This window comes from Talpa occidentalis, unplaced genomic scaffold (assembly GCF_014898055.3).
Source record: "Talpa occidentalis isolate TD23 unplaced genomic scaffold, MPIMG_talOcc4v2.1 talOcc4.8, whole genome shotgun sequence".
Classification (NCBI taxonomy): domain Eukaryota; kingdom Metazoa; phylum Chordata; class Mammalia; order Eulipotyphla; family Talpidae; genus Talpa; species Talpa occidentalis.
In genome coordinates, this window is record NW_023605194.1 from 37,845,397 (window position 1) to 37,982,436 (window position 137,040).

General features: G+C 44.9%; 1 protein-coding gene and 2 non-coding genes across 3 annotated transcripts; 2 read left to right on the plus strand and 1 right to left on the minus strand.

Moving 5' to 3' along the window:
• Positions 1 to 48,768: 48,768 nt before the first annotated feature.
• Positions 48,769 to 51,918, minus strand: LOC119233917 (uncharacterized). Its single transcript, XR_008549942.1, has 4 exons — positions 51,783 to 51,918; positions 51,130 to 51,147; positions 49,358 to 49,379; positions 48,769 to 49,001 (listed from the first exon to the last, which is right to left on the minus strand). It is a non-coding gene; the product is annotated as an uncharacterized LOC119233917 (transcript).
• Positions 51,919 to 58,103: 6,185 nt separating this feature from the next.
• Positions 58,104 to 108,115, plus strand: POLR3A (RNA polymerase III subunit A). The gene is made up of 31 exons (XM_037495614.1): positions 58,104 to 58,306; positions 60,825 to 60,960; positions 61,214 to 61,351; positions 61,800 to 61,971; positions 62,237 to 62,391; positions 69,855 to 70,094; positions 70,201 to 70,363; positions 70,553 to 70,689; positions 72,647 to 72,750; positions 73,356 to 73,497; positions 76,154 to 76,294; positions 78,415 to 78,484; positions 78,886 to 79,013; positions 79,178 to 79,316; positions 80,496 to 80,660; positions 83,789 to 83,961; positions 86,915 to 87,026; positions 88,737 to 88,855; positions 90,477 to 90,614; positions 93,478 to 93,648; positions 94,813 to 94,926; positions 98,275 to 98,361; positions 98,449 to 98,531; positions 99,084 to 99,254; positions 100,276 to 100,369; positions 100,566 to 100,658; positions 102,925 to 103,089; positions 104,151 to 104,315; positions 104,570 to 104,701; positions 105,848 to 105,980; positions 107,937 to 108,115. The coding sequence occupies exons 1-31, from the start codon at positions 58,263 to 58,265 to the stop codon at positions 108,083 to 108,085; spliced, it is 4,173 nt and encodes a 1,390-aa protein (XP_037351511.1). The 5' UTR covers positions 58,104 to 58,262; the 3' UTR covers positions 108,086 to 108,115.
• On the plus strand, positions 103,344 to 103,476 carry LOC119234955 (small nucleolar RNA SNORA68). The gene has a single exon (XR_005122727.1). It is a non-coding gene; the product is annotated as a small nucleolar RNA SNORA68 (small nucleolar RNA).
• Positions 108,116 to 137,040: the final 28,925 nt, after the last annotated feature.

Sequence of the window (137,040 nt, forward strand, 5' to 3'; positions counted from 1 at the left end):
TCATTTCACCCAACAGACATTTTAAAAAGCTCCAATGACTCCTTCATTCCATGTATTTCTCTGTGATGAACAAGATATTCGACAGTGTCCCCCGTAGGGTTCATGTACCCCTACTTCTACCATTTATTACCTGTGTGAACTTAAGCAAATCCCTTAACAGACAAGCTTCAGTTTCCTCATAATGTAGAAATAAATCACCCTAAAACATCTACTTTAAAAAGTGGGGAGATGCAAAAGATATATGAGCCCCACTCTGCTCCCTAAGGATGCAGTTCCAGTCTACCCTTCCAAATCTTGTCAGTCACCCTCTTTTACAGCTCTGCTCAAGATGAATAATTTCCCTATGTCTCCAAATTTCAGCTTCTCAGTCTTCCTTTGCTCAAGTTGTACCTTCCACCTGGAATGCCTTCCTCCTTACTCTTACCCCCCACCTCTAATCTCTAAATCCTACTCAGACTTCCCAGTCCAGTTCAAATGCCACTTCCTACAGAAAGTCTACCATATAGCATATAGCATAGCTACCCATTATATCTATCTTCCCCAAATCCTCTAGTTTATATCTCTACACCCTTCAAGTCCAATGTATCCATTCAGAAATTTCTTTCTGTTATTTCTCAGGGAATTTAAATGTTTTTCCAAGCTCAGCTCCCAAGAAAAGTCAGCTGAGAAACAAAGGGGAAAAAAATCCTAATTCTCCTGTGAGAATTAAGCTTACCAATATAGAGACAATATTGATCCTAAAGAACCCATTGACATCAAGTCAAAACCAAGACTAGGAAACACTGACATTCCAAGTTGAAGGTTAGGATTGATATGAGTCAATCTTGCTCATAGCTGTTGTGTAACCGGTCTGTGTTTTATGCCCTTTTTGCTACTAACAGTGAGTTATTCTTGCAAATAAAATAAATATTTTAAGTTTATATATATAGTATGCTTTAAATAAATCCTACATGCGGTGTTCCAAGAAACAGCAAGTTTTAGAAGACAAGGAATTCCGTAGTACTATCAACCTAGCTAGGAGGGCTTTAAAGTACGCCTAGAAAAAAAATGTCCAGCCTGGAAGCCTTCACACTGCAAGTTAACATTCAAGGCAGACGGCAGGATAAGGACTTCACGCAAAAGCAAAAACTGAAAGAACTCAACATCAAGCAACACATGAAAGAAGCACTAAAGGGGTTACTATAAAGCAACAGAGTAACAAATGCAGAGGTAACAGATATCTAAATTATATAACAGAGTACAGTGTAGTCCATCAAAATGAGATTGAGACCAGACCATCCTAGGAGTTAAGGAACTAGTCCATCATATATTAACTTCAGCAGAATCTTCAAGCAAAAATCAATAAAAGTAACACATAGACTGTGAAATGGAATATAAACATAAAAGGAAGATGTCAAAAAGTAAGAATACATAGACAAAACAAATAAACAACAAAATAACAAAAGGGCAATACGCACTTATGTCTCAATAATCATCTTCAAAGTAAGTGGCCTGAGGGCCTCCCCTGGTGGCGCAGCGGTTGAGCGCTGGGCTGCGAGGCTGCCCGCAGCCTCTACAGTGCTGGTTTGTTCCCCGGCCGCTAGGCAAGGGTGGCCTGTTAAAAAAAAAAAAAAGTAAGTGGCCTGAATTCAACAGTTAAAAGGTATGTAGTGGGGCCTCCCCTGGTGGCGCAGGCGCTGTGAAGCTGTCTGCAGCCTCTGCAGCACCGGCTTGATCCTGGCTGACTGGCCAGGGTCCCATATGGTGCGCAGACTTCTCCTGTCTCTCCCGCTGCTCCCCTCAGCAGTGTACTTCGGGCCTTCGGCCTGTTCTGTTTCCCGCTCTGTTTCTGGTGAATCTTCTCACTCTCCCATGCATCTGGCCTGTACCCTGGTTCTTGTGTAAATGAATAAATAAATATTAAAAAAAAAAAGGTGTAGAGTGGCTGAATTAATTTCAAAACAAGTTCAGCCTTTTACTATTTAAGGAAACCTGTCTATACAACAAAGACAAGCACAGACTTAAGAGTTAAAGATTAGAAGACAATACTACAAGCAGATGATAACCAAAAAAAGTCAGAAATTGCTATATTTATATCAGATAAAATAGACTCCCAATTTAAAAAGGTAATAACAGATAGAGATAGACATTAATTTATAATTAAGGGCCTAATACAATAAAAAGAAATAACAGTCATAAATATACATCACAAAATGATGGAGCACTGAGCTACATAAGCATTGCTAACAGAACTAAAGAGAAATATTGACAATAGCACAATAGTAATAGGAGACTTTAATAACCCACTTACAACTATTGACACATCAACGAGATGGAGAATAACTAAGAAAACAACAGCCTTAACTGAAGAGCTAGATCAAATAGGTTTAACAGATATCTACAGAACACTCTGCCCCCAAAAATGCTGCATACACATTTTTTTCAACTGCATATTGAACATTGGCAAGGCTAGACCATATGTTGGGACACAAGTCAATTTTCAATAAAACTACAAAGATTGAAATCATTCCAGGTACTCTCTCTCACCATAATGTCATAAAGCTAGAAATCAACTATAAAAATAAAACAGGAAAAGCTATAAATATATGGGGAGTAAATGATATACTTAATAGCTATTAGATAAAGAGGAAATTTCAAAAGAAATTTAAAAAATACCTAGAAACTAACGAAAATGAGAACAAAAACTACCAGAATCTAGAGGATACAGCAAAAGAAGGAAGATAATTGCAAAGCAGGCCTATGTAAGAAGCAAGAAAAATACCAAATAAATAACTTAATATGACACCTAAAGCAACTTGAAAAGGGAAACAAACAAAATCTAAAGTCAATAGAAGGAAGGAAATAGTAAAAATATAAGTGAAAACAAATGAAATAGAGATGAAAGGACTATACAAAGGATCAATGAAACTAAGAATTTGTTCTTTGCGAAGATATACAAAGCAGACAAACCTCTAACTAGGTTAATAAAGAAGAGAGAAAACGTTAATTAACAGAGTCATAAATGAAATAGTAGAAATTATCACACATAATATAGAATTGCCAGGTATAATTCAATAACATAAATTATAGACAAATAATTCAATAACTTTGAAGAAATGGACAAAATTTTTAATCAATAGAGTTTACCAAGACTAAGCCTGGAAGAAACAGAAGAGTTGAATAAACCAATTACAAACATGGAAATTTTTTTTTTAAAGATTTATTTATTTATGCCTAAAAGAGCTGGGGCACAGGCCAGAGATGCTGGGAGGTGAGAGGATCCACCAGAGACAGAGTGGGGAACAGAATAGGCAGAAGACTGAAATACACTGCTGAGTGAAGCAGTGGACAAGACAGGAGAAGTCTGCCGTGCCATGTGGGTAGCTCCCTGGCTGGCCGGGAATTGAACTCATGCTGCAGAGGCTGCAGATTGCTTCGTAGTGCCATGCTTAACCCCTTGCGCCACCAGGGAGGCCCAAGCATGGAAATTTAAACAGCAATTTTTTTTTATTTTTTTTATTTATTTGTTTATTTATTTATATTTATACAAGCACTGGGTACAGTCAGAAGTGCGGGAGGGTGAGAGAATTCACCAGAGCCAGAGCGGGGAGCAGAGCAGGCTGAAGGACCGAAGTACACTGCTGAGGGGAGCAGTGGGCGGCAGGAGAGGTCTGCGCGCCATGTGGGACCCTCCTCCTGTGGCCGGGGAGCAGCCAGGGATCGAACCGGCGCCACAGAGGCGGGCAGCTTCGCAACCCAGCGTTCAACCGCTGCGCCACAGGAGAGGCCCTTAAACAGCAATTTAAAACGTCTTTCCAAAGCCAGAAGTCCAGGGCCAGATGAATTTACAAATTAATTCTGCCAAAGATTTAAATAACTTCTGCCCATCTTGCTAAAACTGTTTCTAAGAATCCAAGAAGAGGGAGAATTCTACAATACATATTATGATACCAACATTACCTTAATACTGAAACCTGATAAAGCAATCATATATTACAATAAAGGTCATATATTACAAATTAACAAGCAGGAAAGAAAAGTATAAACCAATATCTCTGATGAACATTGATATAAAATTTTTCAACGAAGTACTAGCATATAGAATTCAACAGGTGGGATTTATCCCAGGGATGCAAGAACAGTTTAATATAGGTAATTCAATAGTGGTAATACATTTATATCAATCAGTAACAATAAAAATCATATGATATCAGTAAATAGAATCTATTGAAAGCATTTGATAAGGCTCAGCACCCATTTATGATTAAAAAAATAAACAAGATGAGACAGGAGTCTACTGAGGTAGACTCCTTATAATAAAGATATATATTATAAAACAGCAGCCACTATAAAATTTAATGGCGAGAAATGGAAACATCTACCTTCAAGATCAGGAACAAAACAAAGATGACCACTGTTGCGACTTAATTTAATTTTAGAGGTTTTGGCTAGAGAATTCAGATATAATACAAAATAAAGGAAATCCAATTTGGAAAAGAAGAAATGAAACCATCACTAATCACAGATGGTATGATTTTATATAGCGAAAACCCTAAATATTCCACCAAAAAGCTGTTAGAAACAATAAATAAATACAGCAAAGTGGCAGATTACAAAATCAACAGACAAAAATCCACAGCATTTTTATATAAAATGACTGAGAAAAAAATTAAGAAAATAATTCCATTCATAATATTTCCAAAAGAATCAAATACCTCAGAATTTTAGTGTAACCAAGGAATGAAGGACCTATACAATAAGATTTATTGGACATTATTGAAGATGGAAAAATACTCATGGATGGGAAGAATCAATATACCTTCCCCCTAGCCTATCAGAGGGAGAATCTAAACTGAATGAATAACATGAAAGGCAGTGACATTCCTTGATGGCTGCAGAGAAAGCAACCATCAAAAGCTACTGCTTTTTGTGATGCCACAGGCCCCAAGTGATGCAAAACAAATCCGCTATTCCTCAGCAAGACTGAAGTGATCTTTGTATCTCAAATGGCAGGACCACAGTCTAACTAATGGGGGGAAGGAGAAAAGGATGGAATGAGGGAGAGGCGGGTAGGAGGAAAGAATAGAAATAATTAAGCAACTGGACCTCCCTGGTGGTGCAAGGGGTTAAGCACTGCACTATGAAGCAATCCGAAGACTTTGCAGCATGAGTTCCATCCTGGCCAGCCAGGGAGCAACCCACATGGTGCAGCAGACCTCTATGACTTGCCCGCTGCTCCCCTCAGCAGTGTATTTCAGTCAATCGGCCAGTTCTGTTCCCCACTCTGTCCCTGGTGGATCCGCTCATCCCCCACACCTCTGGCCTGTACCACAGTTCTTGTATGCATAAAATAAATAAATCTTAAAAAAAAAAAAAGAAAGAATTAAGCAAATGACTCTTTGTTGATCACTTAGTGAAGAAACCAGCAGGCCCACAGTTCTCACTCATAGGAAGATAGAACAGAAATTGGTGGCTGATGTTTTTTCTTTTCTTTGTTGGCCATGCTACTTGTAGTCCTACATATCAACTAACCTGCACAGTGGGCCGAGTCAGATACTGGATTAATGAAATGTAATGAGAGTAGTGCACTCTCACGCTCTTGAGCGCGCTCTCTCTCTCTCCACCAGTGAAGTCCAGGGTAGACTTGATTTTGGGAAAAATTAACTGTAAGAGCTCCTTTGTTCAGATCTATCTATTTCTACCTCTATCTCTATCTTTATTTAATATCTTTCAGCTCTGTTTTGAATTCTCTCTCAGAGACAGTCTCCTCATAGTGGCCATTACATGACTGAGCTCCCACCCAGTTTAGCAAACAATAAGAAAAGAACTCCCATACTTGCAATAACAGCTAGAAAATGAATTTTAAATGCTTTTTTTTTACAATAGCATCAAAAATATTAAATTCTAAATGAATTTAAAAATAAAAAGGAAAAATGTACTAAATTAGGCATGAACATCATGAAAGACATCTATGCTGATATAAACAATACATTGCTGAAAGGACTGAAAAGAGAACTAAATAAATGGGAAGATATAACATATTCATGGATGGAAGATTCAATATGAATAAGATGATAACTTTCTTCTAATTGATTTACCGACTTAGTGAGGTCCCAATCAAAATCCCAGCTTTTTTTTTTTAAGAACCAATAGGTTAATTCTAAAGTTTTTAGGAAAATGCAAAATAGCAAAAACAATCTTGAAAAAGAAAAAAAATTGAAAAATTTATACTGTTTGACTTGAAGGCAATATGTCAAGGCAGTGTGGTGCAGGATTAAGAATAGACAAATAAGTGAAATAGAAGTCCAAATGTAAAATTCTGTAACAGTAAAAGTAATCAATGTGATGAAAGTCAGAATAGTGACTTAATAATTGTCTCTAATATGTGTGCCAGGGCGAAAATGATAATATTTGACTAGAAAGGGACAATAGGAAACTTTCTGGGAAAGAACCTGCAGGAACTCTCAGGGTGAGAGAAATTATCTATTTCTTCAGTTGGGTGTTAGTTACACAAATGTACATATACTCGTCAAAACTCCTCAAACAAAACACTAAGGGTTTACTACACATTTCACTTTATATAAACTACTCAATTTTTTAAAGTTAGAGAGTTTCTCTGTCATAAGTTCTACATGAAAACGATCTCTCATTGCACAGATGTGGTCACATGTCCTTCATTGAACTAAACTCTGGCGAGAAGGGAATAATTTGTCTTGAGTTATTTGCCTATCCCTGGATTTAGACATGGAGTCAGTACCCCTGAACCACAAGGCAGGTTATTTCATCGAAGTAAAAATGAAGGTGTTTTTTACATCAAAGGGTTGTGGGAAAGATAAGATGGAGAAAGGGAAGGGAAAGTGGAGAACAATGTGTCTGACATTACCCCTCTAGCTGCAAACTCACCTTGAAGAGATACATTAGAGAGGAAAGACAAGAGCATCCCAAAAACTAACAGTGCACTTCCCATGTTTAGTAGCACAAGTCTGTACACCTCTGGGAAAAGTCACTCATAAAAGCAATATGACAGAGGGTGATGCACAGCAGGAGCACAGGAAATGGCCTGAGTCCCTATCACAGAGGGCTGTACAATTGGGTACATAAAGATACTGAGAGAACGGAGGTTGGGAATCAAGAGAAATAAGCCACCATGAGTGGGAGGAAATTTGTGACCAAAGACAAATAGTCAAAATCACAGAAACCACCAGCACATCATCCAGATGGCCAGAAAAGAACTTAGGAGCCACCAGTCCATGAGCAGAACAGACCAGCTCCAGGATATGGAAGACACCATGCAGATCTCAGATCCCACTCCTCACTCAAATACCCAGGTACCATCTTGTGAGAAGAGGAAGGAGTGAAATTCTAAAAGACTGAGCATTTACTTAAAGAGATTTTCAGCAATACCAAAGGGATTATTTACGACATCTCTGATAAGAAGATAAAATGAATAGTGGGGATATTTTAACTAATAGGAGACTGAATAGACTGGTAGAGATCATCAAAAGTCATGCTAGGTTTCTCTATTCCCTGTAGAAGAGGAGCTCATCAGGAAGGTCACATGAACTAAAGGGGCCACACTCTAGCACATTAAAGTGAGAAAATTTTCAGGATCTGCCACACAGATCTCATTTAATTTCAATGTCAGAAAAGCAAAGTCACATTTACAGGGTCACCATAGACAGTAACATACAAGGCTGAAACCTGAAAGTCTGTCATGCACCAAATTATTTCCTCTGCCTTGTTACCCTCCCTGCTAGGTGATCCATTGTCTGTCCTGTTGTATCTGGAATCTTCCTTCATTACCTCCCCAACGCTTACCATGTCTTTGTCTTGAGGGATGTTCCTGCCCCTTCTTGTTTTCCAATTGATAAGGGGATAATGATTACATGGGCAGAGAGCCCCAGCACTACAGCTCAGGGGCAGCCCCAGCAACTCCAGACTCCAGGCTTACTATTCCTCCTCGACAGCATGCCAGACCTTTCTCCAAATGGTCCCCCATGGCCTGAGGGAACAAAGCCAACCGCCTCAGACAGACATTCTAAACAACGTCCCATCTGTCTCCAACCTGCCTCTCTTCTCACCCCCACTGTTCTTACACACTCTTGTTGCCAATCAGACCTGCCTGCTCACGGTCCCCAAACTCTCATCTCTGCACCTTCGCTTGCCATTTCCTTGTTTCCATCACATCCTCCCATCCTGCAGGCCCTTCTCAAGATCCATCTCCCCTAAAAATGGCTTCCATCTCCTCTGACTCTTCCAGAACTCATTTATTGGGAAATCATTGCTGGGTGGAAAGAGTTTTGAAAAACAGAGTTGGATTCAAACTTGTCTATTAGTTGCTTGATATTGGGCAAGTCACTTTATCTCTTGATGCCTCAGTTTGACTCATCTGCAAAATTGGAAGGAATTGCTTATTTTATAGAGAAATTAAATGGGAATTAAATGAGATAATAAATGTCAAGTACATGGCAGAGCCTGGCACATGGTAGGTGTCCAGAATGTTGATTCCTTTTTATATCCTGAGAATCTTTCCAATTTTACCCTCTTACCCACAGAGCAATAACTCACAGCATTAGTGTATTGCTCCTTGTCTACTCCAAAAAGGTCATTTTATCAGAACAGTATGTCACAATAAAGCAAGCATGGTTTTGTGGGGTTTTTTTTCCCGAAGATTTATTCACCCATGCACACAACAGCTGGAGCACAGGCCAGAGATGTGGCGGGTGAGAGGATTCACCAGAGACAGAGTGGGGAACAGAATAGGCAGACTGAGTGAAACACACTGCAGAGGGGAGCAGCAGGCGAGACAGGAGAGGTCTGCCTCGCCATGTGGGCTGCTCCCTGGCCAGCCGGGGACCAAACTCGTGCTGCAGAGGCTGCGGCACTCAACCCCTTGTGCCACCAGGGAGGCCCAAGCATGGTTTTTAAAAGTACACTTGCTATGAGTGAGACCATACAGTATTTTTCTTTTTCTTTCTGGCTTATTTCGCTGAGCATGATCCCTTCCAGCTCCATCCATGTTGCTGCAAATTGCATGAGTTTATCTTTTTTGATTGCTGAGTAATATTCCATTGTGTATATGTACCAGGAAAAAGACTAATTATAATAAAGCAAAAATCAAAATCAACAAGCAACTATAACCAAAGACATACTATGGGGGGCGTGGGAGGAGAGGAGGGAGTAGGGTCAAAATAAGGGAGGAGGGAATTGTATGGGGAATATAACCAAGATGAAAATGCATACATTGTGCAAAAATGAAAAATGATGTAAAAAATGTATAAAATAATATTTAAAAATTGAAAATAAAATAAAATATTGTATCAGGGAAGAATGGGTTCTTGACTATAATACAAAAATATGACATTTTAAAAAAAGTATGTGGGCCTCCCTGGTAGTGCAGGCAGTTGAGCGCTGCACTGTGAAGCTGTCCGCAGCCTCTGTAGCACGGGTTCGATCCCGGCCGGCCGGCGAGAATTTCACATAGCAAAGCGGACCTCTCCTGCCTCGCCTGCTGCTCCCTTCAGCAGTGTATTTCTTCAGTCTGCCTGTTCTGTTCCCTGCTCTGTCTCCAGTGAATCCTCTCACCCTCCCACACATCTAGCCTATACCCGGGTTCTTGTATAAAAATAAATAAATGTTTAAAAAAATTAAAATTAAAAATTTTTTTAAAAAGTATGCTTGAAATCAGTTTGAGCTTTGGCTAGCTACTGAGCTGTGTGACACTAGACATGTTAGTTAACCTCTCTGAATGTCAGGATTTTTTTGATATGTAAAATGAAAATAATAACAGTAACTGTTTCAAAAGGTTGTTTTGAGGGTTAAATCCACAAATAGCTGGTTTAAGGCTAAACATAATGCCAGCTTTATTTCTTTCTAAGCCCTACTTTCATCTAAGACCTGATGAATGTCAATTTCCTATTTTGTAATGACATTACAGAAAGAACCCCTAGCCTCCTTTCACTTTAAATATCTAAATGGAAAGTCCAGTCTGGTTTAAAATCTCAACTGCACACCTAATTTAGCATTTACATCCTCCCCTTCCTTCCACACTAGCCAGGCATCAATCTGAAAGTCTTGCCATGAGAGAGGGTACATGCTCTGTTCTTTCACCCACCTCCCCCTCCTGCAACCCTCCTCTTTGGGAGTTTTTGGATTTGGAAAGAATAATAGAAAGAAAGGGAGCTCAACAGACATTAATGCTATCCAATAAATGTTCCCAGTCCTAACCTCACACAGGTACTTGGTAGAATTATACTTTCCTGTCCCCTTGAAGTTATCCCCTATCCCCCTTGGTGAAACCAAAGGACATGTAAACATAGATCCCACATGAATGGGTAGACATAGACATATAGAATGAGCAAGAAATACATTCACATTGTCATAAAACTCAAAGATTTGGGGGCTATTTATTACTTAGCATAACCTAGCATAACCTAACACAGATGACTAACAGTTCTTCCATGTCCCTCTCTTCACCATCTCTAATAATATCTTTATGTGGCAAGTCCCAACCCAATCTTGGAATGCATACATGAGTTCTTCAGGGGATTCTACAGCAAGGAGGGTTCCCAAGGCACAACCCCAAGAGCTGCTCCAACCTACCTTCTCTGATTCCCTTCAGGTATCATCCTTGGTGGTCCCTCCCAAAGCTTCTTCCTGCTAAGATCCCTTCCCCTGCTGCCAACCTCTTAGATGGTTCCAGGCAGAATGGCCCAAACCATTTATCTTCCAAGATGTCCATCCAACTCATAGGCAACTCATGCAATTTTACCATGCCAAGCTGCTGTGCCCTCTCACCAACTGAACGTCTCTCTGCATTAGTTTTCCATTGTTGCCATAACAAATTACTATGATGGCTTAAAACAACACGAATGTATTATCCCACAGTTCTACAGGTCAGATGTCCAGCATAGATCTCACTGCAGCAAAATCAAGCTGTCAACTAAGCTGTGTTCCTTCCTGGAGGCTCTAGGGGAGAATCTGCTCCCTTTCTTTATCTTCAAGGCCAGCAATGGCAAGTCCATTTCGCTACCACACCCATAATATTTCATGCCCCTTCCATCCATCCCACTCATTCCATCTCTCTCAGATGGCAGCCAGGAAAGGGTATCCACTTATAAGGACTCATTTGATTAGATGGGGTCTAACTGGATATTATACCCAAATATAAATTTTTTTTAAATCTAAGTATTCTTTTAAATAATTAAATATTTCTATTTTCAAAAGAAATAAAATGTAAGACACATTTTAAAAAAAAAAGATTGTTTTTTGAAGTTTGGAGGTTTTTTTATATTTTATTTATTTTTGCATAGAAGAAGTGGGTGTAGGCCAGCGGTATGGGTGGTGAGAGGATTCACCAGAAACAGAGTGGGGAGCAGAACAGGCAGATCTACTGAAATATACCACTAAGGGGAGCAGCGGGCCAGACAGGAGAGGTCTGCTGTGCCGTGTGGGTCAGCTACAGCAAGGGGATCGAACTCAGGCCTTTGCACTAATAGTGTTGAGACTTAACCCCTAGGCCACCAGGGAGGCCCCAAGACACACTTAACTTTTCATTTCTTAGTAATCACACTAAAATAAGGAGAAATAAACAGGTGAAATTAACTTTATATTTCAACACGTAAGCAATGCAAAATGATGATTAATGATATACTTTACATCCTTCTATTGTATTAAATCTTTTTAATTCAGTATTATTTTATACTCACTATGTATTTTGCACATCTCACTCCAGACCTGCCACATTTAAAATACTCAGTAGCAAACTGAAGCTCTTATGTGGCTACCATATTGAATAGCACCATGTCTAGATTTCCATTTGTATAGACTGGACCACTGTAGGCCAGGAGCAGTTGCAGTGATAGATAGCAGTGGAAGAACCTATTCAGTAGCTTCTAGAGGGTTATCTGTACCTATTCATTTTTGGTATTCTTTATAATACAAGTGTTTTCTTCCTTTTATCCTACTTCTCTTCATGGTGGTTCATCCCCAGGCAATAGAAAATCACTTTTAAACATGTAATGTGCTTAGCTTAGTGCTTAGTTCATACTCTGTATTAATGTAATGTTTCCATTATCCCATATAATGTCAAATATAGGGGCAGACACACAGTAGGTTCCCAAAAGAACTTATTAAGTGAATTTTCCCAAGTAGAACTTTCCATCAAGCGATGCCAACACTAGGCCCAGTGTCAAGCACAGAAAATAATTGTGTGCACCTTCCCCCATGCACAGAGATCTGGTCCTGAGCACTGACCACACCAGGTGGTCAAGAAGAATGTGTTTACAATTCACAAGGAAGAAGAAGGAAGAATTAGTCTAGAATGAAAACTAAACCCCTTGGCTCAAAGTACAAAATCATAGCCCATTGAGGACTGAGAAAGTCAATGAAGATATGGAATCTCAAAGTTAAAATAAAAGATATAAAAAAAAGTCACTTCATGCAATCGCTTTGTTTTACACATAGGGAACCTGATTAGTGGAAATGGAAAGGGACATGCAGAATCAGAAAGGGCAACCCGAAGTTCCCTGGCACAGAACCTAGGACTCAGTTCTTAAACAGAGACAGAAATGCTCCCATGGCTTTTAGTATAGAGGAAAAGCAATGCTCTGACTTGTAGGGCAGAGCTCATGAGAAGTATGTCTGAAAGTTCTCATCTTGACTGCCTCCAATTTCCCACGTGGAAATTGGACCCTCAAAGGTCCCCATTATGTTCTGGAAAATAAGAAGATTCCAAGCAAATGAAATGCAGCTGAGCTTCTACAAAGATTTCATAACACCATGCAGACCACCCAGCCCAAGACCCATTTTTCAGATGAGAAATCTAAGGTTCAGACATGAAAAGGAATTTATTTAAGATCACCCAGCATATTATGGCATGTCTTCACTTAGCAATTTTTTTTTCCTATGCCTGGAAGCATCTCCCCCAGATAACCATATCACTGCCCCTCTACTTCTGCATTTGCAGGTAGGGGCTACCACCACTTATTGGGAAGACAGAAGGGGAGTAGAGACATCAGGAGGTTGGGTGGGCAGCCAGTTGACTTTACTAAGCAGGGCTTTGATACTCAGGGGGAAAATGAGAGTTCAAGGGCCAGGCAGAGGTGCAAGCTGGCAGCCAGCAATCAAGTCTCGAGAAAAATGCAAATGAAATGCAGCCAAGGAGAAAAAATGCTGAGACCTGAGGCTTGTTCCACAGCAAACACACACACACACACACACACAGGCTCAGCTTCAGCCTCACATCCCACATCATTCAATTCCCTTGCGTGTTCTAAACCTAGATGATCAGATAATAAGAGGTTGAGTGGTATGCATAACATCAAGTTGATTAAATTTGTTTACTGATAATTCTTTCAGGTTCCCATGAATATCGTGTAATTTCCTTGCTGTATTTCAAACAGATTTGGGCTAATGCATTATTGACAGCACCCTTGCAGACCATCTCGACAATGTCATTCAGGATAATTATTTCACAACAGATTTCCAGAGCCCCTGGTTCCTGTTGGGATTCACTTGGGCATAAATTACAGAGCCGAATATTTAATCAGTGTCCCCATTAGAACCCCGTGGCTTATTTTTAGGAATTGAGGAGGGAGAGCGGGTGGGGGAGAGAGTATTTGTATTATTACAGCATGAATACATTTCTTCTGTTCTGGGTGGATTTTTTTTTTTTTCCCAAAGCTCAACCAAGCTGAAAAGCAGCCTGAAGCATCCTTGCCTTTTTTAGAAATAAACACAAGCATTAATCTTTTGACTGCATTAAATTAAATATTAATGTTAACGGATCACATAATGTGAAGTTAAAAAAACGATTAACATTTACACCACATTCTCTCTCCGTGGCTTTTCTGTTACACAAATTAGTCCCTCTCTTAACTAGTAATACTCAAGCCATGGCACCTCGGAAAGGTAGGACCAGTAGGCAGGATCCGGGTGATTGGGCATTTCTTAAGGTGAAGGAGGGGGACAGGAAGGTGCCAATGGGCAGTCGATGACCAGACCTGCTTGCCCGCTCAGGTAGTTCAGCTGTAACTGAGGTGTGCTGTAGCTGCTCCCTTGCAAAGAATAATCTCAAGGCTAATTAGCAATAGCAAGGGGCACTGTACCAGGATCTGGCAGTGTTTACATTTCTGGCTATTTGTGTTGTTCAAGCTGCAGAATTAATCAAGCAGTGAGCCTGTGCTGGGCACCCACTCCCAGCCGACCAGCGATGGCTCAGCTGCCTGCCTCCCACTGCAGGCCAACTATGCCACCATGACACCGCAGAAAGCAATCACATCAGGCTTCCTGGACCTCCTAACTACCTGATCCAACCACCTTCCCCAGCCTCTCACAGGTGAGATTGGCTAGCACCCTGCTCCACCCCACCTTTTAACAAAATGTGCCCCTCGGTTTTTGAGACTTCCTCTGGGCCCTCTTTTCACTTGAGATGCTGCATCACCCACTGTCTGACCCATCAGAGGTCACCGGGCTATCTAAGTCCCCTCCAAGCCTTTCTTCCCCCTCCTCCTCTGACTGTGGATTCCAGCTCTGGCTGCTCCCCACACCTCCACGGATACCTCCATCATTGCCTAATTCAGATCCATCAAGTGTCCATAGGCCAGCTGAGCCCCTGGCTATCCTTTTCCAGGCTCTCCCTGTAGCCCCACCTTACCACTGCCAGAGAGACCACACAGGTTAATTCAGCTCTTCCCATGGCGCCTCGGCCTTCAGCATCCAGTCTCCCTGCAGCCTGCTGGATAGAGAGGGCTTTCGTAACAGCCCGACTGTGAGCCATTTCTCTCCTCTGGCCACTCCCTCCCATATACCCCTTTTTGGCCATATGAGACTCATCATCATAAATGATTTCTGTGTGCAGAGAAGTGAAATGAGAGCAGGAGACATTTCAGCCCTCCCAAAACATGACTGTGCTACTATGATTTGCGACAGGGTGGGTGTTCCCAAGGAATCCAAATCCCGGCTCGCCCCTTTGAGGGAATTGACTATCTCATTCCGCCTGGACTTCTTGCTTTGCAAGAAGAGATCCAGTCCACTGCGGTCAGTCAGGGGAACTTCATGAAGGAGAGGCATTGAGCTGGACATTGAAGGAAATCTCCGTGAAGGATTTCAATAGGCAGAGAAAGACAGAGAATGTTCATTTTATTCATTTATCTGATTTGGAGTTTGGCAATGAGAAAAGGGAAATGTGGCCTGGCCATGGCAGAAACTCTCCCAGAGGGCCTCCCCGGTGGCGCAGCGGTTGAGCGCTGGGCTGCGAAACTGCCTGCAGCCTCTGCAGCGCCACTTCGATCCCCGGCCGCTGGGCAAGGGTTCCACATAGTGCGCAGACCTCTCCTGCCGCCCGCTGCTCCCCTCAGCAGTGTACTTCGTCAGTCTGCCTGTTCTGCTCCCTGCTCTGGCTCTGGTGAATTCTCTCACCCTCCCACACTTCTGACTGTACCCAGTGCTTGTATAAATAAATAAATAATTTTTAAAAAAACAAAGAAAGAAACTCTCCCAGAGACCCAGAGGTATCTTCCTCCTCCCCACCAGGAGTTAGCCACCCGCCCAATCAAATTTCCTAGGCAGTAGCTGCCTGCAAGTTGCCTGAACTCTCAGCTGGACAAGGCAAGGAAAGTTCTCTATACCAAAAGAGGTAACGCCCATTCCCTGCCTAAGAAATTAACAAAGAACAACCTGTTTCCACCATTCATTGGACAGGATTCAAAGTAGTAAACTGAGTTCCAATCCCAGCCCAGCCATTTACCAACAATGTGATCATAAGCAGATCCTTGGAAGAAACAAGCCTCCCTTTCTTCATGTGCCTAAAGGGGTTAATAATAAGTCACCCTCACAGACAAGCAGGAAATCATGTAGGGGAAATGTCACCGTAAATGGAAGCTCTGTCTATGGAGGTGACAGTGTGTCCCAGCAGAACCTCCCCCCTCTCCATGGTGTCCTGGACTCATGATAGAAGCAGTGGGAGTACCCTTGGGAGCCCACAGTGAAGTCAGTTTCCCAAATGCCTGCAAGCTCAGCCCTGTTCTCCAGGGCATCCCACCTCAGTTCAGGCCACAGCTTAAGAGCTAGGGCCCTCTGTGCCTCCGCTTTGCTGTGCAAGGTGAAGACGGAGGCCTAAGCCATTTGTGAGTAATGGTGAACTCTACCAACACCTGCTGCCATCCTTGCCCCCTCCTCTCTCAGGCACCTCACCACCTCATGCATCTTCTGAGTTGCAGCCTCAGTTGCCAATACTCCAAAGACAAAAACATCAGAGGGTCAGACAGGACTTTGGTTCTTTGTTGTAGTTGCATTTTCATTTTCTTGAGTAGCACATACACATGCTTTAAAAAACTCAAACAATCCCGAAGGGGATATTGCAACAAGAAAGTCTCATGATCATCCATCCAACCTCAGTCCCTATGGTGCCCTTTCTAAGTAGCATATATTATAGCCAGAAACATCTTACCTATTTTTAAACATTTATATTTTTACACAAATTTTAGCGTATTATATTGTTCCCTACATTGGTGTTCTCATTTAATGTATCTGTGATTGGCCCAAATCATTGCATACACATTCTCCTGATTCTTTTTGACAGTGCAGAGTATTTTATTGTGTGGATGAACCATAATTTATTTAACCAGTGTCCTAGCTATAGATACATAGCTGTTTTCAGTCTGGCGCTTGAAAATCACTGCTGTAGCAAATCAACTTACAAACACATCATGGACATACCAGGGTCCACAGGTTGCCTACAGAGGCTATCTAATCCAGCCCATGTGCAGGTACCACCTCCTCCCTGAAGCCATCTGAATGCCTTTTCTCTCATGAATAAGACAACTATATCCAGAAAGGCATAGTGATTTTCCCAGTGATGCTCAGCTTACTGATAACAGAGTAGAATGATGAGCTCAAGTCTTTCCACTTAATGGAATTATTTAAACTTGTAGTTAAATCATTCCAATTTGCCATTTTACATAGGGGAAACTAAAGGCCCTTGAGAGAAAAAGCATCTCCTCAAAATTCTCTGTGGTTCTCAAACTTGAATATTAGCTTGAATTTGGCTTGTCAAAACAGAGTGCTAAGCCCTTACCCCTAGGGTTTCTGATTCAGTGAGTCTGCCACAAGTTCAAGAAGTTGCATTTCCAACATGTCTCCAGGCAATGCTGAAGCTGTTGATGCAGAGACACTCTTTGAGGACCACTGTCCTAGAATCAGAGCTTTTCAGGTGATGCAGGGGAAGCTGTGTGGGTTCTGCCTTCCACCCAGTCATCCACCCAGCCATGATTTGAATAGAGCAGGGCTGCTTTTTTTTTTCTGTTGTATCAATAAAGTGAGCTTTGGTTTATTATTGGTGTCCTACTGCTTAAATGCTGTGTTTTTGAAACACCAGGACCTTATTACAGTGAGTCCTTATCCTTTGGTGATGAGACGCTCCTTTCATTCCTCTGGAGCATGGTGGTCACCCTCTGTGGAGGGCAGGGCAGGAGTAAAATCCCTGAGAGAACAGCTATGCTTCCACAGCAGTAAAAGGGCCTTTTAGACCAGTGTCCTCCCCACTGGATATCCTGCATCATACAGAGTAGGGTGTGATGATAGGGGCATCGAAACCCAAGTGTGTCCCCAAAGGCAGTGTGGCGGCTCTTCGATTTGGCTTCACTGTTGGCCCTCCTTCTGCCCTGCAACCTTTTCTCTGACTCACTGACTTTTTAGTTGGATTCTGTCAATGATCTGAATGTGTTGCAGGCAGCACCCATCACTGATTCCCTGACTCTCTTCCTCTACCCCAGATCTGTCAAGCAGCCTGTCATTGTCCATTTCAAGATCTGGGCCTCAAATTCCAAGAATCCAAGTCCCTTTCTGAACAGAAGGCACAAAAGTACCAGTTAATGCAGAAGTATGCTGGAAATACACCAGGTAAGGTTTCAAAATCATCATGGTTTATTGGATGGAGATTCTCGAAGATCTCTAGCATTTGTCATTGACATGATCGATTTATGGCTGTCCCACAACTCTGTCTTCCCATTATGTCATATCCTACTGTGTAAATCTTCAGGAGGCACAGCCCTCCTTCTAGTTCAGAAAGCAATGCAAACCTGACAGTCATTTCATACTTCCCTGCTCCTTTTTACTGCTGAAGTCCAGCTACCATTTGTTAAGAATTGGCTAGCTGCAAGCACTGTGCTAAACACTTCACATACATCAAGCAACCCTGCATTCAAGTAAAAAAAGAAACAAACTCCCAGAGGTAAGTGCTTCGTCTAAGGGCAGCAGGTTGTTAATTATACAACAGGGACTTGAATCCAGGTCCATCTAGCTCCAAAGCCAGAATTCTTAGCCATTATGTTAAATAGCTTCCCACTGTTCCACCACTGCCTACCTCTCTACACAGCCACTTAAGCCCCTCTGGGCTTCAAGTCACCAGCTACAAAGTGACTAGTCTCACTTACAACACTGACATCTAGATTCTCCAGAGGAAAGTGAATTTCAGTAAGTGTGTCAAGGTTTCAGCAGGGTAGCATAGCTAATCATACACACTTGACCAAAGTATGGTCCTCCTCTATCGGAGAAGGTTGTCCTCTTCGACCGTGGGTGCAGTTTCCAGAAGAACATACACAGAACAGTGAGGGAAAAAGGGTACATCAGCCTACCCACTCATATCAATGGAATCAACCTGGCAATCAATGGGTGACAGATGTCCCAGTCAGACTGCCCTCACAGTACTAACTTCCCTTGAGCCAAGGGTCTCTGGAGCCAAGTTCTGGTTGGAAAGGAATTTAACTAGAACCCAAGTCTCCTGAACACCAACACCAAAGCCTACTGGACAGGCTCACATCCAGCCAAACATGGGGCCTTGATTTTGCAGCCTCAACTTTAACAAATCCTCTCTGCTGCTCTTTGGGTTGTCTTGGAGGCAAGGTGGCTGGTGGGACAGGTGGGCATTGCCATATTATTAAGTTGGATGTTGATTCACTCCAGTTCCTAAGTGAGAAAACTCTCATTACAAAGCTCTGGGAAGTAGCAAGTGTTGGGGTTCATAGGATCAGCCCATTACTGCTCTTTCCATGGCCTGGCGCTGAGGGCAGCCGGAGAGCTGGCTGGAGAGGGCACATCTCTTCCAGTTGGGGGAGGAGATGGTGGGCTCTGTTTGGTAGCGGAGAAAGGGAACTAGGTTGTGGGCACCTCAGTTGGTTCAAACAGCTGACTCTGCCCTTTCACAGTGCTTAGAGAAGGTGGAGCCACATCCCACCACCAGCCCAGTGGGACCAATTAGAGCATTTACAATAAAACACGGGAGGGGATGAACCAGCTCCATCTTGCCACGTTTGCTGAAGGAGCACCTATGACATTACACAGAGTAATACTCCACTGAGCAAATTAATCCTTGGGATTTCACTCACTACCTGTGGTTCATAAATTTTAATTGGCTCAAAACCACCACCTGAATTGATGTGACATTGTGGTGATGCAAGAAAGACATCAGAAACAGTACCAGCCACATGTGTAGCTTCTGGAGGGAGGAAGGAGGGGGGCACCACGTTCCAGATATCAAAGAGGTGCAAGGAGAGGACATCTTCAGTTGCTCCTCCACAGTATCCCCATCTATATTCAAGGGAGTGGGAGGAAAATGAAAAGATACCCTGGCCCTCCTCCTTCCCTCTGTTCATCTCAATCTTCTCCAGAGTTCAAATCCCTCACTAATTCAGGGCCTCCCTGGTGGCACAAGAGGTTAAGACACAGCATATGACTCTATCCACAGCCACTGAAGCACGAATTTGATCCCCGGCCAGGGAGCTACCCACATGGCGCAGCAGACCTCTCTGGTCTCGCCCACTGCTCCCATCAGCAGTGTATTTCAGTCAGTCTGCTTGTCCGTTCCCCACTCTGCCTCTAGTGGATCCTCTCATCCCCCACATCTCTGGCCTGTACCCCAATTCTTGTATGCACAAATAAATAAATATTTTTTAAAAAATCCCTCACTAAGTCAGTAATTGGACAGGTTTTCAGTGAGCACATGGCATGTGCCACCTCCTGGGTTGGACATGGAAAGTCACTGTTTAGAGATTGTTGGGTTTTAAGAAGCAGAAACCACTGAAGCTCCCTTGGAAAAAGTGGAGGTGGCATTTCTGTGAAGATGCCCCAGTGCCACAGGGAGAAGAGGGTCTGGTGCCCCAACTCTACCCACATACTGTCCTTGAACTTGAGTGGTTTGCACACCCTCTACTTTTAGAGAGCTCCACTCTGGTCCTCCTCTGCCAGACCCCACTTCTCCTGAGGTAGAGATCATGGATCCAAGGGGATAAGCCCATCAAACCCCATTATTCCTCCTTCCAGACTAACACTGCCAAGAGGACAGTCTGAAATAACGAAGTTCTGTGTGCACAGCCCAATATAGCAGGTGTCAAAGGAGCTCTGAAAATAAGGCTACTACTGCTGAGGAACTGATGTTTTGTTCTGTTTTCTTTTCTTTTAATTAATTTTACCTCCCAATTGTCTCCTAGCCCCGCCAGATTTCTACTCACACCCTGACCAGATAGCAATGAAGAAACCACCCTCACTATGAAATAGCAAGTGCTCATCTGGCATCTGTATTTCAGAACAAAGAATTCGAATAAAAAATTAGAATTTTCAGTCTAACAAGCAAGGCTTTGGTAATCCTGTTTCACCACCATCCCTTCCTCCTCTCCCCCTGCACACCATCATAGAGCAAAGTCTGTACCTCTTCTCTCTACTCTTAGGACAAGTCTTGCCTTTTCTGTGCCTTGCAGAGACTGTTCTCTCTGCCCCAAATGTTCTCCATAGGACCCTCACTCCGGAGCTAGCATAACTCCTATTCATTCATCAAGCCCCAGGTGAGTTATCACCTTACCTTCCCTGATCCTCTTTTCTCTCCACATCAGTTGTGCCTTCAGCAGTATCCTGATACCAAACCAAGGCCTATGTCAGCTTTGGGTAGACCGAATATATACTTTTAACACCGGGATGACATTCAAACCACTGCTATTTAAATATTAATTCTGCCCAAGGTCCCATATACATGCAAGCATCCCTGGAAGCCTTTGCAAAGGAGTCATTTGTCATTTTGCACAAGTATGGGTTTGAATCTAATTCTGGAAGGCTAGCATTCAGAGGGAGTTATTCAGCTGTTTCATGAGCCCGACTAGCCACTCGACATCCATTTCTCAACATATATTGGTTATTCTCTATTCATTATTTATGAGATAAAGTGATTTTTTAATGGAAAAAAACTTTGTGGGGAAAAAATGCCCCTTTCATCTGCCAACCAAAAAAAAAAGGCTCTGAGACAGCGATGTATATAAATTTAGATACAAATCAAGCTGATCTTGGAACACAACTTCCTAAATCCCATGAGTGGTTTGCAGAGGGTGATCCTTGCATCACCTGGGAACCCCTTATACAAGGAAATTACCTCTCCACACCTGATGAATCCCAAAGCTGAGATGAAGCTCAACACCCCACATTTTAACAAGCATTTTAGGTGGTTCTGATGCCCTGATCTATTTAAGTATCATGAGAGTTCCTGGAAGAGGACACTTTGCCATCCTCATCCAGTCCCTGGTCCAGTGCTCTCACACGATGGGCCTTCCACAGCTTGACATGTGTGTACTGAATGAGCAAATGGACACATGCATGAGTGAACAGAAAGATAACAACAAATAGAAAAGCAACTGAGCAACCAGTACAAAAGAAACTAGAACCTCTTGTTAGGTGTTGTTCAGACCTGCTACTTCGTGACAAGGGAAGGGCCTCTGGGCCTCTCTCCCTGGATTATGCGGTCTCATAGTCATTGTTTGCTACTGTAGCCCTGGACACTACCAAGGCCCTGGACTTGTACCTGTGTGAATGGGCAATGCAAGTGTTGTGGTGCCTTCTCAGCTCTTCTCCTCTCCTGGCCTCCCTACCCCGCCCCTGTACTGAGACCTGAATGGCAACCCTTGGCCGTTCAGCCTCTCCAAACCAAGTCCCAGGTGAAAACTTCTGCCCAAACACCTTCCTCAAAAAAGAACCCCAGAAACAAGGAAGCACTTGATCCTAAATGGCCTGTGCAGGGCCCATAAATTAATTACTTAATATCACTTACAGAAGGCCAGTTGGTCTCAAGATGAATGGAACTAATGCTGTTCTTGGCATCTAACTTAAAGATTCGAGGCGCCAGAAATACAAAGGAAGGTTTCTTTCAACTTTCAGACTAGGCACTGAATAAAGCTGGAAGGACAGGATGGGGGACCCTATTCAAGGAAGGAATAAAGGTTTCTTTGGTGAAGAAATATTAATCTCAATATTCACGTGGCATGAAAATATATGTTTGAGATCTCCAGAATGAGATGTTCATAAATAGATAAGCTCTAAGTGGATGATTTTTTAGCCTTGATTTTCCTTTACTGAAATATAATTAACACTTCCTGAAACCAGCTAGCTTGGAATAATTTAGTTCAATTGTAAGTATGCAAAACACTTAACAATTAGCTCCATGAAATGAGACCAGCCAGCACTGAGCCGAGTTCATTAATGCCCTAAGTGCATATGCCCTATTATAAGAGCTTTCAGAAATATTGTATAAATCTGAAATGCCCCCATAGAATGGAATGGGGAGGGAGTTTCCGATTATTTCCATTCATTTGAAAGCTACATCTCATAAACGCAGCGGTCTGAGAGATGATGGCAATTGGTTTTAATATTTTTACAGCCGCTTCCGAGGTGGTAAAAAGAGAAGAAACCAAGGTATTGTAATGGGGGTCTTTAAAGCAAGAGTGATTTAACCTGCAGTAAAGAGGGGCAGCTTGGGTGGAGGGAAAAGCTCACAGGTTCTCGGGGAGTTCGGGTGAGATGCATAGCCTGGCACCTGTCCTTCACCTATCTGGATTTTCTCATCTGTAAAATGGGGATAACCGAGGGTACCATTCAAGCAAGTCACCATCCAAGTAGCGTGGGCCCTAACCAATCAGAATGGATGCTGGTGGGGAACCACCAGAATGGTGGGCACAGTGGGATGCTCTGCACCGCCTCACCCTGTGCGTCCTGGTTGAACATCAGAGCAGCAGAATAACAACACATGTTTCAGATTGCTGTTGAGAACATTACAGGCGGTAATGAATGGGATAGTGCTTCAAAGGGACTGTCTCTATACAAATGCAGGTTTGTAGGGGTTTTTTCCTTCTTTTTTAGAATGTGGCTGGAAGCATAACCTTCTTGACATTAAGATCAACTCAGGCTACTTCCATTTCTTGAAGCTGTGTATAAAGTAAACATAAAGAATTGCCAAAGTCAGAATGTAAAAAAAAGAGAGAGAGAAAGAAAAGTGGGGAATTTTTAAGGTGTATATTTACCAAAATGTTTTGCCATCCCAAACAAGTGTGGTTTTGCTAGCTATAAAAGAAAACATGTATTTCTGAAAAGCAGGCAACATTATAATCATGAAGCCCAGGACACAGACAAAAAATCAAAACTGCAAGATGCACCTCCTTTTCTTTTATTCCCACCAGTAGGCTCTAAGACTATATGTTACATCCTGAGATGACATCAAAAGTCTACATCTGAAGCTCTTAAAATGCGAGGCATGAGGGACAAGTCTTGGGGAGGGCAATCATAACACCGGGGTTCCCTGAAAATAAGGAAGGTAGCAGGAGCTAGATCCACCTCTGGAAAGCCTTGGCTGAACGTGAGTTCTTACCCATTGCCTGGCCCTACCTCTGTCTTTTGTACTGGTGGGCAGGCTAGCTGCTCCTTTCCCAGGAAAGCCCCAGAGACAGCAGACACTGACTATGACATCCAGAATCTACTTTTGCCAGACAAGAGGGCTCCCCTGGGGAAGAGAGATGTGGTTCATCCATGTATGGGAAAAATGGACAGCAACCTTAATTAAATTAGAAGCTATTGAGTCCCAGTCCCATGCCACGTATTTTTCAGGCATTAAACTCTCTAGATAGGGAAAGTGAGGCTCAAAGAGGTCACGTGACTGGGCCAAGAACACACTGAGTGAGTGAGTAGCAAAACTAGCCTGCATCTTTTATTCCAAGTCCACACTCTGCCCCACTTATCACACTATGTATAAAATACATCAGGGACCTCCCTAGTGGCACAGGGGTTAATGTCTTAGCACTATGAAGCTATCAGCAGCCACTCTGTAGCATGAGTTCGATTCCCGGCCAGGGAGCTGACCCACATAGTGAAGCAGACCTCTCCTGTATCACCCACTGCAGCTCAGTAGATCTGCCTGTTCTGCTCTCCACTCTGTCTATGGTGAATCCTCTCATCCCCCTCCCCCGCACCCCTTGCCTACACCCCAATTCTTATATGTATAATTTAATAAAAATAAATCTTTAAAAAAAACACACTTTGGGTGTAACTAGCACAGTGCCCAGCCTGGAGAAGGTACTTAAAAATGCCTGTGGAATTTGAAGAGATTTTTAAATATGGATCATGGATTGATTTCCTATTGCTGCTCTAACAAATTACCACAAACTCAGTGGCTAAACAACAAAAATTTATTACCTTACAGTTCTACAGGTCAGAAGTCCTAATGGGCTGGCAGGGTTGCACTCCCTGTGGAGGCCCTAGGGAAGAATCTGTTTCCTTGCCTTTCCAGGTTGTCCACATTCCTTGGCTCACAGTCTTTTCCTCCATCTTGAAGTTAGCAACAAACTATTTTTTAAATCTTTCTCTCTCTCTCTCTCTCCGACTTCGCTTCCATCATCAGATCTGCTTCTGTAACGCTGACCCTCCTGCTTCTTTCTTTTAAGTACCCTTGTAATTACACAGAGCCCACCCAGACAGTCATCTCAAGATCCTTAATTTAGCCACTTCTGCAAACCACTTTTTCCAGGAAAGGTAATATATTCACAGGGTCTGGAATTAGGACATGGATATGCAGGGGAGGGGAGAATGACATTATTCAGCCTACCACAGACTTTAATAAATGAAATCATAACTGCGATTCCTTCTTTAGGAATTAACCAAAAGCTCTAGTATGTGGTTACAACTAACTAAATTCCAGATTTTCAGTATGACTCAATGCCAAATATTGACCCTCTTTATCAATAATAATTTAATGGCTACCACTTTCAGGTGTGGCATCATAAGTGCCTTCCAAGGAGTTTTTTCATTTCATCCCTAAGAAATGCCCTCTAATTTAGACATTATCTCCAATTTACAAAGTAGAAACTGAGGCTTCAACAACTGCACAACTTGCTCAAAGCCACAGTTAGTAAATGATATACCTGGGATTTGAATGTGGGCTGTTTAAAGATGGACTGGCCATCCTGATTATTGATTCAGGAATTATATCCCCCAGAGAGTTTATGTATGGAAGAGAAAGTGCTCTGGCAAACATAAAGAGGTCTTGATATTAAAAAGAAGCACAAGGGATAATAAGAAAGCAACTGGAGTCAAATCCCAGTTCTGCCACTTGGGCCTCAACTTCCTCATCTGTAAAGTGGACTTCATAGCACACACTCCCATGGGTTGTTGTGGAGACTAAATGGAGGCAATGCATGCAATGTGCTGTAACATTGTTCCAGGTGCATGACCTGACAAGGAGGAAGGCCAGTCATGGCCCTAAGAGTCCTAGCACTGGGACAAATACCGGTTGACCTCAGGTCCTCCTTTCTCCTGTTTGGACTTATTTGCCCTCAAGTGTTGTGAAAAGATGGGTCAAGGCCAATTTCCAATTTCCAATCGCCAATTTCCTGGGAAAAAACTCTACAGGCGTCTTGACTCTAGACCAAAGACCTCTTTTTTGTTTTTTTAAAGATTTATTTATTTATGCATGCAAGAGCTGGGGTACAGGCCAGAGGTGTGGGGGGTGAGAAGAGTCACCAGAGACAGAGTGGAGAACAGAACAGGCAGATTGACAGAAGTACACTTCTGAGGAGAGCAGAGGGCAAGAGAGGTGAGGTCTGCTGCGCCATGTGGGTAGCTCCCTGGCCAGCCCAGGATCGCACTCGTGCTGCAGTGACTGCGAACAGCCTCATAGGTTGCATCTTAATCCCTTGTGCCACCAGGGAGGCCCTAGATCAAAGACCTTTAGAGTGTGGCTTCCCAATGCTGTGACCATTCTTATTTCTTGGCCCCAGAGCAGCCTCAGAATGGATGGGAATGTGTAAAAAGGTCTTACAGCATCTTACTCAGAACCAATTTCCATAGATGCCCTTCAAGCTTCTTCCAGCAGAATCGTTTATCAGGTGTATGAAAATCTTGGCAGCAAATACAAGATCTGGAGCCTGGTCCCAAGTGTGTTTCACATGGGGATTAATGACAAGTGTGATCAACCAGGAAAGGCTGACTTGGACGGCTGGGTGCTAATGTTATCTGGGTAGCTCCTTTGTTCCTGGCAAGAGAAGCTCTCCCCATCTTATCTCACACTCTTGGGAGAATCCAGGGCCAGACTACATGCCAAACACAGTAGCTGCTCACCTACTCCACAGAGAGAGGCCCAGAGGCCCAGCCCTGGTGACAATGAAGGCCAGCACAGGATAGTGGCCCAGGATGCAGGCGAAGTGGGCCCTGACTGTGTGCTCAGCCACTAACTGGCTGTGAACCTGGGACACCTCACCCTCTCTGTGCCTCACACTGTCCTCAATTTCATCAACTCTAAAATTGAGGCAATAAAGTTCCTAATTCAGGACCTCCCTGGTGGCGCAGGCGGTTGAGTGCCGCACTGTGAAGCTGTCCACAGCCTCTGCAGTGCGGGTTCAATCCTGGCCCGCCGGGAGGAATTCCAATTGGCAAAACAGACCTCTCCTGTCTAGCCTGCTGCGCCCCTCAGCAGTGTATTTCTTCAGTCTGCCTGTTCTGTTCCCCGCTCTGTCTCTGGTGAATCTTCTCACCCTCCCGGGCATCTGGCCTGTACCCTGATTCTTGCATAAAAAATAAATAAATATTTATTAAATAAGTAAATAAAGTTCCTATTTCATAGGGCTGTTGTGCACATTAAATAAATTAAAATGTTAAGGCGCTTAGCACAAGACCCACCCCAGAATAAACACTATGTTATTATTAGCTACTTTCTTCTTAGATCTTGGCTCTAAGGCCCCTGCATCCTATATTCATCCTATATTCCAATATCAAAGCATATTCCTCTGCCAGGTTAGTACTATGTCCTTTCCTATTTTCTTTCCTCAGCTAAAATGGGAGTCCCAGTTCAACAGGGACCCCAAGGTCTTCTCACCCTCCCAACTCATCTAAAGCAGGATTGTTCCTTCACCAGCACTTTCAAAGGGTGACTTCTGGGCTCATTATAACATAAGGAGGTAGTTATAACAGCCCAGGAGAGAAAAACTTCAGGCAGTAATTCCTTTGTGATTTGAGGAAGCCATTGAAGGAGGGAAAATCCTTACCCCGGTTCCAGAAATCTGGCCAACCCAGGTGGTGCCTGGTAGGTTTAAGTCTCTTGGATCCCCAGGGCCAGTGGGAAAGCTTGCTCCCCAGACCCACCTGATTCCAGCTGAGTCCTGGGAGCTGGCTGCCACATGGCCCCCAGCACTGCTGCACTGCAAGGAAACAGAAGGCCTCTGTGGATGTAGCAGAACCCAGTTGGCTGTTGTGACAGCCAATTAAGAAGTCACCTTATCATCGCCCATTTAAAGCCCTGATGCTAAGATCTCCTTTAACGTCTAATCTCTCTCTCTTTCTCTGTCTGTCTCTCCCTTTTGCACACACACATATACACGCAGCTTTTCATTACAGACATGACCCCAACATCAAAGCATCTGTCCACAAGAATATAAGGGAAATGGGTAGTAGGGGCAGCCACAAACATGGATGGCCCTGCTCAGCCAGCTGGGCCAGCAGAGCTCCCAGACACAAACACTGTCCTAGTCCATTCAAGCTACTATAGCACAATACCCCAGAATGGGTGCTTCCTAAACAAAAGAAATTTATTTCTCAGTGTGAGGGGTTGAAAATCCAAGATCATATGCCAGCACAGTGAGGTGAGGGCCCCCTTCCGGGTCACAGACTCCTCACTGCATCTTCAGATGGTGGGAGGGGTGAGAAACTCTGTGGGGCATTAATCTCAGTCACAAGTGTGCAATCCTCATGACCCAGTGACCTCCCAAATTCTCCACCTCCTAACACCATTGCCATTAGGGGTTAGAATTTCAATATATGAATTCTGTCAGGGGAGGGGAGAACACAAACAGCCAGACCATGGCACATGGTGTGATAATAGGGCCTACAAGGAAGCCAAGAGTCTTTGTGACCCCATGAATCCCACTCCCCACCACTCCTTCTGGAACTGAAATAACCTGATACAAAGGCCATGAAAATGTTACTTCCCATGCAGCCCTTGGCCAGCAAGATCTGTCTTTATCCTGAATCCCACAAGAAGCCATCAGTCCTGGGTTCAAATTCAGATTGAGCCGCTTACTTAGCTGTGTGACATGAAAGGAACTTAACTTCTCTGGACTTATCTATAAAATGGGTTAAAAACAGAAATTCTCGGGCCTCCCAGGTGGCGCAGCGGTTGAGCGCTGGGCTGCGAAGCTGCCCACAGCCTCTGCAGCGCCGGTTCGATCCCCGGCCATCGGGCGAGGGTCCCACATGGTGCGCAGACCTCTCCTGCCACCTGCTGCTCCCCTCAGCAGTGTACTTCGTCATTCTGCCTGTTCTGTTCCCCGCTCTGGCTCTGGTGAATTCTCTCACCCTCCCACGCTTCTGACTGTACCCAGTGCTTGTATAAATAAATAAATAAATCTTTAAAAAAAAAAAAAAAAGAAAGAAAAACAGAAATTCTCTCATAAGTTTGTGAGCAATGAAAGGGGGATGAATTATACCAGCCCCTTCTTGTGGTCTCTGATCTACAGTGAGCTTGCAGTAATGGCAGCCATCACACACCATTCTACCTTCAGCACAGCTCTGGCATTCATTAAGCACTCGATCAATATCTGATGAAAAAAGAAATGTCTCTTCACTTGTGTAATGTAGTAGTTAGGCCCATTTTTCCTGGCAGGATTATAAGAATTAAATGAGATTCCATGAGTAAAATATTGAGCACAATGCCTGGCACATGGGGAATACCTGGAAATAGAATAATTAGTCTTAACAAATATGGGAATGCAGTGATGTGAATTCTGCTCACACCAGTGAGATGTTGTCTTGGGGGTCTCCCCAAGGGCGCAATCCCTCTATACAGAGTCTTCAGAAGGAAGCTGCCCACTTGGAGAAAGACCACAAGAGCATGGTCCTGCCCTCCTGCCCATGTGTGGAGTGGATACAAGGCTTCAGCTTGCTGTCAGTCTAAGGCAGATATTTTCGGGCAGACTTGCCCTGTCCATTGACATTAGGGCAACCCTAGGCAGCCTCATTTGTACCACATGCATTCTCTGATTGGTCCAGAGACCAAAACCTTACAAAGGACATCAAGTTCATTGACTAATGAGTGATCAGATTTTCCCTCTTAAGAACATGAACTAATGGGGGCGTACCTGGTGGCCTAGGGGTTAAGACAGCGCTAGCAGCGATACGGCGAGTTCAATACCCGGCCAGGAAGCTACCCACATGGTACAGCAGACCTCTCCGTCTCTCCTGCTGCTCCCCTCAGCAGTGTATTTCAGTAGATCCGCCTGTTCTGCTCCTCACTCTGTCTCTGGTGAATCCTCTCACCACTACCCCACCTGTCCCCCCGCAACTCTGGCCTACACCCCAGTTCTTCTAAGCAAAAAAATTAAAAAAAAAAAAAAAGAGGGCCTCCCCGGTGGCACAGTGGTTGAGCACTGGGCTGTGAAGCTGCCCACAGCCTCTGTAGCGCCAGTTCAATCCCCAGCCGCGGGACAAGGGTCCCACATGGCGCGCAGACCTCTCCTGCCTCCAGCTGCTGCCCTCAGCAGTGTCCTTCCTCAGTCTGCCTGCTCTGCTCTCCGCTATGGCTCTGGTGGATTCTCTCACCCTCCCGCGCTTCTGACTGTACCCAGTGCCTGTATAAATAAATAAATCCTAAAAAAAATAAAAAAAGCAGCAAATGAAAAATGATACATTTAAAAAAAAAAAAGAATTTGGACTAAGATAGTGATGGGCATTTGGGTTGTATAGAATCTTAACCATAGTTGGCCCTAGAGCAAACCAAGCCACCAGCAAACAACATGAAGAAGGATTTCTGGAGCACAAAAGCTATGAATGAACAGAAGACTCCTGCCTTCAGAGAGGAAAACAGAGGAGACTCAGGGAAGGAAAGAGGAAAAGCCACACAGCCCTGGAGAGACAGGAGGTTAGAGATAGAAAGAGAAGCGGCCTCACAGTCTGGTGGCCTCCCAGGTCAGCTTCCTATGAGCTGGCTGGCCTTACTTTCCATGTAAAGAACCCTGTATTGTTCCAATAACATTACTGGGTCCTGCCAAATCCTCAGTGCGTGAGCTGGGCACTATGAATTGTGTTCCATGCAACCCAATGTCCCCACCTACAACAATGGGCATTATGCTTCCAAAAAGAAACTGTGCTTCCACCATGGAGCAGGGGCCTCTCAGCCCTGGTGTAAGGGATCTGACCCCATGTTTCTGAATGTCCTTCTCTCTGTCCTCCCCAGGGACCCAAGCCTCCCGTGTCTGCAAAGATACCCACAAGTTCCTGGGCAATATCCAGATTAGGCTGCCACAGAACTCAGGGGTCATGGCTCAGCTGTCTTTAGAGATAAGAGAAGGGATGTGTAAAATATTCCAAGAGTTACTGCCCTTCACTGAAGAAGCTTCTGTGCAGCCACATGATGGATTGTTTGTTTTGATCTCTGGAACTGAGTCTCCTCTACCAAATGAAAATACGATCCTTCAAGGCCACTGCACCATTAGCTAGGCAAGTCATATGGAGTCAGAAGACTTGGGTTCAAATTCTGCCTCTGCAACAGTCTAGCACTGGGACAAAAAACTTAATCTCTCGGTTGCTCAAATTTCTCATCTCCTAAGGAGAGAGTATCTTATATGGTTTGAAAAGGAGTAAGCAAAATAATCACCTAATTGAAAATATTCTAAAAAGTTGCCTGACCATCTGCCTGCATTCCTTTCATTACGAATAAGTGGCAACAAGTAGGGATGAAATAGATGTAGTGTGATGGACGAGCCCTCCTCATCCTAGGGAGACAGCTGGCTGTCTACCTAGTGCCACTAAACACACCTCAGAACCTGCTTCCATCCTGCACTAGCCTGTGAACCCCACCCTAACAGGAGCTGCAGCTTATTCATTCTGCTATTCCCCGGTGCTTACAGCAAGGTCTGGCACAGGCTGGAAGAATGAAGAAACAAATGGTACCCTTATAGCATGTTCAGCTCCTGAATTGTTTGGTTCTGGTTATCATGAAAATGGATTTTGAGAGTCCATACCTGTCACCTGGGAGAGTCAGGGACCTAGGAAATGGGCTTAGAACCAAGACTTCTATTCATCTGGATGAAACACTCCCACTGTGGATAATGCATGTGTATATGATGGGAGCCAGGACCAGTACATAGGGATTCCTAGCTTGTTCTGAACCCTAGAAACAGATTCTCAGCTGCAAATTTCTCTCAACACACACATATAACAAGGCCAGAGAAGAATGTCTTCAAGCTGATCTCACCTAGAAGGTTCCAATTCTCCAAGGCAGGTGGAAGATAAAAGTTGTTGGAGCTGGGTCAGGCAACAGGATACCTTGCAGTTCACAGGTAGGTCCTTTTCTCTGAGGTGTGTACTATGGTGTGCAAAATGGCGATGCCAACATAAATGGACCCAACCAGGCTTCCTTTCAAGAGACCAGAGGAATCTGTGAGCCAGATTCTCAGCTCACCCCATGCTATCCTGTGCCTCAATGCCTTGTCCCACCCCATACTGTTGTGCATGTGAATGGGGAGGGGACATAAAGAGGCTTACTGCGGAAATTGGTCCTACACAGAGCATGTTGTTGTGATGAGGGGCTCAGAAGAGCCACTCATAGATATGGGGAAGAGAATGCCCACGAGACGGGGAGGCTGGCACTCCCTTACCCAGTTGGGCACTTGCTGTGTTGCAAAATCTACAGGCCCAATACTGCCTTGAGAGGAACAAAATCTGGACGTATGGGGTGAAGTTGACCTGCATACTCTGGCACCTGATACATAAGCATGGAACGTGGTGCCCACTCTCCCCTGCAGACCTCTGAAGGTACAAGACTTGTTGGAGGAGCCCATACCACCAGCAGAGAAAGGAAAGTGGGGTAGAATACCTAGGAAGAGGGGTATCCATGCTCCTAATTCCATGGCCCTGGAAGACACAGAAGGGGCTCAGCTACTCCTGTCCAGAGCCCTGGACAATCTAAGAAGCAGCACCCTACCCAGAAAAGACATAGGGTGTACTCTACTCTTGGAAGTGAAGGAAGACCTGCTGCTTCTTTCTACAGGCATCCTCACTGATAGAGGCAGCTTGGATGATCTAACTCTGCCCAAGGACACGAGCCCCTTCATTTACAGACACCACCACTCAGTCATGGCAGCAACCGTCATAGAGACACCTCCACCACCCCTTGAGACCACTTGTCTAGTGACCCCATCAACCCAATCCAAGAACAGTGAGACCCAAGGCTCTGGAGTGGGAGGCCTAAGAGAGCAGAGTGTCCTCTCCCCACTTCCATCATCTAAGAGCAGAAGGCAGGTTTGGCGTACAACAGGCCAATAAGGAGAGTGTCAATTCAGAGATAAATTGGCAGTTTTGAACAAGCCTGGACTTTAAATGACAATAAAGCTATGGACTCCACTCCAGCTGATGTTAAGGCTAATTTGACAAGTTCAGCAGAAAGCAGTGGTAGAGAAAAATAAAACCATTTCACATCTCTACGTGACCAAGCTGACACTAGTCAGTATACCAGTGACACAAGAGGCCAATGCGGAGGCCTCTCTGGGCTGACAGGCAAAGGGAAGAAGGAAGAGGTGGAAATCTCTTGATCCCCCACCTCTGTTTCTCAAAAAGAGAGAACTTAAGTCAAAACCTCCTCAGTCTTAATTACCAAACAAAAAAATAACCAGACGAGCCTCTCACTGTATGTCTTTATTTATACTGTCATCTGCTCCAGCATTTTAATATCCAACTTTCCGTTGGAAGACAGATGCCTGGATGTTCACACCCTGTTCTAATGGCTTAATACCCTGGGTACTGGAGCAGGGAGGGGCTGTGAGGAAGGAGGGGGGATAAAAGCCGCCACCACATTGAGCACAACTTTGGAGCAAATGGGTTTGAATATTCATTAAACAACATTTAATTTAAACACCCAAACTCTGAAAGCAGCAGCATATGGCCTGTTTTATTTTACATAAACTGAATAGGAGGTTGGGCCATTAGTTTCTGCAGACATAATGTTCATTACCAATGAAGAATGCTCTCCTTTGAGGACATCCCTGCACAGTACTGGGCCCACTACCCGGCTGCCCCCATGGACTCAGATGAGTGCAAGCTGAGGGCTCCCTGGTGGCCCACTTGTGGTGCCACAGGGCTGTCAAATCCCCATCACCCATCAGTGGGCAGATCAGGACTTCATTAAGGAGAGGGAGGACTCTGGAGGCCTCCTGGCTCCTTGGTTTGTGCCTTGGGAGAGTGGATTGGACAGACTTCCCATCCTTCTGGAATGGATCTCCTTGGTGCCTGGGGGCAGGGGTTGGGTAGCAGTATCCAGATGGCATGAGCCTGACCTCCTCTGCCCATGCACAGCTGCCATGTAGCGGCCACACCAAACTCCAGGGCCCTGCCCATCTAGCCTGGGACTTCAGATTGTGCATGTGTTAGTACAGAAGGTACTGGGTGTGCGGTGAGGTAAGTGTGTGAGTGTATGTGTGTATTTCTATGGAGGGATGTGTACACATGTATGAGATGATACAAAGAGAGAGATTAGAGACAATGTATGTATGTGTGCACATGTGTGTAGTTTTGCATAGTTTTTTTTACAACTACATGACATACAGAGGTTCTTAATTTGGGGCCCACAGACCCTGGAATCCATCAATAGAATGCAGGGGAACCATGAACTTGAGGGAAAAATTTTATCTTTACTCCCCTAACCTGTAACTTTTTTCAGTTATGAATACAGACAAGCAGCCCTGTTGTCACCAGCAGAAATCACAAATATTTTCATATAACATCAATTTCATGTTACAGATATCCCAAAGGTCCTCATGCTCTCCATCACTACTTAGAATTATTGTAGATAGTAGCCCTGCCACAGATATTATTATAATTGCATTAATAAAGCACCTCACTTCTTCACAAATTTTTGCTGTATGTACTTAAACGAAGCTGATTTTCTTTGTAAGTTCATGTTTTTCATTCAATTGGAGCCCAATGGGCACCAGCCCACCCAGGGGCAAAGGGAAAATTCCCGCACATGGAGATGGCATGGAGCCCTCTGTGGCCCATCAAGTGCTCACAGGAGCCCACATGGACAGGTCCAGTGCCTTCCCCTAAGAGGATATGTGTCTATGGAGTAAAAGGGAATTGAAATGTCAGTGACTATAAAAAGGTTCATTTCGCCTCAGGGTTCCAACAGTGCTAGGAACCATGCAGGGAGCCCAAGCAGCCCACTTTCAGCAGGGGAACAGCTCAGAGAATCTCCTGTGCACTTACCTCCAGGCCTAAAAGGAAGTAGACTTCTCAAAGGAGCAGGGACACAAGAGGGCTGTGGACCACACTTCCAGCAACAGCCATATTTGGCTCTCGCCATCCCCACTCACAGCCTCACCACTGCCTATCCACCCAAGTGGTCTCCTCAGTGACCAGAGATGGAAAAGCCAACTCAACAAGGGAGGCATTTATTGCCCTCATAACTGGAGTCTAGAACAGTGGGTGCTTTGGGTAGCTCAGAGCAGGGCTCTCGCTGTTTCCTGCTATACTAATGGCTTGCCCTGCTCCGAATCTCACTTTAGCTCTCAAGCCAGCTCCCCTCGAGGTAGCAAAATGTCTGCAGTGGTTCCAAGCCCCATATCTGTACATCACACCACTGGGAACAAAGCGATGTCTTCCTAGCCATTACGTGGAAGCCTTCCCACAGTACCAACTGGCCAAACCTCAATCAGTCACTTTGGCCAGTGGCAATTTCACACACTCCCAGTCAGGTCTGGGTCAGTACTCATTTCCAAGTTGCCATTATGGCAGGACTGGATACCACTTTATTAGCTTAGGAAAATCAAGGGTCACCCTCAAGAAAAACAAACAAGGGAAGTGATAGAGGAATAAACGGGATGCCTGAAGAGACGACTGGAAGATCCTCCAGAATCTATCTATATGAAGCACTGAGCAGACCTCCCAGCTTCCAACCTCACTGGCAGTGCCTGGGACAGAAGCCACCTTATCACCAGCTCACCAGCCCAAGGGTGACCACTGAGAAAAACACTTTCTATATGTCTTCAGTCAGCACAACAGGTCCTCGACCTGCCACTGAGTAAACTAACAGCCACGCTCACTGCCACGCAACCTGAGGTATCTGCCCCCACAGAGACCAGAGTTCTTTAACAAGACACCACTTGAGAGACACACTTGGGGTTAGACTTGGGGTTCTCTCCCTAACTTAATAAGGAATTCCTTGTGTGGCCCTTAGTTTCCCTACATGGTAGAATTGGGATTAGACAAACTAAACTTGAAAACTCTTCTGTTGACAGTTGATGAATCACAGCAAAGGGGGGTGGGGGGGCGCCTATGCTTTGGCATTTTGTAGACCCAAGAACCCCCATCATCTCCCAGGATTCTGCCTCCTGGCTGATCTCCCCATGCTACCCCACCCTGCTCCCTAGACCAGTGCACTCTCCACACAGCCACCATTTCGCCAGTCAGTCAGCATTTCTTTATCCTACTGGGTACCAGGCACTGTTATAGGTACTAAAACAAAACAGCAATGAACAAATCAGACACACATACCAAATTTTTTTAAAAAATCTCTGCCTTCATTAAGTTTCCTTTCTAGTGGGGAGATAATTAATGAACAAATAAACAGTAAAAGTGCTGAACCTGCACCCCTGTGTTTATAGAAGCACTAGTTATAATAGCTAAGCTTTGGAAACAACCCAAATGCCCAAAAATAGATGACTGGATCAAGAAGATGTGGTACATATACACCATGGAATATTACTCAGCATTCAAAAAAGATAAACACATGCAATTTGTAGCCACATGGATGGCGCTGGAAGGGATCATGCTAAGCGAAATAAGCCAGAAAGAAAAAGAAAAATACCAGATGGTCTCACTCATAGCAGGAATCTAGAAAACTTAAATAAGGGACCAGGAAAAAGAATAAGAAAGAAAGAAAGAAAATATAACAAAGAAAATATCAAAACCAACAAACAACCATGAACCAGAGACACTCTATGGGGGGTGGGGGGCGGGGAAAGGAGGGATTGGGGTCAAAATAAGGGGGTTGTAATTATATGGGGAATATAAAAATAAAATTTAAATTAAAAAAAATTTAAAAAGGAAAAAAAGTTATTAATAAAACTATTTTATGACAGAAAAAAAAAGTGATTACTGAGGAGAAAAAATTAAAGGCAGTAAGGAAATTTGAGGAAGTTGCAGTCTTTGACATAGTGGTCAGGGAAAACATCCCTGAGAAAGGGATGATACTTGAGCAAAAACCAGAAGGAAGGGAGAGCATAACCCACAAGATTAGCTGGGGAGAAAGTGGACCAGGCAGACAGAATGACACGTGCGAATACCCTGGGGCAGGGTTAAGATTGACAAACTGGAGAAATTGAGCAAGTGCCTGGGAAGGGGAGGGGAGGCCAGGGTTGTGGGCCGTGGGCATCATGTTCTTTTGGAGTCTCATTCAGTGAGATGTGCCATCCCTGGAAGGTTCTGAGAAGTAACCTCATATGATTTATTTTCACAGTGCACTCCTGCTGCTGCATGGAGAATAAATAGGAAAGACCAGGGTATAATTGGAAATGTGGTGAGGGGGCAGTGGCAAGGTGAGAGATATGGGGGTTTGGACCAGAGGAGTCATGCAGGTAAGAAGTTCAGATTCTGGACATATTTTGAACAATGAGACAGAAAATTTATGGCTGAACCATACATGGGGGTGACAGAGAGTTGAAGTTGTTTACAAGGCTTTCACCCTCAGCAAACAGAGAGTGAAGTTGCTACCCCTGGGTGGGAAAACCAGCAGGAATCAGGGGAAGCAGTGAATTTGTGGCTCTGGTTCTGGCCAGTACCATCTGGAAAAGGGAAAACTGGTAGCACCAATCCTCTGCTTCTATTCCTTCAGTGGCTTCCTCCAGGTAAAGTCTAACCTGAAAATACCTGCTGCAGCACCTGCGCAATCCTATCCCACTCATCCCTCTGGCAACCTTTGCGTATACTCTCCAGTCCTGGTACTTTCACCTGCCACAACCCTAGTGGCTTCCTCCTGCCTCCTGGTCTGGTTACCTGCTCTTCTCTCTTCCTAGAAAATTCCTCCCATGCTTGCAACTCCAACCCCAATTCCCACATCTGCTAAAGAGAGAAGGAGAATGTAACACTCCTTCCAGCTGCATGTCTGCGTCTATGACTGCACCTTCCCTGTCAGGGAAGATGAGCAGCAATCAGAGCCAAGAGTATCCCCCTGGAGGCTGGGCCCTGCAACAAGAACTGTCCTGAAATACAAATGCCAAGGCTTGAAGGGAAAGAGCTTGGGAAGGATATGGAAGTCAGGTGCCCATGAGTCTGAGGAGAGGCAGGAGTGACAAACAGCATGATGTGGAGTGGACAAGAGGCCCAAAGCCAATCTGTCCTTACCCAAGTGGGGTCTTCCACCTGAGACACCCTCCCCTTCCATTGCTGCTCAGCACAGCCAGTTCCAACAGCCCCTCTTCCCTGAGCTAGTCCACATAACCTGGGTGCCCAGGTTTCTCTAGTCATCTATGCAACAACACTCAGTTCATAGACTTAGAATCTTAAAATCACCATATCTAAAAATCCTCTCCTGAGGAACCATGGCAGGGGGTGGAGAGGGGTAGGGCAGGCAAGGACTGTACCCACACTCCTTGGTTACAAAGTAGGAGAACCAGACTCAAACTCAGAGTTAAAGACTTCAAGTTCTCTAGGATTCTTTCCAGTTCTCTTTCCAAATTCAAACTCAGCTCAGACTACCCCTCCTCTAGTAAGCCAAACGGCACCTCCAGAACTTTCCCCCCACAAGCTGTTGAGCGATGGACACGTTGGTCTTTGCCCCTCACCTTGGGGCCCAAACTTCATTTGCTCATTTCCATGAGCGCCCACTCCTAACAGTCAAACTGGAGCCTTACCCACACTGGGTGTGTCTTAAATATTTTATGGAATCAGATCACCAATTAACTGTGCCCAAGAAACAAGCTCTCTGCTGGAGAGATGTACCCTTTTATCCAGAGGCAGTCTGTTCTTTGGAGAAGGGCAACCCAGAGGAGCTATGAGCCAAGACGCTGCCCCAGTCCCTACTTGCTCCTAATCCAGTCACCTCCTCTCACCTTCAGGATGTGAAGAAGTCAGAGAGAAATTTCCTTCTCCCCTCTCACCCTCCCTCACCTTCCGCCCAGGGACCTTATGAGAATTAATGGGATAACAGATGAAGTGCCTCCAAGGAAACGGGCTACATAAATCCAAAGTGTTGTTATTAAATTCCAAATTTAGCCCTCGGGATCAGTGAGACATGACAGATCTGGGCTGGGAGCAATCCCAGCTGCATGGACAGGAAGTCCCTGTAAAATCAGAAGCCATGACGTACAGGCTTTGGAGGTCTAAGATAACACTAAAACTCCCCAAGGCCTACACGCCACCAAAGGCCCAGAGCCTCCATAGCACTCCCACAAAGCAGCGAGGCTGCCTATACGCCACCAGTGACAGGAAGCTCACTACTCCCAAGGCAGCCACTGTCTTCTGTCATTGGCTCTGAGTTTTAAAAACTTCCTTTAGAGCAGTCAGGCCATTTCCCTGTATCTTCCACACTCCAGGACAAATCTCACCTTTGTCCATGGGATTGCTCTGGACCAATAAAATCTCTCTCTGCTCATTTCCAGCTAAATCCCTCCAGGCCTTGCAAACTGGCCATCACACCATCATCTGAATGCAGGCCACCAGGTTGTGGCCTACAGATCAAAAACTACCCATGTCCAGGAGTGGCCCAGCAGCACGGGGTAGAACAGGACTATTGCCTCACTCTAGGTGCCGTCACCTCAGTTCGAGGCAGGTGAAGACAACAATGTGCCCTTTATTCAGCATCCAAATCACCCTGTGAAATCCCACCAGCTACATTTAGGCTTGATGCCATAATCCCTGCCAACAAGTATCTGGCTACATGTGTGGCAAGGATTATATCTGACCCCCAGAGTGCCCCAGGAGTGACCCCTAGGCTGGGTGGGCCCCCTGGGGGGAGAGTGCAACAGCACAGGGGTGAGCACTGGAGCCACAGGTCTTAAGTTCAAGGCCCAGCTCGATTTCTGAATGACCCTCAGCAAATGGCTTCACTCCTGAGTTTCAGCTTGCTTATCTCTGGAGATGAGGACAAAAATCCTCACCTTGAAGAACAGTTGTAAGGACGAAAGAGAATATATACAACAAATATACATAAAATGCCTAGCACCATGAATAGCAGGTGCTCAAAAAAAGGTGTTATTACTTTCAGAGTCTCGTGGGAATCCTAACGAAAATTTTCAAAAGTTAGGTGGTAGTGATAGTTGTGCAATTCTGTGAATACACTGAAATTCACTTTAAAAGACAAATAGTATGTGAATGACATCTCAGTAAAGCTATTTTTTAACTCATTAAAAATAAAGGTTTTGAAATTCTTTTTTCTTTTTTTTCAAGTGGCAACACTCCTGTCTGGGAGTGACAAGGAGAGAAAGATGGCGTCTTAGCAACACAAGCGGCAGTCGTCCCGGACACATCGACAGCCCTCTTCTTCACCCCTTCTCAGCAGTGCTCCCGCAGTCCCAGGTACGTGCAGAGCAGGCTCGTGAGCTGGCAGCACCAGGAAGGATCACTTTCGTGAGCTGGGTCCACCAGGGTCTCATTCCCGGGAAGTAGTAAGTAGGACAAAGGGTCAAACTGATGTTGGAAGCTTGCAAGGGGAAGCCTGGTGTGGGAGGCATGGAAATGAAATGCGGGGGAGGAATGCAGTCTGCAAGGACAGTGAAGCAAAGACTGAGAAGACTCAAAAAGGGGGAAGGAGGAAGGAGAGGAAGGGAAGCGCGGGCCTGTACAGGGAGCCACTGACATTGCCTACGCTGTGATTGTCAGCCACTGCCCAGCTTTCCAATAAATTTCATTTCGTTCCAGAGGCAGCTGTTCAAAGGCTTCCTAGGAGGACTTTATTCTCTTCCTTCTGCCTTGGCAGCGATCAGGAGCTGTACCCCAGAACCATTCCCCTCGCTTTGCCTGGGCGAGAGTGGGCCTCCATTTCCCTGCCCTCCTTGCAGTCTCCTGCCCAGAGACTGAATGACCCTTTGTGGAGAGAGGATGACTTTCTACCTTCTCTTTTACCCATTTTTCCAATCAGATACAGGGGACCATGAGGCACTAAAGATGACAAAGGCACAAATCAGAAGGAGCCTGGATTCCCAAATCACCACATGTGGAGGAAGCTTCCTGCTGACCAGGAATACCCTGCCTTGGACTCTGAGAGTTAGGAATAAATGTGTATTGTGTTTATGCCAACCATATTGTTGCAGCAATTTAGCCAACTCTAACTGAAACAAGGATCGGGGCAGGGAGCATGTCTCCCCCACCAGCATGAAGGGGGTTGGTCACAGTTAGCCACAGGGCCCTGACTAGGTGAGGCACTCTTGGGCCCTCGTACTGCCCTGAGTGAACGCTCCTCGGATTTCACACCTAGATGTTCACTGCCTCGGCCCAGGCCCTGTGCAGTCAGGTCACATTGCAACTGGCAGACATCTTACTGAATGGGGCCAACACTGCAGACAGCAGAGAAGAAAAACATTTAGGGCCTGATGACACTGCTGAACTGCTGCATGAGGCAACCCTGGCATCCCCTCTGCCTCTAGATGGCTTCTTATGTAAGCTGTGACTGTCTTCATTGTTCAAGGCAGTTTGAGTTCTCAGTTGCTTGCAGCGCCACACAGCACCTGAACCAGACAGTCCACTCAGGGAGCGGGAGAAGTCCACCAACAGCAGAAGTCTCAAGTCTCAACCTCCCTGGCATCCCTTCCACACCAGTGACCCTCTGTGAGACAGCACAGGGCAATGAGCTGAACAGCATGGAAAAGTTACCCCAGACAATACTGCAGTGCTTTGCAACCTTAAAAATAGGAGGTAGGGGGGAATGGTGCTGGGAAAATTGGACAATAAAAACACACAGAAGAATGAAGCAGGACCCCTATTTTATACCATACAAAAACATCAACTCAAAACAGATTAAAAGACTTGAACATAAGTCCTGAAAATGTAAAATTCCTAGAAGAAAACATAGGGGATAAGTCTTGGCAATGACTTTTTTGGACTTGACACCAAAGGCTAAGTGAACAAAAGGGAAAATAAAGAAGTGGGACTATATCATATTCCTCTGCCCAATTAAAAAACAGGCAGAGGAACTGAATAGACATTCTTCCAAAAAAAGATATTCACAGGTACATAAAAAGGTGCTCAACATCACTGATCATCAAGGAAACTCAAATCAAAACCACAGTGAAATAGCGCCACTTATCAGAATGGCTATTATCAAAAAGACAAGAGATAACAAGTATTAGTGAGGGTGTGGAAAAAAGGGAATCCTGGTATAAATTGGTATGGCCACTATGGAAAACAGTATGGAGGTGCCTCAATAAATCAAAAATCAAACTACCATTTACTCCAATTCCAGTTATGGGCATATATCCAAAGAAAAAGAAGTCACTATCTCGAAGAGATCATTTGCATGTTCAGAGCAGCATAATATACACTCTCCAAGACAAGAAAACAACATAAATGTCCATGGGCAGATAAAAAATATGCATTTACACACATACAAATATATGTGTGTGCAGTGGAATATTATTCAATCATAAAACAGGAATTGTTCCAATTGCTACATGGTTGGATTTTGAGGGCACTATGCTGAGTGAAATAAGAGAAAGAGAAAAAGACAAACACTATATGATTTTATTTATATAAATAATCTTAAAAAATAAAATAGAAACAAAAAAAGAGATTAGTAGTTGCCAAAGATAGGGTTAGAGGTGTGGGCAAAATAGGTCAAAGGACACCAACTTCCTATTTTTAGATAGGTTAAGTGAGGATGTAACATACACAATGGTGAAAACAGTTAATACTGTAATACTTGAACACTGCTAGAAGAGGAAATCATTACAGTACTATCACAAGAAAAAAGTGTAACTGTGATATGAATAATGTTAACTAAGCTTATTATGGCCATCATTTTGCGATATATACACATATCAGATCATTATGCTCTATACCTTAAATTCAAACTGCTTGTGTCAACTATATCTCAATAAAACTGGGGATGAAAAACCTAAGAAGGAAATAGTTCCTGAATAGTAAATGGCTCAGCTGCTGTTAGGAGAATAAGCTAAGGTGAGGAGGCCTGATGCTCGGTCCTCTCCCCACCACTGATGAGCTGAGGGACTTGGCAAAGTCACCTGCCCTCTGTGCCTCATCCATAAACAGAAATTGCAGTGCCACCTGCTTGCCAAGTGGAGGTGCCAGATCAACTGAAGAGCTTTGCTTTCTTTCCTTCTCAAAAAAGGCCTGAGATCTAACAGTTCCCTCCAAGAAGAGTAGCTCCACGTTTACCTATGGCTTGGGCAATTTCTAACCAAACTCTCTGCACATCAGCAGCAGCAGCAGCAGGAGTAGAGGGATGGATGAGACCCTCTCTTTATCCCCCTCTGGCTCTGCAACACACACTTCTCTGTCACTCAATGCCAGGGACTAGCTGCCTGGCAGAGCAACTCAGCTAGGTGAGGGGTTACCACGAAGCGTAGGTACAGGACACCAATCTCCAGATTAGTGAGATGAACGCAGAGGCCCCCAACACTGACTAGCCCTTCCCTCTAAAGTAATGTATTTTCAGAAGAAATACACATTGCAGCTGAAAGTAGGAGAATGAGGTATAAATCTTTCCTTCTTCCAGGCAATGCAGGATAGATATCTATAGCAAATCCTCGATGTCTAAAGATCTAGACTTTTTTAAAAATCCAATTTGATAGGTTCCACCTTACTGCCTTTTACCAAGTTCCCAGCAAGGCTTACTTAAATGGATACAGGAGATGGATGTCTTCGCACAGCAGGGCTTACAGCTACCCTGCAATCTGAGGTCCCTGAGCTGCACCAATGTCTCCTCCTCAGCTTTCTGAGGTAGGACTTCACATAGAACGATGCTAAAAGCAATCTCAGCAGCACTCCCTGACCTTACAGAGTAGGAAACCGAGGCCGAGAGGAAAATAAAGGGGCACTTGCCTGAGATCATGAAGAATGGCTGGGGAAGAGCTAAGGCTAAAGACAGGTCTCCTAACCCAGCACTCTCACCCCCACCTAACCTGTCAAAGGAGAGGACAGAGGCCTCACACTACAGGGAGAGCACTGAACCAGAATCAGTCCACTGGTGCTCAAGCATTCTTCCTCTCAGAGAAATTGCAAGCCCCTTGGCTGGGCAGCTACAAAAGAGGAATGCTGTTTGCACAGGCTCTGCAGAGACACTGCAGCACGGATGGCTAGACATCACCACGCGCATATGAACAGCAGAAAGCCCTGCAGGTTCAGCTTCCCTACGAGGGCCGAATCCTATAAACAAGATTACCACCCCCATTAGACCTTTTCTAAGAAGAAAGAGTGACCTCTCCAGTTGATGTGGCATCAGGCTTTTCTCAAGCTTCCACAAGGGTAGCAGCCGTGACAACAAAGCAGGCAGTGCCCAAGCCTAGGCCCACAGTGCCCCCTCGTGGGAGTCATCAGGTCTCTTTATTCCAGCAAAGGGAAAGCCAGTGACAGGGTGGTCCGTGGCACTGCCCTTCCAGTCCCCACAAAGATACCCTCTGAAAGGTCCTTCCCTTGTGGACCCTAGCTCAACAGTTCTCAAACTTCAGGATGCATCACAAACACCTAGAGGATTAGTTAAGCGACAGGCTGCTGGGTCCCACCTTCGGTTTCTGATTTGGTAGGTCTGGGTTGGGATGCCAAGGATTTGCAGCTCTAAGAAGTTTCCAGGTGATGCTGATGATGCCCACTCAAGAGCCCATTTGAGGACCACTGCCTTTGCATCATGGCTCAGTGAGAATTCTAGCTTCTGAATTCACAAATGTCCTAGGCTTATTAAAGACTGCTAAAGCTGTGTAACTTTTACCAAGTTTCTTAACATTTCCTCTGTAAAATGAGAACAGTACCTCCCTCAGAGTAGTTATAAAAGGTGAGATAGGTAATTCATGCAATAGGCTTACTTAGCTGAACCTGGCATACAAAAAGCACTCATTAAATATTAAATATTCTGCTGCTGTTTTTATCAACAGTAGTGATAGCATTGCTGTTCATTTCCCAGCTTCTTGAAGGCAAAAAGGTCTGATGACTCCTACTCAGTCACAGAATTCACAGGTGGAAGGGACCTTAGACTCTTCCTTCCAAGGTTTTCGTAAGCTGGCTGATCAGCAGCTTTACCTGGCAAGCTGTTAAAACTTCAGCTTCTTGGGCACTGCACAGACCTACTCACTCAGAAAACTGAGGCAAGTGGCCTAGGCATTTGTATTTTTAACAAGCCCCCAGGTGCCAGGTGAACCATTTATCTAACCCTTGCACCTCATTCACACTTGTTTACAATAGGCTGAGTAGGCATCAGAAACCAGGTATCCTGATTCCCAGCCTATTCCTTTCACCACCTAGACTGGTGACTACCATACCATCTATCCCTACTTCTGCACAAACCCCCTCTCCATCCAACAGGCATATGAGCTGCGTCCAACAGATTAAGTATCTCTTCTGCAGAGGAATTTAGCATGCGACAAGAACACTTGATCTACTGTTGAACATCTAATTCTCCAGCATTTTCTTTTACTCAAACAAAATATTGAACAAGAGAAATCTTCAGCCTGGCACACAAGGTCCTCCCTGACCTCCCTGCTGACCTCTCCAGTCTCATCTCCCACCAGAACCTCACTTGCACCCCCAACCCTCAAGATTGACGATGTTCTGGGGATCTTAATTTCGCAGTGGCTGGCTTACACAAAGATCAAGGGTGAAGAGATGGGAAGGGGCAGCTGTTAAGAGTGGGGGCACACTCACTTCCTAGACCCACACTAGAGTTCTAGAACTCAGGAAAGTCTGTTTTGCCAATGTAAATAAATCAAGTGTCAGAAATCTGCTCTTGCACCTAACCTCGTCTATTTTTGAAATGTAGTTCTTCCTACCAGAAATGTATTGTGCAAAACTGTTGGAAGCCACCAGTCACACAGGGTCTTCCATCTCACTGATTAAGAGAATGCCCACCTGCATCCCCAATTTCCTGGCAGAATATTGTCTTGCCACATCCCACAGATCCCTGCTTGTTCCCTCGTGTTATCTACCATCTTTCATGGCTCCAAATGAAATGCCTATTCCTGAGTCCCGATCAGACCATACCTTGTCCCAGCAGCTAGTTAAGAAGCCTTCCAAGACCCAGCCATCCCACATGATCCTATGGCCACAGGACTCCTTTCACGAATTTTAACCAGTTATGCAAGTTTGCTGCTTCACAAGGAACGAAAACCAGACTTTGACTAAATTGCTTAAAACGCTTTTTGAGGGCAGGGACGTCATCCATCTCCCTAGCTCTCAGAACAGGAACTGATGCACTCAGCAGCTCAGCATTGGGGAATGTGGTCGGCTGACACGTGTTTAATATCCTCATGGCAGTGGGTAACTTAAACATATAGTAGGTACACAAGGTATGAGTCTTGTAAGGCTTAGAAGCCCTGCAAAAGACAGCTGCTCAGTTATCTGGCTGAATAAATGCACAGCAATTTCAGCTCTGGAGTCAAATGTTCTACTCCACCCACCACTCAGTGGCTGAGCAACCTTAGTTAAGTGGCTGGAGTGCCCTAAACCTTCTCCGTGGTCCAGTGAGACCTACTGAGGGTTAGTTATTCCTTTTCTCTAACGGAGACAACTGTTTATATTCAGCTCCACAAGAGTGGGTGTATTTGTTAAGATGCTGTCTCTAAGGAGAACCCAAAATAATCAACTTGTCAGGAAGAAAGAGAGGAGCATTATTAAAAGCTGCCTGATTACTTAGGCACATGCATCTACAAATGGAGCTCAGGGGTGCAGTGCTGAGACAAGCTGTAAAGAGTACCCTGAGTACTTGGTCTCTGGTGAACCTTCTCACCCCTCACACCTCTGGCCTGCACCCCAGATCTTGTGTGCATAAATAAAAATAAATATTAAAAAAAAAAAGTGCCAGAGTATTATTCACTGGAGACTCTCAAAACCAACCCCCTTCCAAAACCACCTATACATTCTCAACACCTTCCAAGATCCATTACCTCTCTCATGAAGCCAGTCTCCCACCAGAGCAGTTAAGGGATGTACTCCCATTAGTGTGGACACTGGCTTAGTGAAATCAACACAGCCTTTTTACATAGGTTCTCTCAATGACTGTTAACAGCAGTGTGGTCTGGTTACTGCTGAGGTCAACAAAGTGCTGAATCTACAGGAATCCTGAAGTTCATGAACACCATAGCCCACAATTTAAAAAGCCAGTTCCTGTATGTACTTGTCGCTGGCCAGTCGCCTTGCACTTCCATTTCCAAACTGTTCGCACATATGCTACATCATTTGAGTCTCCAATAGCCTGGTGATGGCCAGTAGCACAGGTTTCAGGAGTCCCAATTTGAAGGTAATCCATCATGGGAAAAAGATACCCAGCCAGACTAGATGGAGTGTACAGCGGGGACACTAACAGAGGGCAGACTAGGGTGCAGGCTCACTGCACAAAGTGGTGACTGGAAAATACCTATCCTGGGCCTCCCCGGTGGCGCAGAGGTTGAGCACTGGATTATGAAGCTGCCCGCAGGCTCTGCAGCGCGGATTTGGTCTCCAGCCGCCAGGCGAGGGTCCCACATGGCACACAGACCTCTCCTGTGGCCCACCGCTCCCCTCAGCAGTGTTTCATCAGTGTGCCTGTTCTGTTCCCCGCTGTCTCTGGTGAATTCTCTCACCCTCCCGTGCTTCTGACTGTACCCAGTGCTTGTATAAATAAATAAATATTAAAAAAAAAAAAAAAAACCCTATCCTAAGGCAAGCAGCAAACCCTGCAACCTAGCCAGCTGTCATCATCCAGGAAGGTGGGCAGCTGTTCATGCCTTTGGTATTACTAAGTCTGGGAATCCAAACCTTTAATTTAATAGCTGTCCAGTTTTAAAACTGTAACATCCCAGTCCAGTCGGTTCCCTGGAAAAACAAATCCAGCCCTTTATCATGTCTTCCCCAGAAGATACTGTCTGAATCAATACAAACTCTGCTCTCCCTGAGCTTAGCCCAACGGAAAAGCCTCTACCCTCTTGATCTTGATGCCCACCTCCCTCCATTCAGGCGACCTATGTCTTCCCATCAGTCCCTAGACCCCTCTATGGAAACTACCGCCCACCCCAGTTCTTAGTTCCACTAGCCCTGCTCCTGAACTTTATAACCACTGTACCCTAAGATTCCATTTCTCCCACACCTGTTCCCAGCTTCACCTCCTACCTTGACCAACCCAAGTCTCCCAAAACTCATAATGCCCCACCAGTACCCTGCTCCTACACCAACTCCCTCTAGCTATCACAGGAAATTGCATCTTCTACATTTGCCACCAAGCAGACCAACTCTGCCCTCTATGTGATGCTCACTTTAAAATATCACTTACCTCAAGCCCCTATGGCACACCAGCCATTAGCCATTTTGGTGAAAATTGAACTAGCAAAGCCAATTCCCAACTTTCACTTTCCCTAAAATCACACCATCTGATTTCCAGGCCCTAGCAAGCAAAGCATATTCTCTAACAAGAAATCCAAAGGGCCATACAAACCCAAGCTCCTTATTGCCCTGGGCCAGTAGGTTAAGGCCCTCCCCCAGTCACAACCTGGCCATCAGTCTGTAATCCCTTCAGGCAAGGTCTCACCAAGCTCTCCAAAACACTTCCTGAAAACTTCTAAGACTTGCTGTTACTCTTCCTTTATCCTCAAACCACCTTCAAATCCAACCATGTCTTCTACTGCTGCTATCTGAGGTCTCTCTGGAATTTTTCATCCATTGACATGGTACCTAACAGCACCTATAATCTTGACTCCAAAGTGGACCTAACTAAGGTATAAGCTTACATTAACTTCAGGGAAAATAGCATCCCAAATACACAAGTCCCACGGCTAATATTTTCTCAAAAGGCAACTCAACTCAGTAACTCAGTAACTCTAAAACAAGTCTCCCAACCCCAAATGTCCAATACCCAAATTCAGACCCTCAATCAACCCTGATGCCTGAAAAATGCCAATCTGAGAATCAGCAGCACCTGCTATAGAAAAGTACCAGCTAACCCATGTTTCATAAAAAGCAATCAAATCTACCAATAACAAACTACACCCAAATGATCATTACACCAGAACCTCTTTCACATCCCCCCACTCAAAATAAGCCACTCATTACTCCATAAGCACAATCCTGCAATGCAGATGGTGATGGACAGATCCTATTTACTTCAGGATAAAGGATGAAAATGTCATCTAATTTCTACTGAGGTCAGCAGATAACTTCAGTAGTAAGAACTAAGTGGAGTTCTAGGAAAACCAAAATGAATTCATGTTTCAAGTATCTCATTCCAGGCGCTCACATACACTGATAGCAAATATTAACATTAGCACACCAGAATGGCCCCATTTGTTCCCATATTGCAGACACTCTACACCTGACACCACCCCATCACACCCAGCTTTTATTGAATGCTTAATGGAACATGTCAACTTGGGTAGCATCTAAGTTTGCTATAAGAGAAGACTAATGTTATAATACTCCTAGTAAACTTCAAACATATTTCAAACAGCCAGACACATAAAAGGTTTTATTAATCCTCGCATGAAAAATCTGCATGAAAAATCTGCATAATCACCACAGATACAGATAAAGTCACTGCAGAATCTTTACTCCTTCTGTAAATCAAAGAGAAAGAAAAATTTAGTTAGCAACTGCCCTTATAACTCTTTAAAAATTAAAGTTCTAAGACTTCGACAAATTCTAAAATGAATGACACTCATGCAGAACAAATATTAGTATCCTAGAATGATGTTAGGGTGTATGATAAGACAATGGAAGCATCAGGAAAATTCACATTCAAGTTAGAAATGGAACAAAAAATACATGGAACTATTAGTATTTACAGACTGTACAACTCTTGAGAGCATTTCTAAATCTACTCCTAGATCTACTTTCACATGCTCTACTTTTAAATTACTGCATCAGTAAGCCAAGGAGTCTAGTAATCTAAAATGAAAAGCTTGAATTATACCTGTTGTCCAATCTCCAGCTCACTGAATCAGTGGCAGGAAAGGGAGAAAGGAAGAGGGAAAGAAACATTTCATTAATAGTACCTTTTCAATCTTCAAAATAAGCTGCATCTAAGTGCATGCAATCAAGATACCTTAAAGACTGACCATTCTGTTCTTTGCAATAGTTTAAAGAACTTACTTAGACACTGATTTATTCTTCGCAATTGAGAACTCCTAGCCTGGTTACTACGGCTGATGATCCCCCCATAAAGATGACATGCTATCTGATAGTGTCAATCTAGGATGCCACTGACTACTTAGGGATGAAGTACACATACCTGAGCCTTGTGCTCTGCACAGCAACATCCTGCTAGGTATGTTAGCACCATCCAACTGGGGACCATCCCAGATTAAAATCCAGAGCTCAACGGGAGAGCTCTAGATGATCAAGCCATGTCTTAGAAAACCTGTCTCAGCTCAATACTTTAAAAGCCACTACTCACAGCCACCAAAGGTAGTGCAAATTAGTGCTTAAAGAAGCAGATTCTAGCTCAAGTAAAAACGTTTCAATATTGCGCTTCAAACTTAAGACTATTTATTCCTTAATTTAAAATAACTTTATTGCACCCCGAAGAGGCAAATTTGGATGTCAATTTTAGCATCCAAACAAAATCTAAATTAAAAGGAACATTACCATGCTTGACTTTTTTGAGCCAACAAATTCATTTGTGTTCATTTATGCATTCACTTTCCAGGAAGCTTTTCAGAGCAGTGCTAGTGGAATACAACTTGAAGCAGAAAAAGTGATGGCTTAAATGGGTACCCACAGGTAGCCCCTCCACAAATGTCACCATTGAGCATTAACACAAGAGACTCGAGGACTGAATGAAGAATGTGTTAAACATCCTTTAGAACTAAGTAAGGAAACAAAGTCTTTTTGCAATCTCCAGAATGTGTGTCTACATGTCTAAGTCTCACAAACAGGAAACATTCTAAGCCATAAGCAGTTCCTCTGGCAGTTCATCCCTTACTGTAACCCCACTGCATTGGGAAGTCAAGGTGATTTAAGAGACCTGGACAGGCACAGGTTTACTTCCTGCCTGATGGGAATCAGGATCAAATAAGGACACAGGAGCAATAACAACCATTTTCAAAACCCTACTGGCCCCACAACCCTCTTAGGCCACTTTCAATGGCTAAACATGCAAAAAATGTGTTTGAAATGGGAGTGAACCATTCTGAACACATACTTGTGGGTAAAAATGTATCAGTTTTGTTGTGAATATGCAATTACGTTGGAAACTTTCAATTAAAAAAAAAATTGCATGGAAAACTAGAGGTCCAGTAGCAAAAAGCAATGGGATGGTGAAAGACGGCTTGAATGGGTCTTGGGGACAGAGGCTTTGCCAGATTACCTGGGTCAGTTATGACCAGAGGTGCCAGAACCAGTCTTCAATTACTCATGATTAGACAAAAGCCCCCCCACCCCCCAAGTTCTGTGTTAGCTAAAGTTATTGCCCAGGGAATGTCACTCCATGACATATCCTTCCCCAAGTGCCAGTGAAAGGGTGCTCATCTTCTATCAGGTTATTTCACAGTGTAACATGCATTTTTGAGTTTCAAAAGCAAACAGGATTAAGTTTTTCTCCTTTGCTCAATATACAATCTTAAAACAAAGCATTGATATTTTAATAGACCATACTATAAAACTGTCTACAAGTCAACATGCAAAGCATCAAAGCAAATTCAGTGAAGGTGATGCATCCCCACACCGTGCTCACAATCTCAGTACCTGCTAGACACTTCATTTCTGATGAACAAGAAATCCAAGAAAGTAGAGGGAAAAGGCAAAAAAAAAAAGTTCACAGAACACTTGATTATTTGTTAATTTAACAACCCAACACCTTAATTCCATTCAACTATTTACAATTAGCTAGCAAAGCTGGCATAAAGCTGCTTATTGTTAAAATCACCTAAGTCAGGGCTAACTGGAGAGGAAAGCAATTGAGATCACAGCTGCCTCTCCAGCATGCCAGGAAAACATGGGCCACATTGATTTAACTGCTTCTTAAGCCACTCATGCATTTTAAGTAAATAAAGTCTCAGGGAACTAGATCTGCTCTCCCCTGTAACAGTCCATGCCAATTAGCAGTAAAATGAAAATTTTTCCTGATAGTTCTTTGCAAGCCACACAGCAGGATAGAATCTCTGAACCAATGTGGCCCCCATGTTGTACTAATCTGCTGTGAGCTGGTAAGGGGTGGGCAAAGCTACTCTACTGAGGTGTTAAGATACTACATTTTGTAGCGTCTCAAAACACGTTACCTTCTGTAATCCAGAAGAAGTGGGAAGAGAAGAAACATTAAAAAAATTATTAACAAAATCCCTTTCTAGAAACTAAAGACCTACAAGTGACATTTCTCTATCTTTCTTGATAAACTATACCTTTTTGCCAGCGCCAACATTGGCCTTTGCAGTCCCCCTGACTTTCTTCATTCTGTTCTTGCGTTCCTTTCGCTGTTTTCTTGAGGTCTTTTTCTTCTCATAAAGGCCATGCTGAAGGAAAAAGGCATATACCAAACAATCACGACCCACTAGTCAGTAGGAAACCAACAGGGAGCCTAAGGTACTTCGCAGATCAAAATTTAACAAGTACAGGGCCTCCCTGGTGGCGCAGGCAGTTGAGCGCCGCAATGTGAAGCTGTCCACAGCCTCTGCAGGGCGGGGTCAATCCCAGCTGGCCAGCGAAAATCCCACAGGGCACAGCAGACCTCTCCTGTCTCATCGGCTGCTCCCCTCAGAGGTGTGTTTCATCAGTCTGCCTGTTCTGTTCCCCGCTCTGTCTCTGGTGAATCCTCTCACCCTCCCAAGCATCTGGCCTGTACCCCGGGGTTCTTGTATAAATAAATCTTTAAAAAAAAAAAAAAGTACCTTTAACGATATTTGTTTGTGCCAGAGAAATAGTATCAGACTAAAAAACACTATGTGCAAAATGGTAGAGGAAATAAAAGTCCCCTCAATGCTTCCTGCATCTTTAGTTCAAGGATTGGTTGTTGTCCTGTCTTAAGCCCAAAGCTTACTAGGTCCCCAAATTTTGGTTTCCCTTCAGTCTCTTCCATTTTAACTCCGCATTACTCCCAGATGACTAACATAGGAGCCTTTACCGAGATCTCCTTACCACATGGAAACTGCTCAATCTACTCTCCTGCTACCTAGAAAATTACTTTCAAATCTTTGTTAAGGATCTCATTTTCAATGTCACCTTCTCAGAAAGCCCTCCCAATTAAGAGTAAATCTAGGGCCTCCCCGGTGGCGCAGCGGTTGAGTGTTGGGTTGCGAAGCTGCCCGCCTCTGTGGCGCCGGTTTGATCCCCGGCTGCTCCCCGGCCACCAGAGGAGGGTCCCACATGGTGCGCAGACCTCTCCTGCCGCCCGCTGCTCCCCTCAGCAGTGTACTTCGGTCCTTCTGCCTGCTCTGCTCCCCGCTCTGGCTCTGGTGAATTCTCTCACCCTCCCGCGCTTCTGACTGTACCCAGTGCATGTATAAACAAAACAAACAAACAAATAAGTAAAACATGCCTCTATTTAAAAAAAAAAAAAAAGTAAATCTAATCTATCACATCAGTGAGCTATCTGATAGAAACAAAGAGCTAAAATGGGAGAGCCAGTTTTTTCAAAGTACTAATCTTTTTGCTAGTTTACTGTACAGAGTGTAAGTCGGGAAGTTTGCCCAGTCCACACTGATTCACTCTGTAGTGCTTGGCACTCAAAAAACTATGCTGCCTGGATACCTGCAAGAGTTAAGTCCAAACTCAAGATACTTATTTTCAAGCTTCCTAAAACTCATCCCCCTACACCCAGCTCTAACTTCTTAATACTTTATCTGCCCTTCCAGACCCAGTTCAAATGCCACCTCCCCCAAATAGTACAGACCTCCCCTTCTGAATCCCCAGATTCTCTCTGTTCCTCTATCAAAGAATCTCTCTTCTCTTAACCTTTTAAAAGTTCTTTAAGTTTATGTTGTCCCTCCCCAGACTATGTGCTCTTACTCATTCCACTGTACACACAATACGCTATTGAAAAAAAATTTTCAGTTGCTATTGACCAAATGAGAACACCTACTCTTGCAAGTCTGTGTTTGGGTTCATTTTTCTTTGCATAATCCAAGGAATCATAAATCATGCCAAAGCCAGTTGTTTTGCCACCTCCAAAATGGGTTCTGAATCCAAATACAAAGATGACATCAGGGGTGGTCTTGTACATTTTCGCTAGTTTTTCCCGAATTTCTGTCTTAGGTACTGTTGCCTTTCCGGGGTGAAGGACGTCAATGACCTAAAAGGAGATATCAAGTTTATAATGAATTATAGCCTCCCTTGTGGCATAGGAGTTAGTCTCAGTGCTATCACGACAGCCTGTGTTCAATGCCTGGCCAGGGAGTTAACCCACATATGGCACAGCAGACCTCTTTGTCTGGCACGCTGCTCCCCTTAGCAGTGTATTTCAGTAGCTGTGCCTGTTCTGCTCCCCACCGTCTCTGGTGAATCTTTTCACACACACCCCCACCTCTGGCCTACACCCCAGTTCTTTTTCTTAAACAAATTTTGATATACTAGCCCTTACCATTTGTTTTCGCTGAAGCAGTCGGTTGGTCATGAATTTCCTAGTCCGGATAGTCACTGTGTCATTCTGAAAACATAACACACTATAGAGTTAATAAAGGTACAAATTCCTACCTCCTTCCAAATCCCCTTAGCATAGTACCTAATTTAACATAGTACCTAAATCACAGGACCCTCTAAATACACAAACTCAGTATGAAGGAAATGCATTTAGCAAGTTTTGTGTTAATCCATGAAGTCTCACTTCACTTTGTTACGGGAATCACTGGACCAGGGTTTCCCAACCTCAGCACTACTGAAATTTTGACCCTCCAATTCCTTGTTGTGGAAGACTGTCCTGTACACTTTAGGATGTCCAGTAATAACTTTAGCCTCTAACTACTAATTTCAGTGGCAACCCCCACCCATGACCTAACTTCTGTCAAGACTTTGCAGACTTCCCTTGGGGACCACCCCAGAGTTAGCAACATATTTTGGCTTAAAACTGACTCAAACAAATGTTAGTCACAAAACCACACGCGCAAACTTGACACAAACGTTGCCATCACCTGCACCTAAACTAGGATTCTTGAATAAGCATCTCCACAACAAAACCCTATTTCCATCCCGAAGGACCAAAAGCTTTTACACAGTTAACTACCACCGAGGAATGTGGGCACTAAGTAAACATTTTATTCAAAAAAGCAGGAGGTTTTCATGCTAACTTGCTTTAGGTTTCAACTTCAGTAGGACAAAAAGGTACCGAGGTTCACTCCAACTGTACTTCCCTCTTGAAATGTTACCTGGGGCAGAGCTGATGCCTTACAGGTGAGGCTAAAAACGGGTGTACTACTTCTAATAGAGCCATTAACTACTTAGACTAAGTCATTTGATAACATTTTTCCCAGGGGTTCAATATCCCCAAGGTGAAACGAAAGGATCCACTCAGTTGGCGACTTTTTGGGTTACACAGGGCATGTTTTCACTCGCCGAAGCTGTCAGAGGCGCTGCGGGCTCTCTTCACCCCTCGGCACGCCTGCTCCCGCGAGCCGCCAACCCCAACTTCAGACGGCGGTGGCAATGCCTCGTTCCCCACCGCACCGAATCCACCGGGCTACACAAAACTGCTAAAAGCAGTAGCGTCTACTGGTCCCTAAGTCCCGGGCTCCCATGCTCCTGGGCTCCCATGTCGGCGGCGCAGCCCGGATTCCCCGCGGACCGCCCCGGGGACCTGGGCAACCGGTTTCTGCCAAACATGGCCAAGGAGCAGCAGCCTGGCTTCGCGTGGCTGCAAGACTGACGGCAGGACCTGGGAGCAAAGGATGGCACCGATATGCGGCGGATGACTATACCGTTCGGGGAAACTCACCATGATGGCGGTGGATCTTCAGGCAGCCAGGAGGAAAAGAAAGTTACCCTAAACCGGCCAATCATATCAACGCGCACGGAAGGACCCCAGCCGGCGCCGACGTGGGGCGTGGCTCAAGCCTCGAGGCTGACCGCGCCGATGCCTGATTGAAAGTGCCTAAGCCCGCCTGAGATGCTCTTTGGCCACGCCCCCTGAGGGGCTAGACTGGCCAATCCGGAGGTGAAGAGGCTAGACGACCTAGGCTTACGCTAGCACGTGGTCAATTGCAGTTCCAGTCATTATTTGGAATTGGCCCATACTTAAAATGCCTGTAAATTGAATTGCATTTTAAGTTGCCTCAGTCCGAGTTAGAAGTATTAAGGCTGAAAAACATTTTAGGAGGCTTCACCAGACTCCTCATTTTACAGCTAGGGAAACTGCAGAAAACCTTACTTAAACTTGTGTTGTTTCAGGGCCTCCCTGGTGGTGCAAGGGGTTAAGCTACGAAGCAATCCGAAGTCTCTGCGGCACGAGTTTGATTCCCTGCCGGCCAGGGAGCAACCCACATGGCACAGCAGACCTGTCCTGTGTCGCCCGCTGCTCCCCTCAGCAGTGTATTTCAGTCAGTCTGCCTGTTCTGTTCCCCCTGTCTCTGGTGAATCCTCTCGCCCCGCCCCCCCCCTCCCCGCATCTCTGGTCTATACCCCAGCTCTTGTATGCATAAATAAATAAATCTTTAAAAAAAAAATTTTGTTGTTTAAGATACTCAACTGTTTTAATGTATTCCAAGTATTTTAGATTCCCTGGTGATACTTTTGATTAAAAACGTTAAAACTTTAATTTTTTTTTTTGGTTTGGCAACTCAGCCCTTACAAAAAACGAACTTTTACAAGCTCATTGATCCAAAAGTTTGTCGGTTGTTTAAAGTGAAACAGACATGTAAAGAACTTAAGTATGCATGTTCAAAGATAGACATTATGAAAAAACTTGCTGGATGTTAGTATGGACCATGAGACAATGGTACAGACTTTGAGGGCAGCTTTCCTGTTTCCCTCAGAATATGAACAGTTAATATGCATTGAGTGATTGTAATGAGCCTACATTCTAATTTTATCTTCATTTTGCAACTCAAACTTCAAACAAATCTAAGAAACGGTGTGTCAATTACTTACCCCTTTTGCATCAGGGTAACAAAGACACAGTGTGGTTCATTATCTTTCCCAAGATCACACAGTATTTCAGTGGTGATGATACCCATGGAGACACTTTGATTCCACAACCTTTGCTCTTAATCTCTAATGATAAGTCACTCATCAAATCTTGTTTACATAGTATTGTCAACATTACTCCAAAGATATATTAAGTGATCAGCTGCTGAATGAGGGTTGTAACATCCGATTTGCTTGCTTTTTGTCTATGACAATTGAGTTTTCCTAGCGTGAATCAATAATAAGTGAAAATGGCATAGCATCCCTTCTTCAAATTCAAAGGTGTGGAATGACTTTATTGGGTTCTATTCACAGTTTTTCACAAATAGTAAAGAAGTTTCAGGTTATGTAACACTGTGGTAGTGTGATTTCTTTGTTAGTCTCATGCACTAATGATATCACACTCGGATCACCTCGCATGAGTTGTCACAGAGTGTAGGCAAGCAATTTAGATCCTCAATACACAAATGATATTTGTTAGAAAAGAAAGGAGGCCAAGAGTATCAGACAAAAGTGGGCTTTATTGAAAGTCCCTGAGGTGACAATTCTGCAGGCCAAGAGTCACACCCCAAAATGGGAGCGCTGGTCTTTATAGGGTTAGGCTACTGCCAGAGTTTTTTGGCTTGAGGGTGGAGGGCAGCGGGTCTCTTCTGCTGGGTGAGTTGTACTAGGATTTACTGCCAGGGGCAGGGGTCTTGCCTGCCATGAGGGTCCGCTGGAGTATTTATTGCTGTCAGCTTATCTCTAGTTTATTTCTGGCATCTCAAGCCACTGGGCACTGGGGCAGTGATGGGTTTTACAATGGGCCTGTGCACTCTCTCTTTAATCTTTTTTTTTAAAGATTGATTTATTTATGCAAACAATAGCTGGGGTACAGGCCAGAGGTGTGGGGGGTGAGAGGATTCACCAGAGACAGAGTGGGGAACAGAACAGGCAGACCAAAAACACTGCTGAGGGGAGCAGCAGGTGAGACAGGAGAGTCTGCTGTGCCATGTGGGTAGCTTCCTGGCCAGGGATCGAAGTGGTGCTGCAGTGGCTGTGGATAGCTTCATAGGTTGCGTCTTAACCCCTAGCGCCACTAGGGAGGCCCTCTCTTTTCAATCTTAATTAACTTCCTATCATCTTATTTCCCTACCTCATTGTGACTCACTTTAAACTGTCAGCTTTACAGCTTTTTTTGGTAATCAAGAATATAAGTTTAGGAATCAAGAATATAAGTTTAATTCTCTTTTTTAGTTTTAAAATAACTGTGTGGACAGGAGGTACACGTGCGACCGTGTTTTCTGTCTTATTTTCTGTGTTTATCAGATGGCACCCTCTGTCATTGAGCCGGTTGACTTTAGCCTCCATGTTTCCTTAAATAATAAGAAGCTCTTAATTAAGGTGGTATTGATGATTCTGACAATGACGATTTTTCATTATATGCAATTTTTGATTCTCTGGTTGTCTAAAAGTTAAGGCAAGCAGTTGCCCTTTCGCTGGAGAAAAGAATCAAAAATTCTTCAGTGGTGGCCTCGGCGCAGTTCCAACAAGGTGCCACCAGGTGGCGGTGTAGGGAGACGGCAAAAAGCGGCGTGCGCAGGCCCCTCTAGACAGAAGGGCCGGCGAGCGGCGGAAGCAGGGGCGGACACGTGGGAGCGCCGTGCAGCAGCGGAGAGGAAGCCGGGGTGTGTTAGCAACGAGCCAGGCAGCACCCCTGCGAGGTGCGGGGTGCACGGTTTCTCTAGCCCCGCTCCCCGGTTCTGGAAGAGGGCCCCCCGACAGCCGTCACCATGGTGAAGGAGCAGTTCCGGGAGACGGATGTGGCCAAGAAAATGTGAGCTGGAGCAAGTGACTTTAGGGCGAAGAAATCGGGGGTGGGGAGAAGTCCGAGGTCAGGGTTCCCCAGTCTCCAGGGGTCAGAAGTGAGGGTCAGTTGGAAGGGAAGGGCTAGAAGTCAGCTGAAGGCGTCGTCAGAGGTCGTATTAGGATAGGTTAAAGAATGTTGATTCTGCAATGCAATTTATGTGCATAAATATATATTTGTGGTTTTGTTTTTTCACATAAACGCAGAGGCGTTTCAGCCCTGGACTTGGGCGGAGAAAGCGGGATGTGGGGTGAACCTTGGCGATGCAAGTACCTTGGGCCCAAACTCCAGGTCTCCAGAGATCAAACGATGACCCTGTTTTTCCAGTGAATCTTTTGCCTTAGCAGCGTGGGGAGCAGGCAGGGGCGGGGACCGTGTCTAATTCTGGTTTTGCTGCAGAGCACATGACCGGGAGACATTTGGTGCCAGAAAAATGAAGTTGCCAGCTAGAAAGTTGTAGCACAGGCAGGTGGATGGCAGTCTCAGAAGTAAGCCAGTTATTCTAGGCCTTCCCTTTCAGAGCTTATTTATTAGGCTTTAGTGTCTACTCAGACCTTCTGGTAGAAAAATGCAAAAGTGGTTCTTGCAGTAGAATCTGAGGAGCGTACTGTTGCTAGGCCCTGTGATGGATATTAGAGATACAACATGACTATGACTCACTGCTTTTGCCGGTTGAAGAAGGTACACAAATCAACTTTGGGAATGACAAGTGCAAGGACAAGAGTAGGCAAAAAAGGATTTAGGCAGAAGAGAGCAAACCAAATAGGCCTAATTCAAGGAATATACTGGAAGGAGAAAGTGTGAGTGTTGAGAAGGAAGCAAGAAATTTGAAATTGTTCAGGAGTCCTCTTGCGAGCCACCCTTGGAAGAGATAGGAGGTGGGGAGTGCCTTGATAAGAGTTCTTCTGGAAACTCTTTTGGTCCTGAAGAAATAGAATTAAAGGTAACAAGGTGCCACCAGGTGGCAGGGATCCAGGCAGAAGCCTGCACGAGGCTGGTAGTCATTGGAGAAAAGTGAATTTCAGAGATGTTGGGGTATAAAATTCACAAGATTGGCAGAAATGAGAGTAAGAGAAAAATGAGACTGACACCGAATTTCTTGCTTGAATAACTATATAGATGGTAGTCTTTCACTGGAATGGGGAACTTAAGTCTTACCTGAATCCACCCAAGTCTACTCTCATTATCCATCTAGGGTCCTGTACCCACCCTGACACCTGTCCGTATTCAGATGTAATGTAGTCTCACAAAGCTTCCCAGGTGGTTCTGTTGAGATGCAGATGAGTTCCCTGCCTCTTCAGCTTAAAATCCTCTAGCGGCTTTCCTTGGCACTAACATTTCAATTCTCTACCAAAGTGTGCAAGCCCTACTAGACCTGGCCCCCTGCAAATCTCACTGACTTCATCTCGACCATTAGCTCTGCTCTGCTACATTGGTTTCATTTGATGCCTTGAAAATACCAGGTTCATGCTGGCCATAGGATCCTTTCTGTTTATCTTTGCTTCAAATTGTCAACTTCCTGATCATTTTATGGCTGGTTCCCGCTCATTACAATTCAGTTTACATGTGGATCTGACATGTAAACAGACTTTCTTACCACACAACAATAGTTCCTCAAACTCTTTCACAACCACTGCCCATCATGTTCATTTTCTGCAGACTCACTTTTGTATATCTATTTGTCTTGCCCGCTATGAACTGTGAGCCCCGTGTTAGCAGAAACTTGTCTGTTTAATCTATAGCCTCAACCCCTTGGTATGATGTCTTGGGATAGCATATTCCCAGTTTGTTGGCAAAATGAATGAGAATAGATTTAGGAGAAATCATGTTAGGTCCTGATGCTGACTGTGACAAGTCTGAAGTGCTTGTGGTATATCTAAGTGTAGCTGTTGGGAGGAGGTGGCTATAGGGTCTGCAGTTGAATAGAAGCAACTAGTCTACAGATAGAGATTAGACAAACATCAGCATAAATTTGTGTAACATGAGTTAAAAATCAGGAGGAAAGTGAAGAATGAAAAAAAGACAGTTAGGTAAAGGTTTAATGCTGGTAGAGAGGCCAGTGTTTAAGGGATAGCAATGTGAGAAGAGATCACAGAAGGAACAATGGGGAGGGGGGAGATCTCGGAGTAAATTATGTCACTAAAGCCAAGAGAAGAAAGTATTTCCAGGTAAGGGGTGTGGTTGTAACTGCCAATGCTACAGGGACATAAAATGAGAAAATTCTAATTAGATTTAGTGGCAAGCAAGTGGATTCATTGACCTTGGTGAGAACCATTCATAGTGATACTGAGGGTAGAAACTGGATTCTAGCAGAATCGAGAGATATTTAACCAGGAAAAATGAGATAGGTTTGAATATATTTGATAATGGTGGAGCAGGACCTGTGGAATTAGGATAAGTTGGCTGTGGTGGGTCACATATGTGTATATAATCAGTATTTTTGGTAAGTGGTGTTGATGTATTTGCTCCCATTTCTAATCCATTCTAGAAGTCACATCTGTTTTGGAATGAAGTCTGCCGAGGAGATGCGCCAGCAGGCACACATCCAGGTTGTGAGTAAGAACCTGTACAGCCAGGACAACAACCACGCCCCCTTGCTGTACGGGGTGCTTGACCACAGGATGGTAAGACCCCTTCCCAGTGCTTAGGTTTTGATTGGCTGATGAAACTGCTGACTTATCAAGTAAGAGGAGGCCAGAGGGTCTTTCCCTCAGCCCCTTCCCCCTACACATCTCTGCCAAGTCCAGGACTCCTGCCTTCCATCAGATGCATGTGATGCATGTAACTGCAGCTTCCTATGTGATTCTTACTGAGTGAGCACTGATCCCACTCTGCTTCACTGGTTTCCATTGATGTTGGTTGTGTTTCTGTCCAAAGGGTACAAGCGAGAAGGACCGTCCATGTGAAACCTGTGGGAAGAACTTGGCTGATTGTCTGGGCCACTATGGATACATCGACTTGGAATTGCCATGTTTTCACGTGGGCTACTTCAGAGCCGTTATAGGCATCTTACAGGTAAGCACGTATCTGTTCATTTCCAAGGCATAAATCTGGGAGTTACTGATCAGGAACATTGGAATTGTGGGTAGTGGGGGGTGCATCTAGGGGAACTGTTTTTATTAAAACATAATTTTTCTATTTTATGATAAATTGTTTAAAGATTCTTTACTCCTTGGTTTTTGGTGTGTTTTTTTGAGTAGGTGGTAGTTACAGATTGCAAAAAATAATAAGTCAAGCAATACAGAATGGCACAAAGAAAAAAATGTAAAAGTTAACCAAAATGTTAGCAAGCAGCTCTGGGGAACAAGGCTTTCTGGGGAACAAGGGCCACCTCTCTGCGTGTCTTCAGGGAGATGGGTAGATGTGGTCACTTGGTTAAGTGCCCCTGTGTGGGCGGATAGCATGTTAAAACAAAAACCTGGGTAGAATTATCCATTTGACTGTTGCATTGAATTTTTAAAAGATGATCTGCAAGACTTGCTGCCACATCATGCTGTCCCAGGAGGAGAAGAAACAGTTTCTGGATTATCTAAAGCGGCCTGGCCTAACCTACCTCCAGAAGCGAGGACTGAAGAAAAAAATCTCTGATAAGTGCCGGAAAAAAAATATTTGCCATCACTGCGGTGCTTTTAATGGTGAGCAGAAGCAGGACATGGAAGGAGCTCAGTGAGAGCCCTTTCCCTTTCCTCTCTCCTGTTTATTTGTTTTTAAGGCAATATTTTCATGTCATTTTTTTTTACAAATTATACTTTACAGCCCAACAACGGATGGGCTATTAGGAAGAGCTCTCTTTTGTTGTTATAGCAATTTTAGTTATCTCATTAACTGTACTGCAACCTCGAGCCAGACTAACCAAGAAGCTAATTTTTCCAACCTTGATCAATAAATTAACTCTTATAGGTACTGTGAAAAAATGTGGATTGCTGAAAATCATTCATGAGAAATACAAGACGAACAAAAAAGTGGTGGATCCTATTGTATCCAGTTTCCTTCAGTCTTTCGAAACTGCCATCGAGCATAACAAGGAAGTAGAGCCCCTGCTGGGAAGGGCACAGGTGAGCCTGAAAAACACATACCACTGTCTGGCTGCCTCCCCTTGTGTCCCCCACACATTCGCTCCTTCCCTCTCTGATATGCACACCCTTTTTTTTAAAGATTTATTTATTTATGCATACAAGAACTGGGGTACAGGCCAGAGATGCAGGGGTTGAGAGGATTCACCAGAGACAGAGCAGGGAACAGAACAGGCAGACTGACAGAAATACACTGCTGAGGGGAGCAGCGGTTGAGACAGGAGAGGTCTGCCTCACCATGTGGGTTGCTCCCTGGCCGGCCGGGGATCAAACTCATGCTGCAGAGGCTACGGATTGCTTCATAGTGCGGTACCTAACCTCTGTGCCACCAGGGAGGCCCTTAACTAAGAATTTTATAAAGTGTCTTGTTTTGTAATGCTCTGAATTTGATTCATACTTAATTCACATAATACTGTCTAGAATCAGTAGTATATTAAATTAACAAGTTAGTTGAGTAACTACCGAGTACCCAATTCTGTCAGACCTGTAGAGGAACTTCAGGTACTGCAAGACAGTGGGTCTGCTTTCAAGGATTCCCCATTATTTATTTATTTTTAACTATTTTTTTTTTTAAAGATTTATTTTATTTATACAAGAACCAGGGTATATAGGCCAGAGGCGCGGGAGGGTGAGAGGATTCACCAGAGACAGAGTAGGGAACAGAACAGGCAGACTGACGAAATACACTGCTGAGGGGAGCAGCAGACGAGACAGGAGAGGTCTGCTCGCTATGTAAGTTTCTCCCAGGCCGGCGGGGATCGAACTGGCACTGCAGAGGCTGTGGGACAGCTTCACAGTGCTGCGCTCAACCGTCTGCACTACCAGAGAGGCCCCCCACTATTTATTTAGATGTGTCATAGGCCATTAATCTGTGGAAAGATTAATATGACAGGGCACGGTGCTGGTTGTCACATGAATAACAAAGATGTCTCTTGGGATTTGGTCAGGGAAGAGGAGGAAAGGTATGGTTTGATCTCACCCTTAAACTTGAATAGGATTGGAGGAGTCTAGAGCAGTGAGCTTGGTGTGTCCAGGGAGCAGTGTCTTGGCTCATTCTGAAGCTGAGACTCTTAAAAACCCCCGAGAATGTTAGAAAAAGCACTTTGTGTTTGCTGACTTGTTGTGTACAGGCCCTGCTCCAGGTTCTTTACATGAATTACCTCATATAATCCTCACAACACCATTAGGAGGTAGCATTGGAAGGTTTTGAGCAGGAAAGGAACTCAGTGAGTAAATGGTATAACTTTTTTAAACATTTTATTGAAGTAACTTTGGTTTATGACATTATAGAGGTTCAAGGATACAGAATTATAATTCAACATCATACATGCCACCTTATGATCCCCATCAAAAGTCCACTTTCCATCTACCACCATACTGTTGACACCCTTTATCCAGTTCATCCACCCTCCTTCCCCTTACCTTCTGGTAACCACTATTTCATTCTCATAAACTAAGAGATTTTGTTTTGTTTATCTTCCATATGAGTGAAATTATGCGGTATTTGTTTTTGTTCATCTGACTTAATATATTACTCTCTGGGTCCATCAATGTTGGTACAAGTGACAAGATTTCATCTTTATTATAGCTGAGTAGTATTCCACTGTGCGCATGTAGCACATCTTGATCCATTCATCCGTCGATGGGCACTTAGGTTGTTTCCAGACCTTGACTGTTGTAAATAGTGCTGCAGTGAGCATAAGGGTGTATAGATCTTTTCAAATTAGTGTTTTCATATTTTTCTGATAATTAAACAAAAATGGAAAAACCAGAAATTTCTACTAGTTTTTGAGTTTTGAGAACTCTACATACTGTATTCCACAGTACATTGAGAGTAGCCATTCTCACAAGAAAGGTGATCTCAGTGTGATATTGATTTGTATTTGCCTAATGAAAGCGATGATGAACATCTTTCCATGTGCCTGCTGGCCATCGGTATGTCTTCTTAGGAGAAATGTTCTTTAAGATGCTCTGCCCATTTTTTAATAAGGTTGTTGTGGGCTTATTTTTGAGATTGGGTTGCATGCATTCTTTATACATTTTGGATATTGACTCCTTTTTGGACGTATGGTTTGAGAGTACCTTGTCCCATTTAGTAGGTTGCCTTTTTATTTTGATGATGGTTTCTTTCTCTGTACAGAAGCTTTTAGTTTGCAATTACAAATGTAATTGCATTTGTTTTTGCTTTTGTCTCCCTAGCCATTAGAGACAAGTCCACAAAGACATCACTAAGACTAATGTTGAAGAATTTAGTGCTTTCTGTGTTCTTTCATATATCTTAGGATTTCAGGTTTTAAATTCCAATCTGTAATACATTTTGGATTCATTTTTGTATATGATGTTAGGAAGTGGTGTAGTTTCATTATTTTGCATATGGGTGTCCAATTTTCCTAATACCATTTTTTAAAAAGAATTTCCTTTCTCCATAGTAAGCTCCTGACTTCTTTATCATAAATTACTTGTTTGTATATGATTGGGCTTATTTCCATGTTTCATTCCATTGATCTGTGTGTGTTTATTTTTATTCCAATATGCAGTTTTATTACTATAGCTTTGTGGTATAGTTTGAAGTTGGGTGGATAATGCCTGTTTTTGTTTTTTTTTTTTTCCTCATATTTGCTTTGACCTTTTGGGGTCTTTTATGGTCCCAAATAACTTTTAGAATTTTTTTTCTATTCCTGTGAAGAAAGCCATTGGAATTTTGAAAGGGGTATTGAATCTGTGTATTGTTTTAAGTAATATGAGCCTTTTAACAGTGTTAGTTCTTCCAATCCATGAGCATAAAATATCTTTCCATTTCTTAGAGTCTTCTGTTTCTTTCAACAATGTCTTAAAGTTGTCAATGTACAGATCTTTTAACTCTTTGGATAAATTTATTCCTCTATATTTTATTCTTTTATGTGGTTATATGTGGATTATTTCTCTTTCTGCTAGTTCATTGTGTATATAAGTGCTACAGGTTTTTGAATATTTACTTTGTAGTCTGCAATCTTATTGTGTTCATTTATTATTTGTAGGATTTTGTAGTTGGGATATTTACTAATACTATGTTGCACGTAAATAGTAAGATCTTAAGAGTGTGCTCATCAAAAGACACCATTATGCAAGTGAAAAGGCAGACCACAGGCAAGGAGAAAATAGTGACAATTAATATATCTGACAAAGCATTGTGCTGTCCATAATATAGGAAACAATTCTTATAAATTAACAAGAATTTAAAAACCCAATTTTTAAAAGTAGGGAAAAAACTTAAATGGGAACTTTACCAAAGGATATATTTAGGATGGCCAATAAATAAATGAAGAGTTGTTGTGTGTTATTAGTCATCAGGAAAATGCTGACTAAAACTATACACACACCACCTCCCCCAGAAAGATAAACTATAAGAAAACACAAGCTATGCTAGAAATGCTTTGAAGTAACTTACCCGCTTCTACATGGATGGCAGCAATGTAAGATATTACCCCCATTCTGTGCCGTGGTCTCTTACAAGGTTAAGTTTATACCTAGTATGTGACTCAGCAATTTAACTCTTAGGTCTGTACCTAAAAGGGCTGAATGCATATATCCACAGATACATTTGTACAGGAATATTTATTGCAGCTCTGCTGATACACACCAACATTGGAAACAACCTTGATACCTGTCAACAGAATGAACAAATTGTCATAGATTCACATGATGGAATACTGTCCTGCAAGGAAAGAAATGAACTCCTGACACATGTAGCCTGGCTGAACCTCAAATCCTGCTGAGAGAAAGACACTTTATACCAAAGAGTACAAAGCATGTGATTCTGTTTAGCTCAAGTCCAAGAACAGGCCAGACTGATCTGTGGTGATTGATATCAGCATTGCAGTTACTGCAAGAGTAAGGACTTCTGCTGGCTGGAAAGGGGTGCCAGGGTAGTTATTGGAGAAATAGAAACATTTTCTATCTTGAATTTAATGGTGGTATGTGACTGCAGATGTATCCATGTAAAAAATTATCAATCTCTTGAAGATTTGTGCAATTTATGTAAATAATGCCTTGATTAAAAAAGAAAATAGACCCTGAACCTGGGGATAGCAGAGCCAGGGGCCAAAGTCACTGCATGCTATAAGAACGGACAGGAGTAGATGACCAACCTCTGTGGAGGGGTCATGAGAAAAGCACAATCAGAGGTGAGTACTGCTCGTGCATGGGCATCAGGAAAATGGTAGCTGTGGAAACAGGGTGGTGTGTCACAGCAATTCATTCACATAGAGATGATTTCAGGGCAGTTAAAACTAAGCTACCACAGAGGAAGTCAAGGGGCAGGCAGGGGAGGTCAACCTTGGCCTCCTACGGCTGTGAAAGGGAGCCATCATCAGGGAGTGTGAGGCATTCCGTGGCTTTCTTGTATGGGCCTTGACTTGAGGTCTCCTCTGTACCCATGCTGCTGCTCCCATATCAGCCTTCTGACAGCTCACTGTCATTTTTCCTCTGCCTAGAAACCTTTAGCCACTATCTTTGCTTGCCAAGTGTTGCTTCTCTGCCACACACTCCAGAGTAGCAGTGATTCTTCTCTAGGGCCTGGGAGATAACTGGTCTCCTCAATGATTCAGCCCAGGAGGCACTTTATTATTTTTTTTAAAAATTTATTTATTTATACATATAAGAGCTGGGGTACAAGGCCAGAGGTGGGGGTGGGGTGAGAAGATTCACCAGAGACAGAGTGGGGAGCGGAACAGACAGACAGACTGAAATACATTGCTGAGGGGAGCAGCAGGCGAGACAGGACAAGTCTGCTGCACCATGTGGGTTGCTCCCTGGCTGGCCAGGAATCGAACTTGTGCTGCAGAGGCTGCGGACAGCTTCACAGGCTGCGTCTTAAACCCTTGCGCCACCACAGAGGCCCCCAGGAGGCACTTTAAAGTGGGGATGCCCCCTCTTTAGAATCACTTACCTAAGGCCTCACTCCCCTCACTGCCACTAACTCCCTCACCCCCACAGTCCATTTTACCTAGGTTGACACCCTAGAGGTGGTTCAGGGTGCTGCTTAAGAGCCCAGCCAGTCTTTAGTTCTATGACTTTAGACATGTGAACCAGTATCAACATCATTTTCCTAAAAAATTAACCTGAGATGACAAGAGTTTCTGCTTTAGGATTTCTTTGAGGATCAAGAGATGAAATCCGAATAAAATGCTTAGCACAGTGCCTGACACATAGCAAGTGCTTACAGCATGTCACCCAGTGCAGTTGTGGTTACATTGTTCTGTCATTGTTGTGATAAGTGTAGATGAACTTTCACCCCACTTATGCTCGTGTGCTATGCTCAGTGTCCCTTCAGCTTAGTGCAGCCACAGCTCCCTTCTCCCAGCCAGAGTGCCCCTTAGCTCCTTTCCATGCACCCACCTGTGCTGTCTGGGTCTTTCACTCAACCACATGTACATTGCGTCTCATATGTTACTTGTGTTCCCTCTTGCTGGTTTCTTCTGCTTAAGCTTTGTCTATATAAAAAGATCCATTTTCCTGAGGTCCTGTTTGATGCCTGTTGTGGTAGTTGGAGCAAGAGCAGGTCACGGAGATCATCAGCTTGTCCTAGTTCTTATACCACCTGGAGAAGGGGGGCAAAGGGCAAAACATTAGTTCACTATTTGCCTAATTCCGGGCTCCCCTTCCTCAGAGAGGATTCCTTATCCCCCTACATGAACAAAGCATTATTGAGTTACGTTTGCCTTTTTTTTTTTTTTTTTTTAAAGATTTATTTATTTATTTATTTATACAAGCACTGGGTACAGTCAGAAGCGCGGGAGGGTGAGAGAATTCACCAGAGCCAGAGCGGAAAGCAGAACAGGCAGACTGACGAAGTACACTGCTGAGGGGAGCAGTGGTCACGGCAGGAGGGACCCTCGCTGGCTGGTCGGGGATCCAACCGGTGCTGCAGAGGCTGCGGGCAGCTTCGCAGCCCAGCGCTTAACCACTGTGCCACCGGGGAGGCCCACATTTGCCTTTTAGAGAGAGGGCAGCAAGTGGACAGTGGGCATATTGCCTTATAATAGCCCATTAATCTCAGGATGATCTGAGTTTTGACAGATTACCAGCACATTTAGTTTGGAATCCCGCATCTCCATGGGCAGCCCAGCGTAACTGGGTTGAAAGAAACCCTTGAGCAATAGTTTTTGACCTTTTCTGAGTCACAGACCCCTTTAGAAATTGGACAGAAACTCTGAACTGTTCCACAGAAGGCTGATGTATATCCACCCTCCATTTCAAATCAAATTCAGTGTCTGGTGGACCAACAGATTAAGAATCTCTCCATAGAAGTTAGACATGCCTTCCCGATGTCCCCAGCAGACGGTGTGACTGGTTGCCCTGTCTGACACCCTTTCAGCCATGTTCTCTCAGCACCACCCAAGGTAGCCCGTACTCTATCACTAGAGAGCTTTGGTGGTGAAGATATTCTGCCTTGTATCAAATGAGCCCCACTCTATCTGTATCTCTGCTGTTCTTGGATCTTGACTATCTCTGATAATTTTCATAGTTCTTATGTTATGAATAATATACTTGTATTAAGTGAAGTTAATACAAAGACAATGTAAGTTCATTACGGAAAGCTTTACTGTAAAAAAAAAAAGAAGCAAGGGATTATAATTCAGCTCACCATTTTAAGACCTTGGCAAACTCTTCTATTTTCTCTTCTCCATGCAGATGTACATTTTCCCCAAAATGATACACTTGCTCATTTTATTTAACAAGATTTTATGAATGCTTTTCATGGTAAACTACACTTCTAGGGTGTCATCTTTTTTTAATGGCTTCATAGTTTTCCGTGTATGGGTGTGCCATGATTTTATCTAGCCTGTTTCCAAAGCTATGTAAAAATCTTTTGGGCTTTTTCCAAGGTTTTGCTAAGAACAGTTTTAGTGAATATCCTGTAGCTGAATCTTTTTGTCTATTTCTAAAATGATATCCTTTGGAATAATTGTGAGAAATGAAATGGTTGGCTTAAATAATCAGAACAAAAGGTATGCACATTTTTAAGGCTCTTACAATGTAGCATGGTATCAACAAACATCTCTCTTAATCTCTTGTACTTACTCTGAGTTAAGAGATGGATACAGGGCCTCCCTGGTGGTGCAAGGGGTTAAGCACTGCACTATGAAGCAATCCGCAGCCTCTGCAGCATGAGTTCCATCCCAGGCCAGCCAGGGAGCTACCCACATGGTGCAGCAGACCTCTCCTGACTTGCCTGCTGCTCCCTTCAGCAGTGTGCTTTGGTCAGTCTGCCTGTTCTGTTCCCTACTCTGTCTCTGGTGAATCCTCTCACCCCTCGCATCTCTGGCCTGTACCCCAGCTCTTGTACGCATAAATGAATAAATCTTTAAAAAAAAAAAAGAGGTGGATACATTAGAGAACAAAGAGAAGTAATCCTTCACCAACATGGAAAATTAACATGTCCATTTTCCTCCCTTTATCCATAGGAAAACTTGAATCCCTTAATAGTTTTGAATTTATTTAAAAGAATCCCAGCTGAAGATGTCCCTCTGCTTCTGATGAATCCAGAAGCTGGAAAACCTTCTGATTTGATTCTCACAAGACTGTTAGTGCCTCCTTTGTGCATCAGACCCTCTGTCGTGAGTGATTTGAAGTCTGGCACCAACGAAGATGATCTTACAATGAAACTGACAGAAATTATTTTCCTAAATGACGTCATTAAAAAGGTCAGTGCTTCGCATTAGCATTTCTAAGTCCCAAGATATAGAGCATGTTTCTGTAAATATTCTGATTAAGATAATCCCAATTGAACAGGCTTGTTTTCATTTTTAGCATCGGATTTCAGGCGCTAAGACCCAGATGATCATGGAGGACTGGGATTTCCTACAGCTGCAATGTGCTCTGTACATTAACAGTGAACTCTCTGGCATTCCCCTCAATATGGCACCCAAGAAATGGACCAGAGGTTTCGTCCAGCGCCTGAAGGGAAAACAGGGTATGTTTCTAGCAAAGTGTCCGGGTGACAGTCTGCTGCCTTTGTTATCTTTTGTGGAGTATATGTCCAGCCTATTTTGTTGGTCATCACAGACTTACCTTCTCTACCTGGTCATATTATCACCCTCCCCACCCCCCAACAAGCACATTCTGTGCCAGGGAGACCAATGACATATTTTTACCTATTTAGGTCGATTTAGAGGCAATTTGTCGGGAAAGAGAGTGGATTTTTCTGGCAGAACAGTCATCTCACCTGACCCCAACCTCCGAATTGATGAGGTAGCTGTGCCAGTTCACGTGGCAAAAATTCTTACTTTCCCTGAGAAGGTAAGTAGCATTCAGCTACTCAAGTCTTTGTTTGAATCCATTTATATATTTTGAGATTCCAAACAATAGATAGTGGGGAGTCCCTAGTTACCCACCCAACCCGCAGTTTAGGTTGTGTGAGTTTCATACATTTATTACCACGTATAAGAGCTACACTATGTACCACCACAGTTGTGTTTGTCTTTACATGTGTATGCTCCTGTGTACATTAAATATGCTGTTATATAGCATCTTAGATCTCTTTCTGTGTCAATTTATAGTTCATGCTTTAAGGTAAATACTATCCCTAGTCAATTTTCTTTCTTTTTTTTTTTTTTTTTTTTTATTATTTTAGTTATTTATTTAGAATTTTAGTTATTTTTTTTTTAAATAATAAATTTTATTTTTATATTCCCCCATACAATTGCAAACGCCCCATTCTGACCCCAATCCCTCCCCTCCCGCCCCCCAAAAAGTGTCTCTGGTTCATAGTTTTTTGTTGATTTTGATTTTCACTTTCTTATAGTTATTCATTTTCCTGGTCCCTTATTTAAGTTTTCTAGATTCCTGCTATGAATGAGACCATCCGGTATTTTTCTTTTTCTTTTTGGCTTATTTCGCTGAGCATGATCCCTTCCAACGCCATCCATGTTGCTGCAAATTGCATGTGTTTATCTTTTTTGAATGCTGAGTAATATTCCATGGTGTATATGTACCACATTTTCTTGATCCAGTCATCTATTTTTGGGCATTTGGGCTGTTTCCAAAGCTTAGCTATTGTAAACAGTGCTGCTATAAACATAGGGGTGCAGGTGTTCTTTGGAATTGATGTTTCTGTGTCCTTTGGGTAAATACCTAGGAGTGGAATTGCTGGATCATATGGAAGCTCTATGTTTAGTAGGTCCAGAAATCTCCACACAGCTCTCCACAGTGGTTGGACCAGTTTGCACTCCCACCAACAGTGCAGAAGAGTTCCTTTTTCTCCACACCCTCGCCAACATTTGTTGTTGCTAGTTTTTTTAATATGTGCCATTCTCACTGGTGTGAGATGGTATCTCATGGTAGTTTTGATTTGCATTTCCCTGATTACAAGTGATGTTGAACATTTTTTCATATGTCTGTTGGCCATTTGCATTTCCTCTTCAGAGAAGTTTCTTTTTAGCTCTTCTGCCCATTTTTTGACTAGTCAATTTTCTTGGTGTGGATATCGTTTTTAAATTTTCAGAACTACTAAATCAAAGACTAAATGTTTTCAGGCTATTGATGCATCACCAGAATAGTGCACCACTGTACAATCAATGTACACTCATTAGGAATACCAAATTTACAGTATTTACAGTACATTTTTGTATGTACAGTACATTTTTGTAACTGAGGTGTAGACAACTACAAGACCTGATAACAAAGATCCTGATTGGCTTTTGCTTTGCCCTCAAGATTTATAACCTGGATCATAGATGCGCAGATAAAGCCTGTGTAAAGCATCCTCAGTTGAGGTACTAATGAACTAGAGTTTCCTTCTCTGGGATGATATTGTCCAAGAGGTTCAGAGCACAGCGATGCAGACCACTGCCTGTGGGGCCGATCACTTTTGAAGCCCATGGTCAACCATTGTAGATGAAGTTCCCACCCATTTCTAAGGTCACAGAAGTTGCTGGGACTTCTTAGAGATTAGCCCAGCTAATTCATTTTATTGATAGGGAATCCAAAGGCCTGGAAAAGGGCTTGACCAAGTCACCCAGCAAGTGAATGATTTGTTTCAGGCTGGACCTGTATTCCTGTGTGTCATCCCATGATCCTAGTTACTTAGGACCTGAGGCAACAGATTGAGTACCTCTCTTGCTTTGACACCCTTTAGAAGGAAAGGAAAGATTCAGACACAGCTCAGGAGTGTACTAGCTTATGGAAACGTAACCGTATCTTGTGGGGGGGGGGTTTGTTTGTTTGTTTGTTTGTTTGTTTGTTTGTGGTCCTGCAGGTGAACAAGGCAAATATCAACTTTTTGAGGAAACTGGTTCGAAATGGTCCCGAAGTTCACCCAGGAGCCAATTTCATTCAGCAGAGACATACACAAATGAAAAGGTAGTGCTTCCCAATCTACCCACCATACTCAGCCACACATATAATGCAGTGCAGAATACAACTTTTATGCCATTTTAGCACGTGGAAAATACCTGTTTAAATTGCAGGGAGCATAGGTGCATTATTTGATCTGTTGAATCATTGACTATATACGAAGTGTCCATCTGTTCCCTGGTGCCTTATGTTACTGGATCTAGGTAAACAAAACACATTTGGGTATGAAAAGGGATCATTTTCTATGTCGCCTGGGCTCTGGTTAGTTACTTTAGAGTACTTGTTTCTTCTGAGGCCTTTGTATTACCAACTCTCATTTCACAGTGAAATGAACTCACCACCTGTGCCTTTTTGTCTCAAGAGGATTTTATCAAACAGGGCCCACCGGGGGATGTTGTTTTATACTGTGATTCTGAGATACACCCTTTTCATACTTTAACATATCTAAAATTAAGCTCTTACCATCTGTGTGTCATAGTTTAATTGATGGCTCATAGAAGCACCTTAGATACAAAGAAATGTCGTTTTAGAGATTGAATTCTGATATGAAGAGGGCGAAACTTGGTGAAGGGCTCTATTTTCACGCATCATGTTTGTCATTTCATGTGAAGGTTTTTGAAATACGGAAATAGGGAAAAGATGGCCCAGGAGCTCAAGTATGGCGACATCGTGGAGCGACACCTTATAGACGGAGATGTGGTGCTGTTCAACCGGCAGCCCTCACTGCACAAGCTGAGCATTATGGCCCATCTGGTGAGCATGGACGTGGGCTCCGCCCATGTCGGGGGAAGGCACTGTGTGTGCACTCCCGAGTTCCTGACTCCCAAAATTTAAATCATCATTAATCTCAACTTTTGTATTTTTCAGATACTTTTGCTCTTTCTCTTCTCTCACTCTGGTCTTGAGCAAAACTTTTACCTGCAGTGTTTTTAGTATTTATAATGTAATATTCCTACACAACAGTAAAACAGAGAGGAACTAATTAAAAATCAGTGTGAATGTCACTAGCGTCAGTCCATTTGCAAACAAGTGTATACATATATATGTGTGCAGACTTATGTAAAATAGACTTGGCAGAAAATTGACTTTAACGTAGTATATTAACTAAGGAATCAGAGTGCTTAAAATACCTTTCTTTGCAGTAATCCTCCAGCTAAAACCTTAAACCATGTTTTTTAGGTGATTTAGTTTTGCAGCAGCAATTGTCCTATTTCTGGAGATTTAAAATGGAAATGAGCTGTAACTTTAATTTGTTAAATATTCATAAATTCTCTCTGCAAAGCTATTTAATCCATGAGCTTTTGCAAACACTGTATTTAAACAGGCTGTTATGGTAGTTTTCCTAGATTTCGTTTTTCAGTAGTTTGTGAACATACTACATTAGTCTTCACATCATGGTAGAAATACCAATAAAGGGCCTCCCTGGTGGCGCAGCGGTTGAGCGCTGGGTTTTGAAGCTGCCCGCAGCCTCTGCAGCACCGGTTCTATCCCTGGCCGCCGGGCGAGGGTCCCACATGGCACGCAGACCTCTCCCACTGTACCCGCTGCTCCCCTCAGCAGTGTACTTCATCACTCTGCCTGTTCTACTCTCCGCTCTGGCTCTGGCGAATTCTCTCACCCTTCCGTGTCTCTGACCATACCCAGTGCTTGTATAAATAAATAAATAAATCTTTATTAAAAAAAGAAAGAAACTTCCTTTAAAAAAAAAAAAGAAATACCAATAAAGCAGTCTTTGATTATGGTATTATGATGATGGGGACCTAAGTACTGAGCAAAAGTCTTTTCTTTCTGGAAACTTTTGCTCAGCCTTGGGTCATTTTACAGAGGAAATTTTTTGGTCTGTAAATTTTCAAATGTGCACAAAACTAGAAAGAGGACTGAGGGACACATTTGTTCCCATCCTCTGTATTCAGTGATTGTCTAGATTTGTCACAATTGTTTTCTTCCTTTTTTATTTAATGAACCCAAATGTTGTGTCTTTCTTCCAAGTGCATTCAATTTACTTCTCTACGAAACATATAGCTTACAGTGTTATTGTCACTCCTCAGGAAACCCACAGTCATTCCTTAGTACCGTCTAGATCCCCGTCCGTATTCCCCAGTTGTCTCAAAAATCTTATTGAGGTAATATGTTTAATTAGGGATGCAAAGTCTACACATTCCCTTTAGTTGATACATACCTTAGATCTCTTGATGTAGGACATTTCCCTTTCTTTTAAGTTCAGTGTCTTTGTTGAAAAATCTAAGTTATTTATCCTGAAAAATGTCTCATCTTCTCAATTTATTGTTATGGTGTGGTATTAATCATTTCTTGATTTTTTTTTAATTCTTATAAACAGGAAATTAGCTCTCAAGGCATGATTAGATTCATGTTCAAGGGTTTTTTGCTAGAATAACACATAATAACACATAGCTCCAACTTCTTGCCTTATTTCAGGTGATACATGTCTGACTGCCCCAGTATACCTAAGAGGTATACTAAGAAGGTTGGGGGTTCAGATAATTCTCCTGCTGTCGCCTTTGTCAATGTCCTCATTGACCTTTTTTTCTGAATGTTCCATTGCCACCACTATGTCAGTGGGGCTACAAAACGGTGACTCTCTGATTTATCCTTCCTTTGATAGGTAATGAGGAATCTTCCCTTACTAACTAGAGCTATCTGCTAACCCAGAAATAAAGTTTTTTCAAGAATTATAGTTTAGGCATAAGTATCTTAATTCTTTTTCCTTTGTTACCAGTTTGGAGAATAAAGTAATTCTACTGATTTGGTTAGAGGTTTTGGTTCATTTGGGCTTTTTCCTTTGTCATTATATATTCTCTCTTCATTACAACTTGTGGATATTTATCAGTGTGTTTCTTTTTTATATATCAAATTATGACATTACTGGCCAGCAGGAGCCCCTTCATGTGGTCCTGTGCTGGTGTTTGTGTTAAGACAAATATTGTGTTAGTTTGACCTACTCGAGCTACTTGAGTTGACAAATAACATTTATCATTTGACAGAAGATGTTAGGAATGTTTTATTGCCTTAGTCTAAAGTATTTCATTTACAGGAAGCCATTTTTTAATGTTTTTTTTTAAAGATTTATTTATTTATGCATACAAGAACTGAGGTGCAGGCCAGAGGGGTGGGGGGGTGATGAGAGGATTCACCAGAGACAGAGTGGGGAGCAGAACAGGCAGATCTACTGAAATATACTGTTGAGGGGAACAGTGGGCAAGTCAAGAGAGGTCTGGTGCGCCATGTGAGTTGCTCCCTGGCCAAGGATCGAACTTGTGCTGCAGAGGCTGCGGATAGCTTCCTAGGTTGTGTCTTAATCCCTTGTGCCACCGGGGAGGCCACATTATTGAATGTTTCGAACCTAAGAAACTTTTGGATAAGTGACTACGTGTTTCTCTTGTTTCCACAGGCCAGGGTCAAGCCCCATCGGACCTTTAGGTTTAATGAATGTGTCTGTACACCCTACAATGCGGATTTTGATGGTGATGAAATGAACCTTCATCTTCCTCAAACAGAAGAAGCTAAAGCAGAGGCCCTTGTTCTGATGGGGGTAAGTAGGATGGTGTGATCTAGATTCTTTGTAACAGCTCCTTGAAAGGTTGGGAAGGGAGGAGCATGTCCTGTTTTAAAACACCTCATAGATGTATTTGAATTAGTGTGTGAATTAGTGTCTGTAATAGGTGCTTATTGGGGGAGTGTGTATCTTCTGGCCTGTAATGTGGGTTCCTGAGAGAAAATAGATGCATGGACATCGGTTATGGAAAGATAAGACTGGAGTGGAGCAATGCCTTGACTCTTCGGTATCTTGGGAAAAGGTGTTCTGCGTGCATAGATTCTTGAATAGCTAAGGACTTTTTAAGCCCTGGTATATTTTAGTGAACATTTAGTGAACCTGCCTAACATGTATTCCATGTTTCTTCTGAAGGGCGCACTAGATGTCCTCATTTTGTAATGTCTCTCACCACCATTTTAATTTACAAATGGTGGAGGTGTGCCCATCAGATGCTGGTGTAGTCTGGTGATGAGTGAAGCAGATGCCTGCTCCTGAGTGGCTCTGATGACGTGCTACGTGTGATGTTCACCTTGTGCCCCGCCACAGTGCTGTGGGGTAGAGTGCCGTCTTTGCAAGACTCTTCCCTGCTAAACTTAATGGCCCCAAATTGTTGAGTTCTAGAGTTTTGGTCTTCCTTTTTCCATTATTCTAGTCATCTGTGTTATAAACTGATAGGTCTTGTGGCTTTAAATGTTCCTACCTCTAAAAACTTTGTGTGTGTGTGTGTGTGCGTTAACGATTTATTTATTTATTTATATAAGCACTGGGTACAGTCAAAAGCATAGGAAATTGAGAGAATTCACCAGAGTCAGAGGGGAGAGCAGAGCAGGCAGACAGACGAGGTACACTGCTCAGGGGAGCAGCGGGCGGCAGGAGAGGTCTGCGCGCTTTGTGGGACCCTCACCTGGCCGCCGGTGGTCGAACCGGCGCTGCAGAGGCTGCAGGCAGCTTCGCAACCCAGCGCTCAACCACTGCGCCACCACGGAGGCCCTAAAAACTTTTTTTTAAAGATGTATTTATTTATGCATACAAGAACTGGGGTACAGGCCAGAGGTGTGGGGGTGAGAGAATTCACCAGAGACAGAGTGGGGAACAGAACAAGTGGATCTACTGAAATACACTGCTGAGGGGAGCAGCGAGCAAGTCAGGATTGGTCTGCTGCACCACGTGGGTTGCTCCCTGGCCAAGGATCGAACTCGTGCTGCAGTGGTTGCGGATAGCTTCATAGGTTGCGTCTTAACCCCTTGCTCCACTGGGAAGGCCCTCTAAAAAACATTTTTTATGATACTTTTAATCAGCTCTCGTAGTATATTTAATGATTCTAAAGTGAAGGCAGTTAAGTTTTACAGGTACTGTGTTCCCATCCCATACTATGTGCTATCCCACCCAAAGAGCATCTCTAAACCAGAAATGAGCAACTCTCTTCCCACTTCAGTTGAAGGATCATAGCTCTGGATGACTTTCAAAGGAAAGCAGGGTCAGGTCTCTGCCTTGGAAGACCTTCCCAGTGAGAAAACCCACAAATGTATGAAAGCACCCTCACATCAAGATTTAAACAAATGCATTCTGATGCATAGAACCTTCTTTAAATTTTAATTATGTGTTGAACAAGTAGCACCCTTTTTTGCTCAACTCAAATTTTAGTTAAGTTCTATTGTTGTACTTTTGTTGTTAGGACTTATTGTCTCAACCAAGGGAAATGTAACAATTCTGTCATCCTGGTGGAGTTGTGGAATTGATTGACTTCAAAGATAGCACTATCCATTCTTAGAAGTTAATTTTCTAGGGAGAAGTGCTTTTATTAATAAGAAGCTAGTCTTACATATGTAGAGTTCTTTACTGGAATTTAAAACCTCACTCAGTATTTTATTTAGTGTTAATAGGATCCTCTGAGGTCAATTTTGTTGTTGTTTTTTTTTTTCCTCCCCCCCTCCCCACAGATGTAGAAACCAATATTTAGTAACAAAGCTGGGATGAAGACCCCTGGCTTCCATTTCTCAGCCTCACCTTTCTGCTTCTCTTTATTCATAAGAGTTCTGAAGTATTCATGGGGTGGCTGTATGGACTACATCATGCCTCCAAGAATGGCAAACTTAATGTATTTATTTTTCCTCTAGACTAAAGCAAATCTTGTAACCCCGCGGAATGGAGAACCATTAATTGCTGCTATTCAGGACTTTCTAACAGGTGGGCTTGTGAATTGACATGAAAGGAGGCCATGGGACAGATGATTCTCATTTGCAATGATTCATGTGACAACTTGATAAGCTATTTAATTGCCTGTGTTTCATGCTGTTGTTTGTGTACTGTTTGATAATGAAAACTATTTGAGACATTGTGTTACTCATTGAATCAACATGGACTTACAGAGCTCTTATCGTAAATTAGACATTTTGCTAATCACTGGGAATACAGTGGTAAGTCAAAGTCCATTTACTGGGGGATCTTAGATTCTAGCTGGAGAGAGCCGATAAACAGCTGAACTGCTGTGCATTTTAATTCACTCTTTATTTTAAAATTGAAACCTGTAATTTTTCTCATGCTGTCATTCCTTTTCTTTGTTTTGTGTTGTTTCTTAACATTCTTAGGTGCCTACCTCCTCACTCTTAAGGACACTTTCTTTGACCGAGCCAAGGCTTGCCAAATCATTGCTTCAATATTGGTTGGCAAGGACGAGAAAATTAAAGTTCGCCTTCCACCCCCTACAATATTAAAGGTTTGTGCAGAGGTTGTGTTTCCACACACAATTATGTGCCCTTCCACATGGTTGACCCATGCTGGCGCAGGATGGACGTGTGGTCATGGAACTGTCGTATTTGTGTGAAGGGTGATTGAGACACCATGGGCCAGCTGATGCTGTAGCTTCCTTTCCTCTTCCAGCCTGTCACCCTGTGGACAGGAAAGCAGATCTTCAGCATTATCCTCAGGCCTAGTGATGATAACCCAGTGCGAGCCAACCTCCGAACGAAGGGCAAGCAGTACTGTGGCAAAGGAGAAGACCTCTGTGTCAATGATTCCTGTGAGTTAAAGCAATGTGGAGGGGAAGGGGATTTGGCAGGGAAGCATGTGGCCAGTGACTGCCTTCGTGAGCAAATCCCATGTTCTCTGAAGCGGGGGAAGGTTATTCAGGAAAATGTAGCTGGTGTTTCTCCTCTCAGATGTGGTTCCACATTTCTCTTTAAAGTAAAGATTGCGTAGGCACATGAGCCAGTGTTTAGAATATTCTCCAGACATGTTTAATTTCAAATGACTTGTTTCAATGAGTGCAGTTTCTATAATTGTGACCTCTTTGTTGTGGGGCTTAACTCGAAACCTTTTTTTTTTTATACTGCTTCATCTGGTCCTTGGATTTTTTGACAATGAAGATCAGATGCAATAGTGAGAGAATGTAAATGTAAGCCATCTGAATCACCTAGGCTAATTCAACCCAAAGTGGTGAACCCAGGTATAGTCCAGTGGGTTTTAGCCAGCATTTCTTTCTGGCAGGAATCCTTACCTCATCCCTGACTTCTAACAAGCAGTTTCCCAACAAACTACTTTGAGACGCACTTGTTTAGAATGAGCTTTGCTCACAAGGGCCTTCTGGTGAGAAACAGATATCTCTAGGACTCTGAAGAACTGAACCACAGAGTCTCTCTGAAGGTCAAGGTTTCTACTGCCATATTTAAGAGTAAATGTTTTGAAGGGCACCAAGTTTCCTCCGGTTTATTACCATTCCTTTGAAAATACAATGTGTGGTGTTTTAGATTCTGGGGGGTTCTTTTGGGTTATGTTTTATTTCTGGATTTAATTTTGCAGATGTTGAAGCTTTTCATGCTAGTGCCACTTGTAATTTAGGTGACTACCAAAGTGCATTACAGTTTACAAAGCACTGTGTGGTTTGTCACTTTATTGAGGCTAAAAGTATCTCGGAGATGTATAAATAACAAGTACTTGCACTGTCATCCACAGTTCATAATTGGGAAGAATAAGGGTCAACTAGTACATTGCAGAGTTAGGACTGTAAGATAACTAATTGAACTTTTCATGGTTTTCTAAAGTGCCTGTGTTTATCCTTTTTCCTCTCAAAAAATATTTAAAGAGGATTGTGATTTGTTCTGCTTTAATATTCATTATGGGAAGGTATTTTCCAACTGCCTCAAATTCACTTTGGAATGAAGCAGATTATTTAAATGCATAATTATTGTTATCCTTCCAGATGTTACCATCCAGAACAGTGAGTTGATGAGTGGCAGCATGGATAAAGGAACACTCGGATCAGGATCCAAGAACAATATTTTTTACATCTTGCTGCGAGACTGGGGACAGAATGAAGCTGCTGATGCAATGTCACGACTTGCCAGGCTGGCTCCTGTCTACCTCTGTAAGTATCTCAGCATCCTTATTGCTATAGCTTTTGGAGTTTTAGGGGTTATTTAGTTGTTGTTGTTGTTGTTGTTGTTTTTAAAGATTTATTTTATTTTATTTTATTTTATTTTATTTATTTATTTATTCATACAAGCACTGGGTGCAGTGAGAAGCGCGGGAGGGTGAGAGAATTCACCAGAGCCAGAGCAGGGAGCAGAACAGGCAGAAGGACCGAAGTACACTGCTGAGGGGAGCAGCGGGTGGCAGGAGAGGTCTGCGCGCCATGCGGGACCCTCCTCCGGTGGCCGGGGAGCAGCCGGCGATCGAACCGGCACTGCAGAGGCCGCGGGCAGCTTCGCAACCCAGCGCTCAACCACTGCGCCACCGGGGCGGCCCTGTTTTTTTTTTTTGTTTTTTGTTTTTTGTTTTTTTTAATGTTCTTTCATTCTCAGCCCCACACAGATACACAAGGAATACTTACTCCACACTAAATCATTTGTACTTTTCATAATTAATTTGGTATTGGCTAGTTTGACTTCAGATTTGAATTTGCTTTTCACTTCTCATCTTAAAATCTACAGTAGCTCTCTATTGCCTACCAAATAGGATTGTTTCATTAAAGACCTTGATTACCTGCTTCCAGGGAACCTGTAAAGAGACTGTAGCCCTCTCTGGTATCCTTGATTTAGCCTACCAGCTTACCCTACCATCCTTGCTCTGCACTAGTTCCTTTGTTCCTTTTTCCAGCATGCTGTGGGGTCATGCCTGAAAATATCTGTACTCTACTCATATTTATATTTTAAAATAGTCTTTTTTTTTTTTTTTTTTTTTTTTTTTTTTTGCATATGAGAACCTGGCGGCGCAGGCGGTTGAGCGCCGCACTGTGAAGCTGTCCGCAGCCTCTGCAGCTCAGGTTCGATCCCAACCAGCTGGGGAGAAACCCACATGGTGCAGCAGACCTCTGCTGTCTCGCCCGCTGCTCCCCTCAGCAGTATATTTCATCAGTCTGCCTGTTCTGTTCCCTGCTCTGTCTCTGGTAAATCTTCTCACCCTCCCACATCTCTGGCCTGTACCCCGGTTCTTTCATGAATGAACAAAAATCTTTAAAAAAAAAAAAAATAAAGAGCAGGTTTATTAGAAAAGAGATAGGATAGTAAACGACACTTGCATAGACACAAGCGGGCAGGAAGAGCTGCCCCTAAAGAGACAGGTTTGCTAAGAGGCCTGCGTGGTTCCAGGTGGGCAGCCTAGAGGAGAGCTGCCTACACTGAGGGAGGTCAGTGAAGAGAAGCCCTGGTATGTACAGGTCACTGGCAGGCAGGAGGCTGCTGCCCTGCGGAGGGAGAGAGTTGGTGAAAAGAGGCACCTGCATTGTCACAGGTGGGCAGTGGAAATGCTGCCAGTAGCAGTAAAAATTTAAGAAATATCACCGGAAGTGTTAGAAGAGAAAGTGAATCGAGAAACAGAAATGGACAATAAAGAAAAGAAGATAAAAATCAGAAAATCAATCCAGCTATAGTAGCCAATAAAGAGATGATTCAAACATAAATTTTTAGGAAGAATAGTAATATATCTTAACCGCAACCCTGAGTGACAAAGTAGAGCAATACCTTCAAAATCTGAGGGGAGGGGCCTCCCTGGTGGTGCAGTGGGTTGAGCACAGCACTGTGAAGCTGTCTGAAGCCTCTGCAGCGCGGGTTCGATTACCAGACAGCCAGGGAGATTCCCACTTGGCGCAGCAGACCTCTCCTTGCGTCTGCTGCTCCCCTCAGCAATGCTTTCGGTCTGTCTGCCTGTTCTGTTCCCCACTCTATCTCTGGTGAATCCTCTCACCCTCCCACACCTCTGGACTGTACCCCAGCTCGAACCAGCGCTGCAGATGCTGCAGACAGCTTCACAGTGCTGCGTTCAACCACCTGCGCCACCAGGGGAGGCCCATAAACCTGCTCTTTAAATATCAAAAAAAAAAAATTACTGTTACTTATTTAATTATCTCCCATAGTTTTCATTGTTCTCACTTGCACTTAGTTGGATTTGGTTTTTTTAGGCTTCCTGTTTTGTCTATCTCGCATAGATATATTTCTGCAACGCTGACAGGGTTTTACTTACAGTTTACTTTGCTTCCTGAACTTTCCTTTTCAATTCATTTTTTCTGTGCATTTGTTCTCTTTTTTTGTCTGGTCATCTCTGGCTGTCATCCTATTGTAGGGAGGAGGCACTAAAGCACTGATTAGAAATGGGGCGTGTTGCCTGCTAGTTCTCTGTTATTGGTTGATTGAGCTGGAAGTCAGCTCTTTTAATGAGGAGCTACCAGTATACCTGTAGTGCTGCTTCTCTGTAGGGAGTCTTGTTCTCCAGAGACATATTTTCCCATCTTAGTCTCAGGGTAAATAACCTGGCTGCTGGGATCCTGGGAGCCGGATAGGGAAAGAGGCTAAGGGATCTCAGCTGTGGAATTTACACTTTCCTACAGTGTCCTGGTTTTCGGTCATCCCCATCTCTCTGCACCCAGTATTCCCCAATCCAGAGCCTCTCTCATTCCATTTCTTAGAGGGTGACTCTCATATTCTACATCATCCTGATGATCTAGCTTCTGAGCCCTGATGATCAGGCTCTGTGCTTCTTTCCACAGCTACATTACACACTGCTTTCCCCTTCCTCTTAAACCTGTCGGTCTCTCATCCACCTACTGTCTGCATGCTAGGGTAGGACTATTGGTAGCACATAGTCTTCTTAAAGATAGCATGCATATTGGTTTCTTTCTGTCTGTTTTGTGATGCTTTCTGAAAAGAGAAGCAGGGAGAGTATGGAATGGTCTCCCAGATACAGTTTTAAAACCAGAAGTCAAATGACTCACTTTCTACAGCTCCCTTTCTCAGGCTGCTCTTTAGTGTTTAATGCCGGCCTGCTTTCTACTAGACCTAGCTAAGACTATTACTGTGCTCCCTGCTAAGTTGTTAGGTCTCTGAAAGGAGGTAGTGAGTCTCAGTTGTTTTTGCATGGCTCTTGAAGGACTGATCCAGTAAGTTTTTATTAGTTGAATTGTGACAAACTCTAATGGTATAAACTTGTTTCCATATAGTAGCTTTATTGACTAACATCCATGGTTTTCTCTTCTTGTGCTATCTCCTAACCATTCTACAGCCAACCGTGGATTCTCCATTGGGATTGGTGACGTCACTCCCGGTCAAGGGCTGCTTAAAGCCAAGTACGAGCTGCTGAATGCTGGTTACAAGAAATGTGATGAATACATCGAAGCCCTCAACACAGGCAAGCTGCAGCAGCAGCCTGGCTGCACTGCAGAGGAGACCCTGGAGGTGAGTCTGACTCTTGGAATCAGACTCCAAGAGTCTGTTATAAAATAGACAAATTTTATAAATAGTACAAGTAGTTCTCCTTTACATACTATCTTATATGTTCTGTGTACATACTATCATAATTTTATTTAGACAAATGTGTACATATATACAGTAGTACATGTACAGGTTTATCGTGCTATGAGCCGTAACGCAAGGTAGCTGAGAGGAGCGGGAAGTAAAGGCAGTGGCTGGTTGTGTGTGTTCTCATCGGTTTGTTAATCTTTTGGTCAGATCCTTTGTATCCCTTCCAGCTTTCATATTCTGGGTGGTAAAATCACAGCCATCCATTCATTTGGCCACACGGGGCTGCTCTTGTTCCGATGTCACACTTGAGCTCCTCCTATAACCGGTAAGGAAGTGCTTCTGCCCTTTCTGTTTCCAGCATCCTTTCAGTCAAGACTGGCACCACTGTTCTTTGAGTGGATAGTCTTTGAAAGAAACTTGGATACAGAAGTCATGTCTGATAATTTCATACCAACGCTCTGCACAGCATCCCCCTCCAGCACCCCACTCCACGTGAAGATAGTTTAGCAAAAACTTAACTAGAACATGTCAGAATCAAAATCACCATGGGCCTCCTAGGACCCTACATCTGCTTTAAAGTCAGCCTGGTCGACAAGACTGACCCCACCAGACTTTTGCCTGCCTCTCTTCTACCTCGCTGTAGGCTCAGAGCCTTCACTCTCCTAAGTATGGGAGGGAGGTTCTTTGAGCATTAAAAATTTTCTAATGAAATGAACTTTTAAAAGCCATTGAGGTATTCATCATTAACTTGTCTTTAATCTCACCACTTCTTTTTTTTTTTTTTTTTTTTTTTTTAAGATTTATTTATTTATTTATACAAGCACTGGGTACAGTCAGAAGCGCGGGAGGGTGAGAGAATTCACCAGAGCCAGAGCGGGGAACAGAACAGGCAGACCGATGAAATATACTGCTGAGGGGAGCAGTAGGCGGCAGGAGAGGTCTGCGCGCCATGTGGGACCCTCGCCCGGTGGCCAGGGAACACCCAGGGATTGAACCGGTGCTGCAGAGGCCGCGGGCAGCTTCGCAGCCCAGCGCTCAACCGCTGCGCCACCAGGGGAGGCCCTAATCTCACCACTTCTTAAAAAGAGAAAGACAAATGGGCATTTCTCACATAGTAAATTACTTGTGGCCTCAGCACCACTTTTTTTTTTTTTTTCCCCAAAGATTTATTTATTTTTATACAAGAACCAGAGTACAGGCCAGATACGCGGGAGGGGAGAAGATTCACTGGAGACAGAGCAGGGAACAGAACAGGCAGACTGACTGAAATATACTGCTGAGGGGAGCAGCGGGCGAGACAGGATAGGTCTGCTTTGTCATATGGGATTCTCACCAGCAGTCCAGGATCAAACCCGTGCCTCAGAGGCTGCGAACAGCTTCACAGTGTGGCGCTCAACCGCCTGCACCACCAGGGAGGCCCAGCACTCTTTTTTTTTTTTAACATTTATTTATTTATACAAGAACCAGGGTACAGGCCAGATGCGCGGGAGGGTGAGAGGATTCACCAGAGACAGAGTGGGGAACAGAACAGGCACCTGACGAAGTACACTGCTGAGGGGAGCAGCAGGCATGCCAGGAGAGGTCTGCCATGCAATGTGGGACCCTCACCGGCCGGCCAGGATTGAACCAGCGCTGCAGAGGGTGTGGACAGCTTCACAGTGTGGCACTCAGCCGCCTGCACCACCAGGGGACAGCACTTATTTTTAATGGAACCTTAACTCTTTTATTTTTTTTATGTTTTTTTATTTAAATTTTATTTTTATATTCCCCATACAATTACAACCCCTTTACTTTGACCCCAAGCCCTCCTTTCCCCGCCCCCCACCCCCCATAGAGTGTCTCTGGTTCATAGTTGTTTGTTGATTTTGATATTTTCTTTCTTATAGTTATTCTTTTTTTTTTTTTTTTTTTTTTTAAATTTTTTTTTTTTTTTTTTTTTTTTATAGAGGCATGTTTTTTTATTTATTTATTTGTTTGTTTGTTTGTTCGTTTTGTTTATACATGCACTGGGTACAGTCAGAAGCACGGGAGGGTGAGAGAATTCACCAGAGCCAGAGCAGGGAGCAGAGCAGGCAGAAGGACCAAAGTACACTGCTGAGGGGAGCAGCGGGCGGCAGGAGAGGTCTGCGCGCCATGTGGGACCCTCCTCCGGTGGCCGGGGAGCAGCCGGGGATCGAACCGGCGCCGCAGAGGTCGCCGGCAGCTTTGCAACCCAGCGCTCAACCGCTGCGCCACCGGGGAGGCCCTCTTATAGTTATTCTTTTTCCTGGTCCCTTATTTAAGTTTTCTAGATTCCTGCTATGAGTGAGACCATGGAACCTTAACTCTTAACTGATTCAGTATCCCAACTTGGGACATGCAGAACAGCAGTCCAGATGAACTCATGGACTAGAATATTCCTGTTGAGTCATCTTGTCACACGCTTACTTGTGGGAAATCAAATGTGTGCTTAGTGAGAAAAAATTGACAAATTTCATACACAGTACAAGTAGTTCTCCTTTAGTGCTCGCTTCGGCAGCACATATACAAGTAGTTCTCCTTTACATACTACATACTATCTTACACTTTTATTTAGGCAAATGTGTATGTGTACACAATAACACATATACAGATTTGCCGTTGTATGAAGTACATAAAACCACCATGTGCTTTATTGGCCATATGAAGACTTTTTTAGGGTTTTGACACCTAAACTGATTTTAGAACCTTGTGGAAAGTGAGTCTTTATAAATTAGGGCATCTTAGTCCTTTAAGACTAAAACCTTTAGCTCTTGGCTATCTGAGATCTTACATTTTTTTCAAATTTCCTTAAATGTCAAATTGAACATTTGTCACCAACAGAACTAGTGAGGCAGCTTCACCACACAGCTCTCCCTTTCTCCCACAGGCTTTGATCCTCAAGGAGCTCTCTGTGATCCGCGATCATGCTGGCAGCGCCTGCCTCCGGGAGCTGGATAAGAGCAACAGCCCCCTCACCATGGCACTGTGTGGCTCCAAAGGTAAGTGCAGCCTCCCTGGCCCCTACTGTCACCTGTTCTCCACTTGCTGGTTTTGTTCCAGAAAATGTAAGAATCATAATTTCAAGCAATCTTTCATCTATAAAGGCTTATCTTTGTAAACCACATATATAGAAAAAAACTCAACTATTTGCATTTGATAAAGTGTAACTCCTTTAAAAAGGAAAGACTTAGGGCCTCCCTGGTGGCGCAGCGGTTGAGCGCTGGGTTGTGAAGCTGCCCGCAGCCTCTGCAGCGCCGGTTCAATCCCCGGCCACCGGGTGAGGGTCCCACATGGTGTGCAGACCTCTCCTGCCGCCCGCTGCTCCCCTCAGCAGTGTACTTCGTCACTCTGCCTGATCTGCTCTGCTTTCCACTCTGGTGAATTCTCTCGCCCTCCCGCGCTTCTGACTATACCCAGTGCTTATATAAATAAATAAATAAATCTTTTTTAAAAAAGGAAGGACTTGGTGGTGTGTGCAGATTTCCAAGTTTAAGGGTGCTTTGAGCAAACTTGATCTTTTTAAAAAGCTAAGGATTTTTAAAATAATTAGTCATGTGGCAAAATGCTTTAATTTCAGTTACTCAGCAACTGGATGTATTAGGTTTCATGATACTGCACTCAGATTCAAAACCTCTATCTTCTCATGTTTCAGGGGTTTTTTGGTTTTTGGGTTTTGGGTTTTTTGGCAAAATAAAGTCCCGGGGTCTCTCTAGTGGCGCAAGGGGTTGAGCACACATTATGAGACAATCCACAGCCTCTGCAGCACAAGTTCGATCCCAGGCTGGCCAGGGAGAAACCCTCATGGGGGTGGGACAGACCTCTCCTGTCTCGCCCGCTGCTCCCCTCAGCTGTGTATTTCATCAGTCTGCCTGTTCTGTTCCCCACTTTGTCTCTGGTGGATCCTCTCACCCTCTGCATCTCTGACCTGTACCCCAGCTCTTGTATGTATAAATAAATAAATCTTAAATAAATTCTAATCTCTTCACCTTTGCTGCCTTTCACCTCTTTATTCTCCTATTTCCTGCCCCTGTTACATACACCACAGTTTTCCTATTCCTGTATCTCTGCTTTCTACTTTTCTATCCACTTTGGAATTCCTCCCCCACCTCTTTATGTCTAAATCATTATGTCTACCAACATTCCAACCTGGCCGCTGCCCCATTCTTGAAGAATCACCTGGAAGTGTTTGCTTCAGCCCCTGCAAGCTCCTTTGCCTCCAATCACTTGTAGGTAACCCTTCCTCTACCTTCTTTTTTTAAAAAAAGATTTATTTTTATTTATTTATGCATACAAGAGCTAGGTGTAGGCATGAGGTGTGGGGGTGAGAGGATTCACCACAGACAGAGTGGGGAGCAGAATAGGCAGATCTACTGAAATACACTGCTGAGGGGAGCAGTGGGCAGGACAGAAGAGGTCTGTTATGCCATGTAGGTCAGCTCCCTGGCCAGGGATCAAACTTATGCCGCAGTGGCTGGTGATAGCTTGACAGTGCTGAGACTGTAACCCTTGCGCCATCAGGGAGGCCCACTCTACTTTTCATATGGTTACTAACAGCTCTACCCTGCATTGTTCTGTTCTGTCTTCTGTTCCTAGACTATGAACGTGTTGAGGGTAAGGGGTGTGCTATGTTGTTATCCCACAGATCTGCTTGCACTTCAGTTAATGTTATTTTGGTGAATGAATATTATATTCCTGATCCGTTTCCCCAGGTTCCTTCATTAACATATCACAGATGATTGCCTGTGTGGGACAGCAAGCCATCAGTGGCTCTCGAGTGCCTGATGGCTTTGAAAACAGGTCCTTGCCTCACTTTGAAAAACACTCAAAGGTAAGCAGTAGAGGATCAGGCAGAACTTTGAAGGGTAAGTATCAGCAGTGCAGAAACTAGTAATTGAAGCTCTGGCTGCCAACCAAGCCACGCCTTGAGTGATCTATGAGGGCGGTCCTGCTTGGGGTTTGTTCCTCTTCAGTCCAAACTAGCCGGCAGAAGGAGCCTTGTTAAACTCAGACCTATTAAACTTGGAACAGTGCCCTCTTGTATATTTTCTCTCCAAGAAGGAGGATTTCAGGTTCCCATCCAACTTACCTGAAGTAATGAAAGTGTGTGTCTATTTTCAAAAATATATATGCATTCAGAGGGTATACTTGTTTGGGGATTTTACATAAAAATAAGGACTTTAAAACAGTGATAGTGTGAACCACACTTAACCAGGAAATTCCAGATTCTATCTGGAACTCTCAGCCTCTGTTCTTAAATGACTTCTAGTTTCCATTGGCTCTCTTGGTTTGGTACTGGTAAGAGAGAGACCAGGAGAGAAACAAATAGAGACCTGTGTTGGGGGGGTTTCTGGGATCCAGGAGCAGACAACTATGGAATCAAAAAGTTGAAGAACTTAAGGGTAGATTTGGTCACTCAGTACATTCTGGATTTGGAGTCAGCTGTTACTCCCATTAATGTCCAGGTGTTCCAGCTGCTCCTCCCTCCTCCTGTTCCAACTGCTCTAGCGTGAGAACTGCTGTATTGTGAATATATAGGTATTCTTTGTACCAGATAGCCCCCGGAATAATTCAGGTGCTCTCCCTAAGGTCAGGCAGCCAGGTGCTCACTGGCGCCGGCCTGCGCTTGTCAGGTGTGACCACTTCAGAGGAGAGGCCGGGGCATTCTCACTTCTCAGACCCTGAGCCAGTGCTAGACTCAGGATAGCTGTGCTTTCCTAGAGAAGCCTGTGAATTCACTGGCTGCCCCTTATATGCAATAGGAAAGCAAAGGGATTACCTTTGTTTATCTAGGTTGTCTCCTAAGAAACTCAGACCTATCCCTATCAGAGCCCATTTGGCCATATCCTGTGGTGATGTTTATACACAGATTTTTTTAACAGTTTTATTTAGATTCGTTTTATGAATCATAATGTTCACCCACTGAAAATATACTGTTCATTGAGCATAGTCACAGAGTTTTATAGCCACACTGTAATCTAATTTTAGAACATTTTCAATGTCCCAAAATGAAATCCCATAAACATTAGCAACACTAAGTTCTGTTTTGGAGGGAGCAGGCCTGGCCCACAGGAATGATGTCTTGAAAAGAGGCATTGCCCAGGGAATGGGTGAGCTGCTGCCATCAGCGAGACGCCCTCCGTCTCCTAGACAGCCGGCCTGGTCCGGGGATCAGCCGAGCTTCAGTTTCCCTCCTCTGAGCCACTTGTCTGCCTCTGGCACCAGCTCCAGACCTGGCTTAGACCCCACCTTGTCTCTGCTAAGGATGGTTTGTGCCAAATTACCTTTGCTAAAGGGGAAAGGGCCTGTAAAGCCTATTACTTCATGAGCATGTGTTGGCCAGGTATTTATAGTCGACAGGTGGGACATTTTCTGATTTGAATGGGTTTTGGAATTACGGACCTTGAACTCTTTTTGTTTGATTTTTTTTTTTTCTTCCTACCTCTCTTTAGCTCCCTGCTGCCAAAGGCTTTGTAGCTAATAGCTTTTATTCTGGTTTGACACCAACTGAGTTTTTCTTCCACACAATGGCGGGCCGGGAAGGTCTCGTGGACACAGCCGTAAAGACCGCTGAAACAGGATACATGCAGGTAACTTGAAGAAATGTAGGCCATTAGCAATGGAGTGGGACAGGGCGCTGCAGATTTGTTTTTTTTTTAAAGATTTGTTTATATATGCACACAAGAGCTGGGGTGCAGGCAGTGAGAGGATTCACCAGAGATGGAGCGGGGAGCAGAACTGGCAGATGACCAAAATACACTGCTAAGGGGAGCAGCGGGCGAGACAGAAGAGGTCTGCTGCGCCATGTGGGCCACCTCCCTGGTCTGGGATCAAGCTCGTGCTGCAGTGGCTGCAGTAGCTGCAGATGGCTTCATAGTGCTGAGACTTAACCTCTTGAGCCACCAGGGAGGCCCCAGCACTGCAGATTTTGACTAACACATGTATGTAATTTGTACATGAGCTATAATTTATCCAGTCTTGATACTTAAAAGGAGAAATTTAGAAATGTAGGTACCCTAGAATTTTTTTTTTAAAAAAGATTTATTTATTTATGGGCCTCTCTAGTGGTGCAGGCAGTTGAGCGCTGCACTGTGAAGCTGTCTGCAGCCTCTGCAGTGTGGGTTCGATCCCGTCTGGCCAGCCAGCGAGAATTCCCACATGGCGAAGCGGACCTCTCCTGTCTCACTCGCTGCTCTCCTCAGCAGTGTATTTCATCAGTCTGCCTGTTCTGTTCCTCACTCTGTCTCTGGTGAATCCTCTCACCCTCCTGCGCATCTGGCCTGTACCCCGGTTCTTGTATAAAAATAAATATATCTTAAAAAAAAAAAAAAAGATTTATTTATTTATGCTGCATACAAGAGCTAGGGTACAGGCCAGAGGTGTGGGGAGGTAAGAGGACTTACCAGAGACAGAGTGGGAAACAGAACAGGCAGACTGAAACACACTGCTGAGGGGAGCAGCGGGTCAGACAGGAGAGGTCCACCTTGCCATGTGGGTTGCTCCCTAGCTAGCCGGAGATCGAACTCGTGCTACAGAGGCTGCGGATTGGTTCATAGTGCGGTGCTTAATCCCTTGCACCACCAGGGAGGCCCAGGTGCCCTAGAATTAAATAACAAAAAAAGGTAGTAACTTCCAAATCATCCTGTGTACCTCCAGTGATCTAGACCTAGCCATACCACACACACCTAAGCTCTCCACTAGAGATATGGAAGGGAACATCCAGGGACAGCACCTTGAACCTCATTGAGCCTCTGTTTCCTAATACTTTCAATTGAGGATGGCCATGCATCTCTCCTGATTATTTTGAGAACTCTGCTTCTCACTATTTATGTAACTCATTATTAACATCCTTCTAATTGACTAAGAACCTATTCCAGTACCTGAAGGAGGATGTGGACACTTGGAGGGTAACTCACTCTCCTCTCTCTGCACAGTTCTAGGATGGTCATCTTGGGACAGGGTTAAACTAGAGGGTGTCCTGTGCCTATGGCAATTCTCGGACTGCCACAAAAGTACCCCTAAATCCGACAAGTAAAAGCACATCTTGTTTTGTACTTCCATAAGACCACAAACAAAGGATTTCTTTTTAGTTACTAATTTTTATTTTTTTAAGGTTTATTTTATTTATTTATGCATACAAGATCTGGAGTGTATATAATTTGTACATGAGCTAGGCCAGAGGTTGGGGGGAGGGAGGGATTTGGGTGGAAGGATTGACCAGAGACAGAGTGGGGAGCAGAACAGGCAGATTGACTGAAATACACTGCTGAGGGGTGCAGCGGGTGAGACAGAAAGGTCTGCTGCACCATGTGGGTAGCTCCCTGGCCAGGGATTTAACTCAGGCTTAGAGGTGATAGATGTAATAGTGCTAAGAGTTAACCCCTAGGCCACCCGCTAAGATTAGCCAGCTATAACACTCCCAAGTTGCTGGGCCATGAACTTGATATGACTTTTTGTCCCCTCACTCCTACTGTAGATGCCAGTGTGAGACAATGGCTCTTTGCAAGCTGGGAGATCAGAATTGATAAACCAGGAGTGTGAAAGAGTGGGCCAGAACCAGCAGGATTGATGAGGGTGAATATGGACTTGAGTCAGCAGACACCTGTTTTAATAACCTTTTCTGTCATTGTTAACATCTTCCTTTTAATGGCAAATTGCCCTTCGATTTTGGGGCTCATTGCTTTTGCCAAAAACCCAATAGGCTGAAACGTTTTGTCACTCTTGCCAGAATGTCTTTGGACTTTATTTTTTTGGCTTTAGCTTTTTGAAGTAGAGTATGACTTTCCCAAGCAGTGTATTAACCTAGAACAAATTAGTTCTGACATCAGGGAGTTTTGTTTTGAGGTTGCCTGGAGGAAGATTCCTTTGTCTTTAAATTTGCTGAGCCCACACCACATTGCTGGCTGGTGTGTTTTGCTGGTGGAAGGTTCTTTCTAAGCAGATTTGAGCAATGGCTGCTGCCTGCTGCTTCAAACACAATACTGTCCCTGTTCTCTCTTCTTTCCCCTCTGTCCCAAAAGAAGCCTGCACCTGATCCTCTGTAATTCATATTGAAGTCCACAGGGGTCCTGGATTAAGTTGTGTTTAGAAATGCAAAGCTATTGCATTAATTTATACCTTAGGGAGAAAGAGGGGGAAGGCAAAACAGACTAGGAAAACAGTGTTTGCAGAGTCCTTTGAGGGGAATGGGGTTTTCATTACATGTATTCTAAGACACACGACAGTGCTGGAGGCTGCAGCATATTCTACATCCCATTGCACAGCCTAGTGAGGCATTCTTGGGCTCGTTCTTTGGGCCTGGGGACTCATTTTAAGGGCTTGATAATGGAATGTTTCTGTGTGATTAACGTGCATATAACCTTGATACTTAGAGTTACAAATCTCATCCTCTGCACACATGACTAGTCTTCTCAATGGAGCTGAATTTTTGTTTTCTCTCCTCTTTTCCTTTAGAGGAGGCTTGTGAAGTCCCTTGAAGATCTTTGCTCACAGTATGATTTGACAGTCCGAAGCTCAACAGGTGATATTATCCAGTTCATTTATGGAGGAGATGGCTTAGATCCTGCAGCTATGGAGGGGAAAGATGAGCCCTTGGAGTTTAAAAGGGTTCTGGACAACATCAAAGTAAGATTCGGTCTTGTGTCATGGTTAAAGGGTTCTCATGGATGTTTCTTTAGACTGGGGATAACATTTGTATTAACGTGCACAGTGAATGCTGCAGTCATATCTGTCCAACCGACATTTTCTTTTTGTGTTGCTCTGCATGATTTTTTCATATACTAAAAGTTTCATAGTCTAGTAATTAGCAAATACTCAAGTAATCACATGCCAGTAGAAGATGACTTTCGTTTCTCTCTGTGTCTAGTACAATGTCACAGAGGCCAGTGTTTTAAGTTGTTATTGTTGGGCGCGTGCACATTTCATGTGCTTGTCACTGCGTATAATTTAGAACAACATTTTAGGGAAGTAGTTTCACAATACTGAACTGACTTTAAATATGGGTGCCTTTTGATCCAACGGTTCTACTTATCAGAATTTCTAACAGAACTGATCTAAACGTGCCAGGAATGTTTCCTCAGCATTGTCCACAGAGGCGGCAAACCAGCCGTGGAGCGTTGGTCGCCTACGTGGTGGACCTCCCATACATTAGAATAACATGCAGCCACTAAGACTTTGGGGAATCCCATGAGCTTAGGGGTGTGGGAGTATGTTCATTTTTGAATTTTGGGGGGTTAATTTTTTTTTTTTTTTTTTTTATTTATAGAAGCACTGGGTACAGTCAGAAGTGCGGGAGGGTGAGAGAATTCACCAGAGCCAGAGCGGAGAGTAGAACAGGCAGAGGGACCAAGGTACACTGCTGAGGGTAGCAGCGGGTGGCAGCAGAGGTCTGCGCACCATGTGGGACCCTCACCCGGCGGCCGGGGATCGAACCAGCGCTGCAGAGGCTGCGGGCAGCTTCGCAACCCAGCGCTCAATCGCCGCACCACCGGGGAGGCCCGGGGGCTTATATTTTTAACACAAATTGGGGGGTGGGTGAAAGCTGGGGCATAATGGAGTAGTCACCCACTCAGCAGCCCAAAAGTCTTTATATGAATGGCGTATCCGTTTGTCCTGTTTTCACCTCATGTTAAAGGTAGAGTGTAGACATTGTTTAGACAGAAAAAACTTCCCGGTTGCTGAAAGCTCACTCTGCAGAAGGTTATTTTGTCTTTTGTGTATTCCTTCATTTACTGCTGCCCGCTTCTCGGTGGCCTCCCCCCATCACTTCGTTTCTTTTTAATACTTGAGGCAGTCTTCCCGTGTCAGAGCGAGCCTGCCCTCAGTAGGAACGAGCTCATCCTGACGACAGAGTCCATCATGAAGAAAAGCGAGTTCCTCTGCTGCCAGGACAGCTTCCTGCAGGTGAGCAAGAGCTCCGCCATGGTGCCATCGTGTCCGGGCCTGCCTGCCACCCAGGCGCTGTCTGCCACCCAGACGCTGTCTGCCAAGTGCCGGCTGGTGACCTTTATAAACCAGAGGAGGGAAGGATCTAAGTGTCTCTTTGATTAAAAATTCAAAAATGGCCTGGGCAGAATCTCACCAGCATGAAGAGTTTATGTCATGTCTGTCTTAGTTTATGTATATTTTTCACATGAGTGTTTCCCTGTTCAAGGAAAAAAACGCTTTTGTTGTAAAACTGATTTTTTTTGAAACCTATTCCTGTCAACATTCTATGACCCACTTTCTAACCCTGTGTGCCAGCTCTTCCCTTAGTCATTCTGAATGCCAGTAGTTTTTAATTAGTTGTGGTGGTGTTTTAATACCGTTTATTTTGAATTACTCTTCCTCTTACCATAGTATGGATCAGAAATCCTCTGAGTCGGCCTTCCTTTTTTCCTTTCTGGGAGCTGTTACCTTGTGGGTTTTTCAGTTTGTTTTTGTTTTCATAATTTCACTGACCTGCTCAAGCAACTCCTTCCTGTTTGTAACCATGGTTAAGATCAAAAGCAAAGGATTACAGAAATCAGTGAATGCTTTCCTTTCTGTACTGATTGGGTCTTCAGAGGAGCACAAAATGAGCAGGAATGCATCCCTCAGTGTACCAAAAATAAAAACGGTAATGTGAAACTTAAGTAAGAACGTTTTAGCTTACGGATGTTATTCACTTCTTCTTAAGTTGTGAAAGGTCACAAAAAGACTTCCAGGTTTGAATATGTTTAAAATCAAGAGTACAGCTAACTGGAGTGCCTTTGTTTTTTCCCAGGGTTTCTTCTTTTTTTTTTTAAACAAATTATGATTGTGATTTGGTTTTTATACATCATTGTTACTTGTTTTTCCATTTATCCTCAAAGATCTTAACTGAGACAGGTTATGAGAAATAAAATCAGGTAATGTACTGAGCATGCTATGAAAACTGAGCACAAGGAGTCAACTCTCCAGCACTCCAGCTATGTGCCAGCACCAGAGCCTACAGATTTCTGTCCTGGTCTGGCAGACATGGCTTCCCCACTCATCACTTTGAACTGGTTCCTTTCTTACCTCCTACAAGGTTTAATGGGTGTCCCCTGGCTGGCACTGTTTATGCAATGAACACTCTTTCAGCCCTCAAGTTATTTCACACACCCTGCAGGTCTCAGGGACACAAAGATGACTGAATGTGGCCTTGCCCCCCTCAGTCACCCACAGTCTAATGAAGAGGATTGCTGAGAGGGTCCAAGATCCACCAACCAGAAGAGATTTGCTTGAGACCGTGAACTGTTCTCTGGCCGTAACCTGAGCCAGGGCTGAGCCCACAGAGGCAGTTCCAGAAGGATGTTGAGCCCTGGCCCTGCCAGCGGCCAGTGCCCATGCTCATAGACATGCTGTAGAGTGAGTGTGAGAATTTAACTACCGGTTAATCGTGTGATTAACTGTCTGCCAGCTTCCATGTTGTAGTATGCATGGTTTGGCTTAGCTGGATTCCTAGTAGCTTATTTCAGTTTTCATTTCCAAAAAGTGCACTTTTTTTTAAAAAAACCTGACTTCCAGAGTATCTGCTCTATCTTTTGTGTAAGGAAAGTCATTGCTGTCAGCAAAGCCATCGGATGCACGTCCATGTGGGTGGCGGCTGAAAGATCACATTTCCAGTGCATAAGCCGAGGATTGGTTTTAGGTGTGTGCCCTTTCACTCCCTGTGTGCAAGGTCCTCACAGATGAAAACGCCCTGGGTTTGCTCAGCCTTAGGCTCTTGCTCTGGTTTCCCTATGCCAACAGGTGGGGCGGCTTTAAGCCCCTGGTGATCGAATGTCAACATCTGGGGTAGGGGGCCTTTCAATCACAACTACACAAGTAGGCACAGTACAGTGATCACCAATGTGAAAGAGGCTCTTTACACTGAATGATACAGAGGGAAAATGAAGTACAGTGGGTATTAATGCCTTTGGATATCCCCACTGTTAAGAAGAGCTATGCCAGGAGAGGCTGTTCCACTGCCCTTGCCAGCTCTGGTTTCTACCCCTGACTGGCAATAACTATCTGAAAATGTGGTTTCAGTCATGTAATTAATAAGTGAGCCTGGAAAGTTTCTCTTTAGAAAGAGTCTCTTGAGACTTTGCAGATTCTTGTAAATTAATAAAAGTCTTTTCTGTGTAGAACAACAGTTGATAACCCTCTGTTTATCTCCACACTTTTCAGTAAGGAGAGCTGGCCAACAAGGGTATCATGAGAAAGCAGAGTTTAGAACAAAAGACAGCCAGGGTATGATGGACACACACACGTAGTCCCTTGGTCACATGGCTCCCTTGGAGACAGAATGAAATTCTCCATGGGCAAAGATGACATTACAGAAATCCCTGCCCCAAGAACAGATTAAAGAAAGCATCAACTTTCTAGAAAGTTGCCTTAACCAAGCTCCTGGCCTTATTCAGCCCCTCAGTGGCCCCTGCTTTAGGGCGTTGGGGCTAATGCCATGCCCCCTCTCAGGGAGGTCTCGCCAAGCCGGACCACAGCTGACAGGGAAGGTCCATGAGTCATGAAGTGTGAACACAAGACACTAACACTATTTAAACATGAGAACTTGAAGTTTTAGTGTTTTGCTTTCTGAAAAGATAGTAGCTAGAAGTTATTCCATATCTGTAAGAAGCTGAAGAGGTTTATTTTTGCAAGGTGGGAATGGAACTGGACTATTGTTAAGCTTTCCATGGGTGCCTTATAGGATTTTATTTTTGCAAAAGTGAGCTTCTTGTTCCTTCTGCCTTAAAACATGCATTTTAGACAAACCTTGACATGTCCAGCTATGTGGTGTACACTGAAGTCAACTTGGGCAGGACATTCATCTCCTTGAGGCCCACCAGCCTGCATTGGTGTTGAGAAACAGCACTAAGGCAGTGTTTCCTTGGAATTGAGGGCAGACTCAAAGCCTGTGTTTGAAATGTATATTGTGTCTATGAAGCTATGCTTTAACTTGTAGTGTTTAAACAGATGATAAACAACATCAGAAGAAACCTCAAAAATTTAGAGACTGAACGTATCAGTGGTAGAGTTACACTTGTTGCGGAAGCATTGTTGTAGTACGAAGGCCTTAGAAACATCCTGTGTAAGGGTGTGGATATCATGCTGTATACCTTAGAAAAACATTTGGTAATACAACCAGGATCCATAGTGTGTTCTTTGTACATTTAGCTATCCCTGAAGATGATGGACTGCTTGTGTTGCTGAAGTTCATGAAACAAATCATGCCATCCCTGCCATACTGAGAAATACATAACTGATCTTTGCTGTGTGATCTTTCAGGAAATAAAAAACTTCACCAAGGGGGTTTCTGAGAAGATTAAGAAAACCAGAGATAAATATGGCATCAATGATAACGGCACAACAGAGGTAACGGCCTTCCCAAACGTGACCCAACAGCCAGGTGTTTTTAGTAGCTGCCTGCTCCAACTCTGTTCTTGGCTTTTGTTCTTCCAGCCCCGTGTGCTGTACCAGTTGGACCGGATCACACCCACCCAAATAGAAAAGTTTCTGGAGACCTGTAGGGACAAGTACATGAGGTAGGGACGCTAATCGGCTCAGCTGCCAGGCTGTCACGTGGGTCTTTCACATCCTTCCAGTTTGCTCAGGCACAGAATCCTGCACCAGCATCTCTTGAGATTGCCAGGGTTTGAGTGGGTTCTGTCACCGCTTATCTAGGCACGCCAGTGGCTAGGTAGGCTGGATGCTCTCAGATGTGGAAATAATTTCAAAGAAATGTCTCAATGGCCTCTCCCCACGGAGAAACTAACCAGTATATTCGACAAATACCAGCTGCTCTGCCACCACCAGGACAGTTTGTTAGCAGAACACTTAGAACTTATTAGGTGAGGTTTAGGTCATTACACCCTGTCCACAAGGCACCGTGACATTATTGGACCCATGAGCATCGCGTGCCCTAGTCTGTGCCTCTCACTGATCTGTGCCAGGTTTTTTACTCCACCACTGACACAGCCTGGCTTGTGGCCAACTCTGTCCCAATAGCAGCTGTATGTTTTTCATTAAAAGGAAATAATCAGAAACCTTTCCTCAGCAATCTTGCTAGTTGTTTCATTCCTAGCTCTTCTTTCCAGGGCACAGATGGAGCCAGGTTCTGCGGTGGGTGCACTCTGTGCCCAGAGCATTGGGGAGCCAGGCACCCAGATGACCCTGAAAACTTTCCACTTTGCGGGAGTGGCCTCCATGAACATCACCCTGGGTGTGCCCCGCATCAAGGAGATCATCAATGCCTCCAAGGCCATCAGGTGCTCCACCTCCCTTCCCCACTGGTCCCCACCCCACTGGCTGTTATACTTCTTGAGAAGCAGCGATTCTCCTTGGCACGTGTGTATGATCCTCTAATAGGCAGTGTGTCACAGTCTGGGTGGCATGCCTGTGCTGATCATATTTGGGTTTAGGAATGACCCATTTGAGAAAAAAATAACTTGGAACTGGATACAAAGTGAGGCAGTGGTTCTTTGTGGCCAGTCACGTGAAAGAGAGAAATCAAAAATGACTGGAAAAAGTGGAGCCACATGTCAGCATAGATTTTTCCTTTTGGATGTCATTATTCTCAGCCTAAGTGATGTGTCTCACTCTTGGGCTGTGGCCATTTTCTGTGACCATCCCAGGTATTTTCATGATAGAATTTTTAGGTGATCTGAGACTCGAAAAGCTAGAAATATATTACAGTACATCTGATGACAAAATGTTTCTCCTAGGATCTGAAGCTAACGGAATGACAAAAGATAGTAATTAGCATAAGCTGCACTTGGTTTAAGAGCAGCACTCTGCAGACTTTCAGGACAGCAGGAGCTCTGCCCGGTCAGGTCTTTCCCAGGAATGTCTTTACAGGGTGTCATCTGTGACAGCGAGGGCAAAGCTGATAGTGGTTGGCGAAGCCAGAGGTGTTCTGGAGAAGAGGTGACAGGGACAGGGGGAAGGGGATAAAGGAAACGAAAATAACTCACAAGGCATCGATTTACTCAAAGAACAGAACTCAAGTAACTGCTGGTTGGGACCAGAGAAAAAGAGAGATGTAGGTTCACCTCGTAAGAATTATGTGAGTCACTCATTCACAGATGAGTGGATTGCCCCGTGAGCTTCAAATATATTAAATTTTAATGAGAATGTCTATGAAACCCTCCAGGGTGTGTCTGACAGTAAATGCTGATTAAATTGCAGTTGCTTTCCGCATTACAATTTGATAACCAAATTTAACAAAGCAGTGGTCTTCAAACTGGCTTGTTCATTGTGTTGTGACTGTTTCGCATTGGCTTCTCGTAGTACTCCAATCATCACTGCACAGCTAGACAAGGATGACGATGCAGATTATGCTCGCCTTGTGAAGGGGAGGATCGAGAAAACCCTCTTGGGAGAGGTAAGAAAAAAATGCCCCTTGATAACAAGAAAACCAGATCAGAAGTGTTGCAATTGCAAGCAAGTGTCAAAACCCACTGCAGTGGATTTTCCAGTCTGTGTGTTCACACTATATGGCCTTCAAAAAAAATAAATAAGCAGTGCATGCTCTTAGGAAAGGGGAAAGTGATTAACATTCTGATCTTTTGACACCCCAGATTTCAGAGTACATTGAAGAAGTGTTTCTTCCTGATGATTGCTTTATTCTCGTCAAGCTCTCCCTGGAACGGATTAGACTTCTGAGACTGGAAGTGAGTCACGTAATTAAATGTGTAGAGGAAGTCATCCCCTGTTAGTCCCAAGATAGGCGCTGATAAACTAGGGCAAGAGCTAAGCAAAACACAAGAAGCACTGGAGAGGCTTTGCTTGGTTTCTGTTCAATGTCAGCCTGTTGTCCCTTCACATTCTTTCTCTCAGACCTGACAACTGAAATTTTTGCAGACCACAGAACTGTTCCTGTGAAATCATATTGCAATAATGGTTTCTCTCTCCATCTTCCCAGTATCTGAAAAGACCACAGGGCCCTGTATCTTACTTGTCTGGGCTCCAGCACAGGGCCTAATTGACTCAGTAAATGTTTTTAGATGGGTGGGTAATATGGCTTCTTAAATTAGTATTTATCTCTAGGTAACAATTGAAAGATTGTCGGGTTGTTTTTTTTTTTCATGGACAGCCTGAGGCAGGGGGGTGCATTTTCTGGCACCTTCTTCTTGCTCTCAGGTAGTTAAAAATCTATTCTAGCCCCAGAGCATTCTGTCAGTTCATTCTCTCAAGTGCCAGGCTCACATGTTGTCCATATGACGGTTGATTTCAAAATTGAGCAACCAGTTCTCTCGGTTGGGAATTTCTCTACCTTGCCCTGCAGCTCTTTCACTAGGGCTGAGCTGCAGTGGGGAAGACAGCGGTGCCAGCAGTTTGGTGGAGGGAGGTTTCACTGACACTTGTCAGTTATTCTAATCTCCAACCTCACACCCACCCCAAACTACCTCACAACCTGTGCATTTTGCCACGAACTCAGCCTGCATGTTCAGTGGGGACACAAACCAGTTCTAGGGAGGGGGCAGCCTAGGAATAAAATCTACTCTTTATTAATAAAGCACAGATACACGTACAATACATAAACAAATAGACAGTATATCTTTGGCATTAAAATTTCATGGTGGGGGGTTAAGTCTCAGCACTATCATGTATCACCGCTATGGCCTGAGTTCAATCCCCAGCCAGGAGCTATCCTGCATATGGTGCAGCAGACCTCTCCTGTCTTTTCTGCTGCTCCCCTCAGCAGTGTTTTTCAGTAAATCTGCTTGTTCTGCTCCCTACTCTGTCTCTGGTGAATCTTCTTTTTTTTTTAAAAAAAAAAAAAAAAACTTATTCCTCATTTCCACCTAAGATTCACCAGGTAGGCTTTTATTTATTTATTTATTTATTTTAAAGATTTATTTATTTAGGGCCTCTCCGGTGGCGCAGCGGTTGAGTGCTGGGTTGCAAAGCTGCCTGTAGCCTCTGCGGTGCCGGTTCGATCCCGGCTGCTCCCCGGCCACCGGAGGAGGGTCCCACATGGCGCGCAGAATTCTCCTGCCGCCCGCTGCTCCCCTCAGCAGTGTACTTTGGTCCTTCTGCCTATTCTGCTCCCTGCTCTGGCTCTGGTGAATTCTCTCCCCTTCCCGTGCTTCTGACTATACCCAGTGCTTATATAAATAAATAAATAAATCTTTAAAAAAAATTTATTATTTTTATTTTTATTTATTTATTTATTTAATTTATTTATGCAAGCACTGGGGTACAGTCAGAAGCGCGGGAGGGTGAGAGAATTCACCAGAGCCAGAGGGGAGAGCAGAGCAGGCACACTGACGAAATACACTGCTAAGGGGAGCAGCGGGAGGCAGGGGAGGTCTGCGCGCAGTGTGGGACCCTCGCCAGCGGCCAGGGATCGAACCGGCGCTGCAGAGGCTGTGGGCAGCTTCACAACCCAGTGCTCAACCACTGCGCCACTGGGGAGGCCCTCTGGTGAATCTTCTTACCCCCCCACACCTCACACCTCTGGCCTACACCCCAGTTCTTCTACATTAAAAAAAAAAAGATTCTGGGCCTCCCCGGTGGCTCAGCAGGTTGAGCGTAGTGCTGTGAAGCTGTCCGCAGCCTCTGCAGCGCCAGTTCTATCCCGGCCAGCCAACGAGGGTCCCACATGGCACAGCAGACCTCTCCTGTCACACCCGCTGCTCCCCTCAGCAGTGTATTTCCTCAGTCTGCCTGTTCTGTTCCCCGCTCTGTCTGTGGTGAATCCTCTCACCCTCCCACATATCTGGCCTGTATCCCGGTTCTTGTGTAAAATAAATAAATCTTTAATAAATAAATAAAATAAATCTAAAAAAAAAATTCATGGTGGGCAGAGAGATTAGGGAAATAAAGACTAAGCAGGCTTCTTAGAGGAGCACCGATTGGAAAAAAAGGTCAAGAGACACTAGAAGCAAAGCCTCCACGCCTGTGAGTAATGTCCTGGAGCACGGCCCCTTGCAGGTGAATGCTGAAACAGTGCGGTACTCCATCTGCATGTCCAAGCTCCGAGTAAAGCCTGGTGACGTGGCTGTTCACGGCGAAGCTGTGGTGTGTGTCACTCCCAGAGAGAACAGCAAGAGCTCCATGTACTATGTGCTGCAGTTCCTGAAGGAGGACCTCCCCAAGGTAAGACCCAAGTTGCTTCGGGGCCCTGCCCAGCCCAGAGCCAAGAGACTTAAGAAGGTAGCCGTTCAGTCCTTGGGGAGTTCGAAGGTCTTCATCACCGCTGAGGCTGAAAGGGACGCCCAATTTCTTTATTTCTTCTTCACCACATCTGTAACGAGTCAGTCCAAATTTTTCCTTTTTAACACAGCCATGCCAGTTCTGCCTGTGAGATTCTTCTCTGTCCTCTCGTAAAACCTGTGATAGAATGGGGCACAGAAGCACCTCAACCCAAGAACCACTGTTTCTCGTAGCAGTGATTTAAACAGAGGTGCGGACAGCAATTGGATACCGTCGCCTTTGAGGAGCTATGGCCGTGCCCCTGAAAGTGAATTTGGAGATTCTACACCCCTGGGGATCGCTGCCAGAAACTAGCCACTTATCCCAAAGATGGGCCCCTCTGCAACAGGCACTTGATGGGAGATTGAGGGAATGCCCAGACCCTGACTACACACTAACCCTGCCCTTTCTGCTCCCTGAAGAGAAAAAAGAAAGAGAGAATGGGGCACAATCCCCTGAACTTCTGCCTTTCTCCCTAATCCACAAATACCACACAGCCACTTTCAGGTTTGGTATGTTACTGGTAATCAACGCTAAGAAATGGGGATGATCGGGTCTCTCTGGTGGTGCAAGAGGTTAAGCACCATGCTACAAAGCAATCCACAGCCCCTGCAGGATGAGTTCAATCCCCTGCCAGCCAGGGAGCAACCCACATGGTGGGGCGGACCTCTCCTGCCTCTCCCGCTGCTCCCCTCAGCAATGTATTTCAGTCAGTCTGCCTGTTCTGCTCCCCACTATGTCTTTGGTGAATCCTCTCACCCCCCTCTCCCCCGCATCTCTGGTCTATACCCCAGCTCTTGTATGCATAAATAAATAAATCTTCAAAAAAGAAAGAAAGAAATGGGGATGATCAAGGTAACAAACCCGAGTGTTCCAAGTTCTCACAGTGGTTTCTGCGGCTATTGGGTTGTCCAGGGGCTGCGGGCTCTGTAGGGTCTCGAGTCTTCTTTGTCTCTTGAGTCCAGGTGGTGGTGCAAGGCATCCCAGAGGTGTCCAGAGCTGTCATCCACATCGATGAGCAAAGTGGGAAGGAGAAGTACAAGCTTCTGGTGGAAGGTGATAACCTGCGGGCTGTCATGGCCACCCACGGTGTGAAGGGGACCCGAACCACCTCTAATAACACCTATGAGGTACGGCTCATACCCACAGTCTCCTTCCAGGGGCCCCATCCCCCTCGGTGCTGCTTATAAGCCACTCCTGGTTCCCGGCTCACTCCTGGGATCCTGCTGTTTGCTCTGGGCATCACACTAAATACTGTTCAGTAGTCCATTTCTGGAAAAGGGCATGGGACTTGCTACGAACCTGTAGGGCAAAGGAGGATCCATAGAGGAGTTGCAAAAGCATCCTGGAGGTGGCTGCGTCCTCTCATTCTGGCTCTCTGTAGGTGGAGAAAACGCTGGGCATCGAAGCTGCCCGTACAACTATCATCAACGAAATCCAGTACACGATGGTCAACCACGGCATGAGTATTGACAGGAGGCATGTGATGCTGCTTTCGGACCTGATGACTTACAAGGTTCGTGAGAGGGTCCTGTTCTGCTGAGCATCCCAAATTTCCTGAGATAAAGCTGTCAAACTTCTAAGACATGTTGAACAAACACATAACTGGTGACCACAGTGAGAAAAGAATTTATCACCATCTCCCAAAAACCAAAGCATGGTGGTCAGACTGGGTATTCTCGTAAAACTCCAGCAGGAAAATTACAACCTGTGGGGCAAGGTAGAGAATAGTTTTGTTCTTCTTACAAATTGGATCCTAAAGCAAAACCAAAGCCAAAATTTCCATGGCAAACTGAGGTGTTTGTTTATTTCCTGTTAAACCTATTCATCACACTTCTGTAGCTACTCCTAGGTAAAGGTTAAATTAATAAGATATGAAGCAGGAGCTTATGGAGGCAGGCAGACTGAGGTTCATTGGCTGGTTTTGGTGGATCTTTGTTTTGTTGTTCTTTTCCCCAAAAATGTATTCCTCAAGCAGTTTCAATAGGGAAGCTGATTTTCATGAAGTCTCTTCACACAAGTCTGTACTGCTTCACACAAGTCTGTACAAGACTGTACTGCTGTATGGAAGGTTCAGAAACTAGATGGGAGAAAAGACCCGCTTCCTGCCACCCTGTAGTAAAAGTTGTCATTTTGAAGCTTTTCCTTCCGCTCTTTCTCTATATGCATATATTGATGTGTTTGTAATAAATAGCATCTGTGCCATTTTTATCCTTTTTATTTAGCCTTACAAGTATCTTCCATGTTGTGCCACAGTTATTTTTAGAAGTATACTTTTTTGAAGATGACACAATGATCCTTTGAATGACAGCACCTAAATTTACTTAGCTCTTGCCCTCCTTAGACTCATTTGAGATTTTGAGCCATGATAAACAGCTATAGAAGTCCTCTCTTTTTTTAAAGTCAGGGTCTCAAGCCTAGATCTCCAGTCCCCCTCCTCTGTTCAAGGGCACCTGCTAGCCAGTGCACTCCTCCAGTTGTCAGTGGCCTCAGTGGGACACAGAAGGGACAGGAGGCTGTCAGAAGCCTGCGTGAAGCAGAGGGTGTGACTTGCACAACTACTGGCTGGGTTTTCTTATTCTGTGGTGGGGAGATGGTGGGTGTGGTCTTTGAATACTCCTTAATGTCACGAGTAACAATCTGATGCTCTACCCTGATGCAGGGCGAAGTCCTGGGCATTACTAGGTTTGGCCTGGCCAAGATGAAGGAGAGTGTGCTGATGCTGGCGTCCTTTGAGAAGACAGCCGACCACCTCTTTGACGCTGCCTACTTTGGGCAGAAGGACTCTGTGTGTGGTAGGTCTTACGTTTCCAGGAGCATCACAGCTTGTACAGTGACTAGACCTTGGGAGGCAAACAGACAGCATAAGCGGAGCTTTTATTTTTTAGGATTAAGTCACAGATGATGGATCTAGAATTGATCTTTTACCTCAAAGCTTGACTTGGGCATCCTGTATTGCCCGATATCTGTTAAAAGACTCTTGTCAGTACAGTTTTTCCCCAAGAAGAAAAGATCAGCCCTGAGGTATAGACATTTTCCTAGCCCTCGGGGTTGTAGCCAGCTGCATTGATCCTCCATCCCCTGCGTGTGGGGTCAGGCTGACAGGAGGTGGCAACCCCGAAGGGTCCTGCTGTCCTGACTCCCTGGAAAAGTCAGCCTTTGCATCTGCATAGCGCCCCCTCATCCCGTCCTGGCACCTTAGGTGTGGTATTCTGAGACATCAGAATATCTGTGAGGCGAGAGTATTAAACCCTCTAGCCAGTAAGAAGGCCAAGGGAACTAACTCCCTGGGATTCTGGTTGCAGGGTCTTGCCCTGTGCTGGCCTTATCCCACCACCACACAGCACATCTCTGACAGGTCCTACCAAGATCGAGAGGAGGGGGCCTGTCACCACAGCTGTGCCTGCGCCCCCCTGGCCCTTCCCTGAGCCCTATGCCAGTGCCAGCTTTACTGTCACCTTTCTCATGCCAAGCAAGCCCCTGTGACCTGAGGTGGGAGTTCACAAGAGACGGGGCCTTGGAAGCACAGTGGCCTGCCCAAGGCACCCTTGTCAGGCCAAGCAGGGATTCCAAACCTGGTCATTGATCCAGCACCAAAGTTCTGCTTCCCGTGGTCACAGCCCACCTTACCCCCATCTCCTTCCTGAATTTGCCAAATAGATGGGGCCCTAGAGAGAGTGCACACCTAGTTTTTGCTCCTCTGATGAATTCTTCATCCTTTCAGAAGGGGGGTAGGTTGCAGGTGGATGGAAAGAGAAATTAGATAATTCTTTAAGATAATGAAGATGGAAAAGAAACAGGAGCAATGATTGGGGCAGGAGAAGGCCAGGGCAGGAATGAGAGCGAATCTTGATGATGGCACAAAGACCCAGTGCCCCAACCCTGCATGCTAGGCCCTGGACCTCAAGCAGCTGCCTCCATTGCTGCCTGATCCCTTTGGGGGCCTGGCATAGCTACTCCACCCTCTGCTAATCCTTGACATATCATAAGTCAGTGTCAGTCCTCGCTGTGCATTGGTAGTTTGTTTTTTTTGCCTCTCTGGTTCCCCTTTAGCACAAAGCCCAGAACGTAGCAGGAATGCATTCACTTGTAAAACCAAAAGCCTGATGTAAAGCTCACATTAGCCTGCTGGGAAACTGAAAGGGAACGTGAAGAAAGCATCTGCACACCATCTGCTGTCACTTCACAGGGAGACCTGCCTTCTGAGTGTTTCCAGTCGGGCTGTGGCTGCCAAAGGCTCAAATGCCATGAAGCCTGGCCCAGGCCCAGCCCCTGAACATAGCAAACAACTTTCCACAACTTTCTCGGGGGGATTGACATCTGCCCACTATCCTGTTGTTTGCTTTGCTTTTAGGCCCTAAGTTAAGGAAAGGCCCGGGTGGCAAACTCGGAGTTTCCTATACATCAGTATCTTTGCTGTCTAAGTTTGGACACTTATCCTTGCTGTATGAAAGGTAGGGTTTGGCCTGTCTCCAGCCAGCAGTGGGACTGTGAGCAGGCAATGCCCTTTCCCCCAGCTGCAGAAATTCCCCCTACTCATCCAGGAGAACAGGGCCCAGCCTGTGCTTCACAGTCTGTGCTTCACAGCCCTCTCCATGTAGAGGTCCAGGAAGTACCTTGCCAAGTTCAGCCAGCTGGTGTGTAGTGGATCTGGGGCTCAAATCCCAGTTTTCTGACTCCTAAGTCAATAATCTTTTGAAAACCCACCTGTGTGCTGAGAAGCTCTCTAATCTCCTTTCTGTTGATTTCAGGGGTGTCTGAATGCATCATCATGGGAATCCCCATGAACATTGGGACTGGGCTCTTCAAGCTGCTCCACAAGGCCAACAGGGATCCAAGTCCTCCCAAGAGGCCCCTGATCTTCGACTCAAACGAATTCCACATCCCCCTCGTCACATAGTCTAGGAAAGTGGGGAACCACTCCTGGCCTCGGCTTCTTGTCCTGTCTGGAAAGGGGCTCGAGACCAGCAGCTGACCCAGAGAGGTTTTGCTCCCTAGGCCCAGGTTCTGACTCCCCTGTGGTGCCAGTAGTCAGAAAGGGCCCTGGCTTCCCCAGTGCCACCCACCTGGCGACACTCACCACACCGCAGTACTTGGTTAGAAGAATGAAAGTTTCATCTGTTCGTTTGAAGCCTAATCTACAGCCAGCTCAACACCTCCTGCCCACCTCACCTCCTTCAGCGTACATGGAGCCCCAGCCAGGCAGCCTAGCTCCTTCTCACCTCACCTGTTTGTCCATCAGCTGCCCAGCATGTTACACCCAAGCAGGAGCTGGATCTGGGCCCCAGGACCAGGGCACAGTGCTGCTTTATCCATTCCTGGGTTGTGCTGGGATCTCATTGTGACATACTCATGTAAATATTGTTACTATTATTTATTTGTTCAGTTTGAAGAATTTGGGGTTTTGTTGTTATTTTGATTTTATGTTGTAAGCCAAAGGAAACCTCTGTTAAGTGTCACTGGAAAAAAAACTGGTTAAGGAAAAGGAACCATCTATGATTTGTAACTGAACTGCGACTGTCAGGAGTCCCAGGCCGCTCCAAAATGTCTTTTACAAACACCCCTGGCCACTCTGTTATTTACCCAACCCCCACGAGCGGAGACCCTGCCCTGTGACAGGGTCTGACCCCTTCTTCATGGCCTGTAGAAGCCTTGCAGAGTTTGGGGCCTGCTAAGGTGGGGACTGTTGGTGCACACGTAGATGATGTGTGAAGGGGGTCTGGGGCCCCCACATGCTGGGGTGTAGACCATACCCCTGCTGAGGCGTCTGTGTGCCCTGCCTCCCACCACTGAAAAGTGCAGAAGGCAATGCAAAACTCGAGACCCAGACAGTGTCCCAGGGCTGTGGCGGGTGAGGGGCCCTCCCAGGTACAGGCAGGCATAAGCTATAAGGGAGGAAAGGAGCACCCTGACACAGGAGGGCCCTACCAGGGAATGGGGGTGTCCATAGCAGTAATCTCCACTCAGAGCCAATCACCTACGACAACAGAAAGCACATGTCGGGCAGGAGGGTCGCCCTGGAGAACCCACATTTATCAGTTGTCCCGGGTTTCTGCAAAGAGCAGCATCATCGCTGGTGGGTGTTTCAAGGACTGGGAGGGAGTTTCATGCAACATGGGAAGGGAGTATGAGTAGCATGTCTTCCAGAGAACAGAGGGGTTTGCTCCTGGGGACAGTGTGTTCTTTGTGCTGAGCTTGCTCCTTACCATTGGCCTGGCGCCAGGAAGAAGAAATGGCAATACTGCATCTCTGCTCCCTCTGGACAAGGTTCCATGGCGCCTGCCCAGAGCCACGTCCCATTGTTTTGACTTTTCCTCTGCAGTGGGGCCTTGGAAAGTCACGGCTGCTCATTTGGAGTGAGACAAGAGTGTGAAGTGGGCCTTTAACCCTCCTTTTTGGCTCCATGCACTGAAGGGGGTGCACTTCCGAGGTGCACAGCTGATTTATCTCATTGTGTCAAGTCACTGGAAGAAGCACCCCAAACTGAAGAGATGTGTTTTATTGAGTGAGACAGTTTGGATGATTAATAAAAGAAATGGATGTGATTAAATAAATTAATTAAATTGGGAGACCCAAGAATTCAAGCAGCATTTTACAGAATTATGTTGGCATCCATTGGCTATTCCTAGTTGATTTTCCCAGTTCTGTGTTTATAATGGGGAGGTCCCTAGCATAACCATTGGCTCTTGGATCTGTGTTACAGTGAGTGTTCTCCCACATACTGATGTGATTCTGAATTAAATCTTGACCTGAGTTATTTTGAGCCAATTCTATTAAAATTTGTAGTTTGATCCTGTGGTCTCCCTACACTTAATGAAATTGACCTCTGAACTTATCTTAGGTTGTCAGTGATGTGAAATATGCCATTTTTCTCATGTTCAGCACACCACACCCTGTATTTTAGGACTGAGCTATCCTGATTGAAGACAAGCGTTTAAATCCATTAGTACACACTTCAGACCTCGCCGTAGGTTCTCTCACAGCCTGTGAAGAGCCACAGAGAGACACAGTTGCCTTCCTGAAGATGTGCCTGCAAAGTAGGCCTCAGGCCCGATCAGATCCAGGGCCTCTGGAATAACCAAGAGTGCCGGGGGAGGGTGGAATTGGAGATGGGGAGGGAACACCAGCCTGTGTGATCACCCTTGTGACGGGGGAGTAGCGATCCTGGTAACTGGCTGCTGTGAGGAATAAAGATGTCACCGCCTGGAGTCTGAACCTGCTGGAGCAAGTTGGCCCTGACACTGGGTCAGACCTGCGTGAGGGCGCAGGGTCTGTGTTGTGGCACTCTAGGCAGCAAGAGGCAAGTACATGAAGTTCCTTTCCCAGTGAGTGAGAAGCGGTATGCCCAGAGGGCACTGGCCCTGGCGCTGTCATCCCTGCCTGATAATTCCTACTGTCAGTTCTAGGGTGAATGTTAAAATTCCCACTAATGTGATTATCTGCTGTGCCCTGGCGCTGGGCTCTGTAGTCAGCACACCTCGAACACCAAATAGCAATGTATGCTCGTGAGTGAGCTCAAAAGCAGTGAGGATTTTCCTCTTGGCCTGTTTGGAAGAAATAAGGAAAACATTTAGATTTTGTCTCATTCATAAGCAGATACATATTTCTGACTAGTGATCTGTCTGGTCCTTTGCCCTGTTTGCATCTTTTGTGCAAAGGGATTAAAACAGCTACTGACTCTGTTATAGCCTCCTGCTTTGTTCACCATTTTTGGAGTGGGAGACATTCTAGAGTCTCACTGTCTGCGTCAGAGTTAAATTATGGTGCCATGTTTCTATTTCAGGGTTTATCCACGTGTATTCACTTTGATTCATGTCTGATTGAATTTGACACTGTATAATGGTGATTTCTCTTGAATTTTTATAGTCTCGGCAGAACTTGTTATTTTTTTTTTCTTTTTTTTAAGATTTATTTATTTATGCATACAAGAACTGGGGTACAGGCCAGAGGTGCAGGGGGGGTAAGAGAATTCACCAGAGACAGAGTGGGGAGCAGAACAGGCAGATCTACTAAAATACAGAGCAGTGGGCAAGACAGGAGAGGTCTGCTGCGCCATACCAATAGCTCCCTAGCCAGCTGGGACCGAACTCGTGCTGCAGAAGCTGTGGAAAGCTTCATTGTGCTGTGCTTAACCACTTGCATCACCAGGGAGGCCCCAGAAATCATTCTTAACCTGGCCCAAACCCAAGGCCTAGTTGAAGGTGGATAATGCACACTTGGAAAAGGCAGAGGACACTTAGCGTAAAAAAACTCAAGTCTCACCACCTGCTCAGGAGGTGTCTTGGCACAGAGTACACACTGCCATGTTTGCCTCAGGGCTGTGCTTCCAAACTTCATTTCCAGTAAGAAGTATTGCCTCCTGGGGAAGCCACGGGCTAGGAGAATCCTGCCACATACCCCTCAGTCAGTTCCACCACCAAACAAAAGACCTGCCCAGTTGATTGGGGAGTGTATCGCCAGCCCCTGAGGTTGACGTTACAAATGAACCACATTTCCCCAGATAGTGACACCAGTTCCCAGGTGCACAGAGAGCCGCATATGCAGTCAGAACTCCCAACAGGTGTCAGTTTGCAGACTTGGCAGTAAATCCATTGGTCCAGGAGAAATGGTCCTGAATACGCTAGCCAAGACAAGTTCTCGCCACCACCTGCCCGTCAGCAGCCTCATCATAAGCTTAGGCATGCTGCCTCCCTTCTTTTGGCCTCAAGTTTCCCAGTCTGTGAAATGGAGAGTAAACGTCAGCCGTGTCTGTCCACTTCAGCACATCTTGTGAGGTATCCGGAAGCTGTCGATTGCTTAGCTGTGCTGCCAGAAGACAAAGGTGCTGATCTGCTGAGAGTCCCTCCGGCCTTCCCCACTTCCCCTCGTCCTCACCCTCTGTACCTGATACAGAGCCCAGGAATGTGCCCAGGCTCCCAGTCCCTGTGGCAGTGTGTGACAGCTTATCCCAGCACTCCCTAACTTCCCTCCCTGACATTTAAACCGTCCTGTGGCCAGTATCTTTTCATTATTACATTATTGTTTATATTGCCCCAAGTAGAATATAAGTTCCACGAGAACAAGAATTTTTAGTCACTCAATGCTCAGCATGCTGTGTAGTAGATGGTTTAAAGACAGTAGATTTGATCTTAAATTCCCTCAGGATTTTGCATCAAAAGTGTGGGTCTGACAACCCAGCCGACCTGATTTTGAATCACTGCTCATCACAACGGCTTCCTCGCAGCTGTCCCTCTATTCCAGGACTGCTTAAGCCTGGCAGCTTCTTGTACTCCCACCACTTCCCCAAAGCCTCACTTCCACCTTTGCCCAGAGAGGGCCCCTTGCAGCGCTAGAAGCAGTGACCACCACCTCCCCACCTCCTCCCATTTTTACTGTGGGTCCAGGCCCCGTCCCTGGCCCCGGACATAAGAGCTGAAGCCAAAAGCTTCTAGCATATACCACCATGGGTGATTTATTTAAGGGTCTCCAAATAATCACTTAAATGTCACCATAGCAACCTGAAGTGTTGCCATGGAGATTGGAACAGGAACTGTCCCCATGGAGACCCCTGCGAGACTCTCTAGGAAATCATTACCAGGTGGTTGGGGCTTAGGAAGGGGGAGCTGGATAAATAAGGGAGTCCTACAGTTCTGTGTATTGGCAGGAGAAGGGGGGTGAGCGGGCAGAGTGGGAAAGACCAACTTCGGAAGGCAGGCAAGTTAATGATCTTCCCTCACCGGTGCTAGGGCTGGATGTGATAAATAATTTCTATTGTATATATAAAATCTATCTGAAGGGAAAGACAGGAAACTGGTCGTAATGGCGGGCCCCAAAAAGGAAGTAGAGGAGAGAGACATTTTTCACTGGATGCACCTTTATGTACTGGTCAGATGTCTTTTATCATTCAAATTGAGAATTATTCCAAAATTAAAAAAGTTATTTGTGAAGCATTTACCATGTTAAATAATTTATGTCCTCAAAATAGCTGTGTAAGGTTGGTATTATCCCCATAACATAGCTGGAAAAACTGCTGTTCAGAAAGTGATCCTCAGTCTGGGGCCTCCCCAGTGCACAGAGGGTTGAGCGCCGCACTGTGAAGATTTCCACAGCCTTTGCAGTATGGATTCGTTACCCAGCCAGCCAAGGAGTTACCCACATGGCAGGGCAGACTTCTCCTGCCTCACTTGCTGCTCCCCTCTGCAGTCTCTTCCGTCCATCTGCCTGTTCTGCTCCCCACTCTGTCTCTGGTGAATTCTCTCACCCTCCTGTGCCTCTGGCCTATACCCCAGTTCTTGTATAAGTAAATAAATCTTTTTTTTTTAAGATTTATTTTTATTTATACAAGCACTGGGTACAGTGAGAAGCGCAGGAGGGTGAGAGAATTCACCAGAGCCAGAGCCGGGAGCAGAGCAGGCAGAAGGACCGAAGTACACTGCTGAGGGGAGCAGCGGGCGGCAGGAGAGGTCTGCGCGCCATGTGGGACCCTCCTCTGGTAGCCGGGGAGCAGCAGGGGATCGAACCGGCGCTGCAGAGGCTGCAGGCAGCTTCGCAACCCAGCGCTCAACCGCTGCGCCACTGGGGAGGCCCAATAAATAAATCTTTCAAAAAAAAGAAAGAAGTGGGGCCTCCCCGGTGGCGCAGCGGTTGAGCGCTGGGTTGCGAAGCTGCCGGCGACCTCTGCGGCGCCGGTTCGATCCCCGGCTGCTCCCCGGCCACCGGAGAAAGGTTCCCACATGGCGCGCAGACCTCTCCTGCCGCCCGCTGCTCCCCTCAGCAGTGTGCTTCGGTCCTTCTGCCTGCTCTGCTCCCCGCTCTGGCTCTGGTGAATTCTCTCACCCTCCCGCGCTTCTGACTGTACCCAGTGCATGTATAAAAACAAAGAAACAAACAAATAAATAAATAAAAAAAAAAAAAAGAAAGAAGTGGGGGGGAGAGGGAGGGAGGGGGAGGGAAGGGAGGGAGGGAGGGAGGGAGGGAGGGAGGGAGGAAGGAAGGAAGGAAGGAAGGAAGGAAGGAAGGAAGGAAGGAAGGAAGGAAGGAAGGAAGGAAGGAAGGAAGTGATCCTCACTCACACCAAGTATTGGAGTACAATTCAGGGTCTCCATCTCTCTAGGCAAGTCTGGCTCTCTGCTCTCCCAGTGACACGCTGGGCAGCTGCAAGTTGGTCCTCTGTCTCCTCACCTGTAAAATAACTAGGTAGTGGGACTGGATGAAGGCAGAAATCTCTGCAGCATTGACCTCCTGTGACTGTGGCTCTTTACAAGGATTTCTAGGGTCTCCCTGGTGGCGCAATCTATGAAGGTTTAGATGCAACCTATGAAGTTATCCGCAGCCACTGCAGCACAAGTTCGATCCCCAGCCAGGGAGCTACCCACATGGCACAGTTGACCTCTCCTGACTCGCCTGCTGCTCCCCTCAGCAGTGTACTTCAGTCAATCTGCCTGTTCTGTTCCCTGCTCTGGCTCTGGTGAATCCTCTCACCCCCCACACTTCTGGCCTGTACCCCAGTTTTTGTGTGCATAAAAAAATCTTTTTTTTTTAAAGGATTTCTAAGGACCAAAATCAGACCCTTTGTCTACCTTTTCTTCTTACCCCACTCCCTAGCCCCCATGCCCAGCAATGGATCTTCTGGGTTCTGAAAGAAACAGAATTCAGAGCATCATGCTGGAGGGACCTTTGAAGAATCTTCCTTTAGGTTCTGTGTTAGCAGAGGAAGAGGGTAAGAATCAAGGGAAGGTGAGTTGCCACGGACATATAAACCAAAACCATGAGGTACCGCCACACACATTAGGATGACTAGAATCAATAAGACAGACAATGACAAGCATTTGCAAAGATGTTGAAAAACTAGAACTTCATGAACTGAAGTGGGAATGTGAAAGGGTGAGTAGTAATCAGAGCTGCTATAGCAACAGCCCACACACATTTATTCTTACAGTTCTGGACACTGGGAAGTTCAAGCTCAGGGGGCGGCAGATACCTCTTTGTGAGAGCAGTCTTCCTGGCTTGCAGACAGTGGCCCTCTTGCTGTGTCTTCACATGGCTGAGAGAGAAAGTGCTGGTGTCTCTTCTTCCCCATATATGGGCTCTAATTCCATCATGGGGAGTCCACTTTCATGACCTCATATACATCTAATTAGCCTTCCAAAGTCCTCATCTATTACCATTACCTTGGGGATTAGGGCTTCAATATACTGATGTGGGGAGACACAAACAATTCATAACAGTTCATAACAATTCATGGGAAGGAGTCTGGGAATTGCTCAAAAGGTTAGACATAGACTTAACCATATGACCAAGCAATTTCACTCCTAGGTATAACCCCGAGGGAATTAAAAACCTGTTAAACTAAGATTGGTACATAAATATTAATGAGAGGGTTATTTATAACTTCCCCAACGTGAGAACAACGCAAATGTTCATCAATGGATGAATAGATATAAGCAAAAGTGCTGTGTCTGTATGATAGAATATTACTTGGTTATAAAAAGGAATGAAGTATTGACATATGTTACAATGAGGATGACCTTCAAAAACATTATTCTAAATGAAAGTCACAAAGGGCAATACCAGACCATATTTTAAATGACTCATTTATATGAAATATCCATTATAGGGAAGTCTATAAAGACAAAGTAGGGGCCTCCCTGGTGGTGCAAGGGGTTAAACACAGCACTATGAAGCAATCCACAGCCTCTGCAGCACAAGTTTGATCCCTCGCCGGCCAGGGAGCAACCCACATGGCGCAACAGACCTCTCCTATCTCTCCCACTGCTCCCCTCAGAGGTGTATTTCAGTCAGTCTGCCTGTTCTGGTTCCCCAATCTGTCTCTGATGAATCCTCCCACCCCCCACACCTCTGGCCTGTACCCTGGTTCCTGTAAGCATAAATAAAAAAATCTTTTTTTTTAAACAAAGGGGCAAGCAGTATGGGGTACCTCATACAGCACCAGAAATAATGTCATCATGGTCTCCAGAAGGGAGCAGCAACGGCTCCTGGACACTGTGACACAGAGAGGGAGGCTTCCATTCTTTTTTGTTTCAGGCATGAGAGGTGAGGTGTTGTCCATGTATTTCTTTAATTTTTTTTTTAATGCATTTGCAATTCTCTGGTGAAGGCTTGCAGTTTTTTGTTTTTGTTTTTGTTTTTGTTTTTTAAGATTTATTTATACAAGCACTGGGTACAGTCAGAAGCACGGGAGGGTGAGAGAATTCACCAGAGCCAGAGCAGGGAACAGAGCAGGCAAACTGACGAAATACACTACTGAGGGGAGCAGCGGGCATGGCAGGAGAGGTCTGCATGCCATGTGGGACCCTCACCCCGCAGCCGGGGATTGAACCGGTGGTGCAGAGGCTGCGGGCAGCTTCGCAGCCCAGCGCTCAACCACTGCGCCACCGGGGGAGGCCCTGTCCATGTATTTCAAGTTGATTTTATGTAAGTCTCGAAGAAGATGATATGGGCTGACCCCCAGGCTACAAATAAACAACCATTTGCATATCCATATTCATAGCAGCATTATTCACAATAGCCAAAAGATGCAAGTCACCCAAGCAAGCATGGCTTCTGGATAAATGGATACACAAAATGTCATATATACATGCCATGGGAAAGGAGGAGCCTTAAATAGGAAGGCAATCCCTTCACATGCTGTAACACAGATGGACTTAGGGACACTATACTAGGTGAAATAAGCCGGTCACAAGACATACACTGAGCAGTCAGAGGCAGAGGCAGAGTAGAATGGTGGTTGCCAGGCATTGAGGGAAGGAGGGATAGAGGTGCTGTTGAATGGGCACAGAGTTCTAGCTTTCAAGATGAGAGGAGTTCTGGAGATGGATGGTGACAAAAGTGCCCAACAATGGAAATATCTGATGCACCTAAAAATGGCTGAAATGGTCAATGTTATGTCATATACACACATGACCACAATTCTTTTAAAGGCACAAACAAGTCAGACTCCCAACAAATCCATGTACATGGGAGTAATTATTGTTCCCCCTTTTGTCCTATAGAAAGAAACTGTTCCTGGTGTAACAGGGTGGTCCCCAGGAAAGGGGGAGTTTCCCTGCCCTACCCAAGGGAGGGTGGAGCTGAGCAGGGAGAGGAGAAGCTGCAGAAGAGACTGAGGAAGGAAGCAGGATGGAGCCAGGAGACCTGGAGGAGGCGCATGGAGCCTAGAGACACGTAAAGAAACTGCGCTTGTCTTTTGGTCGTGGACTGGGTGACACAGATGTGGGTGAGACCCGTGGAGAGGTGACAATGGCAGCTTTTATCTTGATGTTGATTTTGCTCTTTTCCTTCCAGGCTTGTCTGGTTGTTTCTGACCCTTTTCTGTGGGTCCCCACTGGAAGATGCTTTAGACTTGTGGCAGGCTTTGGGGCCTTGCTCTGGGCCATTCCCATATGGATGGACTTTTACCCACGAGGGGACGGGTAACTTTGGGTGCTTCATTTAGAAACTAGACTCTTTGCCTTACCTGTATTGTTTCCTAGTTTTATTAAAGTTCCTTCCCATTAAAGTGTCCTATGTTTTGTGTTGATGCGGCGGGATGGCAGAACCCATTTAGAATAGGCAGGTTTGCGGGGTTTGGGCTGCCCCTCTCCCTGTCCTATAACACTGGCACTAAGAAACAATCTTTAAAATGTTTCTCCAAAGTGAGATTTCAACAGTTGGTTGGATTCCTTGAGACCAGCCACGTGGGTGGAACTCTTTGCTCCTCTTCCAGTCCCAGCTACAATCATTTAATTACACAAGTGTATGAATGTACATTTGCTCACAGGCAGAAGTAAATGCTCTCTCTTTTTTAATGTGAACCTCTTTGTTTTCTCTTGTTTAATTTTCACGAGTGGCCTGTTCTTAACTGCTAAGAGAGCCACCGGGAGAGCCAGCATGCTCCTGTTTCCTGTTTCACTGGCTTTTCAAACATCATGACTTTGTTTTTGATAATTTGCTTTATTTTCGACATTAGGTGTAGTAATCAGAGTTCCTGGTAACAAGATATAGAAACCACTTTCAGCTGTTGATGCAGAAAAGTTTTGTTTTGTTTTTAGAGACATGTCAGTAGCTCACAGTGTTAGGGGGAACAGGATGTCCTAAAGCTAATTCCATACAGGCTTTGTGGACTCCACCCCCACCCCAGGCCAAAGCCAAAGACACTGGGAACTCCAAATCCCATCACCACCAAAGGGAAGGTGGCTGGGACCTGAGGGTGGGGTTAAGCAGCCAGGTTGATATAAAGCCAGACACGTGGGCTTTGGAGGGGTCCCCCATTTTGGCTCTCCACCAGCTAGCAGCGTCCGGCCAGCTCTGAGAGTGACTTTGGGTTTCCAGTTCGGCGGATCAGGTAGGACGCATTAAAGACTTTATTTCCCTATTTTCTCCCTGAGTTGTACATTTTCCTTATTTCCTTTTCCCTTGTAAATAAATCTTTTATTAACCTTTTGTGTGTGCCTGTAGTGGAGTATTAATAAGTCCCTTTTAAGTGCGCGGGTGAGGACCCACAGCCAGGAACCCATTCAATATCGGGGTTGTCCTATAACAGCACTATCATCACAAAGGCAGTAAGATATCCACAATGAGAAAACGGGCAAATGGCATCAGAGAATGAGCTGGCTCATCCCAGGGCAGCCTGCTTTACCTCCTCAACCCCCCACCACCTCCACTGCCCAAATAACATTGGCCATTTACTCTCTGCCTATGCATCCAGGTGGCACGTTGGTTCCTGGTGCCAGGAAGCACAGGACGGGGAGGGTGAGGATCTGCTCTTCCTGTGCTGGGGAATGGGAGGCAAGGGAAGGCCTTTATTCAGTGGAGGAGGAAGGTGTTTAAATACTGTGCTTTTCAAAGTGCATGCTCACTAAGCTTTAATTTTGTTTTTTTTGTATAGAAGAATTGGGGTGTAGGCCAGAGGTGCAAGGGCTGAGACAATTCACCAGGGAGCAAAGCAGGTGGATTTACTGAAATACACTGCTGAGGGGAGCAGCAGGTGAGACAGGAGAGGTCTGCTGTGCCATACGTGGGTTAGCATCCTGGTTGGGGATCAAACGCAGGCTGTCTTGGTAATAGTGCTGAGACTTAACCCCTGGGCCATCAGGGAGGCCCCCACCAAGTTTTGAAGTACTTAACAGGGTACAAAATATTCTTATGTCCATAAAAATAATAATCAGTGTCCACTAGGTGTTGGGTTTTCCTATGCAGCAATCACCCTGCTGAGCATATTGAATGCTATGTCATTAGCTGGCAAAATGATCCTGAAGTTGGTATTACTCTCCCTGCTGTAAATGAGAAAACCAAGAACCAGAGTAGTTCTGTCACTTTCCCAGGGCACATTATAAATGTCAAAACCAAAACACAAACCCAGCTCCATTTGACTTTAAAGTTCACCAGGCTTCTCAAGTGGTTGATTTGACAATGGCAACACCCAGTGACTCAGAGGCCACCTGGGGAGTATAACGCAGAACGTGGCCCCAATCTTCTGCCTCTAGATCTATCCTGTCAGGATCTTTGGGAGTTCTTCAAGATCCCAGGGCTCAAAATACAGGGGTTTCCCTTTTCATGAGGAAAAGATTGTCCAGTTCTGCTTTATAAAGAAAGCATATGAAATGTGTATTTTTAAAGCTGCTATTTCTAGGTATGATGGAATAGCTGCAATCACATGTCTCCTTTCCTGACACCTATGTAAGCTACTATAGAGGCTGGACAAAATATACTAAACCCCTCCACATATGGGCAACATCACGAGTCCAAGGCTGTGATAGTTTAGAGAAACATTTACCTCAGCATTCACTCAGACTGACTGTTTTCATGGAAAATAGTGTCCAAAGCAAGACTGGCAATTTCACTGGATGGGATGAGCAGATTGGAATGCCAGGCTGCCAAGGCAGCTGGGATTGGGGTGGGAGGAAGAGATGCAGGGGAGGAACTCCCCAGAATCTACACCCAAACCCACCAGGAGGTAGATAAAACATAAAGAAGTTTTTTGAGGTGATGCAAAATGTTCTATGTTTTGGTTGAAGTGATGGTTATACACCTGTTTGTCAAAAATCCTTTTATCATACTCTTGAAATGAGTGAGTGTTATTTTATTTAAAAATGTCTTTTTAATTGTCTTTATTAAACAGTTCATGAATCGGGCAGCATCTCATCATCGAGATGATGCCAAATGAGTGAATTTTATTCTAAGTAAATCAACATATTGTGTGTTAAATCAATAAAGTTGATCATTTTGAGATTCCTTTTAAAGTTCAACTGACTCCTAAACCACCCAGGCACAGGGCAAGACTCCAGGAACTGGGCAGAGAGCAGCCTCTGAGGAACATGCATTTTCAGGTGATGGGGGTGATGGAAAGCCTGACATAGTGGGTAGAGAGCAGACCCACATCAGCAGCTCTCCTGCCCACCTGTGCCTATGCAGGTGTTTCTTTCTTTATTTTTTTTGAAAGATTTATTTATTTTTATACAAGAACTGGGGTACAGGCCAGATGCATGGGAGGGTGAGAGGATTCACCAGAGACAGGGCGGGGAGCAGAACAGGCAGATGGACCGAAGACACTGCTGAGGGGAGCAGCGGGTGAGACAGGAGAGTTCTACTCGCCATGTGGGATTCTCGCTGGCTGGCCAGGATCGAACCCGTGCTGCAGACGCTGCGGAGTGCTTCACAGCGCTGCACTCAACCGCCTGTGCCACCAGTGAGGCCCAGTGCAGGTGTTTCTTTTCACAAAACTCTTCCTTTTGCAGAGAAGCAACAATAGCTCTTTCTACCCTCTTGTGTCTGTGCAAGCATCTTCTTCCCTATCCTTTTCCTAAAAAACCTGTCCTTATAAAGTGAAAAAAGAAAAGAAAATAGACCCACTTTAAGACAAAGCATTCTGATTCAGAACACTAAAGAAAAAGAGAAGACCCTCCAAGTTCACGAAGGGAGAGAGGAACAGGTCTGGAACTGGAGGGGCTTGAATGTCTCCAGAGATATGCTGGAAGTTAGAAGACAGTTTAGCAATGCTTTCAAAATTCTGAAAGAAAATTATCCTCACCTTAATCCTTTTATACCCAAGCAAATTATCAATCAAGTTTGAAAGTAGAAAAAGACATTTTCAGTCATTTAAAATAAAAAAGATGTAGGGTTTTTTTTTTTTTCCATCCAATAGGTCTAGGGGCAGCTAGCCTAAAATGGATTAGACCAATCAGCTCCAGGAGCGATTTCTTTAAGAAAATAAAATTTGGGGCCTCCCTGGTGGCGCAAGGAGTTAAGACGCAACCTATGAAGCTATCCACAGCAACTACAGCACGAGTTAAATCCCTGGCCAGGGAGCTAACCACCCCCCACCCTCTGGCCTGTACCCCAGTTGTTCTTGTATGCATAAATAAATAAATCTTTAAAAAAAAGAAAATAAAATTTGCAGACTATCATTTGAATGATATTGGAGGAAATTTCAACAACAGAAAGAGTTTGAAATTGAGTACAAGGAAAACCAAAGGAAAAGAGGGCTGGGGGATCTTTATTAACTGCAGGGAAAATAAAAGTTTGGGGGGCCTCCCTGGTGGCACAGCGGTTGAGCACTAGGTTGCGAAGCTGCCCACAGCTTCTGCAGGGTCGCTGCCTGGTGAAGGTCCCACATGGCGCACAGACCTCTCCTGCCGCCCGCTGCTCCCCTCAGCAGTGTACTTCAGTCCTTCTGCCTGTTCTGTTCCCTGCTCTGGCTCTGGTGAATTCTCTCACCCTCCTGTGCTTCTGACTGTACCCAGTGCTTAAATAAATAAATAAATAAATCCTTTAAAAAAAGAATGAAAATAAAAATTTGTACATGAAAGGAGAAGTAATCATAGTCCTTCCCATGGCTTATAGTGTAAACACATGGGAATAGTGTTTAGGTTCTGGTAGTAAAGTAATCACTCTCTGTTGCTCTAACCAAATTACTATATGCGGAGGCTGGGGGGTCAGGAAGGGTGGGTGGAGTGCTGAAGTAACGAAGACAATAAGTAATGCACAACACTGAAACATCATAAGATAGTAAAAATGTTAGGGGGAAAAGGATGTCCGAGCAAATTATTTAGGAAACTGTGACAAATACCAAAAGAATGAGCCATAAAATTGAAGGGGGTTGTTTCTGATGAGGGAGAGGGCCTTTCCCCTAAGTCTTAGACCATCATTTGACTTCTTGAACTATGTGAATGAATAACTTTAATAAAGATTAAAACTGTGCCCTGATTTCTATCTCAAAATGTACAAGCTGAGGCAGGCAGACACAGAAAGCAATGTGAAGGAGGTACAGATGAAGAATCTACAGTCCTAAAAGAAACATTTAATTGCATACAGGGGAGCAAAGTGCATGCATGTAAGAGGAACAGCGGAATTTCCAGAATCAGGAAGACCCAGGCGAATAGTGAGAATTCTTTAGCAAATCCAGAAACCTGGAGCACATAATATCATTTATGAACTTGACCTGTCAGGTGCAGCTCTGTTCTCCAGGGTAGGTGGCATGGGATGGAAAGTCCCCGAAGTGCAATGCAGTTCCCCCATTCCTCTGCTCTTCTCCACCTTCCACCTTGCCCCTGCTCCCGCCCTCAAGAATATGGACTCCTGTCTGGAGGTGTTGACTTTGTTCAGACTTGCAGAGATCAAACTGGCTGAGAGGATTAGTATGCACTTCAGAACCAGCAGACAAAGCTGGCTTTACTTTTGCCCCCCACTCTGGCCCCCACATCCTCTATCTGCAGTCATGGTCATGCTTGCAATATCTGGGCAGACAGCTCAGTCCACCCACCTGCGCAGCTTCACCAGACATTCCACACCCAGACGGTGGTGCCGGGAGTAAAGCTGCAGAAAAAGGGAAGGTATTAGCAGAGCATTAAGGTGAGGAAGTGAGTCAGCCCAGTATAAGCCTGCAGGCATCCGGAGGAGTTCTCAGGAGGCCTCTTGTTTCAGCTTTCAAGTTGGCCTGGGAGTGTTGCTGAAATGTAACTCGATCCACCCCTCTGAGAACCGGGTGGGTGGGGAGAGCTGGCTGGGCTCTGTGCCCCTCCCTCCCCAGACTGCAGAGCATCCCTGGTGGGCTTCAGGGTCCCTAGATTTTGCAAGCCAATGTGTTTCTTTCTCCTCGATTTGTCTGCCTTGTGCAGGGTGGGGCCAGATGGGAGAAGCAACTACAGAGGGGCTGTCCCCTCCATGAGTTACTTGCCAAGAGGGTGAGACTTTGAGGGTGCACTGCAGGCAGGAATAAACCTCCTTGTCGCTCAGAGGAAAGGCATCATTATGTGAGAGTGTGTGATCTTGCAGTCAAGCATTTCAAATTCAGGTTCTTTACCTTGAATGAGACACCAGCCTATTGGAGATTACTGACTCATCAAACAACCTTAGGGAATAAAACTCTTGTCCATTTGTCAAGTTCATTCATGTATTCACTCACTCCATAAACACTCTGATATGCTAAGTCTGGGCTCACTTGGCAAGATTTTCAGAACTAAACTACCTCACACCCATTAGTATACCTACTATAAAACAAAACCAGAAAAGAACAAGAGTTGGCAAGAGTATGGAGGTGTTGGAACGCTTATGCAGGGCTCATAGGAACGTACAATGGTGCAGTCACTATGGGAAACAGCATGGAGGTTCCACAAAATATCCCATATAAAACTACCATACAATGCAACAATTCCACTTCAGACATAGGCTCAAAAGAAGTGAAACCAGGGTCTTGAAGAGATGTTTATACACACCCATTATTATTTGGCTATTATTCACAATAGCCTAAAGGTACAAGCAACCCAAGTGTTGCTTCTACAAGAATGGATAAGCAGAGGGGCCTCCCCGGTGGCGCAGCGGTTGAGCGCTGGGTTGCGAAGCTGCCCACAGCCTCTGCCACGCCGGTTCGATCCCCGGCTGCTCCCCGGCCACCGGAGGATGGTCCCACATGGTGCGCAGACCTCTCCTGCCACCCGCTGCTCCCCTCAGCAGTGTACTTCGGTCCTTCTGCCTGCTCTGCTCCCCGCTCTGGCTCTGGTGAATTCTCTCACCCTCCCGCGCTTCTGACTGTACCCAGTGCATGTATAAACAAAACAAACAAACAAACAAATAAATAAAACATGCCTCTATTAAAAAAAAAAAAAGAATGGATAAGCAGAATGCAATACATATGTGTAACGTGTGTATAGATACACACATGCATGAATGTATGTATATGTGTATGCATATATTATACAGATAATATATACAGTAGAATATTATTCAGCCTTCAAAAGGAAGCATATTCTGACATATGCTGCAACATGGATAAACCTAGAGGACATTATACTGCGTGAAATAAGCCAGCAATAATAAGACAAATACCACATGATTCCACATATATGATGAACCTAGAATCATCAAATTCATAGAAGCAGAAACTAGAATGGTGGCTACCAGGGGCTGGGAGGAGGGGGACTTTGTTTTAGTTGGTTTAGTTTTGCAAGATGAAAAGATTTCTGGAGACTGGTTGCAAAACAATGTGAGTATACTTAACGCTACTTAATAGTACATTTCAAGATGATTACGATGGTAAATTTCATGTTATGAATATTTTAGTACAATTGAAATAATAGTAATTCTTAATTTTTTAAAAAAGAAACACATTTAATTCTGCCAACATACCCAGATCAAACTGTGCAGAGACAGGTATGCAGTCAGTCATACAGCATAATGCCTGGCATGTAGCAGATGCCCAGCGATGATTTGTTGAAAACTTTCTGGAAAGTGCAATAAACAAGAAGGAACACGGGCCAGGGAAGCACAGAGGATGAAGCATTTCATTTTGCTCAGAGGTGGCAGGGGCAGATTACAGAGGAAATAATATCTGAGCTACCTCCTTGAAGGTTAGCCATATATGATTCCTACCAGAGAATTCTGATTATCATACCAGTGCTAGGACTCATGTGAAATTCCTTGACCTCTTTGATTCTCAGTTTCCTTATCTGTAAAATGGCAAAAATACCAAGGTTGAAGGGTATAGCAACAATTAAATGAGAGACTGTCAGTAGCCTAACAGAAGAACTAGCATATAATACACACTCATTAAATGGTAACCTCCAATGCTGTTGTTCTACTATCACCATCATGAATGTCATCACCATATTTTGGTCCACGTTGGACAATGGCTGCAGGTTGGAGCCAGATTAAAAAGGGCCTTTGAACAGTGACAAAACCACACCCCCAAATCAGGTGGCACAAAGGAAGCAAGACATAGCAGAAAATGTAGAGTCATAGAAAATTCAAAATCAGGCCACTCTAGACTATGTGTTGTGTAGTGATATCTCCATTCACAGCCAGACTGTCAAGAAACGCAAGAAAAAGTTTCACATTAGACTTAGAACAGAGGTTGGATGAGGAAGAGCGAAGGGACAATGTAGAGTAGTATAGTGGGACTATTATAGGACAGCCCTGATATTGAAGGGGTTGACTGGCTGTGGGTCCTCACCCTCGCGCTTAAAAGGGACTTATTAATACTCCACTACAGGCACACACAAAAGGTTAATAAAAGGTTTATTTACAAGGGAAAAGGAAATAAGGAAAATGTACAACTCAGGGAGAAAATAGGGAAATAAAGTCTTTAATGCATCCTACCCGATCCGCCGACCTAGAAACCCAAAGTCACTCTCAGAGATGGCCGGACGCTGCGAGCTGGCAGAGAGCCAAAATGGGGGACCCCTCCAAAGCCCACGTGTCTGTCTTTATACTCACTTGGCTGCTTAACCCCACCCTCAGGTCCCAGCCACCTTCCCTATGGTGGTGATGGGATTTGGAGTTCCCAGTGTCTTTGGCTTTGGCCTGGGGTGGAGGTGGAGTCCACGAAGCCTATATGGAATTAGCTTTAGGACATCCTTTTCCCCCTAACAGGACAACACAGCCTCAGGTTCTGGGATAGTTCTATTTCTCATAGGGGGCAGGAGAGGGGGAACTGTATGGGTGTTTGCCTGGAATTTAACACACTCATGCATGATGTGCTGCCTTCTGAATGTGAGAGAGAAGGGAAGGGAGGCAGAGTTAAGGTTCTGTTTTGCCAGGGCAGGGAGAAGGATGAATGGCATCCAGGCAGCAATAATGACTCATTCTACCACCATTTAGCACTTACTCCATGCTGGTAGAATTACTGTTAGCTGTTAACATGTCTGTCACCCTCTGTCATTAATTTATTCATTCAGCTGACAAATACTGAAAGTCTCAAAGTGTCAGCAGCGGGGGAGGGGGCGGGGAGGGGGAGGGAGTCCAGGAGTAGACCGCCTTACGTTGCCCTGTGGTAGAGAGGGGGCAGCACCTGAGCTTAAAGGAGTGATCTGCCCCAGCCGGCTGCATCCATTACCCCCAGCACCGCAATAGAGTCGCTCAGGAGTGTTGCTTAAGGCTGCTGTGTGAGTCAGCCTGAAGCTCTCCAAGCTTAAAAGGCAAGTTAAACCAGCCGCACTGACTATCCCTAGGAAGGGACTTCAGAGTCCCAGCTCACTATTTCCCAGACTACTGATAAGATTCAGGCTTTCAGGCCATTGCCCTGGGGGCCTGGCCTCACAGGTCTGGTGGGGGCCCAGGGATCCAGATATCAAACTCATCTTGCTGGTGTGTGTGCATTTAGTGATGTGTCCATTCTACCCTCCTCTGACTCTGAGACACATTTTCCCATTTGGGAGATACAGAAGTGATTGCGGGGGGAGGGGGGATTAGCAGGGTGGTCTCCTCATTATCCCTGGAATTCATTTCTTACTCCCTTCTATACTCTTAGTACCTCTCTTGACGGTTAATAGGCGTTTGTGCAACAAAAATGAACTGAGAATGAGGGAGATTCCAGCATTTCTCTGAAAATGTACATGAATCTTTTCCCCAACTTTGGGAGACCCCAAAGGTCTTCTACTAGTATTTGTGTTCATTAGAAAATATTCAGAGGTTCTACAGTGAGATGGTGAACTGGGTTTTTGTATTGTTGTTCTCTTTGCGAGTTGTGTGACCTTGGGCTCATCTGAATGCTCTGAGACTCAGTTTCCCCATTTGTGAGTTGGACAGGCTAATAATGGGAAATACCTCAGAGGATTTCAATCTGTTGAAATAGTGCAAGGCACAGTGCTAACCTGAATGATAACTTTGGCTATGGTGCTCCTCTGCCTTGCTTTATTCTTGCAGGGAAAAGGTGGGGCCAGCCTTGGGTGGAGCCAGCCTCAGGAAAGGAGAAGGGACTCCTCTGGAGTCAGTCTTCTTCCCCATTAAAAGAGGCTCAGAGAGAATGGGTGAGGCACCCTGAAATCGAGAAGGAAAAAGCCCTGCAGAGGGAAGACTGCATGTACTGGCCACAACTGGCTCCCCTGGTTGGGAAACTTCTCTGGCTCCCAGTAACCCACCCCTGGGTGCAGTTTGCGTTCTTCAGCCCTCTTCAGGTTCACAGTGGGTATAAGCTGACACCTGCGGAGTTCCTGAAAAGGCTCATATGTTTGCTTTCGGAGTCTGGGAGCCAAGGTGGCAAGAAACTGGAGCCCAAGACCGGTTTCTCAGAGGCCTCAGGAGGAGAGGACCTTGGGTAAGTAGGCATTTTTCCTGCATGGGCTTCAGATTCCTCCCTTGAGAACAAATGAGGAAATTGGACATGTTGGTATACCCAGGTGTGCTCAGAACAACAGGGAAGTAGGTTCTATGACTGCTGAATTGAGATCAGAAGTGTCCCCGGGAGTGGGGGAACATCAGGTGGCTCCCCCCACAATCTAAGTCATGTTCCTCCTTAAAGATTTATGCTCAGAATTATCATTCCATTTCAAAGGTAAGAAAACTGAGTCACAAAGCAATTAGCCAATGAGGAGTTGTGGAAATAAACAAAACCTACCCAAATGAGAATAAGCAAAGGATATTTACTCTGAGTTTGCTATAGCAAGGGAGTCAGTCACCTTCACTTGCTTTGGTGTCTATAGGTTTTAGAACGGAAAAAAGGGAAGATTTCAGGTACACTCTGATTTGAGGCCGTTGGCCAGGGGAAGCTGAAGGCAGCTTCACTAGAAGTGGGGCATCCTATGTGATTAACTCCAGCGGCATATTTGCTTTTCTCCAGTTGCTAATGGAGGCAGAAATTAGTGAGGCTGTCAGTTGCTAAGTCCTGGCTGTTTGGGGCACATTCCTCCAGGAGTTACTGTTTGGCTGCCTGGACCGTTTGCCGCAGGCAGTGGGTTGACTCTGAATTGGCTGCTTCAGACTGTGGGTCAGAGTTCTGTTTCTAGATATGGCCCAGTCGTTGTTCATTTGTATATTCAGTTTCTCATGGCCTTGCGCTTGAGCAGCTACTCTGCTGTGGCCTGCTGCTGCTGCTGCCTCTGCAAGGAATACGGTGTGTGCCTGTACTTGCCTAAATGAGGCCTCCCACGGAGGGGCTTTCCCACCACGGAACAACCCCAGTGAAACTGCACAGAGCCGGATGGTTCCTGGCTAGAAAACTGGAGGCTGCTTTTCCTGCTGGCAGCTGTTTCTCCACTGCTGCTTCTGCATAAAGAGGCTTGCTGAGAGGGGACAACCTTGTTGGCACCTGTGGGGAGCTGTTCCCAAGGCTGTTGATCAAACCCTGATTCTGCTTTCCATCTTTGTGATCCTGAGCATCCCACCTCTGAGCCTCCTTGTGGACTAGAGGCACTGGTACCGCCACAAGGTGGAGGGGAGAGACAGGGAAAGAATTCAGGAAAAGACTCTGAGTATCCTGGAAGGGTTGGTGTACAGGTGGGTTTCTGTTTCACCCCCGCCAGAGTCCGAAGTATACTGCCCCTTCTAGTGCACTGTTTCTAGCTTGGGTTCATTCTTCCCACCAAGAGTCTGACTAGCACAGGTCCATTTGATTCTGATTTGCATATGCCTGCAAGGACAAGACACTTTTCATTTCTAGTATGTTTTTCAGCAGTTGGATTTTGCCTTCCAAGGTAGGAGTAGGTTGGACGCACTTTTATTTATTTATTATTTATTTATTTCAGATTTATTTATTTATTTGTTTATACAAGCACTGGGTACAGTCAGAAGTGCGGGAGGGTGAGAGAATTCACCAGAGCCAGAGCGGGGAGCAGAACAGGCAGACTGATGAAATACACTGCTGAGGGGAGCAGCGGGCGAGACAGGAGAGGTCTGCGCGCCATGTGGGACCCTCGCCGGCAGCCAGGGATCAAACTGGTGCTGCAGAGGCTGCAGGCAGCTTTGCAGCCCAGCGCTCAACCGCTGCGCCACCAGGGAGGCCCTTACTTTTTTTATTTTTAAAAAATATTTATTTATTTATGCATACAAGTACTGGGGTACAGGCCAGAGGTGCGGGGATGGGGGTGTGTGAAAGGATTCACCAGAGGCAGAGTGGGGAACACAATAGGTAGACTGACTGAAATACACTGCTGAGGGGAGCAGCAGCAGGGGAGGCAGGAGAGGTCTGCTGCGCCATGTGGGTCCTGCTACAGAGGCTGCCTACAGCCTCACTGTGCTGTGCTTAACCCCTTGCACCACCAGGGAGGCCCTGAAGAAGTGTCTTTTAAAGACAACTTAAGAGGGCCTCCCCGGTGGCTCAGTGGTTGAGAGCTGGGCTGCGAAGCTAGCTGCCCCACAGTCTCTGCAGCGCTGGTTCGATACCCAGATACCAAGATACCCGGATACCGGTTGAGGGTCCTACATGGTGTGCCCTCTCCTGCCGTGCCCATTGCTCCCCTCAGCAATGTACTTTGGTCCTTCTGCCTGTTCTGCTCCCAGCTCTGGCTCTGGTGAATTCTCTCACCCTCTGACGCTTCTGACTATACCCAGTGCTTGTATAAATAAATAAATAAATCTTAAAAAAAAAAAAAAAAAAAGACAACTTAAGACCCCTTTTGTTCCCACTTTCCCTAACCTTGATTCTTTTAGTCCTTGGGTATTTCTGAAACATCTGCTCCAGGACTCACTACCACAGGCATGTGAGGGCTATGAGAAAAATAACAGTGCAAAGTACAGGCCTACAGTGTGCTTGGGTGACAAAATACATACCATGTATTTTGGGATCTCATGGACAATGTACATCAATATACCATAGCAACAGGGGAAAGAGTGTTGTTTTTGTTGTTGTTGTTTTAAAGATTTTATTTATTTTTGGGCGGAAGAGCTGGGTGTAGGCCAGAAGTATGGGCGGGGGGAGGTGAGAGCATTCACCAGAGACAGAGTGGGGAGCAGAGCAGGCAAATCTACACTGCTGAGGGGAGCAGCAGGCGAGACAGGAGAGCTCTGCAGTGCCATATGTGGTTAGCTCCCTGGCCAGGGATTGAACTCAGGATGTTATGGGATAGCACTGAGACTTAACCCCTAGGCCACCAGGGAGGCTCCCGGGAAGAGTGATTTAATACATGAGCACATCTGGAGTTGTGGGGAGTGCAAGGGGCAGAAGGATGGTTTCTTGGTCCTAAAGGATGAGAGAGGTTTGAGCAGGTAGATGAGAGCCAGGAGGAGTGCGTTCGGGGGAGGGCAGAGAGGATTGATCACAGGAGGGGCAGGGAGGGGGGCAGTTAATAGGAGTTGTTCATAAACTAAACAAAGTTAGAAGACACCAAACAGGGGCTTGGTATCCAGCTAAGGAGCTGAGCCTTGTCCAACAGGCAAAGGGGAGCTAGTGAAGACTCTTGAGGAAACGAGGGAGTAGTGAGGAAGCGAATTCTGCAAAATGAAGCCTGGGCAGACAATTAGAGCAACCAGCTCTGCTCTACCAGGGTCCATCAGGAAGACTGCTCAGACCTGAGGCTCTGTGTCGCTGTCAAAAGTATCAACTACTTGGAAGAAGTAACCAGGAAGATGTAACCAGGAAGCTGTTACCACATCTTAGTATCAGTATTCTTCCCAAGTGTGACTTCAAACTTGTGTCTGTAGAACAAAGAGACAGACCTTAGGAGTATTTTAATGAGAAGAAGGGGTAAAGGTCAGGGCCTCCCTGGTGGTGCAAGGGGTTAAGCACCACACTCTGAAGCAATCCGCAGTCTCTGCTGCAGGAATTCAATCCCCGGCCAGCCAGGGAGCTACCCACATGGCGCAGTAGACCTTTCCTGTCTTCCCCACTGCTCCCCTCAGCAGTGTACTTCAGTCAGTCTGCCTATTCTGTTCCCCACTCTGTGGTGAATCCTTTCACACACACACCCCTGCATCTCTGGCCTGTGCCCCAGCTCTTGAATGCATAAATAAATAATCTTTTTTTTTTTAAAAAAAAAAAAAAGAAGGGGTAAAGGTGAGGAGCTGGAGCATAAGCCTAAGGTTGTTGGGCCTCCCTGGTGGCACAAGGGGTTAAGATGCAACCTATGAAGCTGTCCACAGCCACTGCAGCACAAGTTCTATCCCCTGGCCGGCCAGGGAGCTACCCGCGTGGCGCAGCAGACCTCTACTGCCTCGCCCGCTGCTCCCCTCAGCAGTGTATTTTGTACATCTGCCTGTTCTGCACCCTGTTCTGTCGCTGGTGAATCCTCTCACCCCCCACACTTCTGGCCTGTACCCCAGCTCTTGTATGCATAAATAAATAAATCTTTAAAAAATAAAAGCCTAAGGTTGTTGCAGACAGTTTGTATGGGACTGAAAACAGAAGTTGAGGACTCCAAGGAGGGCATGGGCTCAAATACAAAGAGCAATAATGTAGCTGAGGAACTTAAATTTTCCCCCAGCTCTGACAGTATTGGCTCTGTGTTTTAGATTAGGGACTTCTCAGCTCTTTGTTTGCAAATGGAGATGAGTAGACTCAGGGCCTAGCCTAGTGTCTGGAATACAGTAAGCACTCAATAAAGAATTGTTGATCGTTAATTTGTTTAATTAATCCATTCTAAGGTTCTCAAATGCTTTGAATCCCTGATCTCAAAATCTTGTCCTGTCCCAGAGGTACTTTAAGCAATGTTCATTACTGGATATGGGTCTCTCCCAGGTTTCTTGTTATAAATCTTAGGGCATTTGCCTCTGGGTTGTTCATAAACTAAAAAACAAAAAAAAAAAAAACAAATAAACAAAAAACCAAAAAAAAAAAAATAAAAAACCAGTCTGGAAGAAAAATGTCTTCATAATTTGTGACTCTACCAGAAACAGGCTATGCTAATTTTTTTCCAAAACAGGTATAGTTCATTTCATAGTTCTAGCATTCCTAAAAAGGTGTGTGCAACATGGAGTTTTCATAAATAGAATTTCCTTTTCAGCATCCTGAGGGAGTTCCTTCTTTTAAGGATCTCTTCAAGGAAATCCTTTTAAATGTCAAGTCTCAGATGTTGGACCACCTGCAATTTACAGGGTGGAACTGGAAATGATTCTAGAAAGGACTGCCTCTCCGCTCACATACATCTGAACCGAGCGTTCATACTAGCACAGTTTGTACTCCCAGGTTCACATGTACACAATGCAGTGTCCTCACATGTGTGCACACACACACTGATGTAACAGGGTGGTCCCCAGGAAAGGGGGAGTTTCCCTGCCCCACCCAAGGGAGGGTGGAGCTGAGCAGGAAGAGGAGAAGCTGGAGAAGAGACTGAGGAAGGAAGCAGGATGGAGCCAGGAGACCTGGAGGAGGCACATGGAGCCTAGAGACACGTGAAGAAACTGCGCTTGTCTTTTGGTTGTGGACTGGGTGACACAGATGTGGGTGAGACCCATGGGGAGGTGACCATGGCAGCTTTTATCTTGATGTTGATTTTGCTCTTTTCCTTCCGGGCTTGTCTGGTTGTTTCTGGGCCTTTTCTGTGGGTCCCCACTGGAAGATGCTTTAGACTTGTGGCAGGCTTTGGGGCCTTGCTCTGGGCCAATCCCATTTGGATGGACTTTTACCCACGAGGGGACGGGTAACTTTGGGTGCTTCATTTAGAAACTAGACTCTTTGCCTTACCTGTATAGTTTCCTAGTTTTATTAAAGTTCCTTCCCATTAAAGTCTCATATGTTTTGTGTTGATGCGGCGGATGGCAGAACCCATTTAGAATAGGCAGGTTTGCGGGGTTTGGGCTGCCCCTCTCCCTGTCCTATAACAGATTATTTACAAGAGAAAAGGAAATAAGGAAAATGTACAACTCAGGGAGAAAATAGGGAAATAAAGTCTTTAATGCGTCCTACCCGATCCGACGACCTGGAAACCCAAGGTCACTCTCAGAGCTGGCCAGACGCTGCGAGCTGGCGGAGAGCCAAAATGGGGGGACCCCCAAAGCCCACGTGTCTGCCTTTTATATCCACCTGGCTGCTTAACCTCACCTCAGGTCCCAGCCACCTTCCTTTGGTGATGATGGGATTTGGAGTTCCCAGTGTCTTTGACTTTGACCTAGGGTGGGGGTGGAGTCCACAAAGCCTATATGGAATTAGCTTTGGGACATCCTTTTCCCCCTAACAATTCCCCCCTTTCACTTTTTGCCACCATTTCCATGGTGATGAAGATCGAATATATGGAGGTTGGGATGCAGTCTCAGATGAACATTTTGTCAGGTTCCAGTGTGAAAGAAAACCAGTCTTTAGGTATTTGTCCATTGTGGAAAGCAAAAGTCCTCCACTCCAGGAAAAATAGTTCATCAGTTTAAGCCAAAAAAAAAAAATCTGGAGGCAAGTGTGGAAAAAAGGAAACAAATAATAGTTCATGAAGAAGGTTCAAATGAAAAATAGGGGTGCCCAGGGGTTCCACTACATCTTAAACCCATCAAAATAACCCCCTCGGAGCCCCGGGTAACCCTCGCTGTGGGGGATCGTCTGATTAATTTCTTGGTGGACACTGGAGCAACATACTCAGTTTTGAATTCGAAATTAACTAAAATGAGCAAAAAGACTACAGCAGTCATTGGGGTTACAGGGAAGTCACAACAGACACCCTTCCTGCAACCTTTGGAGTGCCGGCTAGGCACCACACAGCTCCAGCACAGCTTCCTATACATGAAAAAGTGTCCAATCCCTCTCCTTGGTCGTGACCTTTTAAGTAAGCTTAATGCATGAATTATATTCTCACCAAAAAATCAAAGGCTTCACCTACAGGTTCCTCCAGAGCATGCTGTTTGTACTCCCAGGCTCACATGTACACAATGCAGTGTCCTCACATGTGTGCACACACACACTCACAGTACACATCCTTGGAAGGCAGCCTTGTTCCCCACCAAAAGAGCTGCACATGCAAAGCAAAGGGTCTGCATACCAGAATCTGTTTCTCCAGGGAACAGCTGTTGCTTATCCATTAGAACATAAAATCCAGGGTCAGAGCCTCAGTTTACTCATCCTACAGAGAAAACCTCGTTTTCTCGGTATCTCCATTTGCAAACCTCCCCTTCAATCACTGGTGGAGACTGGTTTCTGTTTTTCAAAGATGCCACAAGTAATTACCCTAAAAGCAAGTGCTGGTGGGAGGATAGATTTCCATTCATGCATACAACAGGATTTTTAAAGTGTTTAGCAAGTGGCAGGCACTTAATAAATTGCGTGGGGTTCAACAGTGAACAAGCTGCTATCACTTCTGTCCCCTGCAGTGCTCAGTGCTTTGGGGATTGTTAGTCTTACTGTAGCCATAACAAAAGTTTCTCAAATTCAGTTTTAAACCCCCTACATGTAGTATCTCATGGCGCTGTAGGTCAGAGGTCCAGGTTGGCCTGACTGGTTTCTCTACTCAGTGCCACAGGGTGGGATCAAGGTGTCCCTGCTGGACTCTAAATAGGAGGCTGGGGAAAGAATCTGCTTCAGGTTTGTTCAAGTTGTCGGGACCAGTTCCTTGGTTCCTGTTTCCTTTCTGGCCGTTGGCTGGAGACTGACTGTCCTTTGCTCTGACAGCCTCTCCTTGGACCTTGCGTGTGGGCGCCTCTATCTCAGAGTTAGCAACAGCAACTCAAATCCTTCTCATGCTTGGCATCACACTGACTTCTCTGCTGCCTTCAGCCTGAGATAATTCTCACTTTGAGGGCTAATGTGATTAGATGGGGGCCTGATAACCCAGGATGCTCTCCCCATTTTAGTCTGTAACTTTCATCACATCTGTACCATCTCTTTAGTTATGCAACATGTTTCATTTTCATTGGTTCCTGGGATTAGAGTGTGGTCATCTGGAGTGGGAGGCAATTCTGTCTACTGTAGAGATCTAGAGAAGCAAAGGGATAATTTTAACATATATTCCTCATTGCTAATGAGGAGAAGGTAAAATTTACTATGAGAGCCCTCCTCCTTTTAAGAGGAGGGCTACAACAGTAAGAGGTCTCTGGCTTCCTAGGGCAAGTGACTTCTAAGTTGAAATATGAAGAATGGGCTCTGAATCACAGGGTTCATGCTCTGGACAGGACTGTGCTTGCAGGAACCTGGAGGGAGCCCTGTCCTCAGGACTACATTTACTTTAGCAAACGTAGTTCAAATCTTCAGCAAGGCAGCAACACTAAAGAAGGTGGGATTCCCAGTACCTAGCTGCCCAGGAGTGGCTGCTCTGCAGTGGGTGGAGTTTGGGTGCCAGTGCTGAGTTCCCAAGCTGCTGCCCACATCCTGGGGCATCTCACTTTGCTCCTGAAGCTGCTTCTTTTTCAGGTGTGTTCCTTACCTGTCTCCCTACTTTCAGCAGATGTTATTTTTGAAATGGGATCTCATGCAAAACTCCTTAGTTTCTTCATTCATAAGTTTACTTATTAACTTAACAATATTCTTTGACCATCCGCCTATGCCAGACATTAAGCAGAGAGCAAGGTAGAAGGACGCCCGCACACACCTTCTGAATGCAGGAGAAATGGCAGCCCTGCAGCTGGAGTCCATGATCATTCACCCAGGCACCTGGAAGCATCTGCTCAGAACCTGCTGCTACATGTCCTGGGATGAGTGAGCGGAAGCCCAAAGATTGAGCACTATGGATTGAGCACTAACACTTTGACACTATTATCGACAACCTTATTTTCTTTCTTTTCATTTTTATGGGGAAACTGAGGCACAATTACCCAACATTACCCAGTGAATAAACTGCAAAACCAATATTTGAATCTGCTGCTCTGAGGACCGCAGATGTGGCCAGCTCCAGCACTTACAGCAGGGGGTTCATATGCCTGCAGGCTGGGACGTTAACTAGGACTTTGGATAAATCCATATAATTTAATTTGCTTAATAACCTCCCAAGGGTGATGTTTGTTCCTAATTTAGAGAGGCAGAAATTGAGACTCAGTAAAGCTAAGCAACTAGCCCAGGTATACACAGCCAGTGAGTGTCAGTGTCTGGAGCAGAGCTTAGATCTGTCCCGCTTCAAAGTGATTTCCCGTTAGGAATGAGGGACTGTGGGGAGACAGGATGCACGGAGAGTCAAAATGGGGCGAAAGGAGCCAGTGGGAGAGGATGCCATCAGGGGGAGAACCAGAAGGTGTTCTCAGTGTTGGGAAGGTGGAGCAGCATTGATGCTGGAGGAGGTGCAAAGAAAAGGCCTCGGGAGGTTGCTGGGAGGAGAGCAATTTCCTGTGGGCAGTTGCATTCAGAAGCCAGATTGCACAGCACCGACCAAGAAGGGAGAGGTCTCTGAGTGTGTGGCAGTTCCTCATGTCAGCCAGTGCTTCTGTCCTGAGGACAGGAGCAAGTGCAGGTGAGACCTACCAGAAACTGTTTGCTGCCAAAAGGGAGGGAAGCCTGACTGAGCCAGAGCAGAAAGCCCATGTGTGTGCATTGGAGAGGGTGCAGAGACTGTCTCTAGAGACAGTTCTATTCTATTCTCGAGGAGGAGGGTCCCCTTTTTCTGATCATAAGAAAGAATGAAAGGTGGTGGGTAGATCTGTACAGAAATTCCTAGGCAGTAGAAGATGTGGGGATAGTGGACATCCATCTTTGCCTTTCATACCTCCCCCATTGTGACGGGACTGGATTTCCGTCTTGGGGCTGCCATAACGAACCACCACAAACTGGGGGCTTAAAACAACAGAAATGCACTGGCTTAGATTTCTGGAGGCCAGAAATCTGAATTCAAG

What these genes read in the sequence shown, in the direction of transcription:
- POLR3A (XM_037495614.1), top strand. Translation starts at nt 58,263, where the DNA reads ATGGTGAAGGAGCAGTTCCGGGAGACGGATGTGGCCAAGAAAAT. An exon ending in CACCCCCTACAATATTAAAG is followed by an intron (nt 79,014 to 79,177) that starts GTTTGTGCAGAG and finishes TTCCTCTTCCAG; the next exon opens with CCTGTCACCCTGTGGACAGG. An exon ending in AGAAAACCCTCTTGGGAGAG is followed by an intron (nt 100,370 to 100,565) that starts GTAAGAAAAAAA and finishes TTGACACCCCAG; the next exon opens with ATTTCAGAGTACATTGAAGA.